This window comes from Stegodyphus dumicola, chromosome 8 (genome assembly GCF_044657685.1).
Source record: "Stegodyphus dumicola isolate Sdum_Otavi_A_Nest chromosome 8, ASM4465768v1".
In the NCBI taxonomy this organism is placed as follows: domain Eukaryota; kingdom Metazoa; phylum Arthropoda; class Arachnida; order Araneae; family Eresidae; genus Stegodyphus; species Stegodyphus dumicola.
In genome coordinates this window covers 98,512,167-98,656,345 of record NC_140775.1, presented here as the reverse complement: position 1 = coordinate 98,656,345, position 144,179 = coordinate 98,512,167, and the positions used below count along the sequence as shown (strand labels likewise).

Here is a 144,179-nt window from a genome sequence, read left to right as displayed (position 1 = left end):
GGATTGACCTTTTATGAGTCTCAAAAATTAGTTAGTTTTTGTCAAATTAATTGATGGTCTCATGACCTCCAACGGGAAAAAAAAAAAAAAAAAAAAAAAAAAAAACAGCCGCTGGCAGCGTTGAAATCATATTGACTGTCGCGACAACTATGAGGAGATGGTTTAATATGTCCTTTCTGTTCATGTAAATACTTTTTCTTCATAAATTTGTTGTGCAAATATAGATTAAATAGTGTATTTTTGCCTAAATTTCTGTCATATTTCATTATATTTCGTTTGCACATGAAGAATAATCCTGGTATCTCTAAGCTATTCTTTGATTTTGCCCACTGATATATTAATAGACTAGAATACTTTAATTTGTTGTACCCAATGCTTTCATGCCATATTTGTTCATTTTCACATTTACTAGCAAATGCTTTAAATTCACATCCTTGCAAAACATTTCTATTCCAGTTATACACAAGAAGACACGATAAGAATATGTCGGAGATAAAATGACCGAACTTAGTAGTAAATAGTCTCTGCTTAGCAGAGTCCGTCTGTTAATTCGATTGATGCACATATTTTATATCTTGATTTCAAAAGAAGTTTCATTTTTAAGTCTCTAAAAATAATTCATGGATTAAAATGATGCTCAGTAGTCTCGTTAGGAATACAGAATAAGAATCTTTCGAAGCGTGTAAGATATAGTTGAAAATTTTTCTGAGTCAGCTGCTTTAGCCGGTGACTGCAGCAAATACTACTTTAGATAAGCAAGCTAAGAATATTCCGAATACATTTCATAATCTACGAAGCAGAGTTTTTTGATCAGATAAAATGATTAAAATGACACAGAAGGCGAGTTTGCCTTCGAGAAGATCGTTACATATTAGCATACCGGATGCAAAAGCAATTTGAACAGGGGTTTTGACCGATGGGGATATCAGGTGAATATAATACGTACATATATGCAAAAGCGGAAGAGACTTTGTAAATAACTGCAATCTTAATTAAGAAAAAAATTAATATTACCATTAATTATCTTCAAATATATGTTTTTGCAGAAAATCAAACCCTCCCGAAAATTTCAGTTTTTTGGGAGGGGCGGGGGAAGGTGGAAATAAAATTTGTTTTAATCAAATATCTTCATAAAGGAAAGATGTGCCAAATTACAGGTGATTTAAATTGAAATTTTATTATGTACAAAAATTAATGTATAAAATGCAAAACCAATAAAATTTAAAAGCCTTCCTTAAATGTACTTCTGTAGCGCAAAGCTTAGCATATCGAGATGTTTATTAAAAACGATTCCCAAATTCCACTCCAGGTTAAGACATAAGCACGTTTTCAAAATTTTACGTTACATAACTTTCCATATCTGAACTCTACATAATTCAAATATTTCAATATTACCGAGTACAAGATGGTATTAGGGTGCCCGTGTAAAGCTACTGATAATACTTCTACTGCCAACTAAAATTGAATAAAGACTGTGCCGAGCCGTTGCTTAAATTGAAACTGAACAAATATTGTACAAAGCTGCTGCATCAACAGAAACTGATAAATTCTATATAAATCTGATTTTTAAACTGAAACTGAGTAAAAATTCTATAAAGCTGCTTCTTCAAGTGAAACTGAATAAATACTATATAAATTTGGTGCTTCAACTGAAACTGAATACTGTACAAAGCTGCTATTTCAAGTAAACTTCTAATTAACTGAAACGAATGCTTTACTAAATGCGCTACGGAAATGCTTCTTATTAATGTGATTTATTTTATTTCCAGGAAAATTACATAAAAACGCTCTCCAGTATACATAAAAATATTATCCAACACCCAAGGGAAATATGAAGCTGTTTATATTCAAAGGATGAGACCCTGAAACAATAGTGATCAAATTTCAGTGAATTGTTAGATACTTGAAAGAAGCTAAGATGATGTAAAGCTAGACAATAAGCAATAGCTTGAATCGCATATTTTAATAGACATTTATTACACTGACGAACCCTGGCTGACCAAACTCGGTAAAATCTTTATATCAAAATTACTTATTTTATGTGTTATAAAGTGATTTATATAAGTATGCTAAGAATTTCATATCACATAATATATATATATAATTTATTTCCTAAACAATATTATATATATATATATAATGTTGAATGATCTTAAATTCATTTAGTGCGAAAACAAGTTTCTACTACTTGCGCAATTGCTGCAAAGTAAGCTAATAATAATTTATTTACTAAATAATATTGATTAATTGATTATATTAAATAAATGTTATGTTTGGCATAGTTTCTATAGAATACAATGATTTATGGAATATGCATTACTTTTACAATGCTCATTTTTGACAAAATTGTAATGTTTTTGAAAGAATGTAAAAATGCACTGTTCGGAGGAGAGAAAACTCGAAACCTATTTTAGACTTATGGTTTTAGGTATGAGTCTTAAAGATGTTGTCCATGGACAGAGGGTCTTTATTCTAACTTGGTAAAAGATATAGAAGTGAACAAATGATCCTTATTTTACCCTGGGTGAAGATCCTGGAAGAGGATACAGGATCTTTATTCTAATTTGAGTGAGGATCTTAAAGGTGGACAGAAGAGACTCATATTCCATTTTGGTAAAGATCTTGAATATGGATAGAGAACTCTTCTTCTAGAACCGGTATATCTTTGAACTGGATCTCGAAGCTATATTCTAGCTTGGTTAAAGATCTTCGAAGTGGAAAAATGATCCTTATTCTACCCTAGGTAAAGATCTTGGAGAAGGGTAGAGGACCTCTATTCTAGCTTGATTAGAGATCTTGAAGATGGACAGAAGACTCATATTCCAGTTTTGTCAAAATCTTGAATAATAATAGAAGACCCTATTCTAGAATGTGTCGATCTTTGAAGTAGTCCTAAAACCTATATTCTAACTTTAGAGGTGGGTGAATACTCTTATTCTTTCATATAATCACGCAATTCTATTATGGTTACACAAATGTTCGAAAGATCTGAAAGACACGCATCCGTTCAGCATATTCTTTTTAAAGAAACTAAGTAACTAAAGCAGTGTAACTAAGTAATTAACTGTGAGGTTAGATCTTACTCGCTAAAAAAGGATAATTACACTGTAGAGTCATTAGGATTTTTTTATGCTAGAACCTGAAAAATGAACGATGCCCTCGCCGGGACACGAACCTGGGCCTCTCGAATACGCGCTGAGTGTGCTACCGTTACACCACGAAGGCATGCTGGAAGGAAAGAGAAAAAAAACCTTATATACTCCCTTTTAAAGGGCAACTAGGATAAGGAGACCCAATCGGCAAATCCTGGTGGTGAAGAATTATTGTCCACCATCTTTTAGTTCGGGCGCCACTCTAGAGTCATTTAGAATTTTTCGATGTCAGGAAACTGAAGAAATACGCATTGCCTTCACCGGGACTCAAATCTGGACCTCTCGAATACGCACCGGGTGTGCACACGCACCAGCGCACCACAAAGGCATGACGGAAGAAGGGAGGAAATACCGTATAACACTAATGCAGAAAATTTTTTTCTTATACTTATATCCATTCAGAATTCAATGAGTAAGCACACAGAGGTGTGTATAACTAAATAAATGCCTTTGAAAATTTTTTCCAAAATCATGATATCACTGCCTTGGCTTTAGAATTACTCCTTCGAAAATATTAGTTTGTCCCTGGTCATATGTTATTTCTTGTTCTTTAAAAATTATGATGACATTTGTGAGAGATGATAGTTGAATACAGAGCATAAGCAAATGAAAGCCCTTTTTTCTCATCTTGTCTTTGTTGAACAAACGGCAAAAATTAATCTGCAGAAAATGAGAATTTTAATATAGTAATACAGATTTAAAAGAATTGTGCATTTCGCGAGATGACAGCAGTTATGGCACAGGGCGGATTTGCGAATAGAAGATAATCTTAGGGCAGAAAATTTTTACTATTAAACTGCAGTTATTTCGTTAACTCAGAGCCTTCATAAATGATGACAAATGATACAATTCATCTCAACATTTTCAGTAAATGACAACGAAACACTGAAACGAAAGGGCATCATTGTTTTATTTACAGAAAAAGTAGAAAAATCATATTAAATAGCAAAGTAATTAATCTATTATCATTAAATGAGTTTAAATTTATTTAATCGTTCATAAATAGTAGCAACTGCAATTCTAACAATTACTCTGAAATATCGAAAAATACCCTCTGTCACCTACCTGTGGTACTGAGAATTAATATTTTACGAATGTCACATTTATCTCTTTTGTTCTAGAGCACGTGTTTTTCACCCTTCTCCCTCGCACAAGACAGAAAAAGTTACAAGTGCGAATCACGCAATGATCCCCCCCCCCTCGATCTCATTACGGAGAAGCAACCTTCATAAACTACCGCTTTGCCTGCGTAAAGAAAATTACAGACCAAACGTTTCTGCGACAGTTACTCAAATAAATTTTAGATCCAGCGCTATTATTTCGGATAACGCAATATCGTATTTTTAAAAGCATGAAAACCTCCACTACATGTTGCAGTTTTTACTTCGCTCAAATTGCACCTAAACTCAAAAATCAAGTGCAGCTATAAAGAAGCAAATGTTGATTTCTGTGGAATAAAATCTTGTGTGTACTTTCGATATCATAAAAGCACAACTTAAAACCAATGGTTTCAGAAAATTTTGCTTTCTTCTTGAAGTTTCCCTTTCTATAGAACAGAATTAACAGTTATGTTCAAAATTGTTAATTATGTTCTTACAATTACAGATATTCCCGCTTTACAAACTTTTGCTTTTACGAAAAACTAAAATTAATGTTTTCTTTCTCTCTCCCACCCCCGAAAACGAAAGAAATCTAAAAGGGATTTTCGCTTTTGTGAAGAAAGATAACAAACTAAAGCAAGGTAAACATTTGTTTTGTATAATGATTACAGAAATGGATGACTAATTATGATAAAGGTTACAAGTTTAAGACAATTTTCAAAATATTTAGCTGCCTGAAAAGAGCTGTAGAACAGCTAAAAAAAGCGTCAGTTTTAGTAATCAAGCTATTATCTTACGTTAAGCTTGCACTTCGATATGGAAGTGGAATTGTATTATTTAATGGATACAAAATCATAAGATATTAATAGACGATCTTTATTCTCTCATTTGTTTTTTTTCTCTGTCGTTTACGCGTTATATCTCCTACTATTAATTCTCTAACAACTTACGCACCGTCCTCACAGATACCACTATGAATTGAAAGTACTTGCTCTTTTTTTCAGTTTTGAAAGGTAAAGTTACATCATATATGGGACAAAATCCAATAACCACATTGATCTAATATCTGGACCTGAGTATCACCAACCCATTTCCCCCCATAAAAAAATCCCCTTTCTCATTACAAAATCTAGAAATGGTGTTTATATTACTCAACAAAAATAAGTATGTGTGTCATAAATGCGATTTTTCTCCCGACTAACTGAGATTCCTGTAAGTCACTTTGAAATACTTGCTAGTTATGGAATTACACCGTGGCCAATTACAGTACGTTGATTAATGTTGTATTGCTGTTGACCGCGATCACACTTTCACGTTTGTTTGCTTAATGGACTTTCGGTCCTTGAATGGTTGTGAGAGGTTAACATCTTTCTATCTGACCTAAATAGTATTGTGAAGCCCAATGTTGATATATGTATATCTTACTAGATTTAAACTGATGATATGAAATCCAGAAATTTCCGGAATAGCCAAAGTGTCGACAATTCTGGATCTCGGCCTTTATACTGTATATATTTTTCTATTTATAATAATTATGTATTTACCTCACAAATATTTCTTTTATTTGTTTTCCTTATTGGCTTATTTCGACTTACGAAAGGCTTTACGAGAACACCGTATTCTCATGAAGTGGAGGAAATAAGCATTGATTAATTCTGAAGATAGTGTAACATATAACTTCGCACCACGAGCATTATTTTAACATTTGGGAAATCAAAGTCTTTTAGATAATTTGGAGTGTTCTGGGCAAAACTAACGTGAAAACTGTTAAAAGATTAAAATAATTTTCTCATTACATAGTTTTCACATACGGTAAAAAAAAACAATTTAGGAAACACATATTGAATAACTCAGCAGTTACCAAACTTTTCTATAAACAAAGATACTAGTAACTTGTTCATATTTTTCATTACATGAGGGTTAAGGATGTATAAAGAGTAAATCTAAAGTAATCTCAGTAACACTGCTGCACGTAAATAATGCTACAGTTCTTTTTCCATAAAAAAAAAAAAAACTGTCGCATTTTTAAAGTAAATCTCTTAGCTATATTTTACTTCCAAAATCCTCTCTCATATGTACTGAAAAACTTAATGCATTCTGCGCGGAAACTTTTCATAAATGTCTTACAACTCATTTGGGTATGCTTTATAGACAAATGACACAGGTTTTTTTCTTAGATCCTTTACAATATACAATAATACGCGTAATATTAAATTTCGCGCATAAAGGCATGTACACTCGCACAAAAGTATTTCATAAATACATACCTCAAAACTCTATATTAAAAATCGTATCTTGAAATACACTAAAGAGTTTAACTTCTATTAAGCGTATGGTAGAATAACCATGTGTTGAATTTTGCATTGTATTTCTTAACTCCTGCGGCATAGATATTTTCAGTTGTTTGCTTTTTTTATGTAACCAGTCTTAAATTTTATTTTCAAATCTTAGACTCACCAGCGGCCGAATGGTAATAGTCACTGAACACTGGTAGTTCGTCCAAGGTTTGAATCCCGCGAACGGTCTGGTTGTATGAGCGATTTTGTGGATTTCCCCATGTGTAACGTGTAACGAGCCAGTTTCCCTTAAAATGTCCTCCACGAAGGTATCCCTCCCTTCAGTGTAGTGCTTAAGGGTGGAGCACGTAAACAAATAAATAAATAATAATCTCAACCTTCTGTTATAGCACAAGATTACACAGCTTCGTTGTTAGAGAGTGACAGTGTCGATACGGAGGGTGACCATTATGACCATTCCTGATCATTATGACTTCAATTGTCTTGAAATACTGCGATATCATCTGTGGAATGAATTTTCAGCTGGCATTTTTGAGCATTGGGAATAAGCACAGGTGGACCGAAAAAACGATGGTCTAAATAAAATGGTAGTTTAGGCAATTTTTATTTGGGATAAATCTCGGAATAAATCGCAATAAATTGAGATGACCAAGATTTTTCTCTTTTATTTGAGAAAACTGGGACTCGTATCAGACATGTAGAATACTTCACGACGGATACTTTTTAGCACTTACAACGTTTAATATTAAATCGAATTTCAACTGGGAAAATCTTTGCTTTTTTAATCTTTGAAAAGATTATGGGTAGAACAATATAACGCTGTACTTTAAAACTGAAAACATCCTTGATATTGAAGATTTCGATAAATATGAAACGGAGAATGGAATCTGTGGTTGTGAAGATAACTTTTTTCATTATCCGTTATAAATGCACGTTTCTCTAATTACACTCATATTCAAAAGGGGGGGGGGAAGACAACAGCAGCTGAAGGAAAACGTAGTCTTTCCTGTAATAATTAGCCAAAGAATGCCAAGAATACAAGAAACATGTCTCACATAACTATAATGTTTTAGCAAAATCATGCTTTTAAACAACCAGTTTTCATGATTCAGCGCAATGAAGCTCCCCAGAAGAATATCACTCTTTTTCCTTAATTGAAAAACCTTTACCTTTCTACTACTCGTAGCTGACATTTTGCAAATGGAAAGGTGAAGCTGTGCCTTGATGGTATATCATTACGCGTGTTTGAAATAACAGCTTGTAGAGGACGAAAGAAATATAAGCTATGCATATAATTAAAAATCACGAAGTGCAGACATTTACATACGGGAAAATCAATATTTATGTAGAACATGTTCGCAATTTTTTTCACCAATTTAATGCAGCATAATGATTAATTATAATGTAAATTTATAAGTGCTCAGAACTAATAGTTTTCTTTTAAACCATCAATTTGCTTTTGGCTTCTATGACAAAAGCGCATTTAATTTTATCATTAGAAAATTTTCCCATTCCTTTTATGCTGCTTCCTATATTGCTCCGTTTTTCTTTGGATGATGTGTAAGAAGTACCCTCTTTCAACACAGAAAGCACAAAAAAGTCACAGTAGGAGCCGTAAAAGAAGAGTTTGTTGGAATAAGTGGAAAAGGCTATAAATTTTATACTTATCGGCCTTCCTCATTTTATTTTTAGAAGTATATCTGTCCTTTTAAATAATCAATGTGGCAACAACCACATCTTAAACTTGACAACATCTGCATAAATTTGGCTTGCACTAATTTAAAAACCATTAAGAGAAAATATATATATTCGAAGGTTCTGTCACTTTGCTGCCGCTGTCTTGTTGCTCCTATTGCTTGAAAACTCTTAACAGTTGTTATGCCACGGTTTCTTGTCTTTGACAGTGGCAAATGATACTGAGATCGAATCGAGGTTGTGGAAACCAAGTATGACATTACCAAGACAAAGTAAATTTCGGTCTCTACTACTGATGATTGGATTTGTGTGCTGGAATAACTATTACTTGGTCACCAAGCTGGTCCTTTAAGGCGCAAGAGTTGTTGCCACTCGACTTTGTTTGCTTAATGGGGCTGTCTTTATTTGGTTGTTAGAACCAACTGCTGTTGGAGAACACTGTGTGAAGTTGATAATGCAGGCGGGAACATGGCGGCACGAATAACGCAGACGAAAACGCCGTGGAGAAAACAACGCAAGGCAAAAACATGGTGGTACAAAAGAAAGCAAAGAAACATCGCAGTTCTAAAACATCATGGTATAAAACTTCGTCGTAGAAAATAAAGCAATTAAAGAACTTCGCAATTTTAAAACATCGTCGTAAAAAATACCGTGATAAAATAATAGAATCTTCGAATCATCTGACAGACATGTGATTTCAGACTTTGAAAATTTTAAATGCATGCTGGCAAAATGATTTGGGAGCACAAAAATTTATAAAAAATACTTTTAGCTCTATATCTCATATTTTTGAATTAACTAATAAATCTGTGCTAATAAATTTTAACTAAAAAATTTAAAAGGACAGCGCAAGAAGGAAATTTATGTATTCAAAAACTGAGAATAAGTAGAAATTAATGTCACGTGTAACAGTTAATTTTAAACTTATGTAGTTATATATCCAATGTCATTGCTTAATTAACCTTGTAGAGCCATTAGGTAGTTTGGAAGCAGGAGATGTTAAAAATGAGCAACGCCCTTGACGGGAATCGAATCACGGACCTCTGGAATACGCGCCGAGCGTGCAGACTACTACACTACGAATGCATACTGAGAAGGCGGGAGAAATACCTTATATGCTCCCCCTTTTAAAGGGAGACTGGGTTTTTCGGGGACCCATTCGCCAAATCCTGGATGCGGAGAATCATCATCCACTACTTTTTTAGTTCGGGCGCCACTGTAGAGTCATTAGGTATTTTTGAAGCAGGAGATGTGAAAAATGAGCAACGCCCTCGCCGGGAATCGAATCACGGATCTTTGGAATACGCGCCCAGCGTGCAGACCACGAAGGCATACTAAGAAGGGAGGAGAAATACTTTATAACCTCTTTCATAAAGTTACATTAGTAATTTTTCAATATTTATATTTTTAGAGATATTTTATATAGAATATAACGTAAAAATGGTTAGAAAAAAAAGGAAGATGAGTAACTGCATGAGATTACCTATACGCATTGTTTAATTAATATCAAATGGTACAATTATTTACTTTCAACTTCGTTAATCTGATATTCTTTTAGTAAAAGTTTCTTCGATTTTGTTTCAGTTTATTCCTCTTCTTAATGTGTTACTAACATATTCATGTACAAAACGTTTAAAATTTGAAAACACATGTCTGCGATGATTTGTAGGTGCTGCATATTTTACCACGATATATTCTACGGCGATGTTTTAAAACTGCTTATTATAAATAACGATGTTTTATACCACTATGTTTAGAAATTCGATGTCTCCTTTCCTTTCCAGATTGCTTTGCAAAATATTTCCTCCTTGCCTTGTTTTCCACAGGTTAGTTTCCATAGGATATTTTCGAAGCGATGTTTTACGGACAATATCAATAGCATATATAAGGAATGCGATTAATTTCTTATAAACTTAGCATCTAACACTCTAAGACAGCGCATAGTCGTATTTTAGCTTCAGGAAACACATGTATAAGTTTCCTGATTATAAATCTCGAGGAAACTTAAAGATGCTGTTTGAATCAGAATTTAAAACTGAAGCTTTTAGGGTGATCAATAACTTTGTCAGACGGTGTTGTTTTCTTCATATTGAGCGGAATGCTAAAAGAAATTCGTCCAAGTGGTATTTGGCGTTCCATGATACATGATTTGTTTAGCTGTATTTCTTCATTAGTTAGTTTGTAATACATGATTTGCTTAGCCATGTTTCTTTATTAGTTAGTTTGTTATGTCAAATCTCAAAATTATATTTCAATGTTTTTCGAGCCGAATTTTTTTGAAATTTTTCGCACATCATATTGGCGATAAAATTACGATATTCTGCGATTACGATTACGATATAAGATATGTTTAAAAAATGCAATATGGATTTTTCAAAGTTTGATTCTTTTTAATTGTAACAATTAAACTAATTACTTCACAGTTTCAGTCTTTCCGCTACGGGATAGATAAAAAATCATTATCGAAAAGAAATTTGTTCTGAATTTCTAAGTAATTTACCAGATCTTGACATTTACCAAAACGTTTTCGATATTTTTTATCTATTGTGCTGATGATCATAGCGATCGATTTTTAAATGAAAAGATTTAATCCCTCATTTATAAGTAATATCATGAAATTAAGCGGTGATTTGATTTGATTTCTAATTTAAGTCCCCTCTGAAATTTAACTACGCTCTCTCTCTCTCTTTTGCCGTTTGCTCTATCTTGAATAAACCAAATCTCTTCGCTTATTCGCGTTCTTCAATTGTTCTAAAATGTAACTTTTGTTGTTTTAAAAGTACGAAATTGTTTGGGGGGCTATTAAACCCATAATCTTGTCTGAAGAGAGCTTTGTGTCTCCAGAATTGCTTTATCCAATAAAATATTATGTACTCGTAGAATTCGGCCACGTCTGTCTACAAGTCCATTAAGTCCGAAGTAAACATATCCATATAACATCTACGCTACCATTGTCAATCCATTTCAACTATCACCTACAAAGCTATCTCGGCTATGACAAAAAGTGAATGGATTTCATTCTTCCTCCAAAATACAACATCATATAGGTTTTCAGTATTCAGCTGTTTAAGGCTCAGATTAGATTTTATTATTTACAGAAATCTCCAAGAAAAGTTTTTCACTTTCTTGGTATTAAAAGTTTAGGCTAGCATAATCGGGCACCACCCAATTTTTTAGTGTTGTTTAAATGACAACTTGATTTAAAGTATACTTGATTTGCTCTTTATTTGTAATTGCTTTGGAATATCAGATTTACATCTATAATGCTATTAGACCAATTTGTTTTTTGAGTAGTCAATTTGACACAATGTAATGTTTTACTCTTTTTTCCAAGTGTTTCGAAAGGGTGTAGGGAAAATTCTGGATACATGTGAGATTAGATTTTTCAGCTTTATATGAATTTTAATGTCTTAAATGAAAATTTAATTGAATCTTTTTTCGGTTTTTGATCTCAAATGAACCAGGAGAACAAAACATGTTTACGAATTCATTTTCCCACGATGAGTTCTGAATTGGAGTTTCAGTAAAAGGAGATTAATTTTTATATTTTTATAATTTTGTATATTTTTCGTTTTCGTATTTTTATTTTTCTAGTTTTTTCTATTAATGAATTCTTATTTTAATTTTGATCTGTTTAGGTATTGTGTTAAACCTCTTATACACGGCTACAATTATTAATATTGTTACGAAATGTACAGCCGCGGTAACATAGCTTCTTCGCAAACAGGTTTAAGGTTGCCAGAAAATAGCAAGGGAAGGCTGGGTTGCCACATCTGGCAAGAAATTGCCCATTTGGCGACAAAATAAGCGATATGCCATAGACGGATGGAGAACCTTCTGAAACGAATTCTTACCGGTTTGGCCCAGAATGGCCCAGAACGCAAGCCAAAAGCTATATAAACCCTGCTGGTACGTGGATAGTTAGTTACGAGTTGAGTCAGTTATGAGTCAGTGAGCGAGTGTCTTGTAGTCTAGTGCAGAGTTGGCCGTCGAGTGCATCGCGAGTTGTAGCATGGAGAGTCTCGAGCGTATGTAGAATTCCGAGAGCGACCGAGAAGAGTCGGAAGCTGTACTATGGTGCTCTGCCGTAAAGCTGTGTCCACCGTTATAGCCTGGAGGCTGTGTCGCTGATTGTTCCAGGGTGTTTATAGTAGATCTTCGACCACTGTAAAAGTGTTTTTGGAGCTGTCTTGAATAATGCTGGTTAATAAACTGTAATAGTTAATAAACTGACGATAATTCATAAAGTGTCGTCGTTATTCTCTCCAAATCCACGAACCCTTAACATACGTGAAGAAAAACGCAACAATATTGTTGAGGAATTGTCTTGCTTTGATTCCAATTTAGTTTTAACTTCAGATGCTTTAAGTTTATTTTACTTAATCCTGCAGCTATAGCGCAGGACGGTTTAAAAATTTTGTTTTTAATTTTTAGCCTACTATTATGTTTCTTTATATATATATATATATAATTTAAGAAATATCTATATATATATATATATATATGCAAGATAAAACAATAGGAAACTCAAAATTGCTGATTTTATTAAAAATAATTGTAATTCCTCGCTTACATCATAATTTTATCAACGATGATCCGCAATACTGTACAGCTGTTGTCGAATCATAATTCAAAACTGAACCAAAGGAGCGAAATTGGTGTTGAAAGCGCGCTTACTTTTCTTCTCTGCTTTCATTTCGCAAGCATGTAATTAATCGCTTTGCTGCTTTATCTACTACTTAAAGATGTGATAGGAGTTTATAAAGTTGTGGTGCGCTTATAGCACCCATAGTGTTATATAAACCAAGAAGAGATGTCTTAAGAAAATAGAAAAAAGAATTTTTCCAAGAAATTATTTATCGAAAAAATAAAGTACGTTGTGACTATCAAGCTAGTTGTGCATTCCGAAGTTACAGTAATCTAATACGCAGTCTGTCCGCCATGTTTATCATTATTTCGGCCATGACTAAAATATTAATGGGGGGCCTTCTCTCATCTGGAACTAAACCATCACATATTGATGCACATTTATTCGCAGCATTTAACTAAATATTCAAAAGGTTTTTTATTTGCATATTTTATAATACTTTATAATTATGCTTGGTAAGCTTACGCCAGATTTGCAGACTAACCTAACACTGACAGAAACAATCATCGATCCGGAACCTGGTCAAGTTCACGGTATTTATTCATTGTTTCGGGAAAAAAAAAAAAAAAAAAAAAAAAAAAAGAACTAAAATTGAAGGAAATCAGATCACTTCTATCAAAGCTATATTATCTGAGATAATTGTTATAAAGATTCATTGTTCAGACTTTTCTCCGCATATTAAACATATAACTTTGAGTAAGCGTGCATCCGCCCAAGAATAATCTATAACAGTATATCTTTAGATCGCGATGCATTTAACGTATTTGTTTCGTTGTTTTTTTACATCCTTTCGCCAATCTTTGTCCTTTTTTTTTTTTTTTTTTTTTTTTTTTTTTTTTTTTTTTTAACTTTCCATTCAAACTCGCTGCGAGATACTTAATATTCAGAACGGTAGTCAGACCCAAAGAAGTTGCGGCATACAGTATTATGCTTTATCATTTCCAATCAGTATTTTTATGTTTCCGATAGACTCTGTCCCCATGTTTGCAAATACAGATTTCTTTTGCTTTCTCATTTGCAAGCGTCTTCTTTTCAAAACTGCCTGTCTGTTATTATATTTGGATCAAATATGATAGTAGGTATCTTTTAGTTTGCCAAATTTGATGATTAATTTGCATTCCAGGTTGGAGTATAATCTGAAATCCGTCAATCTTTTGTCTGGTAAAATACTAAAAGGAACATATGGTTATATTGCAATTTATTTCTCAACGATTCTATTCATCTTCCAATATGTCTATTTCATTATGTCTATTTATCTTTCATTCTGTTTATCTTTCATTGTGTCGGTAGCAACCATACTGATGCTCATGCAATAGAAATATTACAAGAGGTATCTACAATTTCATTATGGCAGAAAGTTCAATCACTTCCAAAGCAATATTATTTTTGCTTGATGAAATTTTAATGTATCCCTACACTGTTCATTAAAATTAAAAACTATTGACAGAAAATAAAACTTAACTATCCCTTTAAGGATTTAATGATTTAAAACGATTTATACAAAAGTTTTATTTAACGTAAATTACCATGTTTCCTTATTGACATCAAAATATTAAATTTGAAGTTAAAAATTATCGAAATTGCAGATATCCTCCCCTGTCTTACAAAAGATTCTTCTGCCTTTCTTTAAAACTGTGTATGATCACCTCTGACATGCAAGCCTCTCATATTCTGATTTCACAGAATTTACCAAACTGTCTTGTGTAATTGCATGCCACTTTTCTAAAAATTCCTTTTCCAGATCCTGTAGAGTTCGATGAAGCATTTGGTATACTGCAATTAGGTGGCCTATGGAATCCTACGCATTGTAAAATGTGATCAAATCTTGTAAAGCAGCTCCTCTGGTCAGTCCTCTCGAATGATAGCTTTTATTTTTCAAGTCTTCTGATACTAGAGATGCTCGATGCGGACGAGCATTAGTGGCCATTACCAAAACATCTGGGCTAACAGCACTCTTATATAACTTTACAAGGTTTTACAAGACCTCAACTTTACAAGACCTCATTGACATATCTGTGACCAGTTACGGAATTCCCATCAAAGATATGCGGCTCGGTGGGGCCGTTCTGGTTATTTCATCCATAACTATGAAACTGCTTCCCTGGGTTAGTGATCTTTTATGAATAAAGGAAAAAACGTTGCGTGTTCCTCAGATCAAAACATGCTTGGAATTGCAATTCAGATTTCAGCTTGGCTTATCAGTAAACAACACACTGCCTTTTTTTTTTTTTTTTTTTTTTTTTTTTTTTGCCGGCTCCATTGAACATGACGAGGACACCACCTTAAACGGGCCCCTTTGGAAGATAGAGAGAGTGTTACACAAATCACCGACTTTTTCACTTGTGTAAAGTTCAACCTTGTGTTCTTGTAAAGTCCAGCCTTGTGACTTTTGCACTTGTAAAGTTCAACCTTCGTACAGCAGCAGAACGGCATATTCGAGTTCCTCTGCAACTTGAAGATTTAAAAACAACTCGCATGTAGCCGCTTTACGGTTTCTTCAAGTAGACAACGACAAACACACACAAATGTAGTCTTCGAATTCAGTTGTTGCTCTTGACCAAGTTGTCTACATCTGAATCACTGCTTAAAATGCGTTATGACATTTTAAAGGATATTAAGAGCTTGGGCGATCTTCTTTCGTATTTACCTCTCTTGAATTACCAATTAATAGCTACTTTTCCTTTTCATTTGCATGATGTCTTTTTGTCGTAAATTATGAATTCTGGTCACTCTTAAAAATTATGTTAAATGTAACCATCACTAAATAATTCGAATTCCAAAATGCATCCTTTTGCGTGCACATAGTCAGTTACCCAACTTGCCTATTTCATGTGCGCATTAAGCGAAGTTGAATTTTTTTTATTCAGTCGCAGGTTATTAACATAAATAATTATAGCATGCAGCACTGACAACAACTTTCAAATCATAACCGTATTTCAAATTACAACAGTATTTTCTAGATTATGGCAATATATCAAAAACTAGATCCTGTTTATTCCCAGCTCGTAATGCATTTAGAAGGATTCGCCTTGAGAAAGCATATCCTCGGCCACTTAAAAATTGTATGCTCCTGGAAAAAATACCTCGTTTTGGAACAATTCAAAAAGCAATACACGGTAAGCCCAAATGGACCTATTTAATTGTTTTACAGAATCCAAAGGCCCTTTATCAATATTATTTTTAATTATTAAACTATGATTGCTAAGTACCAGATCTCTGATTTGATCAACGTATTACTCATCGGTCAAAGTTGTTATCTATCACCGCATAGCTCAGTTGTAACAAAATGCTGTCTTCGAAGACGTGGAAGACGTTTTGTAATATTTCAAATACTTATATAGAAATTCCATTGCGAAAATGAGATTTATGCATCTTCTTTGCTTAATTATATTCGCCATGATAACCTTTCATTGCTTAATATCATTGCTTGAAAATTTAAATATGGTAATATACGGCAAACAAGAAGCTTTCGTAATGCACGAAGTGCTCTACTCATGAAACCTTGAAAAATGAGCGACTTTATGTAAAACGTGTAAATTTAAAAAACATGCATTCCAATAAAACTAATATCTTTGAACAGTTTTGAATCTAGAAGATATGTTATTTTAAGAACAGCAACTTCTTATTTATAGCTTTAGTGTTTTACATACTGAGTTTTGATGAAAAAACACAAAATAGTATATTAGAGCGCACAGCCTTATTTTTGTGGCAGATATGTAAAAGAGAGCTGAGCTATCTTACAATAGCCTCATTCAGTTTTGAAATTGAGCGCAGGGAAGTAATACGCAATAAGCCTAGATTATGTTTCAAACTGTTTGACAGAATCCAAATGATACTGAGAACAAAAAACAAAGGAACAGAGGATTAGAGTTCGATCCCTTGACCAATTATATATTTCTTTGTTACAGAAAAACATGTGCCAAACTACTTGAGCCATGTGCCAAACTACCTGAGCCAAATGGATACTTCCAGCGAGAAAACATATTTTTGTCACAGTTAATTTCGAATGTGAATGGAGTTTGCCGCCCAGACGGGATAATGGTTAAAATCACTGACTGCTGAACAGAAAGGACCGAGTTTGAATCCCAGAGAAGGCATACATGTTTATAAGCGTATAGTATCTGTGACGCAAGGAAGCACCTAAATTACGCGGAGACCTGAACCAGTGGGTCAGAGATCGAATCTCGGAGAATTCATGGATATTTGTTAAAGTATATTGTCTGTGCGGTATGGGCGCATTTAAAATACTGGTGAATCGTAACTCCTGTCGAGTGGTTTAGTGATAGGTAAAGAGGGATGGTATTCGTCTTCCGGCATGTTCGTCGTAAAAAAAGCTGCGCAGTTAGTGCGGTGCCTTTACAACTAATGCTGAAATTCTGATGTCCCGCCACTGCTACCTCTATACCTTATACCTGTAGTACAAGTTTTTAAATATAAGAACCATATCTTTAGATTAATTGTTTCAATAAACAAGGCATGAAATAAAATTGCACACTTTAAAACTTTTCATTGGGAACACCTATTTTGAAAACAATAACACTCAGAATTAATAAGAGCAAATGGGCAGCGTTTCCCGAAGAGATCTTTTTATAGAGAATTGTTTGGCACTTTGCTCTCCTATGGCTGTTTAGATCAGGATAAAACACATGAGGGCTTTCTGCCTAAAGGCAGGGATATCATAGCGGAAACCATTTTTAAAGGAAGCTGCTCATATTCGTGTTACACATGGAAAATGTATGGAAACTCGCGTGCTACCACCCTGTTAGCAGAGAATTTGAACTCGAGAAAAACTCCAATGCTCACCGGTCTTATCGTTCTCTAATATTGTTCGGCTAAAGAACTGTTCTGTAATAAAAAAGGTCCCAAATAATTTTTCTCCCAGTTCGATAAATTGTATGCATTATTTTAGTCTGATTATTTCATTTTTCGATGCATAAAATCACTTTAGTGGTTAAAGATTAAAATCTGAATAAAATTACGGTTCTAATCGCTGCCCTTGCCTTACAACGTGCAGTCAGTTATAGCCAGAGAAAGTACACCATTGGTTTTGCAACCTTTGACCTCTTGAAGAGATTTTCTAATACATTTATCCATTTATTTACACTAGCTACCACCGGTGACCGACAGCCTGATAAAACCACTGAATACCGGTATTTCGATGCGGGTTCAAATCCAACTAACGCATCCACTGCATGGATGTTATTATGGCTCTTACCGCTTGTAAGTTTTTGTTATAAAATTCTCCGCAAAGGAATCCATTCCCTTGTGCAGATAACCCTGGTATACTTTCACCTAATCGATTTATCTAATCTAACACATATAGTATCTTGAAAAACTAGCAGTCACACATTACTAAATTAGCTACTAAACTAGCAGTTGCACATTACTAAATTAGAATTAATACGCAAAAACAAATCCAAATAACGCGTATATGAGAATTAGCTGCTTTATATTGCAGATGTGTGTACATAGGCTATGCCTTGAGTTTGATTAAATGCAAAGGAATGTGAAAACAAGTTTCGATATTTAATGCACAAATATGTGGCAACACCTTTATTTTTGCTTAGCAAATTGTATAAGAATCTGCTGAGAATCGTAATATTGGTTTAGTTTCTTTTAGTTGATTGCGGCAAAGTGCACTAGGGCTACCTGCCTAAGGGGCTATTACAGTCCTTATTGCCTGGAACAGTGATGAGATGCAGGTAAGACTTCTGAAACTATAATTTATTAAGATTCATAAAACTAGAAAATACTTTCCTTCCAAAAAATACATGAAATGAAGTTATGAATATGAAAAATAGTTATAAGAATTGGAGAGACTGAACATGATGGATGATAGAGTGGAGCCTCGAGATACTCGAGATTTCTCTATATACGAGAAATTCGATAAACGAGGAAAGTATGAGCGAAACATTTGTCCCTAAATACGAGCATTGACTCGAGTAACGAGCAATGAGCCAGGCTGTTGGTATGCGTGGCGCCATTTCCCGATCCGGCAGGAATCGGGGAATCCCCTCGTCAGATCACTCCATTTTCTTTGATCTACGTGTTTGTGCGCTTGTGAGTCAATTGTTTATTACATTTAACGTGAAAATGATTATTTCACGATCCCTCACAAGAAGATTGTTGCCTCAGATAGTGCTGCAAAGAAAAATAAGGAAGCCGCATGGCAGTGGAAATTACAAAAGAAATCATAGATAAACAAGCGTGGTGTAAGAGTGATGGAATTGGCGAAGACTTTCTTCGAATTGGCGAAATCTTTCGACATCGATGATTTGCACTATTCTGAAGAAACAGGAAGAAATTAAGAAACTTGATGTGGCCAAAGCAGTTACCGTTACTTCCAAGCACCGTCCAAAACTCCTAGAAGATATTGAGAAGCTGTTGTTGGTGTGGATTAACGAGAAATAGTTAAAAGGTCGGTATCGGAAGCTATCATAATGGTAAACTACGGTCATATTACACATATTTTGTCCAAGACGCGTGAAACAAATGGCCACTTCTGGTGGTTAGTGTCAGTGACCACCGCCCAAAGAACACATCCCTACAAATCAGTCTCTATGGTACTCATGGAAACAGTTTTTCTTTTTCAAGCAGAGTGCAACTTTGCATGTGCTGCATTTCCACACTGTTCTTACAGGTTTTTCTTGGTGGTGCAGAGTGTACATCGTCGTGATGTTGTCATCGATGGCTGATGCTTATTTTCTTGAAGACGAATTGCTACATCAGCTACTGGCTTATGTTTCTTGATTGCCATCTAGTGAGCTACAAGAGAACTTCAGAAACGGTCTTGAAAACCACTCACACGAGTGAGAAAGACGTTCAGTAGAAAAGGTGGTAGCTATGGGTAACGACAGCTCTTCAAAAAGTTAAGCAAATTTCCAAATTTATGTGTTTTGGTAGACTGGTATTTCTGCTTATTAACTACGGTGTTACTCGTATATAGTTCAGTAGTTTTTCATATGGCTTATCGTGTGGATTATCGTGTTACGAATTTGAAAGCGACAGTGGTTTATCTGTTATTATATTAAATTGGGATATTAAAGTTATTTGATTTTAAAACTTGTGTGTCAAAACCAGTAAAAGAGGCTAACAAATGTCAGATGCAATAATGTTTATATGACTAAATGAGGTATTCCCACCTACAGAACTTTGGAGCCAGTTTTTCATTGGCTAAGAATGGAATACTAGATAAAAGAACACACTCGATAAAATATATTTTATCCGGTAGCAGTCGAAGAAAGTAGTATGGTTAAAATTGCCGAAAGTATTTAATTGCTATTTTAATTAATTTTATCCTCTATTTCCATTTTTTATTCTTTCTGGACTACAGTTTATTTATTGTTTGTAAATTGATTATTTTAATTAAATTTCATTTTTATAGACACGTTTAGTGTAACATTTTACAATATATTTTTTCAATAAAAATCAAAACTAATGCTGATTTTAAATTAAAATAAACTAAGAATAATTATAACTAATTATCGAATTTTATCCGAATAACCCCTATCAAAATTTTTTAAGCTTTTCCATAATGTATATAGCCTTTTTTTTTTTATTAGGAGACACAAATCTAAGCTAAACGTATTTCTTGATTCGTCGTTAGAGTAAACCTGATAAGCCCAATATCGTATCAAAGAAAATGAATATTAATTACGACATGAAGTTTCTCAATCAAAAGAAATCTTAATAAATACAATTGAATTCGCTCAAAACGAGCGGAATTACTAAAGAGCAATCATAAGTATGACAGGCAAAAGACTACTTCAGCGTTTCCTTGTAGTTCATCAAATGCTCTTCTACAATTTAGTTCCTAATTATTGCCTCTTTCTCTAATGACAGGCAGTCCTGTTTTGTACCGGTAAAGAGCTTTCAATGATGTGTTTTTGAGCCACATTTTTCCTGTACAGAGCAAGCAAAGCAGGTTGCAAGACGACAGAATGAAAACAGTAGGCTAATCTCTACTTTTTCTCTTTTTATAATAAATTTCCTATGAGTCTTTTACAGCTTATTACTTTATTGCATGAAAAGAGTTTGACATTCAAATCTTTTATATTATTCCTAAACGGAGTCATTTTTTTCCAAACCGTTGTTCGAAGATTTCTGTATTCAAAGTCTCGTTTTGTTTGTTGACAAGTACATACCATAACCGGAGATGAGAAGAGGAAATAATTATCTCTATTTTCCTTTGTTAACTATCTTTTATAATTCTGTAACAATAGACGATGACGCGTTTAATGTTCTTTTGTCCGTTCTAATGTAATTATATACATTGTAGAAAAGTGCTTCATGGGAGGAAATAATAGCTGCCCTACATTAATTTTAATATACAAGTATAATCTATAAATCCTTGGTTGTGTGTCGCTGAATATGTGGTTCCTGTATATGTAAAATACCAAAATTCAATTTTCAGTTTCCAGTACTTTTAATACTTTTTCTTTCGTATTAGTTCTTTTGTACAGAATAAAAAAATTATGAAAATAAAAATGTCTAAAATATAAAACTACTTAGCGTATCACACTAAAGTGTTGTGTGTTGTGGGGGGGGATCTTCTGCATACCCTCCCTTTTATCTGCTCGAGAAAAACAGCAAAGTAATATATTAGATATTTTAATTATTTTATTTCTAAATTTATAATTTCCCTCGGTCATTTTAGAATTCATGCAAGTTTTGTAAAAATAAAGTATGAAAGATACTATGTCGATACTTTTTTCAGTTTCAATCAACTTTTGAATGAAAATAGCTACAGCAATGGAAGTAAAGTATAGATTTTCACTAACTTGCGACAAAATTCGCTTTAACAGTTTATGATTCTAGCTTCTGATAGAATTAGATGCCTTAAAATTTTCTGTCATTTAAATAAAATATCCATTTACCCTAGCGTAGGATATCAGAGCCCCTGTTTAATGGCAAGTACACATTAAACAGGGTAAAGTAAAAAACTGCGATATCTTCGCAAGGAAAACCTCTAAACAGCGACGAGCAATTTAGCCAGTAGTCAGATATCTTATTTGATTTAGCAGAAACTACAGTTAAGGAAACACAGTATTTAATCTTACTATGGAGTAACTGGGATTTGTATAAAGTTCTGGATTGGGCGAATTATTATGATGAAAGACGAGGAGATACTACAGCAAAACTTAAAAAATTAACTGATAAGAGGATAACATAATTTGTACATCATTTACTATTGCAAAATCATGAATGATATGAAAAAAATGCGCACATTAGAAATTTTATAGAGTATCATCGGATAATAGGGAACGACATTTTACAGGATTGGAGGAATGATTATAAATAGCAATTTTTGAAAACATCATGACTTTAAATTTAATGCTCAGCATGTGTAGAAAATCTCAAGGCGTAATTTCGAAATTTTTTCATTAGGTGCCCTCTAAGTTCACGGTAAATAGTAAACACCGCGTAATTACTGTCTAGGCCCAAAGGGTCAGGGGCCTAGGGCCTCGGCTTTAATGAGCCTTAAAAATCATCCTATAACTGTTCTTTATTTTTCTCTCATGAAAACAAGGAAAATGAACGTCGAGGGCTCCCGAGAGGACATTATATCTGAGGCTCAGGACTGCCTTAATCGGGGCCTGACAGTACCTTCAGGTAAAATTATTCAATCATACAGCTTGCCATTAAATACTGACGATACTTTATAGAGAGATGGATGAAGTTCGACAACATTGCCTCAATTTTATGGCGTCTCAGTTTCACAGATTAGTAACTAAGTCCCATCCTAATCATCATATTTGTGTACAGGCCTGACAAGTACTGGATTTTTAAAAATTATAATTTGATATCTTTAAAAATGATCTGCGCAGAAAATCAATTGTGTGAGGACGAGTTCATTTAATGTCCCGTGTCTATGGACAAAGGTTTCAAGTAGTTTAATTTATACTATTAGACACTAGACAGAATAGAGCTTGTATTAAAATTGAATTTTTGAAATAACATGTAAGACGCATTATTTTATTTAAAAACTATGTGCAAAGCGCCGCCGCAGAGTAAAATCAGTGCAAAGTTTGAACTAAAGTAGTAGCATTTTAATCCCATGTCTTCTGTCTTGAATTTTAACGTCCTCTGTGGATAATAGCTGCAGTAAATTCTGGTGTATTTTGATTAAAATTAAACGGCTGTCTCGCAACAGATGAGCTACAGGGCAGCATCTGTGTTAATAGGTGACCTAAGATGTATTTATTATTTGCCTTTAGTTATTGAATATAAATCACCCCATGCACCCACCTGACGGTAAATCATCAGACGAATTTTGTTGATCCGCTATAATAAAAAACTCAAACTGCGAGGCAATTTTATATAAATAATTGTACAGAAAATGAGAAGAGCAACTCTCGAGATGCTGGCCGATGCATTGTTGAATTGTGATGGCAATCTATGGACAATGCGAACAAATTTTAGCGATGCTGAAAGACATCGAAACAGTATTTGTGTGAATGAGAAGGATGGATGGCTATCAGTGTTGTTTTATACCTGATAATAGAAGCGATGACTCTTCACAAATGTGAAAAGGAATGCTTCAATTGACAGCTGCCAAATAAAAACGCTTGAATGTCCTTTTTAATGTGTTTAAAGTATAATGTCTACAAGGGCTGAATTAATCATTAAGCAAAATAAATATGTGCTTAGGGCATCAAGGACTAAAAGGTTGTTAGGGAATCGGGGAAGGGGCACCACTAAACATTTCCATTGCCAATTTTACCATGGAAATTCTTTCTGAATGGTTTTTGGAAAATGATTTAGCGTTGTGCAGCTAAATCAAGACAGAGAAAAGGAATGAAGAAAAAATTAGCGCAAACATATCGAGGAGAATTCTTTTAAATATTTAGCACCTCTAAAAGTTGTAATCTGGCTCTGATGACCACCATCGAGGAATATGATAGGTTCTTTTCGCAGCTATATCCGTGCACTCTTCTAGTAATGTATAATTTAATGTAATAAATCTTATGGTAATGTACTTATAACTTCTTTGTAAAAATTCATTTATATATTGCGGTTTTCGTATGTTTAGGACTGCCCAATAATATCGGTTTCTTTGTATGCAATGATATCGATTTGATCATGATACACGAACGGTAGATCACCATAACGGTAGTAGGTTATCTGTAGCGAGGATACCGAGCAAGCTTTATTTATTGAAGTTCGAACTGACTGAAATAAAAGCCAATGAAAATATTTTAGTAAATGAACATACTATTTATTTATTACATTTTGTAAATGGCACCAAGCTAAAAATTACTCCTATTCCTCATGCAGATCATTTCGCAGACTGAGTCTGTTTTCAAAAACTATAGGACTGTTGCTGTAAAACGTCTTCTGCAATAAGACCTGGGAAACAAAAGTAAAGGCGTCAGGGAACGACGAGTTTTTTTAATAAGGGAATTTGAAAGCTCTTATTTACACTCAAAATGTACTTGAAATTGAAAGTTTTAAAAATTTAATTCATAAGGAGATTTCTATGAGTGAAGCAAGTGTATTTGGAAGGTGGCAACCTTGTCTTAATTGTCATTAATCTTCAAGCAGATTATTTCATGATTCACGGTTCACCAGAAGATTGAAAGGTCAACTGCTGTGAAAATACCGAGCAAACAACATTCATCTGCAAAATTAAAGCAAATCCTACATTGCGTCGAATTTCTGAAAAACTAATACACAGACTTTAATGAAATTTGTCATGAGTATAACAGAGAAAGAGATGTACTATTCAAAAGTCAAATTTATATAAACATAATTATCAGTAAAGACATGATTATCAGTTCAGAGATGTCCAGAATCCACACTGTGACACCGAAATGAGAACGAGCCCAATATCGGATATGATCCATTCTCACAGACAGACTAGCCGCGCAACGTGACAACATACTCAACAGGAGGCAGTTAAGGAGACCGCATGCTATTCCTGGATGATTCTCGAAGGGGGAGGCGAGATGAAAGTGCCCTTCCAAGATCGTCTCAGATATGATCTATAGGGTTAAATAGAGAAGATCTGGCTGGCCAAACCATGCGGCAAATATCCTCACTTTCCAGGTAGCAGGAGCCCTGGACGAGTTGCGCCTCTGAAAAGTCGAACACAGGGCTCTAAAAACTCCTTTCTATACCTTATAGTAGTCTGAAGCCTTTGCCAAATAAGGGTGTATGGCAGTCCAATATAATGTCTGCGCAAACCGTTGCACCTCGACCACCATTATAATCCGTTTTCCTGATGACGGAGTGATGATATCGTGCTCCAGGCTTTCTCCAGACGCAGGTATGCCAAAACATAGTGTCCAGGCTGAAACTCGACTCATCTGTAAAAAGCATCTGCTCCACTAAAGTATGATCCAAGAAGCATATTGTTTGCAACATGCTAAACGCACTCTGTGTGCGCTGCCAGGAGCGGATGGCAAACAACGAGTCTTCTGACATATAGCCCTATTTCATGAAGCCTTTGTGTAACTGTAGGCTGTGAAACTCGAGTTCCAGTGGCAACATATAGCTGAGGTGAGAGCTGTGAAGCTGTAGCAGTCCTGCGTTGCTGCGCTGAAAGCACTAAATAACGATCTTCATTCGTCATTGTGGATCTTGATCGACCTTATCCAGGTCTTCTCGAAATGGATCCACTGTTCTGAAACTGTTTCCACAAACTGCAGATGAACAATGGACGTTATATTGAGCTCTGTAGCTACCTGCGCTCGTGATTGGCTTGCCTCCCTATCTAACAACATTTATTGAATTCTCCATCTCCTTCCTTCATCCATTCGTTCGCGGCAACTCATTTTACCTGATAATTTATAAAATTTACTAAACTGTTGTGAGAAACACAGCGAATGTCGTGAAGGAACACAAGTGTTCGAATCGTCGAAAACCCCTCATGCGGTTACATTTACTTCACTCTCACAACTCTACAAACACGGTCGTGTACGTTTACATGTATTCGACCCTCGATGTTTGCATAATTCTTAAGTGGTATCATTAGTAATCTCGATTCAATTCTTTTCTTAAAAATAGACATAATTTGCCAATTTTCTTAACTTAGTGTAAGAGTGTATATTGAAGTTAGAATTGATTGAATCTATGACAGCTATGGGTTCAGTTGCATTTATCGTAGTGTAGAATAATTATGTTGCATTGCAATGAAAATCAGTTATGTTAAATTCCGTAAGCTGTAAATAACTTGAAAGATTAACTCACGAAGATTTCTGGAACTTTCTCTAATTACCTTATTGTTTTCTTTTATATTTATAGAAAAACCATGGCAGGGTACAAAGACTGCGTGAAATTTTAATATTAGAGCAATTTATATTTCTTGTCAGTGATGTTTAACATATGCAAAAGTAAAAGAATTTAAAATTTTGACTTAAAAAACAAGAAGTGTCAGATCATCTACCTACTCTTTTAATTTTCTTCAAAAGTTATCAAAAAATTCTGTTATCGAATGAAGATTGTTATTTGCTATGTAATCGACGAAGGAAGATCGTTGTTTGTTACGTTCAGCACGGCAACGCAACACTGCTGCAGTTATAAAAAAAATCTTTTGAAGTTTTAAAATTATCATAACTGTTAAAAAGTCATCATCATTAAGTGAAATTATGAAAAAAATTCTTTCAACTGGCGTTTTAAAAATTTCTTCGATATTTTCATGTTCATGAACATCTGACAACGTTAGGAAATGATTTTATAACATTCTTTTATGTTTTATTTCTTTCTTAGCAGATGGCATTGAGTACTGCTGTATAATAACATGTCGTTACCGAAATACTGCAGTTGCGCGTTAGTTCTCTTTATAAACACTTTTAGTGATTTTTTATATTTAAATTAAATATAGTACAACGAAGGATATTTAACATGCATTTGAATTATGATAAGTTAGTTTCTTACTTTATTTATCAGAAATATTATAAACATTTTTAAGTAATGCAGGTACAGAAACATTTCAAGATTCTTCGTATGCGCGCACACACAAAAAAAAATATATTCAAAACGATAAAAAAAACATTTTATTTACCAGATCCTGCAGTTTTTAAAGATCGTAAGATCGTTAGTTTTAATGCAGATGAAGAAATGATATTACATGCAATGATTCAGCTCTTTGCTGTTATACTTTTTAGAACTTAAAGAAATCTGACATTTTTACTGTTTGGTTGCTAGTGTGCAAGGCCATGTACGTCATCCTGCAAACAATCAAAGTCATGTGCTAGTTGGCTTGTATAACAAGGTTGCACATATTAATGAGGGAAGAATTTACGAGTTATCTCGTGACAGCTACAAAAGGCTGTTCAGCGATTAATACGAAAATATATGTGATGCTAACTGACATAAAAGATGAAAGAACATCCCGACTCGTTTAAGAGCGATGTATAAGCAATACAAATTTGAATATAGAATTGAACTTTTAAATTAAACAGGTGATTCGTGGCTTTGCTTTGATATCTCACTTACCATAAATAAAATTTTAAAAAAATGGAGCTAGAAACATAGTTCGTTTCTCATTTGTTAGGACCCACTGGATGAAAATCTATTAAACATTCCAATGAATTCGGTGAAGGTCAACGGTGGTCAAAAACAGTCATCGAGAGCAATAAATTATAAGTTTCATTACGATTCGAAGGTCACACTTTAAAGTTTTAAGTAGCTCAAAGAAGTATTTGTAGTTTTCAGTAAGCGGATTTCGTGCGCAAAAGAAAGTGCTGCCACGTGGAAGAAATGCTGTTTACAAGCCTTAAGCCAAGAAATCCTATAAAATGTATGTGCAAACGAACCAAGTACTGAAAATGAAGTCTTCTCTTTTTAAAATATGCGCACAAGTTTCCAAGTGGCTATAATTTATAAAATGATTGTAATAATATTATTGCAAATATTTTTCTCAATTGTGTATTTAATTTTGTTATTTTGAACACCTTATTTTAAATATAAGATTTCAATTTTTAATTTTGGGGGAACTAATTCTTAAACTAACAGGACTATCGTAACTGCTAAGCTTAAAAATGTTTAAAATGTTAAACTGAAATTGACATATTAAGATCACACTGTATTTATTTTCAGTTTTACAGTCTTATTTTTAAATAAAAATTTTTTAATGTTTTTAAAACTTTTTAAAAGTTTAATGCTAAATGTTTCGAGGTACGAGACTGTAATTTAAAATTTTCAGATTTCAGAATTCACTGTTATATTAAAAGCACATATATTACCATCTTATTTCAATGAAAGCATCTTTATTATTATAATATAATCTATTTAAAAAACTTAATTGGTGTGACGTTTAATATGAACTAAAGATTTGTAAAAAAAATTCTTACAAGCGATTTGAAGTCATTTAACATATGTATGTCGTACATCTAAGAATCTTCCGACAATGACCCATCACTTAGTCTGTTTCTGGATTTCAATCTGTTAGTCTTTATTCCATGACATTCCTCCGGTGGAATGGTGCTAGACACCAATGTGCCTGCGTTCGAGACCTACCCCTAATCGAATAAATTTATATTTTCGAATGACTTACAAATTAACTTAAATAAATGATGTAATTATTATAGTTATCCTTATAATTTTTTAAATAATTATATTTTAGGTAATAAGAGAAGTGGCTAGTTATTTAAAGAAACAAGGGGTAATCTTTATTACAGGTAAGTACGCCTCACTTTACAACCTATCTATTTAAGCTTATTCGCACTTACGACTAATGAAGTTTCGAAATGCAATTCGAGGAAACCCCTTTCTCAACTTCTGTTTAAGTCAGATGAGAATGGTAACATGCGCGCAGGCATGCACGTGCTAAACCGGTGGTCGTCAAACTCATAAGTCAACAGAGCCAATTATCAACAGTTCAACGATTAAAATCGCTTTTGAGAGCCACATTTCTTAAATTATATACGTAGATAGTTATTTAATTAGGGTATACTTACGCTGGCTTTTACTACGAACGTCCTGAATCTGATCAACGTACGTTCTCTGAGGTCAGCCCTCTTCCAACTCTCCCATCCACACTTAGCTCGTATAGTCGTTTCGTGTATCTTCTTTCGTTCATCCTTTCTATATGTCCAAACTATTTTAACATACCTTTCTCAATTCTCAACACTACATCTTTTTTCACTTCCTAAAATTAACTTAATACTTCAGTTTTTAAGTTTAGGTACTTTATACGTACCTATATACTTTAGTTAAACTATATAGGTACGTCGAATAAAACTTGATATTACACACAATAACGATACTATTTATTGGCAAAATAAAGTTGCAAGGTATCCAAAATGACAACGAACCATGATAATGACGATCAAACATTAATATGAAGAACGGCCTTGCATCCCCTTGGAAAGTTTGTGTAACTCAGGTTTGTATGTTGTTGAGTTTGATTTTAAGCATAATTCCAAATTCTCATCAATAAGACGATTTCTCAGTTTACTCTTAATAAGATTCATTATTGAAAATGATTGTTCGCATGAATATGTAAAATCGAATAAAGAAAGAACAGCAAACGCTGTTATTTTCAGCTGATTATATGAGTGAGGAATACTATTCCATGCGTTAAAATTACCATACCTTCCTTCTCCACGTCTTTTAAAGCAGACCATTTGTGCTTTTAAACTAAGCTCACGTTTATTTTTTCCCATTGCTTTTATATCAGCGCTAAGACGTTCAAATTTTGAGCTCCATAATTCTTTGTTTTTTAAATACAACAATTGGATTGGATTGGAAGCAATATCAATATTAGGAGAGAAAAATTTAATTATGTGGTAAAATTTTATATGTTCCCAATTTGAAAATTAAGAGGTTTTTTTTAACAGAGGCTAACACCACTTTTTTTTTGTTTCTGAATTCCTGAAACCCGCTGATAAAAACTTCTCACATATTTAAAGCTGTTGTTTTGAAATAGCAAATGTCAATACTGGAATTATTTTCTTGACGATGTTTCAACAGGCTGTGAAAGTGAGTCAGAGTTTCTCTTTCAAAATCTTGAGCAAAAAGAGATAATTTGTTTTCAAATGAAATAAATTCTTTTGACACCGAAAAAATCATGTTTCTTATCCCTTGCAGTTTTTGATTAAGCTGATTTAGATAAGATGTAACGTCTACCATGAAATAAAATTTCTGGATTCACTGATCGTTCTTTAATTCTGGATAATAAACATCATTTCCAAGGAGAAATGCTTTAATTGCTGTTAATAAGGACGCCAAAAGTTCCAAAACGTTTCCCCTTGATAAGCAACATTGTTATGCATCAGAAGATTTGCGTACTCGCTGTCTATCTATTTCAACTAGTAATTCTTTAAACTGGCGATGATTAGGAGCTCTGGCTATAATGGAGTTAATGATTAATCACCAATTCCATAACTCTGCAAATTTCTTCTGGAAATATCTTCGCATAAAGCTTATTCCTGATGAATGATACAATGGTAAGTGAGTATCCCGTGACTGACAAATTGGCCATTATACTGAAATCAGTACAATGGCAATTTTAATTTCCTACATCAAACAATGTAAAAATGAAATTTCGTGTGAAAATGGCTGGGGTTTTTAGGTTTTAGACATTTCCAATTTGATTTTTTTTATACTATATGCTACCCAAACATCGTATATGTATTTTATATTGCCTAAATTCAATTGCTAGCAAAATTTTTGTTTCAGGCACTGGAAAGAAAACTTCAAATTTGAAAGGTCTAGAAACTAAAATTCCTGATATTTTGAAACTAAACTTCATTTTTACGTTATTTAATTTCTCATTCACATTAAAATTTCCGTTGAATGGTATATTAATTAAAAGCATTTCATTAGTTAAAATTTGGCATGTGACAACTATTACGACAGCACATCTGGTGTATAATCAGTACAATCAAAACGCCGATATCGGTACAAAAAACCATTTTCTAGGAACAGCATTGGCGGATATGGTTTCGGTTGTTTTTATGCTAGTGTAAAATTTGCCTTTGTGTTGTATTTTCAAGATTATCTTGCTTCTACATGCGCGCCTCCGCATGTGCTATTTAAGGAAAAAGGCCACACTCAAAGCACCAAACAGCCACATTTGGCTCGCGAACCACGGTTTACCGACTACTGTATTAGACATAGGCATGCAACCTTTCAATAAGTTTTATTCCGAAGCAATTTTTCAATCAGTTTCACCTGGACACAGTTTTTCAATGTATTTCATTAATAATAACGAGCAACCACTGTGCAACCTCGTTACCCTTGTATATTTTTCACCCCAAAATATTATAGCTGTTGATTAAGGGAAAAAGTATAGCATCATCTAGAAAAATTGTTAAGAACCGAAGAAAAGCTTACGCCCTTGCAATGAAAATAAATATCATACAAGGATACGAAGTTGTTAAACGGTTATAGAAGTTGGCTTGAAGTTGACACATTCGAGAATTTCAATGAATTTAAAAGATAGAGTGAAAGACGCAGTGAAATCATCGAGAGGATTTAAATCCAACATAACTAAAAAGCGAAAAGGTCTTATTAAGGGAATGGAGAAATTGTTGGCGATCTGGTTTGACAACCAGATGTAAAATAATACCCTGATAAGCCATAGTTCACACAAAAGCATGCAACATCTTTGAAACTTTGAAGGCACATGAATGCGTAAAAGACAGAATCATTTACAGCAAGCCATCAGTGGTTTCAGCGGTTTAGGTGGAGATTCAACCTGCATAAGAGAATAAGCGGTGAGGCGGTAAGTGCGGATGTAGGAAAATTTGTTGATGAATTGGACAGAATAATTAAAAAAGGAGAGATACTGAATGCTGTTGAAGCTAAGCTTTGGTGTCAAGGTATGCTTGAAAGGTCCTATATGTACAGAAAAGTTAAGGCAACAGCCGGCTTTAAGGCATTTAAAGACAGAATCACATAGTTGAAGGGAATGCCGCTGAGTACACATTAAAGCCTTTCCTGGTCCATCGCTCTCCAAAACCCCATGTGTATTAAAGAAAGTTAGTAAAAACAGTCCGCCCATTTACTATCGTGCAAATAAAAAGGCATGGATGACGCAAAATTTATTTGAAGATTGATTTTTGAAATGGTTTATGCTTTGAGTCCTGCATTACTGTTTGAAAAAGGGAGTTCCTTTTAAAATTATTCTCCTACTTGATAAATGCTTCAGACCAGGCCTAGCATCTTGATGATCTACTGCCAGATATAAAAGCAGTGTATCTTCCTAAAATCACAAGTGCTGTGCTACAGCAAATTGACCACTGCCCTGTAGCTACGTTCAAAGCGTTTTTATTTGCACACGACTTTTCCCAACCTGCAGTAGCAACAAAAAACGATATAGTATTACTTCATGATTTCTGGAAATCGTACAACGTTTTAGATTGCATTAAAATATTAAACTGGCTTGGGACGAAGTGACAGATGCACTAGTGCAAAAAATTAAGAGAATTTTCAAATTATTGCTATTTTTAGGAAAATTATTAAACCAACGAATTAATTACGCAGTCGAAGAATTATGAAAATGCTTAAGGTCAAATACATAAGTGTACACATTCGTGTTTGTGGAGTTGTGATTGTGGAGGTGATGTAAATGTACGATGCGTTTTTGGCGCTTCGTGTGCTCGTACTTCTTCACTACATTCGCCGTGCTTATAGCAGAAGTTAGGTATATTTTATAAGGCACCAAATAAAATGAGTAGACACGATGACGGAATGAGATGGAAAATAGTTTGTAGATCGGTCATAAACCAGTCACAAGCGCTGGCGGCTACAGAGCTCAATATAAAGCCTAGCGTAGTCTGCAATTCATAGAAACAGTTTCAGGACACTGGATCCACACTGAGAAGACCTGGACAAGTTCGCCCAAGATCCACAACGACGAATGAGGATCATTATTTGCCACTTTCAATGTGGCAACACATGACTGCTACAGTTTCGTATCTCTCACCTGAGTTATATGGCGCCGTTGGAACCCGAGTTTCACGGTCTGCAGTTTCCCGAAGGCTTCATGAGATATGGCTGTATGCTAGAAGACCCACTGTTTGCGTCTTTCACTGCAGTACACAGGAGAGCGCGTTTAGCATGGCGCAGGCAACATGCGCATTCGACCAGACTTCAGTGGAGAACCTTGCATTTTATCAGGTGAATTGAGATTTAGCGAGATTTATTTGGTGAGAGCCTAGAACAAAATACCATTCCTCCCTCGTCAGAATAAATGATTATTACGGTGGTGGAGGTGTAATGATTTGGGATGGCATTATGCTGGACTGCCGCACACCCCTGCATGTGTTCAGCAAACGCTCCCTGACTGTTATAGGGTATAGAAGAAAGATCTTAGAGCCCTAAGGGCGCGTTTAGTCCTGGGTTAACGTTAATGGACGACAACGATCGTCTACATAGGGCTCACCGGGCCGATGATTACATAGGAAGTAAGCATATTCACTGCATGGATTGGCCAGCCATATCTCCTGACATGCTCTTGGGAGGACACTTTTATCTCACCTTCCCCTTCGAGAACCATCTCGGAGTTGCAAACTTCCGTGCTGGAGGAGTGAGATCGATTGCCACAGGGACTCTTCAGCTGCCTCTTGTCCAGTATGCTGTCACACGACGCGACCTGCCTGGCTGCGAGAGCGAACCATAGTACATATTAGACTCATTTTCAGTTAGATATCACAAAATGGATTTTGGACATCCGGTACTAAGTGCATTACTGATAATCATGCACACACAAAATTACTTCTGATGGATACATCACTTTGTATATTCATACAAAATTTCCTTAAAATCTGTCTATTAAATTTTCAGAAATTTGACATAATGCGCAAATTCTCTTAATTTTGCACTCGGAGTATATATGCAATTGGATTGCGTCAATGGATAGATAGCAAATGGGGAGTTAACAGAGTTAAAAGCGATACAGCACTTGAAGAAGGAACAAAAAGAAATAACTGAAAATGTTTAGGGGTACATGGGATGGCTGGTATGTTCTCCAAAATTAATGCTGTTTGAGGCTGAACATGCAAATGCTGAAATAAAGTTGAACGCGGATTGAATGGAGTTTTAAAGTGCTATAGAGAAATTTATTAAGAAAAGAAGATTATAAATCATTGATAATTTCTTTTCGGCGGTTAGAGGTTCAGGACCTCCGCCCTTGAACCTACAATTTTTTTTCATGGTCATCATCTCCTTTACCCAGACCCTCTCCAGCTTCAAATAAACAAAATGATAATATGTCCATATGCATGTTTTGTATGAATAAATTTGAAGTTTGTTGCATAATTTTTATAATTTTATAAAACTCCATTTCTGGCGTAAGCTTTTAGCTTATCGACCAATTCGTTTAATAGAGTAGTTGAAGGAACAGAACTTGGTCATAAAATGAGCAGTACCCGTATATGAAACTCTAGCTTAAAAATATAAATAACGCCAATTTACTTTTCTTGATTGTGCTATAGTAGCTTAATCTACATAACATCAGCTTAATCTTCTTATAATCGCTGATGATATACTTACTCATTACATTGCATTTATATCACATAAATAAACAATAAATGTTCAAGTAGTTCATTACTGTAAGACAAAGTAATGAAGCATTTGCATATATTTTTTTGTTGCGTTCAAATATATTTATCAATTTTGATAAACAATTTTTATTTAAATATTACTTTTTTTTTAATTTTGGCTAGTTAAATTATTTAAAATAGAAACCAGAATTTATAATAACCCAGTACTAAATGTTATTTAATCTGAACAGATTTAAAAGATTACTTCGAAAGTCTTGAATTTTTGCTATGAGAGACTATGGGAACACAGGTACTCGAAGTAAAAAGATTGGGGAAAAAAAAAAAAAAAAAGGAGCGAGAGAAATAAAGAAAGAAGAGTTCTCCACGCTAGTTTTTGCAAACCGTGGAATTCTGGGGTCCGTAAAATCCGAAGCCAAGCAGACGAACCGTGAAGTTTACGTCACGGGTCACATGACTTGCTTCCTCCATTCGCCGGAGCGCGGTCTCGGTTTTCACAGATAGTCTCATCCTTCGGAGCGGTGGATGTTGTTTACATTCACAAAAAATTGAGGTATGTTCCATGTGCTGTGTAAGACTGCTGCTCGAACTGCCAGCTGACTTTAATTTAAAATCACAATTCAGACAAGCTCCAAAAGCTGAGGACAGTTTTGCTGTCAGAGGAATAACACTTTTCCCAAAGCAGGCATTTCTTGAATTACCTACTAATTTCTTTTTGTATTGTGCCCGTCGATACTCTTCTTAGATTGAATGAACTACATGTGATTGAGAGCGTTGCGAGGAGAGAGAACTGCAACTGCTTTTAGAGGTAACATCATAATTTTTACTTCTCTTCAAATATATAAAACAATTGTGAATACTTTTATGAGCAGTTATGTGAAAACTGTTTTTAAATAATTGATTAAAAGTAGGTGGTTGCGTAAAGAAAAAGCTTATAATCACAGAAGTCGGATTACATATACATATATAATATTGATGTTTTCTAGTAGATAGAAAAGAATGCTTCATCAGTAATTAATTAAATAAAATATACCAGAAACCAAATATCCGAATTAACTGAGACTACATTCCCTAACTAGGAAACTCTGGGTAATTGTTTTGCGTTTTTCCTTAGAGCAAATAATATTTACTGTAATGTATGTGGGAGAATTTGATTTTTTTTCGTTTACTGTATTTTATTTGAATAATAATGTTACAACCAAAATATTTAGATATTTTTATTTCTGTAAAAATAAGTACATAACAACGAAAAATTAAACAACGAAACTTTTTTTTTACCTAAACGCATAACCCATTTTATGGTTCAACAAAAATAACGAAAAAACTTCTACGAGTATTTATGTTAATTCTAAAAATAAACACATAATCTTGTTTCTCTTTTTGTTATATAAAGTAACTGAATGCAGTCATACTGTATATTTTAATATAAAAATTATAAAAGGCAAATAAAAGTTTATAATTAAGAAGCTAAATTTCATATGGCTACAACAGAACAATAAAACGATTATGATAAATAAAGTTCAGATCATCGAAGTTCAGATAACTGGAATTGAGTTATATTTTAATAAACTCGTATAATAATTCATCAGGTCTTAATTCAAGCGCGCTGTAATGATTGGTACCACAATTATTACTCTAAACGCGATGATGTTTTGAAAAATAGTTCTGGTTCTTAAATGAATACCGTTTACATTTGTTGCACAAGAGTAAAGAATTTAATAACAGTGTTCACTTTCTTGAACTTTTAATATCACTGAAAAGTATTCAGCGTTCTCAGAATCTTTTTGATAATTTATTATTTTAATAAATTTTAATGGCAATGCTTTATAGCGTATTAATCATTTTCATGCCAAATTCAGCTATAATTTTACTGATTACGCTTCTTACGAATTTCCAAGTAATTAGATAAAAAATATAGTTATTATTCGGGAAAGAATTTCATAAAACGTTTTCTATTTTTTGCATTCTGGTCTGATTCGTTACACTCACATATACTCCATTGATGTATGATTTTTGCTGATTTTCTGTAATTTTAGAGTATAGAGAATTGTTAAGTAATTATAAAATTATATTAAGTAATTATTTTGAAATTTGAAGTTAATTAATTTTAATTTCTGTTGTTTTTAAATCAAAAATTCAAGAGAAATCAAAAATACTCCGAATCATTTACTACAGTAAATAGCGAAGTACTATTTTTTTTCTTGAAACACATTATTTTAAAAACTAAATTTGGAACAATAATTGAAACGGAAATAAATTATTGTATAAAATGAGAAAAATAATTAATTACATTTTTAAAATAAAAGTTTCCGTTTGGCATGTAAGCAGTTAAAGGACAAATAACTGAACGCTGTATATTATAAAGCTGGAGTACTAAGAAAAGAGAGATAGAGGAGAGTGAGTCAGAGAAATATAATACATAATGATTCAAATATTATTAAATATTATTTCATTTTAATAACCTTTTAACAACAGAATTAATTTCATGACAAGCATACTAGTAATATTGAATTAACTACGATTCGTAATTTTAAATTCGTTAAAATATTTATTATAAGGTCAAATTATTAAACGTGTGTATTTATATGACGTGTTCTACTTATATGAAAAACTGAATGTAAAGTTATGTGGTTAAAATGTGAAAGAACATCTGTGAACCACACATTAAATATTTGTCGTGCATAAGCGTATTTTGTAATTCATTTGACAATGTAAGGAGAACGAGTTTCCTTGATCTATTACTTATTGTTTAAAATAAATGACTATATAAGAAGCACCTTTCTGAGTAGCTGTTTCAGATATCTTAATTTGTATTATTTAATATTTCTTAAGATAACGAGAATTATTACATATTTACGGTATACCATAACGAGAGCAGTGTATTAAATATTAAGTTTAACGTGCGATTAATTATGTTTTATGAAGTAAGTTCAATAAAACTTCGAATAGCTGTTATATTACTTAAAGCTGTAACTTCTGAAATGATATAGACATGAGCTTTATTTTTCTTAGTAAATGGTGCTGCATATTTTGAGTCTATTGGCTTTTATGTATCTTTTATTAACATGAGCATCCATAAACTTAATATGTTAACAGGAAACTCTGCATATTATAAAGGAAACGGTACTTAATGTGATAATATTTTCTAAAACGTAAACCATCTAACTGATATCTATATACATCTATAATATTTTATTTCCTAAAACCTTTTTGTTGGGAAAGATAAATAAGATAAGATTTGTATTTCAGTTTTTATATCAAACATATTACCTTTGAAGAGTAAAACCTCATTAGAAAAAGCTCTAATTATGAGGTTATAATTAATTTTTGAGCCTCCGTTATATAATCTTATAGTTTAGGTTGATCTAATATTTACGGTATACCATAACTCTGCAAACTGAATATAGATAAGAATTTATCAAATTCCCCTATTAAATTCATGATCTCTTTTCACAAATTATTTTATTTTGTAGTTAGTATAGGAAACAAAGATACATATTACGAATGATATCAATGGTTTAAATCTTTAATTATTTTCGTTTGTATTACTTTAAAATTTTAACCAATAACTGTAGTTATGTTAATATATAAAATGTTTACCGAATTCAAATTAAAATGTCGCATGTTTTTAAAGGAAAATGTAACTTGTTTTCATCATCAGGTGCTTCTTCCTTACTACTAGCGCAGACCCAAATGTTTGTGCGAATAATGGCACCGAACTCGTGAATAATAACCCTCAACTGCTGTTCTTAGCTCTTGAATTTCAACTTTACACATCAGTTACGGGGAAAAATCGTTTATTTGGACGGGTTTCGGAGCTAGCTTCAGTTTCTGTATAGAAACAAGCGGAACACCTTCATAACGGTAACCCGTTCATACAAAAAAAATACCGGCACCTTTATGCAAGTCGGCCGCTATTCGACAAACCAGAAACGTTCACGACGGTGTCCCTGCATTTAAGTGCTCGCACACTTTATGAAGATCACATCTAACTAGAAGTAAGCAATCTTCGTAAAGCTACAGACACCTTTAAGCCTATGTAGGTAGATTTCCTTTTGGATTTAATCGTACAGAGTAATACTTTTTATGAAAGTAACTTTCTTCGAGTTAAAATATGGTCTTCATAAAAATGCAGGAAAATTTACGCTGAGCACTCTTTTGAAAGTTTGTCTTGGTTAAAAGGTTCCAGACTTGCATAAAAGTTGTGGGACTTTATGATGGATCACTGTCACTCAGCAGTCCCAATCAAGCTAGTTTCTTTTTGAAGGGCAATGACTTTTGTCTAACTTAGCTTCTGCACTTTGCATAAGAACCTAACCCACTCCTTCCCCTTTAAAAAAAGTCTCAAAGGTTTTAGATTTTAACGGTCGCCCAAAAGGGTTTGTAAAATCTTTTTGCGCCTCGCTGAGCTCGCAATCTACCAATCTGGTCTTGCATTCACTCCTGCTAACTCTTTTTTTTTTGTCCTTATAGCTTTATTAGTAAGCATTCTTTTATTCTATAAAGATGAAGGGCTAATTATGCATCAGCTGTGGTATCAAAAGGATTCATAAAGAATAAAAGAATTTTTAATTGCTATGAATTGTCTCCAATCAGTGAGCAACTGTTTCAATTTTAGACTTGCAGTGAAGGTATTTAATATATACATTATCCAGTAGTCTTAATATTCAATGGTGATTATTAGATATTTTGGATAATTTATTATGAAAACGATCGATCGCTATTTACATAAAGAGGAATAGATTCGTGAGAGGAGAAACATGGCACTTATACATTTTATTAATATTACTAAAAAAATTTCCGAAATTTGTTATTTCTCTTCCGTTGAGGATGAGCCACTTAGAAACAGAAGCTCCACAATCGATGTCACGGAATTTACATGTACAACCACGGAAGTTTCATTTAGCTGCCAGGAACCAAACATTGAGCAAAGACTCTGTCTAACGATGCTGTCCAACGGTTGTTGTCTTATTTGTCATCTATATTTATCATTACTCTTTGCTTGCTATTTAAATGATGAGTACTGATACATTGGAAGAACTACTTGTTCTATGGCGCTGCTGAAGAAAAAATTATAATAAATACAAACAACGAGATTAAGAATTCCTTGAGCTATTTGGAAGGGCTTCAAGTTGTTGTCCCATATCACTCCAGTTATGCGAAATACGTAAACATTTTCTGTTCTATGACTGAAGCACTTGTTTGTATTCAGTTATAAACTTTGAGTGCCTCTATTTAAAATATTAGATTTGTGCCCTGCAATCAGTCATAACCTATGAAATTATATTTGACTAAAATCTTTGAACTCTTTAGTATTTGAAAACCAAGTTTTCTAATTTATTTTATTTTACTCAAGAATAATAGAAATCTTATCTCAAATGTAGAAGTTGAGGTTGGGATGTCTTTTATAAAGAAGTAGGTTAAGAAATGGAACAATTCGGAAATTTACGTTAAACGTGCTCACACATTAATTTTATTGAATATAATTAAAAATAAGATAGAGTGTGTGAGTAGTTACACGGGAGTAAATAGGCACCTGATGAGAAATCATGAAACCAGTGATCAGATAAATTCAAAAACAATCAGCTTGTCCTCGTTATTAGCTAAGTCGCAAGCTGGTTACTCAGATTCGAAAACTAAAGGATAAAAACATAACTATTGTAGTCTGTCACAACACAAAAAGATATAATGGATTATGGGAGAAGATAAATCTTGGCAACTGAATAATAAGTTATCATGAAAGCGAAAATATCTAAATATAATCAGAAACAATGAATACTACCTGCAGCGGTGAAAGAAATCCTAAACATAATTTTATTATATTTATAAATACATTTTAAATTAATATTTATTATATTATTTAGAAACATATTTCAATTTGTAACAGATATTTTAGGTTAAATGGAGATGCAACTGTAAGCATCTTGTGAGGAGCAAGTTTCATATTTACCCAAAAGGTTTCAAATGGTCAACGATTTTAATGATAAAAATCCTTATCTCTAGAACTATAATTGGTACTTTTCCGTTTTGCCGGCGCAAATCTCGCCAAGCAGACTTTGTTGGCGACAACATACAGTATACACATAAAAAATGTTAACGAATGTTAGTTCTAAGAATTTTTTATTTTGAAGATATTTTAATACGGTTTAAAATTTTGTAAAATGCCGATAAATAAAGACAATAAATTTGTAAAAAGACATTAAGAATTTCGAATGAATTTAAGACATGAAGCCTTATTCGCCGTTTCGTATCACGTGATCCCCAAGTGATATCATCTCACGTAAACTAAGCTACAAAAATCTAATTTTCTCAGTAATTATCTACATTAATTTCAAGTTAAATTTTAATTTGGAATACAAGTTTAAATGCAAGAATTGTTTCAATTCGTACGAATAGCTTACTCAGAAATTATGTAAAACAGTAGTGCTTTACATCGCTAGTGTATTTTCCTTAGAACTGATGAATTTAACCCTTGATTTTACCTTTTCTATATTTTTGCTTTCTGAGGAGCGGTGTGTTTACATTCTAATTAACTTAATTACCGCGAATCGTCTTAGGGCATAAAATTTAATAATCTTGTAAAAATTCTACGTACTTGTATGCCAGTATTGAAAGGCACAATCAATCTGATAAGAAATGGTTGCGACTTGTTTTGAAAATTAGGCGTAGAAGGTTACCAGCGAAAATATTCCGTTGGCATCAGTAGTACCATTATTGGCGACTTTATCGTTTGCGCCGGTAAAACGGAAAAGTACCCTATAATTTTTCGGCTATTTTCCTTATCTAACACAGAACGCGGTAATAATTAAATGCAATATTATTCCTTATCTACCAAAAATACGTATCTTAAAAACATATTAAACATCATTAGCAATCCTTAAGCAAATGGAAAGTTTAAATCATTTTCTCGTAAAGTAATAATTTTAATTCAAATTATTAAAAGGGATGGAGTTTAATTTAAAAGTAATACGCTTTTCATTAACCTGCGAATCTAGTTTGAAAACCATGAATAATTGTCTTATAACTCTATATACACTGCAGACGATTAAAATTGTTATATCTTGAAGGCGGCATGCAAGAAACATTAAAATTGCCTGAAAGGTAATAAATACATAGTAGGATATATAAATGATCACTATTTCAGTGCATTCTCACAAAGCAGGCACAAGTAATGCCGTCTATATTGCGTATAATTAGGAAGACTATATAACTGACTTCTCATTTGAAATCGTATTTGAATGCTCATTGTCGTTCCGTGACATTGCTGCTCGCGTTAATTGGGATCCAATGACTATCACCCGAATATGGAATCGATGGGTGGTACAACAGAATATAATTGCTGTAAAATACATGAGGGGATTATGCTAAAGTACATTAAACCATCTGCCTAAAGGAAAAGATGCTTTCGTGGAAGATTTTCGAAGGAAACTGGCTCGTATTCACCTTAAAATCAGCTAAACCATAAAAGTTCTCTTAAACTACGGCTGAAAAATGAAAATTCTATAGCTCTCTCCATGGGATTCAAATATGAAAGTATTTAAGCCTTTATACTAGGGGTTTTTGAAATCGGGTCGATTTATCAGTGTTCAGTGTCGTACCGTTCGGCCATTGGTGAGCAGCACTTGAGAGTTGTCAGACTAATGGCAGGAATACATTTGTGGAGAAACTTCTAAGGAAAACTGGCGTTTATTTATATTATGAGACGTACACCTGCTTACCTCTGGTAAGTCTCAGGTGCCCCTGTCATTAGTCACCTGTATTATGACAGAATAAAACCCATGGTGAAGGCCCATGCAACGAGCTCATTCAGTTGTGAAAATACATTAGGGCTGAAATGGCAGTATATTAGACGACTTAACGATCTGTTCGTATCAACGATTAAATATCAATTAAAAAATTCATTGTTAGAATTTTAGAAGCTATAAATATTTGCAAATTAAAATTTCTAATTCGGTTACTTTACTGATACGTAAATGTATAATAAACCTTTGAGGTATAGTTTCTGTATTATATAAATATTCGAATCTTATCTACCGTTAAATGAGCATCTTGTGCCAATATTTCCAATGCAAATTATTCACATTAAAATTCAGTTGAAATTAATTTACTAAGGCCTGCTCAATTAGTATAAAAAATCATACTTTTTTGCCTTGTGTTCATGCTGCTGCTCAAAATTTTGCTAAACTTTTCTCCCCAAATAAAATAAAATCAGAATTTCGTAAACATGTGGCATGTAATATCGTGTAGTGTTGTGTACTTAGTAAATGACTGCTAAAACAATCGATTCCTTCCATAACTTGCACACGCATGCTTTGTTATAACCTGTTTCGTAACTCGTGAAATTACAACTTGATTATTCACTGACCTCTAAATTTACCTTGCGCATGTCGTTCTCCCGTCGTAGATCTAAGAAATTGAGAGTGAAGCTTCGTGTCGTGTTTCTATCTTTGTTTATGGTTTTTGCTCGCGGTTGCTTTTGCCTTGGAGGCCATAAATAAATGGAAAAATGCCAACTATTCTTTTTATGGGCAGAGAGATTCTCCGAAAATGTACCTGTGAGATTGGAATAACATTTAAGCAGGATACTTTTTTATCGTACATTTTTTTTTATTGAAAAAGTTCTCGTTAATGATTTGCATAGATGTGTGCCCTTAAAAGATGGATCGTTCAAATTAGTTGTTAAGAAGGAGAGGAGGTTATTGATCCAATTTTACTTTTTGATGGTACTATGTGAAATTTTAGATATTATTACATGAAAATGGGTTCGGTATGAATTGAATGCACACAGAATCGATGATAATTGTTAAAATTTATTTTCCAAAAGAAACACTTTAAAGTTCTGGAACTTTTCCCAAAAGTACTCGTTCAACTCTTCTCAGTATGTTAGAGCACAATCAGTATGTTACCACTTACGTACTAAGAATGTTAAACACAAGACAATATAAAAAGCCTCAAATACGTTTATTCGCGTAGTGATCTCTCAGCACTCTGAATACTCTGAAGTAATTAAGACACAATAACACGTCGAACAAATACTAATTCAGAAGTCAAACAACAAAAATCAGCGTTATATTTTCAAATTTTCACAGGACTAGTTTCGATGGTTTTACCGAACCACCAGCTGCAAAAGCGCAAATGAACGAGATAGGATATAATGACCAGATAAGATAAGAAAGCCTGGACAGAAAATAAGCCAGTGTCCAGGCTTTCTTATCTTATCTGATCATTATATCCTATCTCGTTCATTTGAGCTTTTGCAGCTGACGATGGTGGTTCGGTAAAACCATCGAAACTAGTCCTGTGAAAATTTGAAAATATAACGCTGATTTTTGTTCTTTGACTTCTGAATTAGTACTCTGAAGTAAGCTCTGAACTAAAATTGAGAACTGACGCTCTCTCCGGTCTTATAATGTCGCCAAATGACCGCCATGTTTGTGGAATCTCGCCAAATTCGAGCCAAAAATTAGTCGCCTTGGCGTTTGGCGAGACTGCCATTACTCCTGCAACCTTAGATTCTTGAGGCCTTTCACATTACGACATACAAGATGTACTAAAATTTACACATAATTTCACGAAAATATTTACATATGTACAAATTTCATAACAATATGTACAATAAAAATTCCATAACCTGACGAGTTTTGAAATTCAGTAATGCTGAAAAACAAACAAAACAGATTACTAGGCTCTGATAATGCGACAAGAACAATTTTGTAAACTTAATTTTAACATATTGTAAAAATGTGAAACCTTACATGAAATCCTATGAAGAGTAACTCTACAAACACATTGAATGACTGAAAGCGTACTGAAAAATAAATTATAAAATATGCATATTTTACTATTTTCAGTCAATTTATGTTTTGGAATTTATTGTACTGTTGTAACATGAAGGCTTTTCAGAGTTCGAATGTTCACTTTCTTGTCAAAACATTATTTAGGAGAATATGAAGATTCATAACCTCTTTCTGTTTTGTGGTTATTATTTTCTATAAACTTTACACAGATGTATTATTTTTCCTTAAACCATTCAGTAAATACCGTTTTTAGAAAGTGTGACTAAAGATTGTTCGAAGGAATATTTTGGATTGAGTTCCGCTGCTTAGAATCATAAGTGATTAAGATGTTACCCATAATTTTGTTTTCTTACGCATAATTTTTATACGTAACATTCAGCCATAATAATGCTCTCTCCAAAGTACATGCCGAATGTTTCTGATTACTTCGAGCAATAGCTGGCCCATAGCATTATTAAATAGCACCCGTAACGGATCAATACTTGCTGAATTACAGAATGTGGCGAACTAATGGGTGACGGATTATCGGACTTTTACTATTCGTAAACTATTTTACATATCCTGATTTATTATTTGGTAACAAATTTAATTCGGAAATTTCTTATATAAGCAATTAATAAAGGAATAAGAAATTTTCGACAACAATATTTATTAGAGTGTAAAAAAAGTATATTGTCCCGCCCACATATTCGTCCAGATAACATTCTGTAGTTTACCACTGACCAAAATATTTTTTTTATTTAGGAAAGGGGAAATTAATAAGTTACAAAATGCGGGCGAAATGATAGCAGTGATGATACGTAGTAGACCGTATAAAGCAATACTGTCTTTCCATAGCATTTTGAAGTTAAGGTTTGGTTTTTTTTTTAGCTGATTATGGCGAAGCACACTGGGACTTTTGCCTAAGGAGGGGGATGCCTTCGTGGAAGATTTTCTAGGGGATACTGGCTTATATACACCTTACTCATGGCAAAAGCTACGAAAATGTCCATGTAGCCAGCCAGTTTGCCTGGAATCGAACCCAGGTTGAAACCACCAGTATTCAGGGATTTTACCGGTCGGTCGCTGATGAGCCTTTTTGAAATTATGAAATGCAGATTAATTCAGAACGAATCATCCATTTTAAATGTTTTTTAATAAAAATCAATGGCAAAGAATGACAATTAATACATAACTGTAAAGGAAAAATACCTATGTTTTATTCATAGATTCTGGATAAGATTTTCTTTAGTAACATATATAACGTTATGGTGATATGAAAATTCCTGCCTAACACGTCTCAGTGTGTCCATAGTACCTCTTTCTAAAGCTCCAAAAATATTTCATTCATTTAGGCCTTTGGGCTTAGGAGCACAAGCAGCTGATTTTCACGCACTTTTTCAAAAGAATAAGTCAAAGGGTATGAAATCTGGAGATCAGGGAGCCCCTGTTGAAAAGCAACTCTTCTAAAATTCTATTGATATCATGTAAGCGTCAACACGCAAGAAGCTTTCTGCTGTTTAGCCATGAACGTTTGCTTATCTCCTTCTCAATTCTGTGCTGATTCATTTCCATGCAAAATAGAAGCAGCTCATTTCTACTTGTACACAGCAATATTTGCAAAATGTGACTTTCCTGTGCATTTTGTGTAAGTGTCCAGAATAAAGTCCAGAATTTTCATTTTGAGTATTTTCACTTCAGCCACATGATGCAAATGATACGTATATCTGCTTTAAAATAAAACGAATACTTAAGCTATAATGTAAACTAATTATTAATTTGCCCTGATGGATGAAGCTGGAAAACCATATACTGAAAATTAACATTAGTTTATTTTAAAGAGAGGAGCATTACAATGAAATTTCATAATATTACATAAATAACTTCTAAGTTTCCACTTTTACAACGTGATTTTCTTCATGCGTTACGTGAATACGAGCCAGTGTCTTTCAGAAAATTCTCCATGAAGGTATACTTCCCTTGGAAAGCAGATCATCGGTGCCTTACGTTAATTAAAATTTTCTAACCAATGTAATTTCAGAACCAATCTTCTGAACTATTGTCAAAATCTAAAAATTTACCCAAGGAATGGCGAAAACACAATTTTATGATTACAGTAGAGTTTTCTTATATTTTCTATTTATCATTTATTTATTGGTACATTTTATTAGAATCTTTGCAGAATACTTTTCTGTTTTTGGTAACTTAGTTATTTTTAGGAAATTATTTTATCGTAACTGTAATCTATTGATATAATTGATCAATTATCATACATAAAAATCTACTAGGCACAATATGTTCTCGAAATAGATTTTTCTCATTATTTTAACTTAAACAGTATAAAACTGGGAATTTGAAAGTTTATTTTCTTGAAGTTTAGTGAATGTTTTATATATCCAATGAAAAATTTATTTTGAAAAATACAGATTCAGAACCTTTTTTTGCAAATTCATTTCATGATTTTATTACTTTTGAATTATTTCTTAATATACAATTCAGAATTTTCAAGACAAGTCTGTAGAGCTTTTATTTTAAACTGTATTGTTTTTTACGAATAACTCAGAAAGATAATTTTTTGAATTAAAACCATTGTAACGTATTCTCCATTTATAGAAAATACGAATTACCAAAAATAGTTATTTCTGCTTTCAAAACTCTCAGATATGCTAATTTTATGCAGAAATAGGAAAAAATAATAATATGTTTTGTGAATCATTAATTTATGAATATTATCAATATGAAATTATGAAAATTTGAAAGATAAACCTATTGTTGAAAATAACATTTATTTTTTTTAATTCACGGTACGATTAAAAAGCAACAAAGAATTATCAAGGCCCGACATCCGTTTTTCAAGACAGAATTTATCGTTTCGAAGCACCGAGTTTTAAGAAAATATTTTTACAAATTTTTAAATTTTTTGAATTGATCACAATAATTTCACAAAGAATTGTTGAAAAATATGTCAGTTTTCATGATTTCGATATTGAAGTGAGTTTTTATGGGTAGAAAAGTTACTGACGAAATTTTATTAGGTATGTAATGTCAAGAGTTCGTCACCCTCAACGGCATTAGAGTTAGCTGAGGCTGACTTGTACCTCGAACCGTAGGTTGAGTTTTTGACTCCGAGTAAGGCTTGATTCATTGTTTCTGTGTGTCTTTCCCATTTTCCAGCAGGCTCAATATAGGTCTAATCCCTGGGTAACGTTTTTGCGATGAGACAGGTAAAAGACCAACGGGTTCAGCCATTTCCGATGAATTAATTGTTCCCAGGCAAATGCCGTGCCATTAGAAAAAAAAAAAGGGACTCAGTGTGTTAAAAATATCTCGTTTTTCTATCTGGCATAATTCTTTTTCCCTCCCGGCCCACCAGTGGACGAGCGGTAAAATCGCTGAACACGGGTAGTTCAGTCCGTGGTTCGACTCCCATCGAACGGATTGGCTGCATGGGCGTTTTTGTGGTTTTACCTATGTGTGACGTGTATACGAGCCAGTTTTCCTTAAAAAATCCTCCAAAAGGCATCCCTTCTCTTAGATAGATTGACCCCGAAACTTTGCCGTAATCTCATAAATAAATACCAAACCAAATCATTTTTCTTTCCTTTCGAATTCTTGGCTAATATTTTGAAAAATGTTTTCTTTTATACAATGAAAAATCTCAATGCCATGATGTATGGCAATTTTTCTTGCAAAACGTATGTCGTATATCTTTGATTCTGAGATGCAATTTTCTACACAAATTATGTTTCTAAAGTCGTTACGCGTCGTCTTCCTTTCTTTTCGTATTTCTCAGATGTTCACATACGGCAGTTAGTGGTTTGGTTTTCCCCGAAACTTTTGGTACAATGTGTGTAGCGCGTATCTCAAACCAATTAACGATTTTCTGCTTTCATAATCTTCGAAACAATTCAGTTTATTTAAACATATACACGAAAAGTATTTTTAATACACGTCTAGCTTGTCTCTAATATTATATATAATAGTATCTTCAATGAATCTCGATCAGGTCTGTCGCTTTCATTTACTTGCAAAAATCATGTTATTTATACTGCAGTTGAATGCCAATTTATTCCTTTACATTTCCTTCTTCAGCTTCGTTGCCAAATTCTTGGCTACGATTATGTTGTTGCAGCACTCATCTAAAACATACTTAAGCAACAGAAAAGCGCACTGCAGTCACCTCCACTATTAATAAACGATTTCAACGATTATTCGATAAAGGAATACGAATCTTACCTCTTAAGCGGAAACTTTTTCCTGGCACATTCCGAAAAAATATCCCGGAAAATAAAAGGAAGCATCGTCGTCGTAATTGGCAGAATGGGTACCGACAGCTTGTAAGCTAATCTCGTAAAGAATAGTGCGTCACCGATCCTTTTGATGATTCAGAAGCTGACATATAATCGGATAATGAAGACAGAAGACTCAGAAGAATTAGATTCTGAGTTAGAGTAGATCTTGATATAGACTAAGATGCAGATGGATGGATGGCCCAGAATGACTAGATTTTGCTGTTGATTTCATAAGGAAATGATAAATAATTGACTTTCTGATAAACACATATATTTTTATTAGCAAATAAAATTCTATTATAATAAAATATATGTGTTAACACATATATTTTATTATAATAGAATTTTATTTGCTAATAAAAATATATGTGTTAAATAAATTTTAATGATTCATTTTATTTTCTTAGAACCAAATATTTTTCTGATATTGGTGCTGTAGTTAAGAGATGTATCTTAAATCCTATAATGTCTTGTAATCTAAAAAAATTATATACCGATTTCTGGAAAATGGAGCTATCAAGAAACGGTTGTTTTGAAACATGAAAGCAATTGCTGAAAAATCAAAAATTAGTTTATTAAAAGTAATTGAAATAAATAAAATATAGATAGCAGAGCTTTTTTAAACCTGATAAAGAAAACTAAGTATTCGTTTTTGATTACTAATATACTTTAATTTTATTATGAAGAATATATTTCCTTAAATTTTCATCCTTATTCGCCATTTAAAATTATACCATACTTCTATTAAAATTTATTAATCCAAAGGGGCAATTTTCTCAGAAGGATTATTAATTTCGTTTTGGCATTTTGCGTTAATTCACTATAAACGGCGAATCACTTTTCAAATTGTTGATACCAAATATTGGAGCCATGTATTATATTTGAGGAAATTAAATAATGAAGAATTTGCATAGATGTATGCATGTTTCTCGCATTGTGATAAAACAGAGGTACCTAGAGCGATCCAATTTTGAATAATGCACGTCTCCACACGAATATGGGCATCTGGAAGCCCTAATTTGGAATTTGTTTTATCATCGATTTTATATTTTGTAACACTTTAACGAATTTTTGATTAACAAACTGAATGATTTCAAAGCGAGGAATGGCAACACTGTACGGAAAAAAGAATTATCTCCAGCGCGCCAGGCTGTGTAGCGGAAATTCTAAAGATATGTTCATTTTAAAATTATTTTGCGATATTGCTGTTGAATTGAATTTTATGGTTTAAGTGCGAAGAGCATGATATTTAGTATATAAAGGTAACACATAAAACGTTAGAGGAAAAAGTCTGAAAGCTTTCAGATTTTTTTCTTTTTAATTTAAGGACTTTTCTTTTGGTTCTTTTCAACCCTACCATGAACTCATATAGATCTAGAAGCTTTCCAGCTGCATATTGATTGAAAATTATTGTCTTAAAGAACTCACTAAGTGCGAGAAAAATTTTGTTATATTTTATTTATTATCACGTTGTCATTAGTTTGCACAGTATATGGAAATTTTATTATGTTTGATCATAACTGTAAAAATCAGATGAATTGTTTTATTTCATTGGACTGTTATACTGATATTTAAGATAATAATAATACGAATGCCGAATGAAACATTACATGTTTATGGTTGCTGAAGATTACTGTTACAAATGTGCAGTCAGTCCTAGTTACCGGGTATATTTACACACTTGGTCAATACACACCAAAATGACGGATTTACATTTTTTTTTTTTTTTTTTTGCTCCTTTTCATTTTAAAGCCTTTCTGCATTTTTACTTCCTTGTAAGAAAGTAAGGAAGTTGTGCAATCACTAAAATTGTCGGGTATCATATTTTAAAGGAAATATCCAATTTTGGCCGTTCCCGAATCTATGTGGATAGTTTTTAGTCCAAAGGGATTTGAATCCCGAAGGACTATTAGTTTCGTTTTGGCATTTTGCGTCGGACTCATAAATGTCGCTTCACTTTTCAAACTGTTGCCACAAAATGTTAGAGTCCTGCATTATATTTGAAGAAATTAAATAATGAAAAATCTGCATAAATGTATGTATATTTCTCGTATTGTGATAAAACAACGGTACATAGAGTCATCGAATTTTGAATAACGTAATCCTCCAACGAATATGAGCATGTGGAAGACCAAATTTGAAATTTGAAATTTGTTTTATGATCGATTTCCTATTTTTTAAAACTTTGACGAATTTTTGATTAACAAACTCAAGGATTTCAAAGCGAGCAATGGCAACGTTGTGCAGAAAAAACATTTTTATCTCCAGCGCGTGAGTCTCTGTATCGGAAATTCTAAAGATATGCTCGTTTTAAAACTATTTTGCGATATTGCTGTTGCACTGGATCTTATGGTTTAAGTGCGACGAACATGATATTTAATAAAGAAAGGTAACACACAAAATGTTAAAAAACGCCCCTTTGGACGTAATTTAAAATCTGAAACATTTCAGTTTTTTTTTTTTTTTTTTTTTTGTGACGTCTGTGCCTAGGGACAGAATAAAAGACTTTTTTCCAAAACGGATTGTAAAATGGATTAAAGAACGATTTTTTTTCCATGACGTGCGAACGTGGGTACGTACGTATGTATGTACGAATGCATCTCGCATAACTCAAAAATGATCAGCCGTAGAACGTCGGAACTTGTATATGGTACTGCTAAACCATCTAGTTATGCATCTCCCCCTTTTTGTTTTTGCAATATGTAGTACCAAACCTGTATATACCCCTTACCTGGCTGAAAAGTCCTTACTTGACCTTTATTCTCGTAGTCGTTGGTCGCAGTCATATGCTTTCAGTTACAGAAGTGTTTTAAATCACGAAAATATATGTCTTTTGGTAATGCCAAATTTAAAAATAAATCAGTTTTTGACAAATGATGAAATCTAACTTTTAATGCGGTTCCTATAGTTATATTGGGGAAAATTTTATACTCGTTATGAAAAATAAAATTATAAGAAGGTTAACGCCCGCACGACAAAAACTGACCGCGGTATTTAATTTTAAAATCTGCTGTTTTTGATGTCACTTTCAATTTGCCTTGAGGGACCGGTTAATTAAGTTAGAATAATTCGAGGAAATAAGTTTCAATAAATTTAATTAAAAATTATGTATACTTTAATAGGCGTACAAGCGAGTTATGTGGTGTCCACAACAGAAGTTTTTTTTTCCTATAGGCCGAATGCTAATTCAGAGAGGAGGGAATTTATTTATTTTTAATTTAATGACACCATGTTTCAGGAAAGAATAAATATTTAGAAAAGAATAATTTTCCCCCAAACAAAATGAAAAATCACATTTTTCTTTCTATTTCTCCCCCTACCCCTTTTTTTCCTTTCTTTCTTTCTTTTTTTTAATGCTGGAATTAAACTGATTTACACAAGTCTTAAAACTAAGCAAAAAGTACTATTTTTATTTTCTCTAAGAAATTAAATGACGCATCATGATATTGACTAGATCTTGTTAAGTATCGGTCTCTTTTTATTAAATGTTTTTCTTTACTGAAGTTATCAGAACATTCATTGTAAATGTAGTTACTCCAAATTTAAATAAAAATATTCTTTTATCTTGTATCTTCACACTTGGCATTGAAAAGAAACCCTAAAACAAAGAAACATGTGTCATATACTCCATTTATTCAGCTGTTTAAGAATTGTATAATAACTTTCAGTGAGTACTGCGTAGAAAGCAAAGTTTATTTTACTACTTAACTGCCGTAAAAGATGATGATTTTAGCGGAAGCGCAACTGTACAGACTATTAAGTATATATACGGAAGGAAGGCAAGCTTTGATGTTGACATTCGCGTACTAATAAAAGATCAGACAGACAGCTGATACTATAAGAAATGTTGCAAAAGGAAAATTACAAGCACGTGGTTGTTTAAACACAGTATACCATTTCAGCCGTTTCTAAAGATTAATTTTCTTGACTGTAATAATGACTGCTTAATTTGATGTATTTTCCTTAAAAAGTATTTCTGACGACCTGAAATTTTCAGTTATTAGGCATGTAATTTCCACATCCACTCCGCGAATTTAAAAGTAGTTATGAATACAAAATTCAAGATATCTAAAGTTACGTTCAGACCTAGATTTTATTGATTCTTCGAGTAAAAGAATCTCTAAATGAATGAAATTGTAGAAATATGGTAAATAAGATATTTATGACTACATAGATAAATTAATAAATGTAATGATAGTTTCTTTTTGGTTTCAAATCACTGCGAATGAACTTTAATGGCGCTTTCACACAATTCGAAAATTACGGACACTTACGCACGAGGAACATTCATTTCTGGATGAGTATTAGTAGTATATATAATTTTGTGGCAGTTCGAACATAAAATCACATCTTCGTAATTTTCCTTCGACAACTTGGAATTGAAACTTGGATTATTAATTTGCTTTACAAAATTTTAAGCTACTGGACAGCACAAGTATAGATTTTTAACAAAATGTTTATTTTATATATGTTGTTAACGTGTAAAGAATGGTAAATTATTTAAAGAAGATAGGTACTTTTGTCAAAAAATCCCTCAAGTACAAGACATTTTAAAGTTCAGTATCTTTATAATCGCCTTATGAGGGTGACATTTTATATACTTATTTCGATATCCTTAATAATGTATTTGCTACTTTTATTTTATATTCCAAATATTAAAATATTTCAAATAAAATACCTTTCTTGTCAAGCATGTAATATTGCAATACGTACTGCGCACAGCGTCACATAAACAAATCAATATTTTAGGCAAACATTTCAAAATAGGAAAATAATATACAATTGAAATGACTTAATTATGTTATTAAAAATAACATAATTATATTTAATTAAGAAAATTAATTTTTAAATTTTTTTATTTTCATTAAATCCAGAATTGAATATTTTTAGCAGAATTAAATATAAACTTCTCTATTGTTAAATAATGAAGAATCTGTATGCATGCATGCATGATCTTTGCACCGTGGAAAAGTGAGCCACCCCATTTTGAACCCAGATAGTCCTCCACCAAACTTATATAGCTTGAAACCCGAATTTCGATTTTTTTTATTTATTTCATATTTTCTGCTAATTTTAGAAATTTTTGATTACAAATTCAGCGATATGAAAGCTCCACTCAGGGTAAGTTATTTATGTTTCAAATTTAATCAGAAATCTCAGTGTGTTGCCACTTGGAAAATTGTAAGATACTTGCCTTTCAAATTTAGTAAAAGAAGTCAGCGATTTAAAAGAAATATGTTGCCACTGTGTATGTTTTTATTTTCTACGCTGCAGTTTCTTACCATTTGGTGAAGGGTGATATGTTTTTCTTTAAAATTTAATCTGTTATAAATTAACAAATTAAGCGATTTCAAACGAATGAATACATATTCATTGCAGTCATTATTAATTACTTGCTGGGCTCATGAAATTGCATGAGCTAGATTCATTAAAGTCGCCTTTGCTACGACAACCCAAGAACATTTTTCGCCATGAGATTAGTACCGATTCTTTGCTTTAGGGACAGCGCTTAGCATATTAATCTGCAATCAACGTACTTTTCAGATTAAAGGATTGTAATCAGAGTTTAGGCCAAAATATACCAGCACCTCAGAAAGTACCGATTTCAATTTAGATGCTGCACGATGCATTTGTTTGAATTTTAAATTATTTGTAAATTAACAGTAAAACGAGAAACTAATGACGTATAATCATCTAAAATCTTCTCTCCTAATCCCCACGACACGCAGCCTGACGTTCCCAATTAATACTCTAAAGGCACTTTTAAAAATGCCTCATGTAGATATAGGTACGCTATATGTATATAATAAAACACTGAATTTGTAGTATTTCTTGAACTGTCGTTAGTAGTATTAATCAGTTCAGGCGTAGTTACACCACTGGCCGAGTGGATAAGACCATTTAGAATTGAAAGTTTATTTCGGTAAGCTGCTTGGCTTCTAAAGGGGCAGAGGGGCAAGCTGTATGGGATTTTTGTAGTTTTCTCTTTGTGGAACAGGAATACAATGCATTTTTTCCCGTATAACTTTAACAAAAGCACCATACTCAGTGGTTAGTCCTTAATAACTAAGTATCTAGAAAGTACATCCATACTTCTTTTTTTCACGAAAACTTTTAGGTAAAATGGTGGTTCAGTTATTCACTGTGCAGGTCAATAAACCTGCTCTGTTCAATGACTAAACCACAATTTCTTTTCAAAACAACGCATAGACCTTTCTCTTCAACACTACGCATAAAAAGAAGTCTGGGTTACTCTGCAGAGATCATGGTGGCCATTGCTCTTTGTAAGCAATGACTTCTTCAAAGTAGACGGTTACGATACCCATATGCATTTTGGCTGTTGCCAAAGACAGGCGTATTCTTGTGCTCCTTGCCACGAAGAATTTCGTGGGCTTGGGCTGACTATATATCAGACAAATGAGCATTAGTCAACAACAACAGCAATAGACATTATTTGGAATTGCGACAGCTCATCACATTGTTAGGTCTTTATCTTTTACAAATAAATGAGCTAAATAATATAATGTTTTTAAAATGAACATGGCAGTTCTATCCAGTTATCTGGAAGATCTCGATAACCCCAAAGGGAATAATTTGCAAGATCTTATTCATTTGAATGTGGACATCAACAAAATTGAGTTCTTGAAATTTTGGCAAACGTGATGTCCCACTTTGCTTGTGCTTGTGGAGAACAGATTTCTTCTACCATTCGTTGTAATGCAAAACTGGATGTTTCTTAACCTATGTGCTGTTACCAATTAAATTTGTCTGCCTAGTATATTATGTGCTTGGTAAAGGATTATCTAAAGCCTCAAGCGAAATTTTATTCGGCAAGTGATCTAAAATACCATTTTGTTGGGCATATGCATAAGCCTTTTTAAATGCATAACAGATATTTAATATGTGAAATTCCACTGTTTTGATCATTGTAGACTAAATGAGTTAACCTTAGGAAAATGAATGATCGGATAAAGCAGTGATCTCCTATCTTTTTTTCAGTTGATTGCATCCTTAAATGAATAAGTATTGTACTATATTAATACTCATTTATTAATTTATAATATAAATCTATAATTAAATCTGTGTTTTGTGTAATGAGCACACTTTGTCACTCTATACTGATAAAGCCAACAAGCAGATTTTATCTTTAGATGAAACATTCTGTTTATTTAGACTTCAATATTTTCAATACAGAAAACACCGTTTCGTAAACATTCAAAGCCGAAACCATACACAACATTTTTAATGTAAATTTCAATTCGGAAATTTGGCTTTGTGAACTATCTGCTGAGTGTGCACCAATATGTCTGATTCAATCGGCAAGCAGTGGAACAAATCAATCAAAGCTCTTCAGACATCATTTGTTAAAATGCCGAAACCAAATCAAACCAAAAAGAATTTCTGTCTTTTTTTAAAAAAAAAAAAAAAAAAAAAAAAAACCTGCTGTTAAAACAATTAAATTTATCCAAGGTGTAACAGTTATAACTCTTTTTTTTAGTCTGACTTACATTTTGAGTCATAGCTTTGAGGATATCTCTTTTACTTTTCTGTTCCTTCCTCTATGTATAGAAAAAGACAATAGTAATTTATCGAATACGGAAATCGATGATTAACTGCAACCATCTTTCATTCTTCATATGCACTGAACCGATTCCCCAAACTCAGACATGTCGGTAGATCGGAGTAACTTCATTTTACTTGTGTGCAGGCGATGCGACAGGAAGACGATATGAGGGATGCGCGCAGTTACGCTTGAGTATACCGTTTTTCGGAAACCGCCTAAAATGAAATTTCCGCCGAATAACAGGATTTTAAAGCATTAAAGTGCGTTATTAATGGACCTATGATTCGTAAATTGAGACAGGACAATTGCATCGAATCAGCTAAAAAATCGCAAGAAGACAGATAATTTTTGTGAGAACGTTTTTCTGCTTAAATATTCTATAATAAATGTCGAGTTTCGTAAGATGACGTCAATGAGACGGAAATGACGCTAAAAATTCAACGCCATTTTGATTTCTAAATCTGAAATAAATAGTTTTAATTATGAAAAGGAAGTTCGGATTTTGTGTTTGCCAACCAGCCATAATTTACGTACCAAACAAAAGAGAAGTACTTTTTTAATAATGCTTTCGTTGGGGATCATCAATCTGCGTATTAAGATTCCGCACTCTGCAGTCAACAGTGCCTTGACAACTCTAGTGCTCCCCAAAGTTCTTGAGTTGTTGTTGGTATAATACCATGTGGAATTAAAAAAACTAACAACAAGAAACAATTTTTACTAATAACTGCAACGAAATACATTTGTCATCCATAAAATGAAGGCCAAAGTATATTTATAACTTGATTAATTAAATGATGGTAAACTTGGAGTTTGCTAAGAGTGACCTTAACATGAGAAAACGCAGCAAGGCCAGATTTAAACCTCAGTTTTCTTAAGAAAAACTCAAGAATAATAAATCCGAAAGATTAAATGTATGGTTAAAGAACTTAAATTTTTACTAAATAAGAATATCTCAACAAGTTTTAAGTATAGAATAAACTAATTTTTCTCTAAAAAAGCAAATATTATTCAGATATTCTCAGTTCTGATTTATTACGAGCGATTTCAGATTTCAAGCATATATGAATTTTATTTGGGTAACAGCTAAAATTTTGATATAAAAGTTAATATTACAAAAGCATAGAATTAAAATTTATTTTGTATGCAGGCAACAGCTAGCTATACCTGAGATACTAACTCATACGCATACGTAATTACAGTTAGTCACAAAAGTCTGCGTACAGACTAAATTTTAAATTAAAAAAACACTTAAAGCATAGAAAAATGTATTTTAATCATTGCATTTTTTCTTCTATTAGCTAAAATTGTAAGCTTAAATAAAAAGTAAATAATATCAGTGTAATACATTTTACATTTTTTGAAAAATATATTTTATCAAAAAAACTCAGAAATTCCCTCCAATAAGTCTGCGTACACTTTCAAAAAAAAAAAAAAAAAAAAAAAAAAAAAAAAGCTAAATATAAGTTTTTTACATTACTTCAATACTTTGTATAGGATATCCTTTATTCTTCAAAACAGCTTGCAGACGTCTGGGCATTGACTGAACTAGTTTTTCAGTGTCATCCGACGTAAATTTCGCCCATTCTTCCTGCAATTTACTAATTAGCTTATTTCGCGACGTAATATTGTGTTTTCGAATTCGTTTCTCCAATTTTGCCCACAAATGTTCGATTGGTTTGAGGTCTGGTGACTGTGGAGGAGTACACAACTGTCTTGGAGTGTGATAGAGGAGATATTCCTTCACAATTTTAGCTTTATGTTTCGGGTCGTTGTCTTGTTGGAAAATAAAGGTATTAGAAAGGTTTAAATTTCGAGCACTGTCTCGTAGATTTTTCTTCAGAATATCTAGATAAACATACTTATCCATGACTTTATCAATAATGTGAAAATTTCCAACTCCTTTCGACGACATACACCCCCATACCATCACACCGCCAACTCCATGTTTGACAGTTGGATTTAAATTTCTCAGATTCAGTTCTGTTCCTGATTTTCTCCATACAATAGCGTGGTCATTAACTTTAAATATTGTAAATTCACTTTCATCTGACCAAATTACATTGTTCCAGAAGTCCTGCGAAGAGTTTAAATATGTTTTAGCAAAAGCAATTCTTTTCTTTCTATTTGTCTCGGAAATGTATGGCATAGACCTAGGTTTGCGTCCATAATAATCGGACTTTCGCAGCACTTTTCGTACAGTTTCAGGAGAAATTTCCTTGTTGCTAGTTAAAAAAATGTCTTTTGCAATGCTTGCAGCAGAAAGTTTAGGATTTTGTTTAATTCCTAAAAGAATTTTTCTTTCCTCTCTCTGCGTTAGCTTCTTCGGTCTCCCACATCTTGGTTTTACAGCAAGACTACCAGTGTCAAGATAGTTTTGAATAACTCTTTGCACACTAGAAAATGGTTTTCCAATGGTTTTACCAATATAACGAAGAGTTTTACCTTCATCTCTCAATTTGATAATTAGTTGTCTCGTAACTAAAGGAATTTCTTTATTGGTTGTCATTTTCGTCAAAGAAAAATAGAAATAGCAACTTCCAATCAACGTGAAATTTGCTTCGGAGGTCAATGACCTTGAAAGTGTAACCTTCTTTGCATTCTCAAATTTGAACTTTAAAAGTTAGATAAGAAACCCCCTGCCTCCTTCGCGTTGTACGCAAACTTTATTGGCTTTGATTTCTAGCCACTTATCTTTTACAAATTAGTGCGCATAAATTATTAAATATGAAAATATTACAGTTAAATAATTTCAAAGTCCCTTATTGAAACTAAATATTTAAAAAATAAAACTTTAAGAAACTACCCTTTTCGCACCTTAAAATTTGGATTTGATATTACTTTTCTTGATGTACGCAGACTTTATTGACTAACTGTACGTAGAAACATTCATTAGGTTACAAAACAGAAATGCAACACATTCTTTCGAGAAAGCGTTTTTGAAAAACATCTTTTCATAATTTTATTCTTCAGAAGCAAAGTGTAACAGTGTATTAAAAGCAAACATTTTGTATGAGCAGCTACTACACTCACTAATCGTCAAAATTAAAGGATATACAGATATAAAATTTAAATCTTGCGTATTGAAAAATAATTTAAAACATACCCCGTTTGCCGCTTTGATTAATCTCAAAACATTGAATGATAAATTTTCCTTTGGTATGATGTATGGCAACCTCTGACAGAAATGCAAACCTCACATCTTGATTTCATGGAATTTTTCAAACTGTTCATAAAGTCTTATGAAATTACATGCCATTCATTTTAATCATTTTTTTCATCCTTCTTTAGTCATCCCCTTTTAGATCCTGGAATGCCAGGAGAAGCATTAGGTACGCTGCATTTCGGTAGCCTAAAGCTTATCTCACCTGTTGAAATGTTTTCAAGTCTGGTGAATAAACTGGTTAAGCCATCTCCCAAATATTCTGATACCAGAGATCTCCATACAGATGAGGCTTGTCATCCGGTTACTAAATATCTGGACAAACAGCACGTCTAAATAGCAGCTACAAGATGTCGTTCACTTATTTGTGACCGTTTACAATATGATACACAGCTCATTGGGAACATTTTTGTTGATTCTATTTCCACCTCAAACTATGAAACCACTTTCGTGGAAACAGGATCTTTCATGAACAAAGGAAAGCAAGTTGTGTGTTCTTTTCTTCCCGTACACGAGAACGCGGTTAAAATTATAGTTCATGCTATATCTGGATTTGCAGGCAAACCGTATACAATTCCATTTCTCTTGCCTTTACTGAATTGGGCGACGGCAATAACTTAAACGGGTTCCTTTGGAGAATATAGTGAGTGGGATACAAAACACTGGTTTTTCACATAAAATTCAATCTTTCAAAACTTTCGTGCAGCAGTGGAATGGTCGATTCGAGTTTCTGTAGCAACCTGAAGATCAAAAACTAACTTTCTTGTGCTTTCACGGCTTTTTCGAGACGACAGTGATAGAAAATAGTTTTCGTATGCAATTTTTTCTCTTGGCCACCTTTGACCTGGATAACTAACTGATTACTACCAACTGATTCACGTCTTACAAAACGGTTTTAAGTTCTTAATATGAAACTTTGAGGGATATTCAGAATCTGGGCAACGTCCATTTATATCCGTCTATTCCTCGAGTCTGCCAATTAACCGCCACATTTCCCTTCACTTAAAATACTTCGAGTTATAACTGATGAATATTTTTCACTCTTAGAAAAAACATTATCTGTAACTGTACACACACAAATTCAAATATATAACTGTTGAGTAATACGTTGTCAGTTGCTTAATTTTCATTTTTCATGTCCTAATCTATGTACAGAAATACAGTTTTACTTTCAATTGCAACTCATTAACATAAATAATTGCGGCGCTGGACATTGGTTAATGAGCATATTTTTTTAGATCATCCCTTAACATTGCCGATCAGTACTATTCAGTTTCAGTGATTCGCAGTCTGACATGAGTGAAAGGTAAGATTTTGCTGTCGCTTGCCACATCGGCAGGCTGAGGAGGATATATGGATCGGATTGCACATAGCTCAGTCACAAAGGTGTCTTAATAAAAGGGACCAGAAAAGTGTATATGAGATGGCGCCTTCCACTTAATATACCGTCAATCTGCTACTACTCTCAGAGCTCGATTAAGTTAATCTAGAATCTTAGGCACACTCTTTTTGGGGGCATCGGTGCACACTTTCATCGCTTTCATAAAATAAAAAAAAAGAGGCTTATGCGAAAGTATAGAATAATTTGCCATCCCCTAAGACTTGATATGAGCGTTGTTCATGGTCTAGGCAATAATCAGGTCCTGTAAACGGAATACTTAATGTAGGCATTCATCCAATGGTTCATCTTGGTTTCGATTCCTAGAGAAACAATGGGCCTGTTGCATGGTTTTCCTTGTATGTAAAGGGATTATGAACACGTTTACTTCAGAAAGTTCTTCTTGAAAGTAACTTTCCTAGATTATTCCCGAAAGTTATAAGTAAATTAATTTTACAGTGCTTTCCCTTGGAAGAAAGAATTACACCTTTCCATATTCCTTGGGTGCTATAAATCTTTCGTTACTCGGCCAGTCATTTATCAGGATTTTGCCATTTGTGAACCCAGTAAAACTTTTGGAGCTACCAGGCTCTCTGCTTCTCTAAAACCGGTAATTCTGTTACATTGAGAAAAACTGATTGCCTATTTATACACCTAAAATGTGACTTACTTTTAAAAGTTACTTTTTTTTTTAAGAAATAATATTTTTTATACGTAAACTATTAGTTAAATAAACATTAATACTTCCTACAGTAAATTACGTGAAAAAAAGGAATTGGATTATATATAGTGTGGATTAAAAAAAAAAAAAAAAAAAAAAAAAAAACCAATTAAGCCGTAAAAGGGAGTTTTTTTAAGAGGAAATTTTAAGGTACTAAGATAAATTATTTTTGTTTAGTATGCGAATATATATATACATATAGGGCTTGAGCAGTAGTGGTTAATTTTGTCACATGTGTTGTCTTTGGCAACAAATTCCACTGACAGGTCGGAAATTAGTTATATGCACACACATTTGTTTAAACAACGCTACGTTTTTGCACATATTCTGCTTGACTGCGTCATTTCATTTGCTTTTCCTTCCAAAATAAAATTACTTTTGCAAATAGTTAGATCTATTTTTTTTTGACATTTTGCAAATAAAATTTAAATGAATTAATGTTAATATCATGAATATGAGATTAGATATGAATTGTTTAGATTATAGCAAAGCACCAGCGAGATTACCTAACTAAGGAGAAGGATGCCTGCGGGAAGGACTTTCTTAAATGTTTGAACTGGTTTATTTAATTATAGCAAAGTACGCGACGGCTATCTACCTAAGGGAAGGACAACCTTCGTAAAGTGCTTTTTAAGCGCATTCGCGTTACGCATGAAGAAAACTACGAAAACGCCCATGCAGCCAGCCTTTTCGCATGAAATGGAACCCAGTTTGAACTATTCACGTTAAGAGTGGGAAAATCCTCTAAGACTTCAAGCTGTTCACCAGGACCTGAACTCGGATCCCACTCTAAAATGTTCACGACTTTACTGCTTATCCATAGATACAAAAATACGGTTAAATATCCTAGATATTTCCAGAAATGAGCAGAAGAAGGTTATTTACGTATTATTCCGCCCACCAGCGGCCGAGCGGTAAAAGCCGCTGAACACTGGTAGAGCAGTCCACCGTTCAAGTTCTGGCGAACGGGCTGTCTGCGTGGGAGTTTTCGAGGTTTTCCCTATGTGTAACTTGGATACGAGGAAGTTTCCTTAAAAAAATCCTCCACTGGGCATCCCTCCCTTTCCGTGTAGTGCCAAATGGCGGAGATCTTAATAAATAAATAATATGCATTACCTCGTCGACCGTTGGCGGAACTCAATCGTTACTGCGGAATTCTAAAGGCCAGGGTCATTTATAATTGGCCCTAAATCGCGCTACTTGGCCGGTCGACGGGGTAATATGTAAGTACCGAAAACATTTCATAAAAAAACAAGAAATACCAAACACGTTACTTAGTCTTTAGAAATATTCTGGTTTCTCATGGGTCTAGTACAATATTTTCCATACTTTTTAGCTTCAGGATGCACGCATGTAGTGTCAGATTTGGGGGTAGGAACTGGGGAATTAAGACTTACGATAATGAATAAATATTTGTAACTTTTAAAACCTAATTAATTATAAATAAACTGGCAGTTGTAAGAAAATACGAAATTTTGTAATAAAATAAAAACATCTCAATACTTTTGGCGGCCCAATCAAAATCTTTTTCGCCACAATTTAGAGAAGCAATGATCTAGCTTGAAAATTCCGTAAGCAAAGAAGAAGAAAACAACTTAGAATTTCACCATTTTTTTTTTTCCTTATACTAGAAGTGTAGTTCGCCAAGTAGCAGGTACGCAGTTCAGAAATACGTGAAGCAGAACTAAATTCCACCTGTCTCTTGAAATCGCGTTTCTAATATGTACCAAGTACCGAGTTGTCACGTGTGGAAACGGTGTTAAGCCTACGCAGAAAACGGGAGAAAAAGTGAAAATAAATTTGTCTATAAAATTAAAATAAAGTCCGTTCCTGTTGGGTGTACTCGGTCATGGGCGCAGGAAAAAAAAAAAAAAAAAAAAAGTCTATTCAGCGATTCCGGAGCGACGTCTTTTGTTGAAGGACTCTTTTGTCACCGAGTTGAAAAGTTCTCCCTGAATCGCGGGGTGGGTGGGAAAAGAAGGGAAGCATTGTTGGACATGACCTGGATGTGTAGAAGATCGGCGACCTCTTTCGCATTTTCATATTAAATTTTTCGGGAAAATTTCGCTGTTTCTAAAAAAAAAAAAAAAAAAAAAAAAAAAAAAAATTGTTTTAGAGACGCGTTTAATGGATATAGTGATGCATTAACGGAATATCGTTATTGAAATTTTATGTTTTCTGCCTGAATAATGAAATCTAAAGAAAACTATTTCAGATCTCGAGAAAAGTTCGATTTACGGAATTTTCATTTTAATGGAATTAAACACAAATTCCGCTTATCGAAATTTTAGCATGGTTTTTTAACCTATTGCATTAAGGCTTGTATTTTGCTCGGTGAACCAGCAACTCTACCGCATACTTATTAAATTTCTTACAATTTTAAATGATTGCACACAGAATTTAATTAAATCTAATGGTTCGTTATAATCTAGCGTATGAAGATATTTGCGGTCCTGCAGCTATTTCGGATACAAACGATATTCTTTGCTGAATTTTTTTCGGATTGCAGTCTGAATTGTCTGTTTCTTCTGCGGAATCATTGTCGCTTTCACATTCAGTACCTACTACTCTGACTTTTCGCCTTCTTACACCTCTTACTTTTCCGCTATCTTCTTCACCGCTTGCCTTCTCTCAGTCGTCAAGTAGTCTACGCAAAGACTTAATTTCGTTCTTCATCAAAAGCAAAAACGAACTCATCTCCACTTGAATTGATTCCTTCATCACTTTACATGCTTATTGAGCTCCATAATCTTGAAAATAATATTTCCATTGCCATGACTGTCGAATTGGAACTATTGTCAAAAACGCATATATATAAAACAAAACAAAACAAAACAAAAATTAAAAAGCGTATTTAAGATTAAAGTTTGGCAGTTGTATACGCATGTACTGTTGAATATACCTCACGAAGCGATACTGTCCGAACCAAATCTAATTTAACATCTTTACCACTAGAATTATCGTGTCAAATCTAGTGGCGATTGAGAGCCACCCGAGTGCAAAAAATTAATATATTTTATAAATGGAAAATATTCATTTCGAGTCTTAAAAAATTTCGAAGCTTACATAATTGGAATTCTAATGTATTTTCAGCACTAAGAGATCAATAGCATCAGTTGCAGAATTTTTTACGTGACACAGTTTATCTTGCGCACGCTTGTGAAAGTACGGGGAACATGACAAGAACGTTTTTGGGTTATGAATAGCATGTAGTCTGAAAAACTTCCACTTTATTATCGAACTGATGAAAGTGAAGCTAACTATAAGGAAGAACTGTAGGTAAGTTTTATGAAAAAAGCTGAAAATTTGTTGCTGCAAAAGTTCTGAAAGATATACGTTGTATTGAGAAAGAAAAAAAAAATCCTATTTTAATATTTTAAAGTAATAAACGCTTTCTATATAACATTTCATCTTTAGGCAGTTGATAATCACGTGTTTAGCCCTCCTCCAGTTTTTCTCAAGCTTTTAACTCCGCAACTCCTATGCATATACTTGCTAAAAATTATCGCAACCCACTTGCGTATAGTTGCTGCGAGGGAAGGAAAGGGGAAAATCAGGCAAAAAGAGGAAATAAGTAAATAATAAAAATTTAAAAAGAAATATAAATAAAATCATAGGCCATCATGCTCTGGGTTCATACATTAATGATAGTGAAACATATATCGCGATCAGTATTAACGATCGATCGTTAATGTTCTAAATTAAATAAGTATTCTAATTACATAACAGAAGCAAGTTTTCACTACCCATATTTTTGGAACTACTGTCTTAAACAATGAAACAAACAACTAACACAGAGCCATCTTGTTGGCATGGTGTCATGGAAGTCGGCTGCCATAGCGCTGGACCGGATTTTAAATCCCTACCATGGCATTGACGTGCAAATGTTACAGTACCCTTGCAGCATGGGGATACTTAAAATAATGTCTAGCCAAAAGTTCTTTCGAAAGATTGTTGGTAGAAGAGGAGAAGCAGGAGACTCTTGGGTCTATTCCTTAGCGTATTCTCAGCTTTCCCCTTCTTGGGGGTGTAATCGATCTAATCCTCGTGGTACATCTTGGGCAATGCTTTCGATTACGAGAGGGCTAAATGATCCTTGGGTTGTGCCACTACAAATAATTGCTTAAAAAGCGAATTGCCATTCGCGGGGTAGGGAACTAAAATAATGAAAAAATGCATAAAAAATAATTGGCAGTCAGAAGTTTGGGAATATAAAAATATAACATGCTTTGTGTTTTATTTTTATATAGTGTCATATTTATTTGCATATAGTGGCATATTTATTTGCATATAGTGGCATATTTATTTGTAAATATTGTCTAGACAGTGTTCAAGTAAGCAGCAAATAATTTTCCAAATAGGTCGACTTTTTTTTCGCCTTTTTCGAAATGTCTTTAAGATTCTTTATTGGAATCCGTTATCATTACTGGTATATCCAGATTGCCGTAGAAGTTATTTAAGCTATTATTTTACGATTTGTTACTGATCTCCAAAGTTTCTGCTATGCTTGACTACCTTTCGTACCAGGCGTGAGTAAGTTAACTGGTGTTGGCCTCGAATTTTCACCAATTTCAGAATTGGTAAGTAACTCAACCGTAATGCTAATCATTGACAGAAGGTAATAAGTATGAAATGTATTTTGACGCCTTTTCCTCTACATATTTCAAGACTTTTTTTATCCATTTAGTAGAATTATTTTGATCAAAATAAGGCATATATGTGGAAAATATGATTTTTTTTTTTTCAAAATTTAGAACAAATGTTTATCACAATTTCTTTCTTACTTTTTTGACAAATTGGTGGCTGTCATTGTCACTTTGAAATAACTCTTGAAACGCACAAAAATGAACTTTGTGATCAATCACTTCGCGAAAGTGTTTCGAAATGAGTGCATATTCTTAAGCAGTATGAGAAAAAACTATAAAAACCGACTTGTTTGCGTTTATTATTATGTGCTTTCATTTCTGAGTGCTTAAAATGTTTTTCTAGATGCATTTTCAAAAGTTTATAGGTCGCATTCTTCTGAGTAATGAAGAATTTCGTATACATTCGAATGTTTCTCAACAAAAAATTGTTATAAATTTGTAACAAAAAAATAAGTAGTCACAAAATCATAAAATCCACTATAAAATTATACAAGTATTATATTAGAATTATGGCTATCATAAATTGTAAATATTATGATAAAATTTTCCTCATAGTGTTTCTTATATCCTGTTGTGCCCACTGCTTCTCTAGGACGACAACCTCTGAAAATGAACAATACTTCGGAGAGCATAAATTAACATCGGCATTGAAAATTATCTGTCTAAAACGACTACCTCCGCATAATACGAACATTCTGGAATTGTGCATGGCCGTCCTTGAGAGATTCACTGTACAATTTAGTCAACTTAACCAAAAAAAAAAAAAAAAAAACTTTCGCTCTCTAGAAAGTTTATGAAAATGAGTAAAAATTTCAAGTAAACCTTAATAAATGTAATGATTTCTTAATTGAATATGAGTGTAATACCTAACAATTTTTACTTCCTTGTACGAAGTAAAGAAAGTGAAAAATTTGCGGTATCCTGTTTCAAAGGATATGTCCATTTTGACCGTCCCCTAATCTATTTTGTATTGCATTTTTTGCGTGACATCTGTACGTATGCACAAAATAAATGACTCTTTTTCCAAAACGGGTTATAATTTGGACTACTTAAAATAGATTCAAAAGGGATTTTTTCGTGATGTCTGTACGCATAACCAAAAAACGACTATATCTATCTATCTATATATATATATATTAATTAAACTTAGGAGATAATATAATCAATTAATCAATACTGTTTAGGAAATAAATTATTATATATAGATATATATATATAACTACTCCCTAAGTCGGCTTAAAAGTACTTACCCGACCCTTATTTTCGCAATCGTTGGTTGTAGTCGTATGCTTCCAATTACAGAAGTGCTTTAAATGTCGAAAATATTCATTTTTTGGAAATATCACATTTAAAACAAATTTGACTTTTAATGCAGTCTCACAGTTCTTATACTTATATTTGGGAAAGTTTTATACTCGTTATGAAGAAATAAAATTATAAGAAGTTTGACTCCCGTACGACAAAAGGGACCGGGATATTTACTTCCAAATTGGTAGCTTTTGATGTCCTTTTCTACTTGTTTCGAGAGACTGGTACATCAAGTCAGAATAATTTGAAGATGATGATGATGTCATGTCTATGACAAAGTGCAATTATATAGCTCCGAAGCTGTCAAAGACAGCTTTTGCAACCTCGGCAGCTCTATCAGTATAAAGTAGGTCCACTGGATCTTCAATGCCGGTGTTAAACAGTCTGGCCTGGATTACTGGGCAGCTGAAGATGTGATGGCGAGACAGTGGGATGTCATCTGGGCAATGAGGACAAATGTTGGTGTAACTACGCTGTCCGTCTGCAGAAATCCTCATCCCTTTTAAGTGATTTGTCCTAAGTCTGGTTATGATGGTCGATATGGCTCTGTCACAGTTAAATTCCGGGATGGAGTTTCCTTTAACTTGACCGATTAGTCTTTGGCTGCCAACTGCATTGGCATCAACGAGGGTTAGGCAGTTGGATGGCTGAGGAGAATCACGGGATGCCTTTGCAAGCTCATCGGCCTTCTCATTACCAAAAATATTTACATGAGCCGGTATCCATTGTAAGATGCTGGATCTTTGTTCAGCAATGATTTTGTTTGTGAGCTCAATGATCCTGATGACTGAGTTGACATTTGCCCTTCTGGATCGCTTGCAATGCTGATCTGCAGTCATTCGAGAGACTGGTACATCAAGTCAGAATAATTTGAAGAAATAAGTTTAAATGAAGTGCAGCAAAGAAATGTGTACAATTCAATATGCCGCACACGGAAGTCACACATCAGATTTTTTTCAAGAAATTTTAGCACTGAAAATATAAAATGGCAATACTGAATTCTAAGAATTCCTTTCAGTGTATTGAATTTCATGGCATTTTATTCAATTTGATCTTAAATAAGTATTCCAAGCTTTGTCTCTCACTTCGCAATTAAAGTTCACTAAATTTTACAGGAAGCTAATTTAAAAATTTTCAGCATTTAATTTTTTAATTTTACAGTTCAAATATTTTTCGCCGCGTCTCGCCGCGATGTCAGATAATCCAACTTCAGAACTTCACAGCAGAGAATTTATTTATGTAAATCGAGCCAAGTTTTGGATTGTCCTATTCATGAAAAAAGTACAACAATCATAAAAAATTTACTAAAATTGTATAGATGCATTAAAGATTCTGATATTATTTGCTTGGAAACCATTTATTATTTACACTAAGTTTTTCACAATTGATATCAATCTCCTGTTTTTCATTTCCACTGTACTTTTTAGATTGTTTTGATGTCCCCCAGAAATTATTTTCTGCATAAAAACAATTTGTTTGCATATGGAAGAAAAACATGAACTTCCGCATATAATTTTAAATAAGAAAAGAGTTTTAAAAAAGTTTGAAAGCTTTCAGATTTTATATTACGCCCATATCATGTTCTTCACACTTAAACCACATAAAATTCAATTCAACAGCAATATTACAAAATATTTAAAAACAACATATCTTTAGCATTTCCGATAGACAGTCTCAAGCGCTGGAGATAAAAAGGTTTTTTTCCGGTACAGTGTTGCCATTGCTCACTTTGAAATCGTTGAATTTGTTAATCAAAAATTCGTTGAAGTTTTACAAAATGTGAAATAGCATAAAACAAATTTGAAATCCAAAATCTGGCTTCCAGGTGCCCTTGTTCGGATGGAGGATAGATAACGTTATTCAAAATTTAATGGCTGTAGGTACCGCCGTCTTTTCACAATGTGAGAAGCATAACTATATTCATGCATATTCTCTTTTATTTAATTTCTTTTAAAATAATACAGGGTGATAGATAGTATTTGGTGGCAGAAAAATGATTCAGCCTTTTACAGGGCTTCAACGTAGTATCCTGTTTCGAGATGAATAGCCCTTCTGAGCTAACGCTCGTTTGGGCTAATAAACAAATAAGAAACCTTAATAGCATAGTTTTTAATCGAAATTCTATTGGTTTCAAAACGGATCTGCATTAGTCTGTCGTCTTCAAGAGCCAAAAAATAAGTAAATAAATGAATAAAATTCGTAAACCGTAGTCAAGATGGCCTATTCATGAGACCTATGTTAGTTGTCGTTCAACTCGGTACAGTTTTTATTTAAAACCTGTGCCAATCTAAGATTATTTAATCGAATCCCTTATATCCGTCGTATAAAAAATCAATAAAAAGAAAAATATCTAATAATTAAACATTTTTTATTACTAAGCATTTTTTTCCTTTTATTAAATTAAAGCAAATTTGAACTCTTCATTTAATGAAAAACAAATTTGAATATACACTTTTTTAAAATAGGCCTATATTTATTAAAAAGGACAAATGAAATTTAGTAGTAATTAAAATTTCTGAATTCTGAATTTTATGTTTTATTCAATATAATTTTATGAAACAATATTTGAGTAAACTTCAGATGTTTCAGATATTCTCAGAATCTTTTTAAAATTAAATTAAGTATAGAAGAGAGAGGATTGTTACGAAAGCTACTACAGATAATTTCGATAAATTGGAATGTTCAGTTCTTTCCAGACGTTAGAAGGGAGGCATTCAGGGCGAGGGCGACCAAAATCCTATCCAAGTTCTCCGAACGTAACTGCAGCTTTTTCGTTTTATAAAACGCTTCTTCTAGACATCAATAATTTTTTTTCACTGTAGGACACTTTGCTAGTTAAGAATTCTTGGCACTGGTCGAGCTACTAAAAGTCTAGCCATCTCATCAGCGACAACGTGACCCAGGGTGCACCGCAGGCGGCAGCTGAACTACAAACATGAGAACGTAGAAGCTCCAAATAACTTTCGACGAAAAACTACTGTGGAAAACAGATACAAGAGTCTCTCACGCACCCCACTTCCCTTACCAACGATCTCTTGGTAGGTTTTTCAGCTAGACAGTATTTTAAGTGCTCTTATGTGGCAAAGATCTTATACTGTTACAGGTACTCATGTCTTTTCCAAGATCCGAACACTGGTTCAAGGTTACAGCAACTTATTCCCCTACCACTATACTAAAAGGGTGATGCGTCAACGAAAAAAAATTTACAAAGCTTTGAATTCACACGTGAACGGTTTTTAGGGTAGGATTCAAAAATTTCGAATGATGAAAGAAGCACAGAAATTCGAATTTTCGTATCTCGAATCTTTCTTAAGTTTCTTAAAATTCGAGGGTTCGGACGTCCCACCTTTAGTATTTGCCTATTTTTGCAAAATTTGTTACAATTTAGTATGATAAAAATAATTAAGTAGTTATTTTATAGGGTATTTCTCCCGCCTTCTTAGCATGCCATGGTGTAGTGGTCAGTACACTCGACGCGTATTCGAGAGGTCCGTGGTTCGAGTCCCGGCGAGGGCATGCACATTTTTCATGTTTCCTGATTCCAAATAACTAATGTCTCTACAGTTTTTACGGTTGTTCCTTAGGTAAAATTATGAATCTAAATTCTAGACTCATACTTTACTAGTAGCTAATAGAATATTACTTCAATATTTGCAACAAACCGAATACGCTGAAAACAAATGTACTACTTACTTGCACAAATCAGCATAACATGCATAAATTTGCAATTCAATAAAATTGGCATAACGGGCATAAAACTGCAGTTAAAATTTGATTAGCTGCTTTTCAAGTTACCAATTACCCTATAAATTCATTGTCAGTTAAGGCAAATTTATACATTCGTAACATTAATTTTTGTTGCTAATTATTATCTTTAACCTTTCTTCAACATGCTCAGATCTTGAGAGTACGACGAGTTAAAACTCTGTCTTAAACCCTAAATGAAAGCATGCGGTTATAATTTCAAAAACAGTATGATCTATTAAAATTCTACTACTATAAAAACAGCATTAAATAATAAAAACCAACGACAATGGCACGCAACAATCGAACATAGTCACATTTGTTTAAAGTAGTAGTAGGCAGTGACAAAAATTATTACTCGACGACAGAGGACTCGAAAATATCACGATAACACAAAATCCACTTAAATGAGACGTCTTCTTGAAGTCCCCTCAAACAAATTGCTGACAGAGAAGGCGGTAAAAGTTGCCAGGTCTAGTATTATATATGGTCGTTAGTTTATTTTTCTCCGGTTCGTAGTTTGAAACAAGAAAAACTCTTTCGTCTTAAGAATGAGAGATACGTGATATTCTGGTCTTTGGCAGGTTTTGTTTTCTTCCTCGTCATATAGCTAGATTTTGTCTTTGAAAGCTAAAAAGGACTGCTTTAATTTTCTCTTATTCGTTGTAGGAAAGGTTTTTGATTCTATCCGTACTCGTTTTTGAGCCTTTGTTGAATATTAAAGAAACAATACGTTCTTAGGTTTTTTTTAATTTTTTTAATTTAAGGCATGTAGGTTTTCGTTTGTTTAAAGAAATCAACGAAGTATTTTAGATTTGAGACTAGTTGGCACAAAATTCGTTTCAAACATTTTCTTATTAACCAATATAAATCGCATTACAGATTATTTATGTTATCACCTCATTCTACTCAAAACTGTTTTAATGTTTTAAATAAAATGTGAGGAACAAACATCTCTTTTAGCGGGTGATTAAAAAAATTTAACGACAAAAACTTGAATTGGAAAATCATATGACTGAAAAAAAATGTGCTTTGCTGTTGTCTTGAACCCAGAGCCTTACAGTTGCAAGCCGCTGAGGTCTCATATTATCATGGAGAAACAAGATAGTCTCTTTGTGATTATCCATAAAGAACTCCAAATATCACTCATAATTTACAATTTCTGTTGGCTTCAAAAACTCATTAAAACAACATTCTAGACATCAGTATAGTAAGAAAAGGATCTATATGACAGGCACACGAAGATACCGAGGCTAAGAACGAGCCCTACATGAGAAGAGTTCGACTGAAATGTAGAAAAATAGTTATTTTAGTCGTTCAAAATTTCAAATTAGCGAATTTGCAATATTTTTTTTTTTTGAAGATGAAACTTCGAATAGAACGAGAATTAACGTGAACATGGAAGTACAAGTAAAATCAATGACAGAGTATATAGCTTTAAGAAGTATTCAAATTACAGAACTCGATTTTGTTTTACTCCTTCAAATTATTCCCATGATCTCTTGTTTGTTTTTTAGAATTCTGAACTTTAAAATATCCCATATTGGTAAAAATTGGGACATTTATTATGCAGTTATTGCTTTTTTATGAAAAAATGCGGATAATTATTATTATTAAATTAAATTTCCACATAATAAGATGGCTTTGTAAATACACTCATGTCCATAAATTAAGGATAATGCAAAATCAGGCAAAGGAAGAGTTGGAAGCAAAACAAATTTGACTTATTTGTAAAGCTTATTTATTAAACAAAAGGTAAAGAGCAAAAATAGATGCTATATGTTTGATATTATTAAACAAATTAGCGATTTCTTCTCCCTGTCCCGGCAAGACGTTGGTAGAAAACAGAGTATCATTTAGTTTTTAAGTAGATTTAGTTTTTTAATTCGTATTTGTCATACCGTATGTATGACATATACAAATAATATATAATATACGATAACGCATCTGTTCTGTTTATATTAAGCGAATTTTTTTGTCGAATTCTTCGAAGGATACATGTTTTTCTCCAGTAATGTAGATTAAATTTATTATTATTATTATTATATATGTAATAAAAACAAAGTCAGAAGTAACTGAAGAGCAGGAGTAGGAACTTAGATGGCGTAGAAGTGTTGATCCATAATGACTAGGAAATCGAAGGCGAAGGCAGATTCAAATTCAATATTCAGTTTTTTTTTCAGCAATATGGTTGGACTACACAGAAGTCGGCACATAAATGTGACTGTTCCAAAAGGCTTACATTTGATAACTTTGTAGCAAGAAAGCAGCAGCAGACAGACTACAGTCCAGCTAAGTCAAAGCGTAGAAAGCAAGTGCGCTATGTTCAGGATGAAATCTCAAGTCAAACTGAGTTAGTTTTGTTTCTCAAAGCATTTTGATTGGAAAATTAATATTGCTGTAAAATTACTATTGGCTGGTTGAGTTTTAGTTCCATTTACATCATCGTAATTACGTAAGAATCATATAACATAGAATAGCCTCGAAATGACGCTGTGCAGAGAGGGGTTACTATTTTTAGAATAGAGAAGGGAAATTTACGTTGCTAATTTAATCTTTTATATATTTTTTGATTTTTCTTACATATATATGATATGTTGAAATTATTGCAGTTTCAAACCAACTTAGGAAATAAACTTTCTACCGGATTCCACAGTTTTTCGTTTCATAGCCTCCTTCCCCAATAAACACTGGATCAGATGAGGCAAAAAAAGTAAAACAGCTCATACCTAGGGGTAAGACTCTTTCGAATTTAAGATGACGGATTGAAGAGGAGGCTCTGTTAATGACATTTAAACTATTATTAGTCCCTTCTTCCCAACCCAACATCAGAGATGCAGAAAAGCTGAGGAAAGTTCCTAAAGAATTACGAAGGACAGCTGTACATGTCAACAGTCACCAAATTCACCCCAAATCCCTCCTCGGTGAGAGGGCGGAAGAACGGTGGAGATGGGGAAGGAATACATACGGCAGGTTCCCCGGTTCCGTAATTTGAGATCTTGGAAGGTGTTCAGGGTGACAAAAAAAAAGTGTTTCAGAATACGAAGAGACGTTTTGTGTTGAATGAACTTCCTGTGAAATGAAAGTGAAATGCAGAGTTTCCTAACCTCTGAAGCTTTGGAATACTCTTGAGAAAGTATGTTTAACTTCACTCACACATTTTTTTGCACCCTTAAGCTTCAAATGCACCTGCCACTAAAGTAAGGATAGGGAATGTGGAATAAATGGTACTATTTTTCTTATAAGAATAACTGAAAAGAATTACATTTTCACAAAAACCAAAAAAGTTATCTTTAACCTCTAAAAGGTCGAAAGTTTCCATTTTAGAGATAATGTACTTATATAATAAAAAGCCTAAAGATTTCAGAGAAAACGTTAAGACTTAAATTTACCTTACAATTTAATTGATAGCTGTAAGTAAAGAAAGTTTCAATAAAGTATGTAAAATTTGTAGCCTCTTTGTCTGTATCAAAAAATGTATAAGAACATTCTTGAAACGATCACTCGTGGTTTCAGATAACATTTTATAGTTGTCGGTAAAGAGCTTCAAATATCGATCATTATTTACAATTTCTGTTGGCTCCAAAAACTCATTATCGCTACTTTCTAGACATCAGTATAGTATAGTAAGGAAAACATCTAAATATACTGTACACGAAAATAAAGAGGCAAAGGACGAGCCCTATACGAAACGTATCCGACTGAAATCTAGAAAAAATATCAAGTTTAATTGTACTATTTTAGCTGTTAAAAATTAGAAATTAGCAAAGTTACAATAATTTTTTAAGAAGATGAATCTTTGAATCAAAACAAGAATTAATGTGAATGGAGAAGTACAAGTAAATTTAGTGACAGAGTATAGAACTTTAAGAAATATTCAAACAGAACAGAATTTTTTTTTGCTCCTTCTACTAATTATGTCAGTGGTCTCTTGTTTGCTTTTCAGAATTCCGAACTTTAAAAAACCTCGTATCGTAACACTTTGGGCATTTAAACATATCCAGTAATTACTACATTTATGAGAAAATTCGAACATCAAATTACACATAATAAGAGATCTTTGTAAGTACATTGGAGTATAGAGGGTTTTGTACTCATTTGACTTTTGAAACGTAACGTTGCGGATATTTACAAAAGCTATTACTGATTAAGATAAATTAGTGTATAACTTTTTATCATTAAAAAGAAGCATTTGGAGTGCTCTGATAAATTAGTATTCCTGGAGTCTCTGAAGATGCTTTGCCATTTAGATTAATACCATCGTAAGACTATACCTTGTGGTACCTGAACACTTCTGGTAAAATTCAAATGTACTCTGCTTAATTATGACCTGTGGATGCAGTCACCTTAGAAATGTCTTGCCGACGTCAGTGTTTATTTATGGCCTCAGAACTACTACAGTTTTCAGAGGGTTATCACGAGAGGCTTCCTTCTTTCTAACAGTTACAGTTAGGTCGATACAGTTAGGAAGTGCCAGACATGATTTACGGTACTAAGCGTTTTATAAAAGGAAAGCAGTCGCAAGCTATAAATTAGATAAAGACTATCACATTCTAAAAACCATAGTTTTAATAAATTTTAATATGTTTGTGCTTTGAGACGATAAGTATCCTGTAGTAATCTTACTTTCAAGTCATCTACAGGTATTTTTTAACTAAATATGTATTTATGTATGATAAGTACTTGCTTCTTGTGCATTACTATATTTTAGTCTATAAATTCAACGTAAAGTAGCATAATTTCCTTTTTGTTTCTGCAACATTTTCCAATATCGCATGTGTTATATATATTATAATATCGCATTTTAAAACATCGCATATGTTACATATATTATAATATCGCATTTTAAAACATCGCATATGAGTTTTTGAAGAAATGAAAGAAAAAGGTTATTTCCTTTCGCTGAGATATCGATAAGCGAATCTGATCATTTGATCAGAGTTATACTTTATCGTCTAATACATATTTAATTACTACAAACAAATTACTTTACTGAAGACCTTGCCTACTTTACTCAAGACTTCCCCTTCTCATTCATAATAGTTTACCCTGCATCAAAGTTTGATGCATTTCATTTATTACTTTGTAGCTACACAGATTCTTTATTTACATTTTGTAGCATCGATATTTTTAATTTCGTATATTTTAAAAAACTTTCTTCTCACTTATTCAACTTATATATATATCATTGTGAAGAACTGAAAAATGCTGATCTCTGAATTCGAAGCTCAGGAACTCTCTAACATTAGTGAGGTATTGCAAAGCAGAGCTAGTTTGCGCAATTAAAAATAGCGAAGCACATGAGGTCTCTTTGCCTAGGAAAAAGGGGCCTTTCTGAGTTAAACTGACTCGTATTTACGTTACAAAAAGGAAAAATCACGAAACCACCTTAACAGCCTAGTCGTTTATCGGGATTTGAACATAGGTCCGAATAACAAGAGTGTAGAGGATCGTTACCGAAATTTAAACTGAGATTCGAACAACAAGCGTGAAAAAGGTTTTGCCTACCTAAAAAGCAGTCTGCTCATTTAACGGTATTTGAACTTACATTCGAACTACAAATGCTTAGCTGTCTTATATATTCGGCAACTGGAGTTCTCTGAACAGCTCAGTGCGTTTTAAATGCGTTTGTTTTTTGCCTGTGTTACAAAGTAAAGATTGTTTGGGTTTGATTACGTATGCTGTTGTTTCTATTCAATCTGATTTAAAATTAAAATATTCTTTCCATGTTGCTTGCATCATTTACTATGCTAACGCATATCCAAACGATGACTAGCTTGTGGAATAATTTATATCCTTTTCTTCACGACGCTGAAGGCGTGCATTCGAGTCAACAATAGAGTGTGAAAATGCAGATTTGTGTTTGAAGATAGACGTTCTATAACCATATATAAGAAGATAGAACCATATATAAGCTGAGAGGTAAGATTTTGCTTCAAACATTTAACCAAAATTAATAATCCATGTACGAAAAGAATTTTAACTTGTACTATTTAAGATCGAGTGTGACAGCTGTATATGTATGTATCTCGAAAAATGGAAAAAGAATGCATTTGTTAGAACCAATACATCATATGGTACTTTGGCAATAGCGTGGCAAATCTCACTTTGGTTCTCAATTTCGATAACCACTAATTTTTTTCCTCCTCACTATAGCTCTTCCTCTAACAAATGAAATACAATTCTGTTATACTTGGTTTAAAAAAGAAATTGCTATTGCACTCACTCCTCTTAATCCATCTTTTTTAAAATCTTTTTAGCTTTATTATTAAGCTTCTTCGCACTTACGCCATTCAACAGTAAAATGACAAAAATTTTAAAGCACCATAGCAGGATACGTTTTGCAGTTCTCGATGCAGAATTAAATGTTGCCATACATTTTTGTATTTTTTTCCGTCTTTTCACAATTTATCATATCGATGTTGAGTTTTTTTTAGTAAATTGGCTTATAAAGTTTGTTGTCTTTTTATTATTAATATTTTATGTGTTAAATTTATTTTTTAAGCATCACGTTGTTCGCATTTACGGCACATAAAATTCAATTCAACAGCAAAATCACAAAATATTTGAAAACAGCATATCTTTACAATTTCCGATAGACAGTCTCGCGCCCTGGAGATAAAAATGTTATTTTTCGTACAGTGCTGCCATTGATAGCTTTGAAATACAATCATGTCCATAAATTAAGGATAATGCAAAATCACGCAAAGGAAGAGTTAGAAGCAAAACAACCCAATAATGCTTTATTTGTAAAGCTTATTTATTAAACAAAAGGTAAAGAAACAAAAAAGATGCTATATGTTTGATATTACTAAAAAAATTGGCGATTTTTTCTCCCTGGAGCAAATTAAAAAAAAAAAAAAATTACAAAAAACCAATATTACATGGTTGGTATGATTGTTAATACATTGTATGTCTCCCAGACGATGCAATACAGTCCATACAACGCCTAGGCATGCTGATTATCAAATTATCGATCTGATCTTGGGGAATATTACACCACTCAAAAAGCAATGCTCTCCGAAGTTCCGGTAGACATTAAGAGGAGGTTGACGGGCTGCAACTCGTCGGCCAAGCATGTCCCACACGTGCTCTACTGAACTCAAGTCCGGTGAGAATGCTGGCCAGTCCATACGGGTGATATCCTCCGAATGAAGGCATTCGCTTACGATGTTTGCACGGTGAGGACGGGCGTTGTCACCCATAAACACAAATTCTGCGCCCATGGCACCCCGAAACGAACGTACATGTTGTTCCAGAATGACGTCCCGATATATTTGGCTTGTCATGCTTCCAATTTGAACATGCAGGTCAGTTATGGAACCCAAAATAATTCCACCCCAAACGAGCAATCCTGCACCACCGTAACGGTGTCGTTCAATGATGTTTTCTTGGTGGTAACGGTTACCTGGAGCTCTCCATAGGAAAGTCCGGCGAGAATCAGACTGCAAGCTAAACCTGGACTCGTTGAAAAACATCACACAAGCCCACTGTTGCGGTGTCCACAATGCATGCTCTCTACTCCAGGCTAACCGCAGGCGACAGTAGGTTGCAGTAAGTGAAACGCATCTGAGAGGTGTACGAGCATATAGACAAATCTGCCCTAAGCGTCTGTACACGGTCTGCTTTCAAATTGTCGTACTAGTGGCTGAAGAGAGCTGACGATACAGGTCTGAGGCTGTACTCCGCCTGTTTCTTTTGGCAATAACTGCCAAATACCGGTCCTCATTCGGCGTTGTAACTCTGGGGCGACTTGTGCTGTAACGTCTAATCACATTACCATCATCTTGGAATCGTTGCCAAAGCCTGGAGATGACACTCTGGGCAATTCCAAGTTCGTCTAATACTTCCAGTTGGGTACGCCCACATTCCAAACCGCCGATAACTCTACCACGTAAAAAATCATCCAAATGCGTCCTTTATGTCATAACTATTCGGTTATTGCACTGAAATGCTTATAAAGCGCCTGCGAACAATTTTACTTCTTTGCCTGTATTCCTTATATATCACTCTCTTACACTCTCGTCATTGTGACGTACTATCGGTGTCATCTGATTACTTCCTGAAATTTGCGTATGATTGATGAAGATGTGTGTAGTGATTTTACAGGTGATATATTTATTTTAGAGTTCGATTTCCGCGTGACTCCGAATTGTCCTTAATTTATGGACATGAGTGTAGATCAGTTTGCTAATAGAAAAGTCGTTAAAGTTTTACAAAGTAACAAAGCAAATTTTAAAATTATTCCCTTTTAGAACTTCACATTTAGACCTTTTGAACAAAAAATCATCGCAACTCAATTCACAACAAACATCACTCAAGGTTATAATGCCTGCTTTCATTAAACATGATTCGTTATCGTTGAAGGATTAAGAACAAATCATGGCTATCCAGAACCGTGGGCGACTTCTTGCTTTGTATTCAGTTCATGTGAAAAAACTCACATAACGAGTTCAATCAACTGTCATTAAAGGCGTATTCCTCGAAAGCGATTTAAAGAATGAGATTAAAAGGATGACTTGATTCATAAAGATGAATTAGCTGTAAAAAAATATGCTCTTTAGCTATCGTGGGCTTTGATTTAAAATACCTAATATCAATTTCATATTAAATATTACTAAGCCAATGTTTGACACTTACTTCCTTGTTCTCATGGCCATATATCTGTTATCTCAAAATTGCCAGTTTTGGAAAGTAAGCTTCCTACACGAACTGAAAGATTTAATTATAATCGTGCTACTTCATAAACTGTTTCAAAAGCTATGACGGTAAAAATTAGCTGTGACTCAAATTAAATTAAAAATCTCAATAAAATTGAAATAACATTTAAAGATACGCTTCTATTATCGAGAATCTATAATTTTATTTACCTCCTCTGGGGACTAAGTCGTAAATAAAATTTCAATGCTTAAATGTAAATCTAATATTTATGGATATTTTTAACGAAATTTTACTTTAAACAGTCTTAAAAAGACAACTGTGCAATTTAAAAGCTCCTTTAGCTAAATTGAATAATTCAAGTATTCTTAATTTCTATCAGTTTCCGAAGAGTTTTTGTTATTCATTGTTAATCTCTACTGATATAGCCACACAATACCCCAAAACGTTAATATTAGCTATTGCTCTAATTCCCTGATGATAATTATTGAGAAGTATTGAAAATTGATAACCCTCGTGTGCTTTTAATGTATTTAACACTAGACTTACGAAACACGTCATTTTGACGAATTTCGGGTTTCATCATCAAAATTATAAAAACCATTATTTTTGGTTTTCTATTTTATACTGACAATTATCGATGTAATGAGATGAACACATGCCCAAATTTATCTTCCCTTTAGCCCTTTAATTTCTGAGTTTGGTGTGACGTATACCTATTTTTACGGATACCCGTCATAAGTTTCATTGTTAATCGTAATAAACCATTTTTTATCAAATTATTTTTCTGGTGATAAATGTAAAAGTAGTTAGAACTTAGCAACTAAATATAAATCTTAATTCAAAATAATCGAAAACAATATCAACGCACCGCATTCGCTAGAGTAAGGGATGCGCGGCGTGTGATTATCTGTCAATCGTATGTGCTAAGGAACAATCTGCAGTCGTTGAGCTCTATTCAATGTGTCAAGGCGTAAACTTAAAGCATTAGGCTGAAGACTAAGGAACAATCTGCAGTCTTAAGTTAAAGTCAATGTGTCAAGGCGTTTTAGAAAAGGTTTCAGTTAGTGCGAGTAGAGACAAGGGTGCGAATCCAGGTTTAAATACAAGCATTCAGAAGTCCTAACTACTCAGCCACTACTGGAGCTGGACTCAAACAAATACAAAATTTACTCACCAATTCACAAATCGGTAGATGGCGCCTCAGGGTAAATAACTGTACTGATTGCTTGCCGTAGTATCATCTACACATATGCTCGTTATATAAAACCAAATCAATTTGCATTCTGATGAAGTTTAAAGGAAGAAACAGGACAGATAAAAAATTAACATTAGTTTCGAAAGTAATTAACATAAAAATAGTTTATTAGCTAAAATAAACCTATAGACTAACTGAATGAACTTGCATTTTCCTTACACATTCAACTATTTGTGTTGAAACTAAAAAGGAAAGTTCAAGCTTATTGCATTTCTCAGATTAAAATTATTTAATAGCTGATATATTGCTTAATAAAAGAATGAATTTTAAATAAGAACTATATTAATCTCCATGTGCAAAACTGCTGACAGAAAACATTTAATGCCCACGGATGTTCGAGTTCTGAGCAACCATTTTACCCTTCGTGTACATTAACTTCTTGTTTATTAAAAAAAATCAATGAGTGTCCAGGTATCAGCATTTTGAGTAGTAATAATGAAGTTGTCTTATCTTAAGAGAACACCGTATAATGAAGACGGAGGTTTTGGAAAATAAAAGCAAATGTATGGAATAACTTTTCAATTTTTAGCGGTTTGCACGTCTAGTTAACAAGTAAGATCAGTGGTTTGGATATCTGTGAGGAAAAAGTTTATTTTTCACGCTTTCTGCTCTGGAAAAAAAAAAAAAAAAAAAAACTAAGAGTATGTACAATGGCGCACGAGACAAAAATATGGTAGATTGTAATTTGTCATCACTTGCATTTACTCGACTAGTTCTTGTGCTTTTCCCCAATCGCTCTGTATTATCTTTTAAATATGTTAATAACAATGTTTTGCTAGATATGATGTACTTTCTGCAAATCAATTATCGCAAAACATACGTAACAGCACATAATGAATCGTCAAAATTGAGTTTCTGAAGTATCAGCACAACTATACAACAATACTTAAATATAAGCTTTACAAACAATTTTATAATTCTAACTTAATACTGATAGTAAACACTGATGTAAACAGATCATGTTTGCAAAACTGATTAGTATCGTGGGAACATCACGCCTGTATCTACTGCAATATATAATGTCCTAAAACATGATGCCTGTACCCACTACAATAGTTAACATCTTGAAACATGCACCTGTGTACAACTATGTATATCTCAATGTATATTATGTAATGTAATGCTTTTTAGTTGAGCCAGTTTAACGCTGAAAGTTAGAAGTGCCTTTGATGCCGCTGGCGGTGGCAGAACTTGTAGTGTTGGCTGGAGTCACAATTTCATCACGACTCATGAAACATTGCAGGAATGTAGTTGGTTTTCTAGTTAGTGTGTGGAGCTAATACCTACTTACTTAGCGTAAACATTAGGTGGCCCCTTCACTTCTACCTAACATACATAGCTTTTAAATTAACTTTTAAATGTGGAGCAGAATGGCTAATTCTGCAATTAAAAAAGAATGTAAGAAATATCGCATTCCTCCTTAATGCTGTTGTGATTTAAATAATTAGCATGTCCATCTGACAGCTAATGGAATCCTGGTTGTGGCCCAAATAATTTTTCACTTTTCCTGAGTCGAAAAAATCGAATAGTTTCTGTACTGTTCCAAAGGATGGTAATGAAAGGAAATCAAATCCTCTTACACTCGTCAGTATTAAGCCTTTTAATAATTATTTTATTGTATGTCCTGAGATTTTATCCAAGCTTTGTAATTAACAGAGAAAGCAATATTACCAGTTATTCCGCTCTGATCCATGCTAGCTTCAGTATTTTTGGGCTCTGATTCTAACATCTAAGAAGACTTGGATGTTTGTGAATGTTTAGTGCGCAGCATGGTTGCACTTAAAGTAAGGCAAATCAAAATTTCTCTCAGGAGATTTGATACTTGGGGTAGAGGGCTGGGAGATCCTCAGATTCGTCCCTTGGGGCGTTTTCCGTGAAATTTGATACAGAGTATCTCCTTTATCACTTGTAATTTGATTGTCCTCTGTGGTGCACTCTGGGCAAAGCTCTAGGTGATGAGACAGCTAAATAGCCGATGAGTAGTGGTCATTCCTGACGGATGCATTAATATACAAGTGTCCAACCATTTGAAACAATAATAATACATTACTAGTTATGTATGGGTAATACAGTTCCAGGTAAAAGATACATGCCAACTGTATTAAATCGTACCGCAGTTAAGATTTGTTTTCTTACAAATCCTCGATCCTTTTATTCCAAGATTTTTCAAATTTTTGTTGTATTTTTCTTTTCCAGGAATATAGTGAATTTGGAGAACGATTCCCAGAAATATTCAAATTGCCTTGCATTTAACTTTCAATGTAGTTTCAAATGTTTTCAAAATTCAATAAATCCGTGCTAAATGAAGCCAAAAAATTAACTGTTTTGTGTTGTCATTAAAAAAATGGGGGAGGGACAGTTTATTTCTCCCTCCCGATAAATGTATTATTTTTAAATTACTATTTATTCATGTAAGAAAGCGCTTGGGATATTAGAAATTATGAACTCGGATTTTTTCGAAGAAGAAATCCATATTCCTAGGATTATAGTTGTTATTCCTTTGTTGCATTAGATTAGTTAATTTTTAGTCAATATCAATCTAGTGAACTTTTATTGCTATTTATGCTGCTTCTTTCACTTTAAACGTTTTATGTGGTACAGCTATGAATGGGGTACAAAAATGCATTAAGTATTAAATATTAATTTTATTACTTAATAATGGTCTTTTAATGCTTCCACGTAATCATTCTTGAGACACAGGATCCTCTAAAGCTTCTCCGAAAATTCACAGAAAATCAAAAAGGAAAAAAAGAAATGCAAAACAAAAAATTTTATTTCTGTGAATGCGTTTAAGTTAATTTTTATTTTAACGTATTATTTTATTAATATTTTTAAACGATTTCTCTGAGAGCTTTGTCATGAGAGGAATATTTATTATTAAAAAATAATCTTTAAAAAAGAAAAGCTTTTTTTTAATCTACTTCTATTTACCAGCTTTTGATTAAGCTTACTTTTCTCCTAAAACTGCGATTGCAAAAATGACATAATTTTAGGCATCTTCTTAAAAGAAGTTTTCAGCGAGAATATAACCTGATGTTTCTTTGGCAATTTTCTTTAAAGTTTTGAAATATCTCGCTTTTTATATTTTAAGGAATATCTCAAGAATATTTTATATTGCTAATAATGATTAAAACACATTTTCGAGTTTATAATTACTATTTTACTTTTTTTTAAGCATGTTACATATTATATGATATATAGACAAAAAAATTCAAATATGCATACATTATATAGGAACATGTATTTAGGCTTTTTCTGATAGTTATTTTAGAACGGATGTTTTAATCAAAATACAAAATTTTAATGCCATGAACCATCGAATTTTTAATGGACAAAGCGAATTTTAAAACTTATTTTAACTAGCTAGAAGAAAATATTTTTATAGTACAAAATAACTGAATTACTACAATAGAACAGGAATTTAAATCCACCAACTTCTAAAATTATTTACTATCTAGGTTCTTTATTGTGAACGAAACAGACGTAAATACACAAGCTGACCATGATACATGTGAAGTGTCAAGTAAACATTTTAAGATTCGCTCGCAATAATAGAATAAATAAATAAACTGTCAAATGAAATAAAATATACGTAATTCTATGATTTTGACATAAATTGTTCTGTGTTTCAGAAAATTGGCTGTTTTCTGAAATTCCCCTTATTACTTCACAGTTTGAATCACGATTTGCTTTGAAGAATTGGAGAGAAATTGCACGGAAAACAAAGATACTAGGAGTGAAGCAATAACTCCCATAAGTGCATTTAGTCAACTATTGTCCTTTATTCTTTATAACCTTAAGTTTTTCAGAATTTTTCAAGTTTGTTTCTCGTAACGCTGATGTAATACTATACAATGTATTAATGCTATAAAAATGTAAATATAGTATCATTTCGAATTTAAGCCGCACTTTTGACTCAAATTATTGAGAGGTAAAATAAGGGTGGCTTAAATTCAAAGAAATATTTTAATTACTTTTCTTCCGCTTCTTTTTCTGGTTGTGCCTTAAATAAATGAAGTTTAAAAGTTTAAAAGGATTTTATAATAGATATATTTCAAAATCTATGAAAAATCATTTTCATACTTAATTACTTTCTCACTTTTAAAATCATACAACTCTTAAATTCAAAGGCAGCTATTTTTTTATTTTCATTAATTTGATCATTTAAAACCCTATTTTGTCTTAAACTCAAGGGCGGCTTAAAACCGAAGTAATACGGTATTTGAAAATTTTTAGCCTTTAGCTGTTTGGCATTTCTTTAAAACCAGGTCTCATTATTGCTCTTTCAAGAATATAGTGTTTTGCATTTTAATGCAAAACAGAAATGGCAGTAAAACAAAAGTAGAGTCAAAACCATCACGTTGCGCTTTCTTAGCAATATCCAAAGAGATCTCCAGTTATGTTTATCCACAAAGTGGACGAGATTACCTATCTTTTGGAAATTTATATCAGAATCGATATTCCTGAAACGCAATCCTTACGATTTCCAGTTAATTGCGCTGTATTCATTAATATCATAATTTGCACGTTTGGTTGACTGGTTGATGTCTTATCTAGTGAAGAGTCAAGTTAGCGAATGAGAATACTGTTTTAACAGTTTGAAGAATATCTGCGAAGTATTAATTCTTGAGGATGTTCATCAACGTTCAGAGCAGGACTTGAGCACCTCCTGCTGTATGCCAGAATGTCCACAAAAGTATCAAAGTATCATCAATGCTTTGAAGCAACACCAATATTGAAAAGCACTTAGAATAAGTTCACTAGCAAAACAATGCCTAATGTATGTTCTTCCAAAATTTATGTTGCTTGTCATTCCGTTAAAATATTTAGTCGAAAGTTTTGTTTCTGAAATAATGTCTGAAATCTAGATTATCAAATGTATTTATAATACTGATATATTAGGCTGATGTATTTTATATTTGTTTTTGGATATTACATAAATTAAATTAATTTAAATAAACACAATGTTTACTTGATATTTGTTGACTACCTCCATTAATAGCCTACTGCCAAGTTTAGATCGCTAGCCAATGACACTGCTACTGCAGTAAAATACTTCAAGCTGTGATACAAAAAAAGGTAGCCGATCCTATTTCCCGTGGTCTCTCGGGTGTGGTGCATTTTGTAAAGAAATTCTAAAATGCCCGCATTAACTGATAGTCCGTTCTGAAGTATGTGCTGGACGCCATAGAAAGTTTCATCATGGCCAAGCAACTTTTAGAGAGTCTTCCTTGTTGCATGGGGTTTGTCATTGTCAAGAAGCAAGAAAAAAATTACCTTGTTGAATATGCTCGTGTTTTCAGCTGAAATGTTGAAGTTGCCCTCACCAGTAAGTGGCGATTATTGTGATATTTGATGAAAGTAATTCTATCATTATGATACTATGAACGCATATTTCGCAAAACATTCGGCATCACGTTTTTCTAGAGTAATCCGTTTTTACTTTTGGTTCTAAAATATCATTTTTTATACCCATTGGGGGGCTTGCGGTTGATATTGATATAGCACAAACACGTTCCTTATTCAAGGATTCTAGAAGTTAACCATGTAGCGGTGAGCTATTTAAGGAAACAAAATGTATCCATGTTTACATTCCAATGGCCAGAATGATAGGGAGATAATTTCTTGGAACCAAGAAGCAAATTGTGGCATCTTGCCCACATCATGACATGAAGAATTATAACTACTGAGTTAATTCTCAAACGTTTAAAAAATAAGCAAATGACAGCTTCATAAAATATACATTTTATATTTCATGAAGCTTTATCAATTTGTGGAAATTTTATCTCTTCTCTGTTATTAAATAATTAAGAATCGTGTATATGTATGTATGCATATGTCCGTATTCGCACTGTGGAAAACGGGGATACCTATCTTTTGGAAATTTAAATCATGATGAACCATAACAGAAATACCACTGTGGAATAAAGAGGCCTCCATATTTTGAATGTACATAGTCTTTTATCGAAACAAGTGCTGTTCGAAACCCGAATTTTGAATTTCAATTTTTTTAAATTTATTTCATATATTGTGAGATTAATCGATTTTTCATTAACAATCATATATTGTGGGATTAATCGATTTTTCATTAACAAACTCAACGATTTAAAAGCAATCTTTCACCACTGTTTAAAGCAAAACCTTTCTTTTATCTCCGCGTGCCAGAGTGTTGCCATTTGCCAAAGTGTATGATATTTTTCTTTCAAATTTAATTCACAGAATAACAGTTTTATCTTTCATACGTCATTCTTTTGCCATTTGGGAAAAATTAAGACAATTAATTTTCAAATTTAATCTACAAAATAAAATATTTATCTTTTAAATTTAACCTGCAAAAAAAGATATTTAATTTTTAAATATAATATGTAGAATAAGATATTTAACTTTCAAATTTAGTCTACAGAATAAAATTAAGGGAAAAATATCTGAAAGGTTTCAGATTTTAATGGTCGCCGAAAAGTGTTCGTTAAGGTTTCTTGCGCTCTCGCTGAGAATGCAGTCTACCAGTTTACTGTTGCATGCCCTCCTATTAAGTCATTTTTTTTCTCTTTTAGTTTTATTATTAAGTATCGCTTTCTTCGCACTTACGTCAAATGCATTTCAATAGCAAAACCACAAAAGTTTTAAAAACAGCATAGCAGCATATGTTTAGAATTCCCGATACACTGTCAAGTGTTGGCATCATTTTTTCTCTTTCTTTCAGTCTTTTCTCAGTTCATCGGATCGACGCTCAAATTTTTTAATAAGATGGCTTACATTTTTTTATCTTTTTATTATTAGCATTTAGTTTGTTAACTTTATTTATTAAATATAACGTTCTTCGCACTTGCATCATATAAAATTCAGTTCAATAGCAAAATCACAAAATATTTAGAAACAGCAAATTTAAAAATTCCGATAGACAGCTGAAGATGAAAGCGTTTTATTCCGTAAGGTATTGCCACTGCTCGCTTACAGATCTTTGAGTTTGTTAATCAAATATTCATTAAAGTTTTACAAACTATGAAATAAATAATAAAGATTCTGCGCATCAGTGGTTTGAAGATTCAGTGGTAATCCAAGTTTCGAATATATGGTGGTTCAGCAAAACATAATATCACATCTCATATCAATAAAATCGACAATCAATAAAATATAAATTGATTTAATTAAATAGAATAATATCACAATCTCAGAAAATCTCACATCATCACTGCGTCATCTTCCATCAAAACTGTCTGAACACACTCAATGGCGCTCTCAGCGCCCTCTAGCGTTACGCGTATCTTACCAGATTCTATGAAAATATTGAATATTTTTAATTAGATAGATCACGAATTGAATGCATTTTTATTCTTTAAATCAATCCGATTCAAAAGTAAGAAGGGAATTTTCTTAAGAATTGCATATATTGCTTTCAAATAGCTTAGTTTGCTAATCCGTATCAAACATATTCAGTCTGAACGATAAAATAGCTTACATTTTGCCGAATGGTCAGACTCGAATCAAAATAGGAATGACGCAATTTTAGTGATCCGACGCAAAAGCCTTTTCGAGACTAATAGCCGTTTAACTTTCAAATTTAATCTATACAATAAGATAAAATACTTCGACGTTATAAGAAGGCTAAAAAATAAATATTTGTGTATGAACTTTCACATTTTAAAAAATAACGGGGTAAATTTCCATACCAAAATGTTCATTGATTATGAATGAAATGCCTATTTTTTAGCAATCACAGGACATTATTATTGGCATAAAATATTATACATAATGTAAACAATTAGTTTTTTAATTAATGATAATGAGTTGTTTAATTAATGATAACAATGTGAACAAAAAATGATAAAAAATGTGAATAAAAGTATCAAACTGATATTCTGCTTCTGTTGATATAGTACGGTGCTATTTGGAATATCATATTCAGAATTAACAGAAACATTATATTCACAATTTACGGTATTCATCATACACGTTTTCTTTGTAACAAAAAAGTTCATAGTGCTGATTTTTATGGCGACTAATGTGGTAAATGCTAATTATATAAGTGGCTAATTGGTTTATTCTGCAAAGCAGAAACAGTTCGCTCTAGTATATACACGTGGCAGTTAAACGGATTGGTTGCATAAGATTTTCGTGGTTTTTGTCGTGTACAAGTAAATATGGAAGAATTTGCTTTAGAAAGGCTTCTACAGGCTTATAGTCTTACAATAAGGTAATTCATGTGAGCTTTGCCATAATTACGAACAATCTAATCCATGAATGTATTAACATAATCTACTTTTTTTTCTGTTTTCAGCTATCTGGACCGTAAATGCAACTTTATGCAATCTAGGTTTGTAAGATAATAGCGTCTCGAGCAACCGACAGGACGAAAGCGAACTTGACCTTCTTATTTCCATAAATTAATTAATAAAAGACATCATAAATTAATTTCTGCCTCCAGCTCGCGTCATCTAAAATCGAATAAGTGTGCATCGCACATACAAAACAGATAGAACACGAAGTTGGTCATAAATTATAAATCTTAACAAGCCATATACTTAGTTTTCAAGAACTGCTGTGTGGATTACTTCGTCCTCGCAACCCTGTTTTAATGACGGCCGGAAATTCGCGATGTCGTTTCACGGTCGGTTTACTCCCATGCGGTTAGCAATAAATAATGACCGATATAGTGACTAGTTAATGGCTAACGAAGGGAGAATGTGCTGAGTATGGGATGCACATGATTAAAAGTAGTCCAAAAATTTATGGCGTCATCTGAAAAGAATATGTCTTGCCGTAAGTCTAAGAACTGGACTAAGAGCATGAAAGTGATATATGAGATTTTAGGGCTTGATAGATATAAATCATTGTTAATGATTCGTTACTGTAATGTAATTTACCGTATAGAACATGTTTCACGTTTATTCTGTTGCGATAACTTTTTTCATGTATAACTGTTCATAAGTTACTTTTTATGACTATCTGAGTAATAGATTAATGGGTTTTGTGGCTCTCTAAAGACGTGAGTTCAAGAAATCCAGATTTACTTGAGAAAGTAATCGACTTTTAATACCTGATACAGTGAAGTTTTCATACATCTTGATTCTTTCAATTGTGTTCAGAAGCTTGGTAGCCTTTCAGAAATTCAGTTTCTTTCAAATTCTTCCCTGAATTTCATGTAACGGCAGGAAGAACTGAAAGAACAATTTAAAAATCCATGCAACTTGAAGGATTGTGTAACTGCATAAAACTTGCAACTTGCACAAGAACTAGATTTTGTCATATTTGACATGGCTTCTAAATGCAGAAATGCCCGTCTCTGCGAAAACAAACTTTACATAATAACATAGAAAATGTAAGGAAAACCTTGGCGTTACAACGTTTTAGAGATAACTTTCAAAATAATTAATAAGGTGCGAAACTCGTTGTAAAGTTTGCATTCAGTTATCCTTGACTCTAGCGAAAGCTATAAAGCGATTCTTCGTGCTGTGTATTAGATTATCCAGAACTTCTTTGCGGTAACAATGTATTTACAATGAATTAAACTTTGAAGCTCCTGGAAAGTGCTAGATGAAGGCTGGGTTACTGCGTCCCACATTCTGCTACCGGACTGAAATCCTGAAAATGCGGGCCAGTCTATCCACGGAATTCGTTCGCCTTCTATTTATTCACTCGCTAGTGCAGCACAACCATTGAAATGAGCATTACCGTCCGTTAGGAGGAAGTTATTACCAATTGCATCTCTAAACAACTTGATATAAGAATAAAAAAACCTTATCTCTGTATATTTAAGCATTCAACACGTGAAAATGTGTAGGTTGGTGTGGTCATTCAAAATGATGATCCCCCGTACTATGTTACTATCGTTTTTGTGCCGATGTTTTTTACGCATGTTTTTATGTTTCTCGCGTGTGTTTTACTCCTTTTAGATTGTAATACGTCTAGAATTCTCTCTAATGGAAAATGAGACTCATTGTTAAAAAGGACTCTGATCCAATATGTGGTACTTCAGACACGCTGATATCTACTACACTTCTGCAACTTGGACCATTTCGCCGTCAAAATTAATGAGACATAAATCATGGGCTTCTTTACGAACAGCCCTCTTTTATGCAGTCTACTACTCATGCTATATCTGGATAGTCGAGCATTGTTAATGCAGCGAAGTCCCTTGCAATCTAGGCTGGCATCTTTGTTGATTTCTTCTAGCAATCGTTGCCAAATAACGATCGTAAAAGCTTCTTTTGGAACACACTTTCGACCTTGACTTGTTGTTGTCTGCTTACATTACCAGTGTCTTTAAAGAGCATTTCCATATTTGTTACATGATTTTTTGGCTACTTTTAGGTCTTTACAAAGATGTGTCAGCCTCTGTCCTGCTTCCATTCTCCCAATCGGTCGCCACTTCTCAAATCTCATCAGATGTCACCTTGTTCCACTTTCCAGAACCGAGAATTTTATCCAGTTTTTAGAATTTGAAACATTCCTTTACACTTTTGTCTACGTGGGCCAAAAGAATGGGCGTAAAAATTTGCATATATTTCTGCGTAGCGAAGGTGAATACCGTTAGAATAGATGATAATGTTGACCTTGAGATATTTGCGAACTACCTTTCTTGAACTTCACTTAATAAAATTAACATAAAGCGCCTTTCTATAGTTGTTTCTTTAATTTTTTTCTTGCCAGTGTAATTTTTCCAAGCGTCAAATACAGAGTTTCATGCAGGTAACACAGCTTGCTATCTTTTTTTCTTCTTTCTTTGATTCTCTTGTGTGTTGACGTCAGAGGTGATAGCTGAGTGATTTCAATAATCATTTTTGATTAATAAGCCAAATTTCATAGTATATACAATAACTGAATGGAAAGCCCGCTGAAACTGAGAATGCACTTATGGTGCGGTTCCCGGTCAGTGACTGAGCTGTCCACATGAGATTTTTTCTTAGTGTAACCTGAACACAAGCTAAGCTCTTTAATAAAAGTATTCCACGAAGTCATTTCCTCCCAACGTTGCATAAATTTATAAATAATTACAGTGAATAAATAACGAACGATATAGTAAATAATAAAATAAGTGAATTACTAATTAAATTTCCTGATAGTCACTGACTATTATCATCATTAAATTTTAACCAAAATAGAGTTGGAATTTAATGGTTACAAGGTAAAGTGAGCCACAAAAGTCAGCATATGTCTAGGGAATTTGTTACAAAACTATTTCAGGGGGACCACCTTATCACCAGAGGAGAATAACCTCTTTTAAAATGACCAGTATAACATAGAGTGATTTATTCGGGCTTTTCTATATTGATAGCTTACTTTATTCCTGCAGAAATCTCTTGAATGGGAAAATCAGACATATTTGATTTTTAGATTTAGAAATTAACAAATTAACTGACAGATTAAACATCTAAGGAAAAATACCACATTTTGAACTTTAATCACCGAGAATATCTCAGTGGACGCAGGCTGCGTCTGTACATAGCTATATTGAAAAAAAAAAAGGAGGACGGATTGGTCTGTCGAAATCTGCCTCGCTTTGAAACCCCCTTTCCCGATCATTCGTTTCACTAATTGTGATGAGAGCCCTCGGGGCTTGGATGCAAGTGAAAGTTCTCTTTTCATTGAAATAAAAATCGTTACAGCTTGCTGCAATGAAGAAGTTCTTTAAAAGATGGTTTTTAAAATGCGTGTAAAAAATGACACCAGATATTAACAAAATAATCTTATTTTTGAAGTGCATTAAATGTATGGAATTCAATTTCAGTTGTTTTTTAACGGATGCTCATTTTTATTCTTCTTTCAGTAATTATTCAGAATTCAGCTCTTGTTTCAAAAAACACGGAAGTTAGAAATCCGTGCAGCAGTAATTCATTTTCAACTCATCTTTCTGAAATAAATATTCACCACGGCTGCCAGCAAGCATGTACTGATATAAAAAGCTCGCGCGGATTTTTATGATGGATAAACAGATTTTGAATGAAGCAAGAAACAATGTGCGACTCTTCTAGATACTTGATTATAATAAGTAATAAAAGGCATTTTTAAATCTAGAAATTGTAGTCAAACAAAAAATAATTATTACTTACAAAATACCTAGGTATAATTTATTTTGAAGAGTGGTGTGTGTATTTAATTATGGCAAAGCACACGAGGGCTATCTGCCTAAAGGGAGGGATGCCTTTCGTGGAGGACTTTCTAAGGGAAACTGGCTCGTATACACGTTACACATGGGGAAAACCACGAAAACGCCCATGCAGCCAGCCCGATTTATTTTGAAGAGAAGCATAATCGTGTTCGCGAAACACAGAGAGCACTTAATGCCTATGTCAATTAAACCAAAATAGCGTTTATAAACTTCAAATAAATTGCATTGGACAATCATTAAAACAACGCTGAACACACAAATGAACGTATTCGTTGAAAGTAAATAAGTATATGCTGAAATGCTATCATACATAAAATAAAGCCTGCAGTAGAATTCATAGCGTATTAATAACATAATATCATAAGCGAACAGATGTATTTTGTTTATTGTCTTCTGTGATAAACAATATATAAAAGTACACTATAAAGTAAAAATTACTTATATGATTAAAGATTTAATGTGTTTGGCAAACAGTATCTCTCGTGTAATATTTCCAAATATAATACAGCAAAAATAAATTAATAGATAAATGTTACCCATTCTCTTTTTATATCAGAAACATAATTTCCTCAACATATTATTTTTTATTTTAAACCATAGAACAAAAACAAAAAATGTCATATAATCACATTTTTTAAAATTTCTTTTCTTATCCTAAACAATTTTAAATCATATATTTTAAAACTAAAGATAACTCAGCCTTCTGACTGGTTTTAATTTTAGAGGAAAGCACTATGCTTTTTAAGAGAATCAAGCAAATCATCTTTTAAAACAACAAAATTATTCTGCGCTATTTTTCTACAACTTCATCGCTTAAGCAGACGTAATAAATATAAATAACGAAAAAGCAACACTTATAATGCTCCGTGTTAAGAAAAATAGGATATCAGTAAAAAATTTTCTATTCTTCCTCAAGCGTTTAAAAACTGTATCACACAAATATTTACTTTTTTATTGTTTTAATTATTTCATTTTTACTTACTTATGTTTCGTCTATTTGAAGGAAACAATTTTTTCAAAAATAGTAGAAAAAGAGACTGAAGTAAAATTTTGTGGAAAAGCGTACAGCTTTTATTTTAAATTAACATTAGTTTGAGAGTGAGTTTAGTGATTTTTGTTAGATTTGCTGTTGCTAAATGTAACATTTTCATCAGAATTTACTCCGCGGAAGATGTAATTGAAGGACACTGTTGCACTTTATCTAATAATTAGCAACATACATTAAAAGCTGGCCACCGATGGAAACATTAAAGAATTAAGTAGTTTCAGAGAAAATCCTCAGATTGCAGGAGACAGCAGAAAGCTCATTTAAGTAGTTTTGCCAAACAAGAATCATATTTCCTTACGCCATAAAACAATTAATCGCTAACCGCTGAAAGTGTTGCTGAATTTCTTCCATCGTTTCACCTCTTGCGCTTGTCCTTGTAGCCATTCCGAAAATCACTTCACTAAATCGTCCGTTGCAGGTGCGGATGTTCTGCATGCCTGATTTCAAGCAGGTGAGCTGACAAACTTCGCCATTTTGATAGGTTGCCCTTGTTATTAAGAATTTATAAACCAAGGATAGGGTTTCATTAATTTCAGATTCTTAAACTGTTTATTTTTCTCTTCCGCGCAGCTTTGTAATATATTTGCTCCGTAGGTTTATAATTTCATACGTATTAAGGTGTATTGGAAGGCCTTAAAATAAAATGGTTTTTAAATGGAAGTGAAAGATAGTTAAGTTTTTTTTAATATAGCTTTCTAAGGTATGAAGCAATATAACTTATTATTTTTATTTTAATTGCACTGTAGTTTCTTAGATATATGTATAACAAAAATTTTTAGATCTAAGTTTTCTTATTCTATTTTACAGTAATTTTACCAAATACTATATATGTCTTCAACAGCATGGCGTTTAAAGATCCATTACTGAATTAAATTAATCAAGTTTTGATTAATCTTAGGATTATGGTAACTTGGCGATTTTTTGGCGAAAATTTGGCTACCAACCCTGCTACAGCAACCTGCTAGTTTATGTTAAGACCCCATTTTGTTTTCACGAAGTTTTTTTTTACTCAACATTTTTTTCCAACAATCTGGTAGCCGAATTACGCTTATGCTAGAACTTTTATGGAACAAAAGTGCTTAATCATGACGAAGATTAGGTGTGAAATTGGGAGAAAGTGCAGAATTGCAAACTGCTTGCCGCGTTTTTAAGAATTGCACATACACGGTATCCATGTACACATCGACCTATTTTGACTTAAAAAAACATCCCAGAATTGCACAAAAATGGCATTGAGCACACTCTTGACTTTATCCATGTACACTGCTAAAGTCCTAGCTAGTAACCTTTATCGCCTTACCAAAATGTCACCAAACTACCTGTTACCATATTCCAAAGATTAGCCCAAGTTTTCAATAAATTATTTGCGGATTTATAAAATATTATATTAACAAAATTCAGCCTTAAACTGGGATTAATTGTAGAAAAATTCTCTGCATGTCGATTTTAGGGAAAAAACTTTAATTAAAAAAAATTTTCTGGGTAAAAATCTGACACAAAGAGTGTCTGATGTTTTCTTTAAAAACCAAAATTATTGCTTCACTTTGATGAAAATGTGACATACAAACTGAAAATCAACTGAAAGTTCTAAAAAAAGAACTGGGAAAATTGAACTGAAAGTTTAGACAAATATTGTACGGTATTAGTAATGCAATTGGCAGCAATAACTGTAGAACAAATATTACTACAAATCGCAAAGCATTTACTACAAACTTGGAACTTAAGTGCGTTCGTTCCAAGTAATGTTTTATATACCGTATTCTCTAGTGCGTAAACCACAACCTTGATTTTAATTTTTGGAAAACAAAATTTCGAAGATATGCCTCGGACACTCTACCATCTACAATATTTTTTTTCATTTGGAGCCTCTACGATAGTTTTTTTTTTCGTTTTTCGTGTAAAAGAAGCTAAAATGAAAACAATATTTACACTGAAAAAAACTGTTGTTGTTGTGACTTATTTCACATGTCTGACAGTAACATCAGAACAAGCCCACGAAATCCATAGTGGCAAAAAGTGCAAGATTGCACCTTTGTTGGCAAGAGTGTTGAGCACCATACAGGCGACATTATTACTTTGCTCAGTTTCGCCCCCCCCCCAATTTTCCAGAGCACCCGGGGAGACGAGTCCGATGGTCTCCCCCCTCTTCCCCTACCATCAACCTCTCGAGAGGACTTTCGGCTCGCAGCATATTTAGAGTGCCCCCCATGCCGCACAGACACTATACTTTTACGAAAATCCATGACTTCTCTGGGATTCGGACCCGGTCGCTTCGGTAAGGTAATCACCGTCGCTAACCACTAATGCGGTTGGGCGGCAGAAAAAAATGTGCTCTAAAGGAACATGTTCCTGCTTTTAGCATTTCTTCATGCTATTCTAGTCACTGTCGTCCATTAGAGTAGTTGCCTGCACTACTAATAACAATCACTGGCACTAGTATTCTGCATTATGTTACGAAGAACTGCAAACATTACATTTATACAGTCCTATGTAACGTTCACTCAACTATGGATTTTATACTCGATAATTAAATACGCGCTGTTATATCGCCCACCCACTGCGATGTTACTATATGTTTGTGTGTATCTATTTCTAATCATTCAAGTATGAAAGCCTCACTCCTGATTTTCATCGGCTTTTCTGTGAAAAACTGTGTTACAACTGTGAAACTGTGAAAAGCTGCTTATACATGAGAGACAGTACGGTATATGTATACATGATATATATAAATGATTAAATACAAAACAGTTTTAAAACCTATTGCAACTGCATGCTGAAAGCAGCAACAAGCGGTCGTAATAATGCAGTATAAATTTAAAAAAAACCGCCCAACCTGTATAGCGATTGGCGTCGCTGACTGCCGTGCCGAAGGCCCCGGGATTGATTCCTGGAGAAGACTTGGATGTTTGTAAATATATAGTGTCGATGCGGCATAACAGCACTCTATGCGGTGAGTGAAAAGTCTTCTCGTGTGGTTTGGTGGATGGGAGACCCTCGGACCTTTCTTTCTTTCTTCCCACCGATAGCGAGGCAGCCGATCCACTGGGGCAGTTAGCATATCGGCCAGATAGCCCCGCTGACGGAATTAACTTGGTCCACATAACACATTTGGTTCATATTTATTGTTTTCATTTATTTATTGTTTATTGCTCAAGACGAGTGCTGGGAGCAGTACAAACAAATGCTGGGCTAGACGGTAGTGCAGTGACGGAAGAAGGGTGCATTGCGGCTGAGGAGAACAATTTCAGTTACACATTTACATAGCTAAATGGTTACAATAGGCATCCACAACGTGAACAAGTTTCTTTGAAATGGGGGCGAGCCCTCACCAGGTGTAAAACCGGTATAGTGGTTAACGTCGCTGACTGCCGTGCCGAAGGGCCCGGATTCGAATCCAGGAGAAGGCATGGATGTTTGTAGATGTATATTGTCGGTGCAGCAGAGCAATACTCTAAATATGCGGCGAGTCGAAAGTTCTCCCGTGTGGTTTGGTGGAAGGGGAGAGGAGTGGGAGACCCATGGACGTTTTTCCCCGAGGTGCTCTTCATCAAAACTGGAGGCGGAACTAAGCTAAATCCCACTGTCACGCGAAGGGTGCTTAAGGATGTTGCCAATGGCAGGCGTAATCTAACGCTGCTTGCCACGGGTAATTTCGTGGGGTTGGGCTGACTATGTCAGACAAGTGAGCATAAGCAACAACAACAAATTAAAATAAAAATTAAAACAAAAACAAAGTTAATGGGGTAATTTATTTATAATAATTTACATTAGTTATTATTATTCATTTTGGCTATTACTACCCATCATTCGTCTTATTTATTATAAGTAGCCTTTGGAAATGAAAAATAGCACACTATTGCCTTTTTAAACGAATGTACTCATTTCTTAGTAATTCTTCTTCTCAAATCTCTCTCCTATTAGATATTTTTAATATTTATGATAGCTTTTGGTACTATTTTATTAACAAATCACTGATCGCCAAATATGCTCCAAAGCGCTAAATGAAATAGCATGATTATATAGTGTCATGAACAGCAGTCCAATGATAATACTGATAATGTTTAATATACATGGGGTTAGCCCCATGTACACAGAGACCTGTTTTCGCTTAAAAATTCATAGAATTGTCCAAGTCGGCATGGCGCAAAGCTTTGGCACTGCATGCATTAAATATATCATGAAAAACAGTCATGAACAGTTTATGAAGGTTCATGTATCGTTAGGATTGTATCGTTGTATCATCTTAGCTCGCGTCAATTTTTATGTTTAATGCTAGTGGTTTAGTTAACAAAAAAATATCTAGCTTTCCTTTTTGAAGTTATTTAGGTATTATATTTTTATATGTTTAAATTTATTTAGATTATAACGTTGCGCGCCTACAACTTGCACGCAACCAAGGGTGACTGTGAAAGCTTGTATAAATCACAGAGTCTTGTAAAGGGTGTAAGTCCCTTTTTATTCAACGTAATGAATTACAATTGCGTTCTCTTGACGCTTACAAACGGTGCCAACTCGGCAGTCAAAATAAAAATAAGAACCTGAAAAGAAAGTAAAGACAATATTCTAACTACGAGGCTCTCTCAAATAACTAACTCACCGCGTTTTACAATACGGCTGCTAATTCAGCAGACTTGAAGCTCACTGGAACAATTGCAACTACTTCCCGCCAAGCACATAGGCCGCAACGCGGGGTTCTTCAATTCTCGATTTCTACCTCCGCGCTCGCTAAGTAAGAATAACTCTCTCACCGAACTCGTTTCCTTCTATTTAAATCATACTACTTCCGCTGGTAATCTGAATCCTTGCGCGTTCTACTCAAATTTACATATTCTGGCATTGGCAGTTCCAGGGGAAAGTAAGGCTTGACAGGAAAGATAGTTTAAACTTAAAATAAATGTTAGTTAAAATAAATATAAACCCTACAAGATGTTAATATGATTTTTTATACTAAAATATAGCAATTTAAATTTAAGTGAAATGATTCTAAATGCGACCAAATAAATCAATGAAGTCAACATATGTGAACCACTGAGAGAAGAATAGTTACTTAGAATCGTTTTTATTGGCTTCTATTTATTTGAGTATAACAAAGTACAATCAACTCTTTGTCTTATTTGTCTAAAGAGATGGATGTCTTTGGGCAAGATTTTTATAGGAAACTGATTCCTATTTTGTGTGAGAAATACCCCGAAAATACCCAGCTAGCTTACCTTTTCTCCAAGGATACAAACTCTGATGAAACTACCAATGTTCAGCCGTTTTAATCACTAAACCGCTGATGGGGGCATTCGGCTTCGAGCTCGGATTCGCTGATTTGAGCTCGGTATTCGACTCACTTTCGAACTCCCTTAATTTCAAAACTAGAATATATTATTTAAATTATGGCAAAACAATTGAGGGTAATTTGGCTGGTAAGGAAGGGAAAATTTCTTGGTGTATTTAATTAATTATGGCAAAGCACACTAGGGCTATCTGCCTAAGGGGAAGGATGCCTTAGTGGAAGACTTTCTAAGGGAAAGAGGCTCGTATACACGTTACACATGGGGAAAACCACGAAAACACCCATGCAGCCAGCCCGTTTGCGGGATTTGAACCTCGGACCAAACTACCAGTGTTCAGCGACTTTACCGCTCGGCTGCTGGTGGGCCGGGAAATTTTCTTGAAGGACTCTCTAGGCGAACTGGTTCGTATGGTTCGCTAAGGGAACGGGTTCGTATCCACACGGGCAGAATCACAAAAACTCCCATGCAACCAGCCGTGTTTGAAATCGATTGGTTTGGTTTTGCTTTAGTTTAATATGGCAAAGCACTCTAGGGCTATCTTACCTAAGGAAAGGAATGCCTTCGTGGAGAACTTTCTGGAAACTGGCTAGCATACACATCGTTACACATGGGGGAAACCACGAAAATACCCATGCAGCCAGCCCGTTCGTGTGGTTTCGAAAACAAGTCGGAACTACCAGTTTTCAGCGATGTTTGTTTCAAATCGAAGTGAGCTATCAGTATTCAGCGATTTTACCGGTCGGCTGCTGATATGTCCTCAATATATTCTCCTAAAACCTGGCCATTGTGTGACTATCATAAAATCTAATGAAAAATTTGAGATATTACGGAATCTCCCAGAATGTGATACAAAGCAAGCCAATATAGCTGGCAAATTAGACGCAACATTATCTCCCCCCCCCCACCACAAATCACTTCTTAGATTTTTCGGTGAAAAAAGGAAATAGAAACAGAGCAAGACGAGTTGTACCAATAATAAAAACAAAATAAAAACAATTTACATGTAATATTTCATCTTCACTGAAATTACGCGAATTCATTCTATATAAAAATTACTCTTTAAAATTTCAAATATGCTTCTAGAGTACAAATCTCTTTTATGATCTTTTAAAGCATCATCTGCGTAAATATTTCTTTCTTATCTGTACATCTGGCATCGCTGCCATCTCCATTTAGAACTGAAGCAGGCTTTTCATTTTTATTTTTATATCCGTTACTCGTATAACTTGAATATTAGCATAAACAAATTTCAGTTTTATGTATGGATTGTAGAACATCTATTTTTACACTTAGCCTGTCTCTTGAGCTGGTGTTGGTATCTGAGTGCGAACAAACTTCCGCACTGCACAGGCAATAAACTGAGATCTACCGGAAATTCTTTTTCACTTCCGAACAAAGATGTTTTTGTGCATCTTTTAAAAAATGGCGTGACTAAGCTGCGTTTCAGGTCTTTTGTGGATCAAACATAACTTACGCCACTAAATAATTCAGATGCTTCAAATCTATATTCAGTACGTTAAAGGAACGCAAAAAATAAAATAATTTTCTTTTTGGTAGATGTTTTGCAAAGTGCAGGAAAACATCCTTTTATTTCTTATTTCCGCTTTATTTATGAATCGCTCATATATTCTTGTCAGGTCTAGCCCTGAACCCTATGACTTCTGCTTTACTGCGCTAGCCGTCTGTTGTGATATTTGAGTATTATTTCCTCGACCAACTTAAATAAATCAAAACAAAAGTCCAATTCACCAATTCCGAAAGTATAAATTACGATATAAGTCAGAAGGCAATATTTTGATTATCGCGAAAAGTTTTGAAATCTTTGTCTTAGTACAAGCTAATCCTCTCATGATTTGCCATAATCCATTAAACAATTGAACAATGTTTTGTTACTGAAAAACATTGAAATGTTGCAAATAAATGGATAGAAAAACTAGTTGCAAAAGCTTCAGTCAATCCATTGTCACTAATATATAATTATAGGCTCAATGATACCTTGTCCGCTTGGCCGCCTACAGCAACATCTCTTATAAACTTCAAAAGCTGTTGCAAATCTACAGATGGTACTGCCATGTGTGACCAGGGGTCAACCTTGAAGAAGGTGTCTATGGCTGTTTTGTTAGTTTATTGTGAGTTTGTCTAACTGAATATAGCAAATTATCCGAAGGTTATTGTCTAGACAAAAGAAATGCATTCATGTAGGACTTTCTAAATTACATACATATTAAAAACCACGAAACACCCAAGCGACCGGTCCGTTCACTAGGATCTGAACCCGACGGAAGTAATCAGTGTTCAGAAGTCGTATATTCTTGTTTTATCTTCCTCCGAAGTATGGTGTCGATCTTTTCCACTGTTTTTATGTAAAATATCTAAGTACATTACTTACACATCAGCTAGCACCCTGCAGTACACAGCCCCAACAATATTAATCACATCTCTACTTTCCTTAAAGTATTGCAGCAATCCTAAAAATTCATCCGAGCTTCTGGGCCTACCAGCGGCCGAACGGTAAAGTCATTCAACACTGGTACTTCAGTTTAGGGTTCGTATCCTGGCAAACGTACTGGCTGCATTCGCGTTTTCGTTGTTTTTTCCACGTGTAACGTGCATGCGATCCAATTTCTCTTAGAAAATCTTCCTCGAAAGCATAACATCCCTTAGAGTGCTTTTCCATAATTAAATAAACCAAAACAATTCAAGATCAAAACAGAAGAAAAACACATCAAAGTGAAACATAAAATTAGGAAACTAACAACCTTGTGTTTGCCTAGATTTTAGTCAAGACTAGCAATTTCGGGGGACAAAGAGGTACAAGTCCCTCTCTATCAGAAGCAAAGAAATCTGGAACGAAGGGAAAGCCACTATTTGATTTATATACAGTAGGAGTAAAGCGGACGGGAAGGTAGCGCCATCTGTCGGAAGAATATTGAAAAATTGAAAAATTAAGTTAATTAAATTTTAAAAGCGTTAGAAAGGACTGTATTGGAATTAAAGTCATTAACTAAACAAAATAAATCTTTGAGAATAAGAAAAGTTTGAAAAACATCCTATTCGCCAATGGAAGAAAATGATCCAAAAAGCTTCTTCCATTGGCTTGGGTGTAAATACATTCATAGCTTTCCCTTCGTTCCAGATTTATTTGCTGTTAGTAAAGAGGAACCTATATCTGCCCTATAAATCGATAGCCTTGACTGAAATCTACGCCAAACACAAGCTAGTTGCTTTGCTAATTTTATATTTGACTTTAACGTGTTTCTCTTCTGTCTTTAATTAATTAGATTATCATATCTTTCAAACACAACTTTGATCTTATAGGGCTTGCTGTTAATATAGGGTCGAAAAAATTTACAGCGGTTTTAGCCTACTCGTCCGTCAATCTGCTGACATTTCCGCTAATGACTGCCGCTATGAAACACCCTTTTTGATAGCCGATTTCAAACCATCCCAAATTTCCTGAATGAAGTTACGGTTAGGCTAATTAGTTGGCCAAGTGAGGTGTAGGACACTAACTTCATGCTCTTTGACTATGTCCTGTACATATTTGATACAATACACGGTTTAGTTGTCGTCTTGGTGTACAGGTTTGGTGACAAGCCTTTCTGCACGAAAAAAGTCCATATAAGGAAAGACGTGTTCTTTCAGAATAGGGAATATAGGCTGCAGCCTTAATCCGAGTGTAAACCAATGGCCCACTATCAGTCGCTGAAGTACACACACTTCCACCCCCAGACTACATCGATTTCAAGGGAAAACAGTCCTGGTTATATGCCTGTCTATGCCTCCTGGTGGCGCGCAACGTACATTATTGGAATACAAGCAGAAGCGGGATTCATCCTACAATACACCACGTCGCCAGTAGTTCTAAAGAAGAGTATAGTCCGGTGTTGCTATGCTTTAGCAAAGTGGGTTTTCTTCTGCTTTTTGGCTGCTGTGATCCAAAGATATGGCACGGGTACGCAGGGGAATAATCCAACGCAATGAAGAAGCGCACCAGCGGCCAAGGAGTAATGCCGAACACTGGTCGTTCGATTCCAGGTATGCCGCATGATTTATTTTTCCTATATAGCAAAAGCTGCGGGGGGGGGAATAGGAAAATTTAGTCCAGCTTTAACGTTTAACAACAATTTTTTGTGCAATATTATGTTTGAGAAATTAGCATTAAAAAATTTAAAATTTCGCATGTTTTAAATATTAAAGAAGTATTTAGAGGCCTCCTGAAAGTAAAGATCCAGAGCACATGCCCTTTTCCCCACGTTTAAATCAGTCTGTGATTAGTATTAAACAAACTCTAAACCTTCACAATGGTGGCCCTGTATTAATATGTTATCACCTTTAAAAACATCACTCAAAAAGTGTCTTCAGGGCACCATCTTTGTGACATGGCGACTCTGTTCAAGAAGGATTTAAGTTTGCTGCTTTAATTAACACAGCAGCAAACTTAAACTCTTCAAAATTTCAAAGCAGTCTTTTTTGCATAGCAGTGCTTCTCCATAAAAGTGCTGGCATCCTTGTAAGGGTTGCTTTTTTGAAGTTAAAACTGATCTTCATGTATGTGCTGTCACTTTCATGCAGGTACACCATTGTGAAGATTAGATTTCTGGTGTGAACATTGGTCAACCTGCCTAAAGATGCTAACACCTCTGGCGAGCTACCATTATGCAGCTATTACATTTCACTGTATTATCAGCGGGAAAGCGACATTTTTCCACCGTAAAGAACAAAACAAATATCCAAGTTTTATCCAGGAATCGAGCATGTAGCTATTCGTTATTGGTATGGCGTTTCAGCTTTACTAAGAGCATACCATCGAGATTAAATATAGTTATGAAATAAATGTAAGGATTTAAAACAGTAACTCGATATTTTTCTTCTTTTTTTATATATGTATTTTATTTATATACTACTGTAGGCAAGCAGTTTTTAATAATTACATATAAAATTATTTTAAAGGAAGAACAGTTTAAAAAATTATTTAGATTTCTCTAGCAGTTTTTAACAATTGCATATAAAATTATTTTAAAGGAAGAACAGTTTAAAAAAAATATTTAGATTTCTCTTACTGAAATGCAGTTCCAAACTCTAAACACAGATATAAATCACCCTTTGACCTTGCTTTTCCTAGAAATGCGAACAATCTTTTGTAGAAATCCACTTCTCGTTACAAAGGACCAATAAAATTTTCGCATGGTATTTTAATGACTCCGAAAGCCTTTGTATTTTTATTTCTAAGGAGACAATTACAATGACCGTTAAATCTGAATTGATGGCTTCCAGGATTTCGAGGATCTACAGGAACATTTAAAATGACTAAAATATTACACTTCTTTACTTTTAATATTTTGCCAATAATTTTATTGTTCTGGACTATTCTAGAATTACTTACACTAAATGTAATTAACGTCAGGGTAACTCCATTAATCCTTATATGGTCAATGATTTGCCAGGGTTGAATGTAATAGCAGCGCGATGCGTTGTATTAATGAGCAGTTCTTCTGGTAAGCTAATGTTTTCACTCGTCACCCACGTGATCAGTGCTTTGTTATTCACTTTTATTTATGAGTTGGGTCAGTTTAAAGATAATTTAGTTGATAGGTTGAAAGTTCTTTACTTCGAGGCATAAATAAAATGTGCAAGGGTAAGAAACATGTTCTTTTGTTGATTAAAATGTCTTTGACCGATGCTTTAATTAATATTCTGTTTGCTGAAAAGCACAGTGAATCCTCTGCAAGACGACCAGATACACAGTTCCAAATGATTTTGATTTTTTATGTTGGTAGTCGCTTTTTATGTAGATGGGACTTTTCAGTATTATATTCTTAGACATATTTTTTTACTTTCGGAGATGGTCATGTTAAGGACTTAGTTCCCAGAAGTGGATTCGCTGTAATATTTTTGGTTGTATGTCCGATTATTCGAGGATTACTTGGACCGATTCTACGTCAGTTCTCTTGAAACTCTAGAAAACAGAAGGCTTCCAACTATTTTCGCTTAAAAAATGCGATATAAAATTCATAATATTATATATATATATATATATTATAAATATATACAACATTATTCGAAGTCTCTTTTCATAATTTAGGGAATTAAAGTTGTGTGAAAACAGAAAAAAACAGAAAAACATACTTTGTACTTATACTATTTCTTCAATTGAGAAATGCCATTAAAAACCCACCCGTTTCATTCCCGTACCGCCAACCAAAGAAACAAATCCGATGTGGACACCACATGATTTCCTTGTATGGCCTATTAAATTATACGCATTTCTTACTGCACTTCATTTCAACTTATTTCTTCAAATTATTCTAATTTAATCAACCGATCCTGCAAGGCAAGTTGAAAATGACATCAAAAATTGTAAAATTTCGAAATTAAATACCCCGGTCAATTCTTTTCGTACGGGAGTCAAATTTCTTATATTTTTATTTTTTTCTTAATGAATATAAAACTTTCCCATGTATAAGTGTAGGAACCAGGTAACTATAAAACTTAGATTTTGTTATTTAGCCAAAATTAAATTTTTCCTAAATTTGGCACTGCCAAACATTTAAAATATTGACACATATAAAATATGAATATTTTTGTCATTTAAAACATTTTTATAGTTGGAAGTATTTTTGACTATGGTCAACGATTGTGAAAAAATAAGGACGGGTAAGGGAAGGGCGTTTGAATGATTTTACCCTTTTTTTGCTAAGGAACTAACTATAGAGTCAAATGAATTTTTTAGCATAAGCTTTTAAATGTTCCTCTTACTTCCTATATATACTTTTGGTATATATATCTTCTTACGAAATGTCCACCTGCTGTAAGATAGTTTCCCCCCAAAGCGGGTTTAGGGTTGCCAGAAAATGGCGACGGAAAACAGAGTTGCAATATCTGGGGAGAAATCGCCCATTTGGCGACAAAATTGGTCATATGCCATAGACAGAAGGAGAACCTTTTAAAACGAATTCTTACCGGTTTGGACCAGAATGTTCTAAAGCTATTTACTGCACGCGGTGTTGTAGCACTCACTTAATAGTCAATCAGTGCCTCGTCTAGCGAGTTAATCGTCGAGAGTATGGCGAGTCCAGCGAGCGCATCGTCGAGGCTATCGGGTGCATCGTCGAGTGCATCGCGAGTTGTAGCGTGGACAGCCTCGAGAGTACGTTGAGTGCCGAGAACGACCGAATCTGCCTTCACCGTTATAGTCTGATAGCTTGAAAGCTGGAGCTTCGAGAGTACGTAGAGTTCCGAGAACGACCGAACCGAGTCGGGAGCTGTACTCTAGTGCTTCGCCGTGAAGCTGTCTTCACCGTTAGCCTGAAGGTTGTGTTGCTGATTATTTCAGGGTGTTAGTCATAGTTTTTAGACGACTGTGAATGTGCTTTTGTACTTATACTGGGTAAATATTGGCTAATAAAGCATGTTTTGATACTTTATCAAGAGTTGTCGTCAGTCACTCCAAATCCACGAACCTGTACAAAAACGCAACAATATCTATACTTTTGGCACTACCGGTTTCAATGAAAAAGGGAGGTGCACAATTAGATGCCATAGCAGTGCCATATACAAAACTGCAACGTTCTACTGTTAATTGTTTTTGAGTTACTCGAGATACATATGTACGTACGAAGAGAAATCACGAAAAACTCCACTTTAAATGCACTGGTGTGCAAAACTTAAGCAACAGGTGTTCTTTTTGACATAAATCCACGAAATATCATCTGAGAGACATGAAATTCAGGAATAAGAGACAGCATTTTGTATTTAAACGATGACGAAAGCATAATTGCGCAAAAATGAATACAATGCATAAGTATGGAATTAAACAAAAACAGGCTTCATTGAACTCATAGTATCGTTACACATGATTGTCTGTATAAGAGGAAGAACAACAAGCAGATGTTCCTTAGTATGGGAATGTCCTCCCCTTACTGCAATGGTTGCTTCTCACCGTCTCCCCACACTCAGCACCAGATTGTCCAATAGATCTTGAGGTGAGAGTGCTCATTCCTCAATCAGCATCTGTTTCAGTTGTTGGGTGTTCGCCGGAGGATGTAATCGTGCCTCAAGGCGTCTCCCCAAAGCATCCCATACATGTTCTATGGGATTTAAATCAGGGGAGTACGCTGGCCAGTCCATTCGAGTGATATCTTCACTTTTCAGTAGCTTCTGAACAGTAGGAGCCCGGTGTGGCCGTGCATTGTCATCCATAAAAATGAAGTCTGGTCCAATTGCACCTCGGAACAGACGCACATAGGGAAGGATCACATCCTGACAATAGCGATCTCCGGTTACAGAACTTCTGTCGAAAACGTGGAGCTCTGTCCGCCCGTTCAGCATAATGCCTCCCCAGACGAGATCTCCAGGACACCGTAATGGTCTCTTTCCGTGATGTTACTGAGATTAAACCGTGTCCTTACCTCTCTCCAAATAAGTTGGCGTTGAGAATCGCTTTGGGCACTAAAACGACTCTCATCCGTAAGGAGGGCACGACTCCATTGATGAAATGCCTAGTTTTTGAGCTCCTTGCATCACTCTAAACGGTGACGCCGATGGCCAACTTTCAAAGGGATGCAGCGTTCAGGACGGCGGGAGAATAGGCCATCTTTGTGAAGGTGTCTGGACACAGTTTACTGTGTAACGCAACCGCGACAATTGTCGCAACAACTGTGTAACGCAAACGCGACAATTGTCGCCGGTTGCGTTACACAGTTGCTGAGCTGTGGAGCTTGCTGACTGGTTTTGGGCTCTTTTCGCCTGAAGGACGATATTTCGGTTATCTGCTGCAGTTGTTGTCTTGGAGTGGCCACCACCAACCTTTCTGGTTTGGAAGGTTTTCCAAGTCCGAGAAACCACACTTTTGTTGACTTCGAAATCTTCAGCCACACTGGTCACACTACGCCCCTCCTCCAGCTTTCCGATCATTCTTCCACTCGTGAAGTCATCCAGATGATTTCGTCTAGCCATATTTTACGAAAGATTTCACTTGTACTTGCAGCGAATGTCTTTAATTGTGTCTTCGTCCTTCATTTTATGGTAGTCTCGAGTGGAGCGCACGCGTTTTGCGTACGATCACGTAGCCTGTGATGTTTTTTTCCGGACACTTACATATGCATGACCTTTCTCCTGAATTGCGTGTTCATTGTACCAATAGCAAGAACCCCTTTTCTGCAATTGCATGGTTATCTGATTAAAATTTGCATTGTTGCTTAAGTTTTGCGCACCAATGTACATTACACAAACCATTTTGAGAAAAGAGTCCTTTATTCTGTTCGTACGTACAGATGCAAGTAAAAAAAATAGTTAAAATAGATTCATTTAGCGGTCAAAATGGCTATTTCCGATGAAATATGAGCTTCGAAATTTTTCGCGCTTACAATACTTCCTTTAACTTCCGGAAGTAAATAAGAAACTGCTTCTAAGCAAATAAAAATAAAATAAAAACTTCAAATACGCCTGACAAATATTTTTTAATAATCGACTTTGATTTATTAGTGACTGGAGTATAATTATTAATAATAAGAGGTATTTTGGAAAAATTAATTTTGTGGGAAGAATTAATAATTTGCAATTGTAAGATTTCCCTCTTTTTTAATAACGTTTATATGGAGATAATAGTGTGGCCTAAAATCAAAGAATCAGATTTTTTTTCCAGTTCATCTTTTATATTATAGCTGATGCAAGTAAACGTTTTAACATTTTTAAAGGTGTGTATATTTGTGACTACATGCAGCAACATTGTAGTCACAAATATACAGTGTTTCCCAGTTTATCTCCCGCCTAAATTAAAAATGTTGTTTTAGTCACTTCTTTGTGCTATGTTTCGTACTTTCAAAATCCTCTAAATATAAATATACCCAAACTTAACCGAAAAGCATATTAATTTGAAATGGGTTGATAGAGTTAGGGACACTCTTTTTTGTCTGTTTTCTTTTTTTGGTAATAGTGTTACGCGGGCTACAAGGCAGTATGTTACATACATATTAAAAATAAGTTGTATTGCACTGAAATTTGAGTCGGGGGTTATTATTATTTGGGACATCCTGTATTTTGCTATTACTTATTAAATGCCTGTGATGTTTTCTAAAAGTATTCAGATTGTGTCAACCTTCAGATGTTAAGGTACAATCCGAAAGACTAAATGTAGATATTTATTATTCATTGATTGACTGATTAAAAATGTACATGTTATGATAAATTTTAAACGTTTGTTATTTAAAATAAATTTATTCAAGTAAAAGTTTGGGGTTAAATAAGAAATTAATTGGAAAGTGGAACCTAGGCATTGTAATAATTTTTTCCCCAATGGCAGGCACCTACCTATGCCGGCATTGGCCACTCCTAAGGCCTGATTTTTTCAATAAAATTTATCTTATTCACCAAAAAAGACTATTCTGAAATGAAAATACCAAAATAACAAATGACCCGAAACGTCTTCTTAATACACAGATTTCGATTGATTTTGACTCGCAGCCGAAAAAGTTTCCCGACGACTGGGTTAAGTTATCTGAATACGAGAAAGCACACCAGGACTATCCCTCTAAGACGATGGATACTTTCATAGAGGACTTTCAAAGGGAAACTCGCTCGTATTCATATTAGACATTTGAAAAACCCTGAGAAACAGCCATGCGGTCAACCCGTTCGCCTGGGATCAAACTCTCTGCATTCAGCAGTCCTAACCTAGTGGTGCGAACTACCTTTTAGAAAAACGTACTATGAAATAATCACCTAGACGCTTTACAACCAAAAGTAAAAAAATTAAAAATGCTATTAACAAAAGAATATAAGCAAAAACCGCGTGTTAATAGAAAATCAGTAATACTGTTAGCAAAAGAATATAAGCAAAACCATTTGTTAACATCAAGAAAGTTGTTGACAAAAGAATATAAGAAAAACCTGCTTCTTGCTAATCTAAGCAACAGTAAGTTGATTAGTTTACTAAGAAAATACTTAGGTACGCGTCCCTAAGAAAAGAATTACGCTTCCCATGAAACGATTATTTGGATCTTTTCATTTATATGTCAGCATGGGTCAAGCATTTTTCTCTAGAAAGATATATGCATCTCCTGATACTTATAAGCAAGAGAGTATGTTCAGCTCATTCTAAGTACGGCAACATTTTTCCTGAACAGAAGAATAATCTCTCTTCGCTTAGCTGCTCCAATAAACGAAGAATTAAAACAGAACGGCACATTTTAAAAATTTTTTATTGACTATGCTTAATTTGGAAATAAAAATATTGTTGTAAGAAATAATATCAACTCATTAAATTTAATGTGGCCGATTGGCGCATATATCTTTCTACAGAAAATTATTTCATGCATGGTCTCACTAATGGAACTATATTTTCTTTATAGAAAGGAGAAGCAGAAGAGTCCGAGAGTCGTTATCGAAAAATAGAAGATTTAATAACTACTTTTCTATGTAAGGAAAAATTTTAAGCATGCATCTACTAAATTTAATCGCTTGTTTACATCGTTCGGCGGATATATAATTATTTTCTATTTGATATCATAGTGCGAAAAGCCAAAATATGAATATCATGTCATTATGCAAACGGAAACAGCTTGTAGATGACTTGAGGTAATGAGGAGAAAATGATTCCATGTCCGATTCATAAAATGTATAAATACAACTGCTTCTTATCATTGTTATTCAGCGTTTTTCACGTTCTTGCTAAAAAATAACCAACGAATTACTAAGCGAGTTTGACGAAAGCCAAATCATGGTGTCTAGACGAATGATTCGGAGTATGTTAAGATACTTCAAGGTCAGTACTATGTGAAGACAATAGCTTGATATTTTTTAGTTTTACTACTCCTTCAGATGTAATCAAACTGTAGAATATCAAACCACCGTTGGTCTGCATGCTCATCGGGCTAGATGTGAGCAGAAGCTATTCTGTGTTAGACGGAACAACATAAAGGATATTGTTGGGCAAATTAAATGTTGCTGGTATAAAGTAATTAAGGTTTTTGATTATTATTACTAACGTCATTTTCTCTTTTGATATTGATATTAGTAGATAAGAAGTAATAAAATCAGCTTTAAATGATTAGAAGTAGTAGCTTGTTCTGGGGATGAGTTACTTAATGTCCCTCCCTGTTTTTTGCTGCTGTTCCTTGCTGTTGTAGACCGCTCGTATATGCCTTTTTCATCCGATGGTGTCAATATCGGTATTTACAGTGGGACAAAACCAAGCTGAAAAATGTACAATGCTTTTTGCAACGATTTTCTTAAAATACCTGATCTAAGGCAATACCTGATCAAAGGCCTGATCTTTGATACCTGATCAAAGGCAAAAATCTTAGATTTTTGTCACGTGCTTAAACATCATCATGAAGGAGGTGCATTTTTGACAATAGTATGTGCTTCTTGAAGTGTTTTTTAACAAAATAAATCATCATGCCACAGGACTTTTAAGAACGGATTCATGGAATGTGAAGAAGTGTTCCGGGTATTTTTTTTTTTTTGATTTATTTAATTAATTATAGCGAAGCACTTGAGGATATTTTACTAAGAGGATATTTGCCTTCGTAGAGGGCTTTGTAAGAGAAATTGGCTTTTATTTTATATATGCTAAAACATGGGAAAAAACCACGAAAACACTCATGTGCCAGTCCGTTCGCCGGGATTCGAAACCCAGATCGAATTATCAGTGTTCAGCGATTTTTGCCGCTCTGCTGCCTCCCAGAAATAATCCGTAGCTTACAAGCGGATAACATCACTGAACCGTGGCAGTTCGACCTGGGTTAAAATCCTGGCAAACGGGCGCTGACTGCATGAGTTTTTCGCAATTTTCGCCTATGTGTAACATGAATACAAGATAATTACTTTCACAAATTTTTCCACGAATGTTTTTCGTTTCTTTGGCAGACAGCTGTGGTGTGTTTTGCTATAATGTAATAAATCTAGATCCTCACACATAATCCAGTTGATTAATCAGACGTAAATATGAAAGCATCCTTCCCGTCAAGCAGATAACCCTCTTATGCTTCGCCGTAATGTAGGTAATCTTCTAAACACAATCCGTTCGATTTCCTAGATATAATTCAGTTCAATACCTGTGTGTGTTGGAGAAAAGTTTGGAGCATCAAATCCAGTCTGAAAGTTTTGAAACTTTAGATACCTTTTCCACAGCTGTCTACCCAACATAAATAAATGGTCAGCCATGAAAATTTCAAAGGCCCAAGACACCTTTCCTTGTCGTTTCGGATAACAGCTGTTTTAGCATTCGGGAAATCAACAGTGTGTTTAAGGTTAGGCTAGGTTGTTTAATTACGGCAAAGCCTCGAGGGCTATCTGCCTAAAGGGAGGGATGCCTTCGTGGAGGACTTTCTAAGGGCACTGGCCCGTATACACGTTACACATTTGGAAAAAACACGAAAACACCCATGCAGGCAACCCGTTCGCGGGAAAGTGTGTTTAAGAAACAGTGTGTTTAGGTGGTTATTACATTTCGGCTATTCTACTTGTCTGTGAAAAAAAACTGAGTTTTCTGTATCGTTTCCTGAAGATACACATTACAAATGTTTACAAAATTCGTATTTAGCGAATGCAATAATCGTAGCGAATTTATAAGGTTGTGTTAGCATGAATTGAAGGTCACTAAATTGTCTTTCTTCTTGCATTTTGAGCTGTAATATCCGTGCACGAAATGAATAATAAAAAGCATGAAATCAAAGTCAATATACCGTGAACGAGATTTCAAAAGGCGAATTTTTCTGACGTGACTAGATTACGATTTTTGCCTAATCGTACAAAGACAAAAGTGACTCAAATCTGCTAGTATACCTGTCATGAACAACAAGACAATGCTGTGCGCCAAGGCAAAAATAACTAACCATGAAATTTGGTTGAGAAAAACAGTTTTTAAGTTTTGGAACGCCTTAAATTACTTGAATACGTATATATAATAGTAATTCTTTAAAACCAGGGATTTGTAAGTTTTATTTATACTCTGTATTATGAACTGATTCCTGATTTGAACTTCAGAAATCTTATTCTGTTTCAATAATCATAAACAGACTTAAGCTTAATTGTTTAAATTTCAGTTTCTTTTTCCTTCACGATGTCAAGATCTCTGATCGCTCGCTAAGCTGTTTTCATTCCCTAACGAGAGAACTACTGAAGGTTGAACAAGATTACTGAACACTAATTGTTCGACTTGGATTCGAAGGAAAATGAATAGAAGCTCTTTGAAAAAAATCGTTCATGAAGACTTGCCTCCGATAAAGCAAGCTCACCTGCGCCAAGGCAGTAAAGTCTCTGAACACTATTATTAGTATGATGCGGGTTCGGATCGCGGCGAAAGGCTTGGGCCGCATAGGAGTTTCCTTAATGTTCCTCATGTGTAACGCGGATATGAGCCAGTTCCTTTAAAAACTCCTCCACGAAGGCATACCTCCTCATAGGCAGACATCCTTCGGGGATATTTGCATTATTTAATTAACCAAACCGATCAAAAAATAGTCTTAGAATACTTTGCTTTAACTTAGCTCCAATAAAACAGGTGATATTTCATCAAATTTGTAATTTTTTGCAAAAGGTAAAATAATTTTCAACGGCATTAAAAAAAAAAAAAAAAAAAAAAAAACTTGCAGTCGTAAAACTTTAAATTACATTCTTTTATTTCTAATAAATTTTCCATTTAACGTTTTAAAAATTCGAACTATTAATAAGCTATATTCGTATTTATATGATTTAACATAGTTCTGTAAAAAGAATTATAAAGTTTTAGAATTGTTTAATCTTCAGTTTTATATTTTAGGTATTAGTCATGTAATTTTTGTTTCGAATTAAATTATGAATGCTATAGAACATAGTCTTCGTTTAGGTGCAAGATTTCGATGGCCTGAAGTTCAATGAGTAACACAACTGAGAAAATGCATCAGTACACCGTGGTAATGCCGGAAATCGTACAAGAACCATGCGACTATCCAAAAGGCATGCACAGTCTGTTAATGCTGTTACAGCTGGTAAGTTGAATACTTAAATAAAATGTTTTTAGTTAGTTTTGATAATATCATCAAAGTGTACGAAATTATTTTTCACCGAATATTGAAAATTTTATTGAATTTACATTGCTAGATTTTAAAATTGCATAATTTGGCTCGCCAATAAATTCCCTTTCGAGTATTTTTCTAGAACAAGATTAGCGTTATTTGATTACAACACACTGTAAATGAACGTGCACACTGAAAGTACACTGCAGGTGCCAGATCTGGTGAATAATGGTATGAGTGAGAACTTTGCCAGCTTCTGCCAGTTCCTTTCCTAACTGCTTCACGGCAGCGTGTTGCAATGCAGCAAAAATCAGTTATTCATTTGAGCTTTTTCAAGCCTTTAACGCATTGAATTATCTTCAGAAGACTATTCATTACGTTTTTATAAAATATTATACTAGTTAATCATTTCTGCCCCTCTCAAAGAAGACTCTTTATAATTATCTCTTTCCAATAAAAGAAGTTCATTAATTTTTCCTCTACTGGAGATTTATGAAACGGAAACTTGTGTGACCGTGGTGCAACTTTTCCAGTCGAAGCAGATGTTTGCCATTTTGTTGCTGGATCATAAGGTTCATCTAAGTTTCATTCCCCTTCACAATTTGTTTAAAAAAAAAAAAGAGCCTACCAGCGGCCGAGAGGTAGAGTCGCTGAACACAAGTAGTTCCGATTCCAGGCCAAGGGCTGACTGCATGGGTGTTTTCGTGGTTTTCCCCATATGTAACGTGTATACGAGCCAGTTTCTCTTAGAAAGCCTTCCAGGAAGGCATTCCTTAGGTAGATAGCCCTAGTGTGCTTTGCCATAATCTACTAAACCGAAACAGTTTGAAAAAGCCAGGATTAATTAAATCTTTACTGCATGCTTTCGTCAGTTTCGAATCTATGAGAGGAAATGACAACGTATACGTTGAGACCACTCACTGTCTTCTGTTAAAAACTAAATAGGTAAAATAAGTTAAATTACGGCAGTACATTCGAGGCATCTACTTTAATAGGGATGCTTTTGTAAAGGTTTGCTGATATTTACTTGCCGCCCGAGGAAAAAAAAAGAAACTCCGGATCTTTTCAATTATAAAACAATCAGCGCCAATATTCCATAGAAAGATAAATGCCACGCTTCTTTGTTTATTGACTGAGTATTAAATAACACTTCTTGTCATCTTCTATATAAAAGAGCTGTTGTTTTCAAAATAATTGCCAATAAAAATTTTCTAAAATTGCCATTCTATTTTTTCTTTGTTTAATAAGTTAATTAAATTAATTATGCTACATTTTGAAAACTTTTACCACAACTTAGATGAGCAAATGCCAAAACTAGGTTTTGCTTTCTTTGAAAGTACCAAGTTGGAGCATATATCTTCTTACAGAAACTTGTATGATGTATTCTGAAAAAAACATCCAAAAACTCCTGTAACTAACTTGTAATTCACCGAATAGAAAATTGGGACGAAATACCAGTATTAAATCGTTTATCCACTCGGCCTCTTAACATTCCCGCTGATAATAAAATAATATTAAAGGTCTGTTAAACATCGATCAGTATATCTATTTAATGTCACATAAATCTGTAATTCAATCTGTAATTCGAATGAAAAGTGGTACACTAATCTACTTATTTTCGTAGAAGAAATTATTACACAAATTCCTAATTTATTTAATCGCCATTATACTGTCATTTTAGAGGATTATTCTCTTGTTGTGATCACAATACCTTTCTGTACATTGCTTTAGACTTTTACATTTTGAATATGCGTAACATCCCAGGAATTTTTAGAATGTTTTTTAATAATCAGAAATAACTGAAAAGAAACAAATGTGTGCTGTTCGAAAAACAATCCTGGATAGTTTGAATTTTCTAATAGTCTGTTCAGACCTATAGTTCGATGGACACAAGCATAAATTTTCTGACATGTGTACATGAGATAATTCGTGCTTCGTGAATAGCTTTCCAATTATAATTTCGTAGAAATATCCGTTGGTTCAAGCTTATTCAATGCAGTATGATTCACGCGAGCATTTAATATCGTAATCATTTTATTGTTCACTTTTTTATTTCAACTGCAACACAGGGTAAAAAATATGTCCTGACTTATTACTACTATAAAACAAACAAGATGACACGTTTCTCTGAAAAGGTTTCGTAATTCAAAGTAGTTGATCTCAAACTCTCGCAGGTAGAGTTTACTCGTAAAATTTGACCTTAAATTGAGCTGTGAATAGTCACGCAATTTTCCATGTTTGGAAATGCACAAAATCATAGCTTCAAAATATGCTTTCGCACAAATTTCAATAATGTTAAATGGTTTTATGTGTATTGTTAGCTTGAAGAAAATAAAATTTATTGTTGTTAATGCACCAGACTCTTCCGACTGATTCAATCATATTTTAAATCGTAGAAAACAGTGAATTTACATGAGAAGGCAATGTTCTTTTGAACACTATTTGAATTTGTTCAATTAAAGCACAGAAAGCTATCCGCCTAAAGAGAAGGATGACTTAGCGAAGAATTTTTAGAGACAAGTCTCTATCATTAAACTCGAGAAAAAAATACGGAAGCACCTATGTAGCAGTCTTTCGCCAGGATCGGAATCTCGATTGAACTGCTAGTACTTAGCGATCTTATACAGATGGGCTCTGAAAGGGCAATGAATTGTATATAATTTCTGATACAGCGGTAAGGTCTTTGTTCATCGTCTGTATCAAATTACATAGCAAATTGAATCAGAAATTGTGATTTATAAATCTGAAATAATTGCAGATAAAAAAAAGACCAAGATAACAATAATGTACGCACGGAGAGAAAATTTATGAAACTTTAGTTTTCTTTTCTAGAACAGCATAAAAAGGACTTGTTGGGTAGTATTGGGCTTTAGAAGAATTTGTATATATATATGCACACACTCATATATATATATATTAGCTTTCATTGCAAAAACTACTTCAGAGTAAAGTGGTCGTCAGCATCTGAGTAAATGAAAATGCTGGTAATTTTATTGTTTAAGAAAAGGTTTGATGTGCATTTTTATTTATTTATTTATTTTGGGGGGAGGGGGTTGTTATTGTTTTCGTCTTGTTTGTGAATGATATATAGTTTTTATATTATAGGAAGTTTTATGTGATAAACATCCAATCTGAGGTAAATACAGTAGATCACAGAAGTATTCGACCAATTTACGAGACTCTCAGCTTTAAACGATTTAAAATCTTAAAGGCAGTAGAAATAAGCATATTATATGAAATTCTGAAGTTGTGCTGTAATCTTTTATACAAATCTAAAAATCAGTTAAATCCAAGGGTAAAATATGGCTAAACAATAAAAAGAACTAAACTAGCCATTCAAAAGTACCTGGCCACCGTATAAAACACAAATTTCTGGATTTAATGCTATATTTCCATTAATGATTTAATGCTGCATGCTATCTTCAGTACGCAAACTCCAAATTTCATAATGCCCTGCCAGCAACCGAGGAATAAAACTGTTAAACGCTGAAATTTCGACCCGAGTTCTCCAAGTTCCAGTGAACTATCTGGATACGCAGGAATTTCTATAACTTTCCTCGTGTATTTATAGTGTCAATGGAAATCAGCGATTCTCTTAAAAGGACCTCCAAGAAATAATCCCTTCCCTTAAGCAGATAGCCCTCGCATGATTTGCCATAGTCTAGATAATCTAATTCAATGCAAGCATCGGAATTCTCTAATTAAATTATTTTTAAGGTAAATTCAAGTTTAAATTTGACAGAGTTTCAAAATGCAGAAAGTGCAGAAGCTTAGTTTAGGTGAAGATGAAATCATTATCCATATGAAAAACAATTTCAAAGAGAAATTTCCAAATTGATTGTAATTCTGCATTCAACGGTATAAAGTATGTTAAAAATATCTGAATTAAAATTTCAAAGAATAAACCAAGCATTAGGAGAACAAAAATTCTGAATCATCGCGAAGAGAACCATGTTGTTAGACACGTCTGCTGAATAATCAAAGAAAATAATTTCTAAAGTTGCTGCACTTTTTTTTTGGTAAGAAATTCAAGTCTTGAAACAATGTATCGAACACAATGAAATAGTGGATACAGAGGGCGGCTGCTAGAAGGATTAGTGAGAACAATAGAAAAAAATTCAATTTTGCAAAACCATTTGTTAATATAAATCAGAACTTCTGGAACATTGTTATTTTCAGTGATAAATCATGGAATTATATAATGTAAGAGAAAGTCGAAATTGGAGTTTGATTTACACAAACGTTATGATACTGTCAAGCAGGGAGGATTTCAATAAATATTTGGATATGTATGTCAGGGGTTTGAGTGGATACATGGAAATTTATTGATGGCATTAAAGATCAGTATTTATACAGAGATATTTAAAAACAATTAAGAAAAATACTTTTAAAAATTAAGGTTACCGGAGATTTTGTTTTCCAACAGAGCAATGATGCAAAGCATAGGGCTGTGTGAAGATGAGTTTATGGCTCTTACACATTCAGGTGCCCCTAAAATAGTTATACAAATATCGTGACGTTGCGTTCTCACATTTGCGCATGCAAGAACGATGCTTCAGGATATGCAGAGTCGGAATTATAGCTTTCTCTAAGCAGTTATTAAGTTACATGGTGAGTAAAACGCGAATGCAAACCAACAATAGGTGTTCAACGCATGAGTCATTCAGTTTCAGAAACAGTTCGAAAATTGAGGATTTCTCATTCCACAGCATCAACAGAATAACGACAGCACACGGATAGACGAAAAAGGAAGAATAATCCTGCAAATTGCACGACACATGCGGTCTTGAATGATCGTGATCTTCCAAGGATAGTACATAGCCAGCGACGTGAAACTTAGCTGAATGGAGGACCAGTCGAGACAGTCAAGGGACGGGTTATGTGCAATTCGAGTCACCGTATGAGCTTCAGAAGCCGAAGACCCACAAAAGTACCACGTCTCATTGCAGTTCTAACTGCATTACGCTTGAAACTTCATGATGCTATGGATCCAGCATGCCAGGTTGGAAATGTAGATCACGGCGATTTAAACTCTTCGCTGCCAGCGTATCATACATGATAGGGTTCCGTTTCTCTCCGTGGGCCCACCGTATCAAATGTGATATGGCAACGAAGTGTCACTGATGGGCCACCGTATCATATTTGATACTGATTTGTGTTAGTATGTGATGAATGAATTGTTGTGATAAATGCCATTTATTATTTTATTCTATGAAAGTAAAATACGAGACGCTAGTAACGCGCGTTCATATTTTAGAAGCGTTTCGTGCAAACGGCTTAAAATGTTTATAGGTAAATTTGACAATAAGATATAATGCTCACATATTTAAATTTATAAGATTTTTATTTCATTATTTCATAGAAATAACTTAAACATGGGAATATAATCATTATTAATAATATTGTCTTTTAGATTATCCTGAAAGTTTTATTTTAAGTACTGGTATTTTCTGTTTATGCTGTAAGAAATAAAATTTAAATACTAGATGAAAGAATCCAAATATTTAAATAAAAAAAGGTTTTATAGGAATTAGTTCAGCATGTTAGGCTTAACTGCAAAATACGCTCGGGCATATGGTGACGTTCTGGCCTTCAAGGTCGAGGGCACAAGAAGAAACTTTCGATGCTTGATGTCGCAAATGAAGAGGGTAATGATGATCGTGGTATTTTCTCTTTCACAATTAAGGACGTTTGATACTCGTGTCAAGCACCGTCACTGCAACGATATACGAACAAGGTGATCACTCATCTCTCCAAGCTTTTCTTTAGTTTCTATGAAAGCAGAGTATACCACCAAGAAGACTGCTCCATAGGTCCGCATAGTTACCACTTGGTTCAAGAAGCATTCTCCCTGCTGAAATGGCCACCGCAAAAACCTGAATTAATTCCGGGCATGTTGATGGCAAACATGTTTGTTATAACCTGAGCAAAGATATACAAATATGTCCTCCATCACCAGCATGCTAATTTATAAGAAACTGCAGAAAACGTTTGGCAGGATTAGTTTTGGAACACGTCTATAGACATGTTGAATACATACCTCGTCGTATGGCACCTGTTATAAAGATCAAAGGAATAGTAACTTGTTACTAATATAGTAATCCCTAATTCAGTGGCATTTCAATTTATAACATTTCTGAATGCTTTAAACTTTATCCCTCACCAGATTTGGACCCCATTGAACATTTATGGAGAGAACTAAACAAATCCTTAAATAGATTTCTATAAAATATTAGAAACTGAATCGGCACCTTCAAAGAGAATGAAATAAAATTGGCTGCAATTTGATCCAAAAGCTGAATAAAACACGTTTTAGACTTAAAGCAGTTATACTTGCAAGAGACAATGCAGTGAAAATATTAAAGGTAAAATTTTTCTTTTCATTTTTTATGGTAGGTTTGCGAATATACTTGGATGGTTACTTCAACCTTATTTTTTGTTTAATTTTCTTATAATTTGAAAATTTTATTTTATTTTCTGTATCTAATACAAGAATACATATACAAAATTTCAGACCGTATATTTTTTTTCCATTTCTGCTGCATTTAGCATTTGAAATCATTTAAAGATTGCGATACATAAGACGACCGAATACTTTTGAGACCCAACATATTACAGGTATGTTTTGAAAGCCAGCAGCGGTCGAAAGCGTAAAACTATTGAGATTACAATTGCTCCAAAAAGTATTCTACCTTCGTTCGATTATCTGAACAATACGTCATTAAAAAATATTTAAACAATGAACAAGAAATTGTATTTGAACAACATGAAAATTGCAAGATGAAGATATGCCTCAGGCATATTTCCAAAGAGATTAAATAAATTTATACTACCATAAAAAAGCAAAAACATTTTAGATTCCATAGCATGGATCAAAAAAAGTATTCGACATTTTTCTAGAATAGGTGCAAAACATGATTTATAGTATAAATTTATATATTTAAAGTGATAGATTTAAAGTTATAGATTTATAGTGTCCCTTAGAAGTTAATAAAGGCTTTCAGTCTGGATGGCATGCTTACAACTAATGGTTTAGTGTAATCACTTTATATTTTATACCAGCCTTCCTCTGAATGTTTTTTTTAGTTTCTCTTTTGTTTCTAGTATCTTTATTTTTGATTCTTCGACCTAATTCTTCCCATAAATGTTCAATTGGATTTATGTCTTGTAATGTTGGAGGTGTTTGAGATGCTTTTGGTATTTTGTACAGCAGCCAATGTGTGAGATATAGCGCTTTATGCTTCGGCTCATTACCCTACATGAACACAAAATCTGCCAATAATCCCATAAATTGAGCCTGGCATGTAAATTTGTTTTCAAAATGTTATTCCCTAGTTTCCCAACATCTGCATAATACATTGCACCTCTAAACCATTATCGAACGTCCACCATGCTTTACAGAGAGATTAGAGATAATTTACAGAGAGATGCTTTAATCAGAGATTTCTCAATTCGAATTCTTTACTTGGTTGTCTCTATACCTCACAATTACCATCTACAAATAAGTTATACATACTATCATCATTATATATAACTTTTTTCCAGAAGTCTAGGGGTCATTTACATATTTTTTTTCCAAATAAAATTTTCTTTCGATCGACTTCAGACGCGTAATATTTTTTTTTATTTAAAACCAAACTTTTTAAAGCAATTCCTACAGTTTGGACCTAGTCAACGTTTTTGCTCACCTGCCTTTTTGTCATGTTTGCAAAAAATATTGATTCCAGATGCTTTTTTACTATGTTTTTTACAGCTGAAAATGGTCCTTTAACAGTCTGAGCAATTTCCTCATATGTTTCTCCAGATTTCCGGATATTAATTACAGTTTTTCTTTCATGTTACAGTTACCCCTCTTTTTAAGACATTTTTAAATTTCCCGTATAAAGTTGTAGAAATGAGTATGATTCAAGCACAGAAGTTTCAAATAACATTAAGGCAATATTCTTATAACATTTAAGGTGTCTTCTAGTGTTAATTTAAGCTTTGTAACCTTTCAAATGACCGATGAATGGCGTACTTTTTGGGCGATAAAGGCAAGTCTCTTTTATCCCAATTAAACTTATTTTTTCAAATATGATTTTACATTTAATGACTAGTATCGATCTTAATAAAGACTACAATAAAGAAGGTTAACAACAAATAACCAGAACTATGCTTTTATGTCATTTTAAGGAAGCTGACAAGTAAAGTCGAATGCTTTTTTCACAAACTGTAGGTAACACGTTACTGGTTTTCCACGCGTCTAATGCAAATATCAGCCAGTTTGCATTACAATATGGGCGTTCACACTTTTGCAGTTTTGGGTCCTCGTGACCCAACAAGGATATGCTAACGACCCACCTATTCACAGGGCCGTACGTAATACTATATGTATACGATTCTTCTTTACTGCCTTTTTTATGTAAGTTTATTTCCTGTTTTGTTCTGACAAGCTTTGAAATAAATACTTCTTCCATGGAATAATTAGAAGAGACTTTTTATGTTATTTGTAACAGTTTAAACACTATTTTATTAAACCGCTGGAAATTAGACAAATCAAAATTAGGCTTAGTTCATACCTTAAATATAAATAGTATAGCGAATTATTAAAAAATATGGTAACACTTAACACCTTTTAAACGTAACCTTTGATCAGTTGAGTGCGGTCACGCTCCACATATTTCTTCTTTTATAAGATTAAGATTTTATAAGATAAAAGATTTTTAAATTAAATAAAGCTAATATTTTTAGAAATCTTACTAACAGATAGGCCAACCTATCTGAAACTGCATGGGCTCTCACGTGGTTTTTCTCATATGTAGCCAGTTTCCCTTAAAAATTCCTCCAAGAGGCATCCCCCTCTTGCCTTATAGTAGCCTAACGACGCAGCACGTAATAAATAAATAAAGCGACAAAAATTCTGCAAAACTGGTGCATCCCACTGCACCTCCTACAAGAAGATTTTGTGTTTTATGTCTCTGTCGTTATATGCATTGACAAATTTTCTTTATTTCCACGTATACGACGTAGGGCTGTTACAGATTAGTAAAATCCCTCTTATCTGGTCTTGCTTTTAAGAGCTGTATTCGTCAATACTTTTGTAACTAAATAAACGTTAATATATATGTGTGTGTATGTGTTGCGTGTACAATATTGCAGTATGAGTATTTATAATGTCATTTACAATTAATTTTTAAAAAGCTATTTTGCGTAATTTTTATTAATCGTTCATTTGCTTACTAGTTTAGGTCTCATCGAGGCTGATTAATCAGGAGACTTACATATTTGATATTTTTCCCAGTCACCAGAACTAGTATGCATCAGCTTTATATCTTTTCAGTGACTCATGGCTTGTGTGTACTTGGAAGCTATTATTATGTTAAGTTTCTAGTTCCTTAAGATTACAAATTTACCTATATTGCCTTATTTATTTGGAGTATTGCTGCTCTTATTTTTAGTAAGTTTAACTCTTGAAAATCAAAAAGGAAAAATTTTGTAATTAGTTCGCTAATCTCTTGAATGAATCTGCAAAATGCCTTCTGCATTTTTGTAGAGCTTCACATGCTCCAGAGTTTCCACTGCAAGAAAATTCTCAACTAATCGAAATTGAGACTTTCGAGACAATTAAAATTTGCTTATATAGAAAACTACGAATACGATGTTTTTTACAATTGCGAGTATGTGCAAGTATGTATTTCTTGCAATCATTTTGTGATCAACAAGTGGATATAGCTGCATTTTCCTGAATTGTTATCAAAGGTAATAAGCCCTCTCTAAGATGATCACACACTGTTCCAGACGATATGGTCTTCAGCGCAGGTGGTCGTTTTAGGAAGATGATGCTCAATAGTAATTTTTATTTACTACTGAGCATTCATAAATATTGATAATTTTTAGGGATGGTCTTTTTAAGGAGGCGGTTGCCATAAGGTTTGTTACATTTTCAGGCTTAAAACTTCAAAAACTAAAGGGTACTTCCTATCAGAGGCATAAAATTTTGGTAAACTTCACTGCTTGCTTTAAAAGACCACCATGTTACACCATTAAGAAATATACTGTATTATTACGAATTATAAAAATATAAGTATCAAATTATAACAATAATTCTCCGAGTAAGGTTGTAAACAACTTAAAAGGCATTTTAATGTCTTAATTCTAAAAAATAACTACAAAAAAGAATTACAGCTTTGATTCTGTAATGGTAAACTTTATGATATTTCGGCTATTGGCCAATTATTCTGTATATAATTTATTATTATTATATATTTCCATTATTATAATTATAATATTTAAAGTATTATCATTTTAATATATATTTATATTTTCATAATCACATTATATAATTTATTAATAAATAAAATTTAATATGCATAATTTCTAATTATGTGGATCTTCAGTGACATACTAGACCACATCCCTTAACGAATAAGTACTGTCACTTGCAATAATCGAGTATAAAAATATTAATATTTAAATGGTATCAACTGGTGGCATATTTTTGAATATTAACACTTCACCTTTTGAGCTTATGATTATTGTTGCTTTCATTTTTTTCAGATTTTAGGAGCAGTCACTATTGGCTTAGTAGCTGACATGGGGAGTTACCAAGCTCAAGCAGTTCTGGCAGAAAATGAGTTTACGGTGGCGGCATTCATCTCTTTCGGCGAGTCGACAGCTCTTATGATGATTGCATATGGATGCCTCATGACTACCTTCCTATTACTCGTATCCTCTATCTTGTCCTCGAGAAGTTTTTATCACGTGCCGAAATCGTTGTTCGTGAGTATCCTCTTTCTGTTTTCTAAATTCCTTATAACTTCCTTTATGACTGTTTACAACTTTTGCATAGGAAGAATATATCAAGCCTAGAATAAAATAAATATGGATGGTATTCTCGATTTAAAAGAGAGGATATCGTGAAAGCTTCAGTAATTTTCATTTGTAGTTGCACATATCCTGCTTGAAGACTGTATGACAAGTCATGATTTCGATAAAAGCTGTTATTGCTCAAGCTGTTATATTTTAGTTTCTGTTTTTTTTTAATAAATGAAAAAATAAAAATGATAAATGTGTAATGAATTGAAAACATTCTTTCTATGCACTCTTGTGATTTATTTATTAGTCAGCATATCTGAAGATCTAAACTTGATTTTCAATAAGTAATGTTTTTCAGTAATGCAGTAAATGTTTTTCAGTATACGCATTCAAAAATACTGATATCTCTATATCAGCTTTCAGTCTTAGAAAATAACAAACGATAAATTTGTCGCCATCTTAGATTTGCGAATGAACGTCATTTCTCTCCTACTCTATTGTATTGGAGATGGAAATGTAAGGATTTAAACATTCTTCCCATGTAATAAACTGTAGTGCATTGGTCTGCATATTAATTCTAGAATTTGAGGACTTAAGTTCAATTCCACGAAGAGGAACCCTGATTTGTTCTAACTCCTTGTTGTTTTTTCCTCAAAAAATTTTAAGTGTTTCTATTATTGCATCCATATAATTTTCTTAAAATTTTATCATGAGATTTTTACTTCTTAAATAAAAATGAAAGACAAATTTTATTATCTGCCTTTTAAATCTTCACAGCAGACAAACAAATATAATTTTTCTTTAATTTCGATATAATTCTTGAACTTTCTTAAAACTTTGCACACTAAATTCAGTATTTAGTACGGAGGATCAACTCCATACGGCTTAAATATTTTGGATTCTTAATGTATAGAAATTTATCTCTTCAACTAATTAAATTCAAATCAAATGCTGCTTTGTACATATATTAAATACATATAAATTTCGTATATATCTTACGCTGATCAGTGATTAGAAATTTCAGCAAGACTTTAGTTTGACTGCTCATGACATTAAACTATGATGATTGTAGGGATGTTTACATAAGGAATGTAGGTTTTCTTCAGAAAATTCTTCAGAAAGACATTCAAAACTTAAAAATTACCGAATACTATGTAATACTGTAATTGACCTGGTTCACATATTTCACCATTTTATTATTGCTGTACCTGTAGATGAATCAATGACCAGATCAGTCTCAGGACTAAACAGAAAGCTCAGTCTTTGAATAACTTTTATTAAATATCTCTCATGTGTTGTCGAAAGAAATGAAAAAAAGAGATAAACACTAAATTTTCCCTTCCAAATCTTCACAGAAAAAACCAAATATAATTTTTATTTGACTTCGATCGAACTCTTAAGTTACATTAAAACTCTACAATCCAAATTCAGTATTTAGTACGGAGGATTATCTCCATATAGCTTTAATATTTTGGATTCTTAATTTAAAGAAACGAATCCGCTCAACTAGTTAAATCTAAATTAAATGCCTATTTGGACATACGTTAAACAATAACAATTAATCGTTTTTAAAAGTTATATATAACACATCTAGCTAAATTATATATGCTACAGATTTTTAAAATTTAAGTTAGTATGAAACATTATTTGATTTGAAACTGTAGATTTCATTGTCAATAAAACATGAATTCAGTTGATATATACTAGAAGATTCATTTTGAAATTAAAAGCAGAATCTCTCATTGACTACACAAGATTAGATTTTGTTTTACACAGAGTTTCAATCAATTTATGTATATCACGTTATATATTTTAGAAACACAGGAATTTCACAAAGGGTATCCTTTCAGCTAGCTTGGGATGAAATTTTATGCAATAATAAATTTATCTACAAACACTTTATGATTTGCTGTAAGAATTATTACATGCATATATATTATTAAAATAAAAGGTTTAATAAATTATTAAAAAAATTTTAATCATAAATTTTATTACCCTTCGAAGACAACTTATAGCCGTAAAATCTTAGGGGGGAATATTGTGAATTTTAGTGTTAGGAACGACCTTAGGAATTTAAAAAATTTTAAGACAGCATCTGCGCCGAATCGTATAGTGCGTAACGAAGTTCGCTTGCTACACCGCTGAATTTGATTACTGATTCTGATATGCATAGACGTTTTCTAACCAGAAAATGTCTTGGATTTCGTCTACTTCAGTTTTGTTGATCTAAAAGTTCTTCAAGAAACTGCGTGTGAGGAAAGAAAGCTGCTTTCTTGGATTCCAGCCTCCAAAGTGTTTTCCATAAAAATTTGAGAGGTAAAGCAATATCGTGGTCAAGCTTTTGTTAACAACTTGCATACTCCTTGATTGTTCATGAGGCCGTTTCCCGATAGTTTTATGCGGGGCATGGATATGAGAATAACAATATCATCATTAATAATAGCTTCTAAAATCTAAATATGTTCTTACTTTCAATGCTCTGTCTTACCTATTTATTGTCAAACGTGCTTGTGAAATGTAACGAAGAGCACGCTTGCAGTCACAGCGTGGGCAGTTTAAATCACGTTTTAAAACCTTCATTATTATTGTTTCCTCTTACGTCATTTGTTGCTTTGTCACATAAATAATAGCTTTCACAACGCCAAAAGTGCAACAGCCCTTTTTACGTGTCTTGCAAAGAAAAGGCATACGTACCAATCAATATAGTATATATAATTTGTTTATATTTTGTGGTGGAATTTTAAATTCGATTATTATATGTAGGGAACATTACAGTGGTTTAGGTAATCTGCTTTCCTGATTTTCGTTAGCCGCGAAGAAAGTTTTAGTAAAGAAAGAATTTTTAGTTAATAGTATTAAAGGGGTGAAGTAATGTAATGAGGAAACAACATGTATATAGCAACAACTCCATTCCAATTTTTTAATTTTGATTAAAATATTAGTATATGAAATTATTAATATATTGAATTCTGATTCTAGTAACATGGTTAAAATGTTTGAGATATTGAAAACATGAAAAACGTCAGTTACGATAAATGTAACAGAATGGCTAGCTGACATTTTTATTAGCTGTCCAATCTTTACAGATAATGCAATGATTTGGAGACTCGCTTAATACATTTTGGTGTCCTAGATTTAGCATTTCGTCGAGGACCTACAGTGCTCAATTTATTTACTTTTTGTTACGGAAAACAAATTACCAACTGCAAGGTGATGTAATGTCTTCTCAAAATCTAGAGTTCTAAATTTGGGTCTTTTAAGTTTAGATAGTAATCAAGCTATACAAATTATTACTTAAAGGCAAATCTTTAAGTAAACATACATATTTAAAGTTAAGCAAACCAAAATTAGTTGCAACCGCATTTGGGCGTCACAGTTTAAAATAATTTAAGGTCAATAATTATTACATGTATATTAACAACATCAGAATTTAACTTGACTCACTATGTAGACTAAAACACAAAAGTTAATGAAATCTAAAAGCAAGGTCTACCTGCTTCTCACTTCTAAAATAAGTTATATTTCACAGATAATTTCTATGAGTGAAACCTTAATTTGTAAAATTAAAGGTGCCTGAACCCTACGGAAATCATAAAGAGATGTGAATAAAAATAGATAAATAAAATAACAATAAATAATAAATATTAATTAAAATTAAACGAAATGCGATTGGAAAGGTAAAAAATATCAGTCAGTTAATTTAAATTAATGGCATAAAGTAAGTAAGTAATTTACTTAAATAAGTAAATAATAAATTAATATAGCATGAAAATTAAATGAAATAATTAAACAAATTAAACGTGAGTAAATTAGTACTAATAAATTCAAATAAATTAAAAGTTAAATTAGCCACTAAACTAAAAAATAACAAGTAATTAGATTAGTAATAGCAAGATTTAGTCTCATGGACAAAAGAAGAGCAGATATAGACAACAGACAGTTAACCAGATGAAATTGCATTTTGACTCAACTCCGTTTAACGTGTTTTTGATCAGACGAATACACCCTACGAAAATTTCTTTTTCTTAATGGATCGCGTTTCGACATGTGAATTTTCTTCCTCATTTGCTTGATGTATTTTGCTCTTTCGAAGGAGATTGATGCTTATAAATAAAATGTATTAATAATAGAATTTCATATTTGTATTCACTTAAACGAAAAATTACCAAATTACCTTGTTTTATTTAGCAATCTATTGAATTCTGACTAAATTACGATTTCATGTAAAAATTATAAACTTGGGAGATAGGCGATTGAGTTTTGGTTGAATTTAGGTTCTATCTCAGAGGTTTTAAACTTTTTTGGGGGGAACTAATAGCGACTACACTATGCAGATAAAACAATTGGAGGCAATATCACAATGCTGTCATGGATATTAATATTTATATTACTTTTATTCTTGTCATAGTCCAGTTTACTCCTATTCTTCATATAATTTCTTGAAGGTATAACTTTTTCTTGAACAAATAACTAAGAATCTTGTATTTAAATTCAAATAAATACTATAAAATCTGACTAAGTAGAAAAATGCGCAGGGATTTTTTTCTGTAGGCATTGGTATACACTTTTAGTGAAATTACTTATTATAATTGTGGAACATTCTGTCTATATATAATTTAACTATTAGCTACCAACAATATTTTTGTTGGTATTTGTCATAAATGATCTTCAAATTCCATACAATCCTTCTTTATTAACAAAGTAAAATTAATATCGAAGACCAAAATCATTAAATATTCTCTAAAGATATTCTGAAATAAAAGCCTAGACTTAAGAACTATACACATAATAACATGAATTACTGTTACTGACTATGTTGATATCTAAAAAAATAGTAAATTTTCTTCATCCAAACTAGACACTACAACACATTTAAGCAGAAATGAACAAATACCGGATGCACGAGCTTCGACACGGTCTGCAATACTATAAAATCTGACTAAGTAGAAAAATGCGCAGGGATTTTTTTCTGTAGGCATTGGTATACACTTTTAGTGAAATTACTTATTATAATTGTGGAACATTCTGTCTATATATAATTTAACTATTAGCTACCAACAATATTTTTGTTGGTATTTGTCATAAATGATCTTCAAATTCCATACAATCTTTCTTTATTAACAAAGTAAAATTAATATCGAAGGCCAAAATCATTAAATATTCTCTAAAGATATTCTGAAATAAAAGCCTAGACTTAAGAACTATACACATAATAACATGAATTACTGTTACTGACTATGTTGATATCTAAAAAAATAATAAATTTTCTTCATCCAAACTAGACACTACAACACATTTAAGCAGAAATGAACAAATACCGGATGCACGAGCTTCGACACGGTCTGCACAACAGTGTCAAAGAGCAATCATCATTGCGTACGTAAAGATAATATCAAACTCTCCACCTTACCAAAGGAAAAAATACTCCCTAAATATAGGTCATGATAGTAAATGACGTAATAAAATTCAATTCAGTTAATATCCCTAACATACTGAAGTTTTTCTGGCTATCTTTCGAAATCTGATGCCTAAATCTGATGAAATACGCATTCTCTCTACAGTACTATTATAGTCTACCAATTATGAGAGATTTTATCTATATTCTAATATATCATTTTATAAATGAAAATCATCTCTTATTAGATACATAAATTAAATAACATACATTACTCATAATTGCGTGAAAAATATACATCAAAAGTATTTCTTCTCTTCTACTTTCATTGAAAGTAGCAAATATTTGGAATTTATAAATCTCAGTATGAAATAGATTTTCAATAAACATTTTATTGTACTAAAATTGATTTTTTTTTCAGTTTGTTTTGTATCACTTGATCTCAGCATCCCTTTATCTGTCATCTGGTCTTTCAGTTGTTATTCTTGGTTATCAAAGAAGATACGAAAAATACTACATAACTGCCGGAGTAAGTGTTTAAAAATATTGTTAAAATTTGTATCTGAATTATTTAACGAATTTAATAGCGTTAAAAACTTAAAATATTAATAAACTTAAAGAGCTCTAATTATGCACTTTTATATTATACTTGGACACATAAGAGGAGAGAATGAAGGAAAATTTACTATTTTTCCATAGGAGTTTGCAAAACGTTTTACAAGCACCTATAGAACACTGATAGAGACTGAATAATCTTTCGGATGATATGGCTCTCCAAGAAACTTTTTGGGTGAACCTCCATACGAAAAGATTGCCATATATGTCAAATGGAAGAATGATTAGAAAAACTAGTCTATTTGTCCTCTCCCTTTCCTCTATTCTGACTGGTGGAGCTGCTATGCTCAAATAGCAGCTAGCAACAACTTTTAAGATCCAAAACGAAAACGTTGCTTCCAAAAACAGGTGTTGATAGAAAGGTTACCCAATCAGATTTGGCCTATTATCCCGCAAGGAAATATTTGTTTCATGACAAAAGATATCCTTTGTCAGAATGAAGCAACTACCTTTTTTTAATATGTATAACTCCATACGCTACTAGCACCTTTTCTGCTCACTTATAATTATATTTTTCTGCTGCTTTCTTCTCATTTTCTGATCATCTTAATAAACTTATTACAGCATTCGTTATAAAATTGTAAGAGAATTTTTTATGTCAATAATGTTTAAAATCATATGCATGAGATCAGCAAGTGTTGGCTGAGATTTCAAGTCCTTCCGACTTGTTAGGTTTTAAAAGATCAGCGCAGAGGTGATCTTAATCTATAGAATTTTGCGGTGTGTTGAATGTGATTCCGTTATTTAAATGAAATCTAATTTTCTGAAAAATTATATGAAAATTATTAGTGAAGATATTTGTGATATTATATTGGTCAGGTATGCTCCCTTTGAAATTCTAAAGCTGATGTTGTTATTTAAACTGTTATTAAGTTTCTCAGCTATAGTACTACTCTGCAACCATTTATAGTCTCACTCCTCTGGGAAGCATGCACTAAGTCGAGACTCTGAAAGGAACTAAGCGCCTTATCGCTATGTCCAGTAAGAAGCAGGAAATTTAAGAAGGATATAGAAGACTCTTTTATTAAGAACTCGGATAATTGAACAGAAGGAAGTTCTTGTGCTTACAAACCAGCCAGCATTTATAGCGTCTCTGAAAAAGTTAAAATTTCAAAAGTCTTAGTTTAGACTGGCAAGAGTAAAGCAACGCCTAAGACAGACTGCTATCGTAGAATTTCAACTAGCAACGTGGCGGAAGACCCTCTGCCTAAGCAATCTGAAAACCTCCCTTTAAGTACTATCTTTTTTTCTACCTTATTTGAATACTCGCGAACTAAAATTAGTATTCTGGCAGGAAAATGGAAAGGAAGAATTGACAATATAGATTCTCTCAACATAAAATAGTTGATTAAATACAATAAATAAATACTTTACAAATTTAAAAAAGGAATCTCCGATCTGCACGAATTTCATAATGAAATGGTCTACTTAACGGTAAATTAAAATTAGTAAATGGGAAGATTTTTTAATTTTTAACCAGAAGTTTCCATTCTTTCTTATTCTGGTGTTTTTAATACAAAGTTTGATGAATAGATACTGGTAAACTTTCATTTTTCTTTTTTATCTAATCGATTATCTCATAGTCATGTCATTTTCAGAGTTGTTCGAAAATAGTTATCTTGTTATGATATCACCTTATCCAATTTTATTCATATGTATGACATTTTTTTGTGGTTTTTTTACAGGCTGTGGGTATTGTGAACGCTATCCTGTACGTCTTCAGCACGTGCCTTGGTCTTCGTGCTTTACAATCCCTTAAGTAAATCTCAGTCCGAGAAACACTTCTTGTCCAGAAACTGCATATACTTATAGTATTGAGTCTTCAAAGAGTCACAGAGAGCTGCCAAACCAAAAATGTGTATCCGAGAGGCGCAACAATTATATCTACTTCAATATTATGGGAGGTAGAAGAGATGCTGTAGTCACGTGTATGCTTCTAAACAATTATGTCACTCCAACTTAACGAAGTTATGTAACTTGTTAGAGAGAATTGTGTCTGTGTTATATGTGTTAAGTTTAGAGTTTCCTCGCTTCTGTTTATGAGAATATGTTGTCATTTTAAAATATTTATGTGTTACGACAGTGAATCTCAACCTTTCATTTCGTACTGAATCGTTGATGCAATTTTTATTTGTGAATGATATTATATATTAGGTAACACTGTTTTCATACGTTTTAGAGTTTTTAAGTTAGATTTTTACCTTTCGATTTCTAATTCGTATTAATAACTTAAAATGAATCTTTTGTAACTTTTAACCATTTATTTATTATTGGAAAAAAACACTTATTTTATAGTATTTTTCCACGATGATCACTATTTCATAATGATTAAATTAAAAATTATTATTTTATAGTGATTTTTAATTTAATTGCCGTAATTAATTTAATTTAATCACTATAATAAATTAAAAATCACTGTTGTAATCATTTTTGTCTCCATTAGGATAAAAAGTGCATGGACCAAAAATTTAATAAATTCCTAAGCACTGAAATTTGTGTTAGGCAATCATAATTTTTGCATTATCCGAGTGATTTGTGCTACAATTTTGCAGTCAAGTTGAGAATCATTTTTGTATCATAATTTTCTTATAGTTATATTTTGTTTCTAATTGCTATATATATATATTATAAATGTATGTATTTGTATGTTCTATCTTTCATTCAATTTTTGAAATTTTTTTACATTGTATATTGATTTATTCGTTGTATTTGATTTTTTTGTACCCAGAAAGAATGCATGACACCGTCTAGTGCTGTAACTAAAACATGCAATTGTTTGAAGTGTATGATTACTGATAGCTTCAACAACAGATTAGCGATAAGGAAACATTTGGTGATGAGGAAACACGGAAAGCGTTTTCAATGTAAAATCACTTTAATGTTCTCATCAAAGACGTCTGTTATTAAAAACTGTTTTTCTTTTGTGTAACAGCTGTCGAATTATATTAGAAATAAAGTATGTTCTAGTTTTAAATTTTTCGGGGTTTAACTTGATTGATATTTATGCTTTGTTGATATTCATTAAGAAATCAAAGGGTCATTAGCTTTGTTAACAATTTTATTGCAATATAATCTCGTTCATTCATTTATATGACATGAATTCACATGTTTGAAAACCTGTTAACATTAAAATAAAATAGCTATAGTCTTTCATTTCAACATAACCTCAACCGTATGCAACCTCTTAAACAATTCTCTCGTCTTGAATTTCGTGATAAGTTTAATTTTTTGTAATAGTTATTCTAGTGCACCTGAATTTAAATTGAAAACGTGATAATAACTAATAAAGCTTAAAAACCTATCTAGGATAGCACCTAATAGAAAAGTGTGTATTTATAACTTACAAAATTTAGTAATGTAGTAGGTGTGCAGTGAAGAAACTTGCAGTCATGGCTGATTTAAATAATTATTTTTATTTCTCGTTAGCCAAAAAATTTAATAAGTGAAGTGACATTTTTAATAACGTTTCAGGACGTCTAACTAGCAAGAAAAGCAAATGGGAAGTATGTAAAAAATTATCTTAGTTCAGAATGATATAGTTATAATTTGTAGTTTTCTTATTGGCTAATAACATCCATTTTCAAAACCATCTTCATTAACAGCGTTATGTAAAAGTAATATGATGGCTATTAATTTAAAAATGACATAGTTTAGAGTGATTTATTGTAAGCCTTTACTATTTTCAGAACAGAATGGGGAAATACCCAAATTGAAATGGAGAGTTAAGGAACAGTTGCAAATTAAAGTTAGAAGTTTCCTTTACATATTTTGTGTCTTACATATATAATGCTTTTGAGTCCAGCTAGTGTAATTTTCCGGGTCAAGGTAATAATTAATAATAATGGAAATGAAAAACTGTGTTTATTGCTTTTAAATCGTTAACTTTGTTAATAATTAACAGATGGATTAAAATTGAAATAATAATTAAATATTAATATATTACTCTTTATAGAAAATTTTACGTAAAACGAACATTAGACTGTTGCTTTATTTCGTCGCATAAATCCCATGGATTTTAAGCATTAAAACTTTGCCTGTTTTTGGATTTGCATCTACAGCCCCCTGGAAACCTTATCATTAATGTGCATATAAATGCTTTACTAAGTGATAACATGCCCACTATATTTGGAGGAGACATTCATGCAAAGCCGAGTGTAACATAAAGACCTTTTATTTTACGCTGGGTCAACATATTTCTTTTCAATTGCCAAGTCTGTGAATTAAATTTGAAAGATTAATAAATATTTTATGCTTTGCCTAGTGGCAACAGATTGCTTTTAAATTGGTGCATTTGGAACTCAGAACTGTTTGAATCAAATTCAAAATTCGAGCTTTGAGTTGCGCATGTTCTTGTAAAAGACCGTGTGTATTCGGTTTTTGACGGCTCTAGGTGCCGCCGTTTTTTTTTCCCAATGCGATTTTCCACAATCTGTTTTTCTACAATTTACTGTTTTGCTCAATACGTACGTGCATGCAATGGGAATGATTTTGGAATAGCTGCAATGGCTTGGCGATATTTTCTTGCGTTGTAATAACTTAGAGAAGCTTTACTGCTTAGTTAGAAGGATGGCACTTGAAGAGAGACGTTGCCGTCATTCCCACAAATAATTTTACCTCTTAATAGCTAATTCTTGGACAGATATTCTTTTAAATTACACAACATCATTATAGGTGCGATATGCACCCCGCCACTTAATAAAGTTTACATTTCTTTAAATAGTAGATAGCAAAGGCAAATGACACTTCTAAGCAGCAGCTAGCGGAATAGTAAAAAGGTCTTCGAAATTAGTAACACTGGTATTTACAGACTTGGGGGTGGGGCTTCGTTTAAGTTTTGAATTGTAACTGGGTAAAAAATATCTGAAATACTACTGTTATGTAATGGCATAATACGAACTAATTTTCAGAAGAAGCAACGTGCTGGAACGAACGTGTATCGTTCTAACACCATTTATGGTTTTCCAATGCTTTCATCAATTTGCGTAGAAACAAAGTGGCTGATGCCATTCTAAAATTACGATTTTTTTTTCTATGAGACCGTAACAGTGATTTTTTATGACCGCTCTGTATATAGGTGAGGCGCATTTACCTTTTTGCCTTCCCAAATTGCTTAACGTTCGAAACTTGAAAGATTACAAGGCTGAGATAAAAACGGATAATGATTCCATATCAAAATTTTAGCCAGTGCTGAAAGATGCAGTGCAAATATTCCTTATCTCTCAAAATGCTGGAAATACAGCAAGAAACGAAACCGTTAATGATGGATAATCACACTCAAAATACGTGCTCACCTCTGAAAATTATTCTGTGGAAAATAAGCAATATCATCATGAAAATCCATAAGTTTCGTCGATTCATCTCGCAACATGATATCTGTATGATCACTGAAACTCAAGCTACACCTTCTTATAGTTTAAGCTAGCGAATCTTTCATCTTACGGATGTGATAGACTTCATCCCCGTGGCGGCGGTGCTCTGATGTACGTAAATTGAATATTAAACTGTTGTTTCCTTTCGTCGGATAACTCCCATGGATTTAAAGCATTAAAAATTTTCCTATTTCCTATGTAATCTACAGCCCCCGGAAACCTCATCACTAATGTGCATATGAATGCTTTACTAAGTGGCGAGATATTAATGCAAAACACTCAGACTGGTTCTGCTGTAATACAAATAGAAATGGTCATGTGATGCATGGCTACATTACGAATAATCCAGTATTCCTACACCTGCCAGACGAGCCACTTACCGGAGAAATGTCATTAACAAACGACATTTTTGATATCTTGAACTTTTTATTTCAACAGTGAATATTCTTATGCAACTAGCGGTGCCCAATGAACTGTCTTCTGACCACGTCCTCGTGCTTGCATATCTGGAATTCATAGAAATTTCCCTCCGTCGAGGTGACGGACTGACATTTGTTCCATAATATCACAGTCACCTCAAATGTAAAAAATATTGGCTCAATGAAAGCTGAAGTTGACATCGATAAAGCTATCGATGCGCTCAAAATTTCGCCAAAAAGCACGTGAAAATGCAACATAAACGATTGTCGAGAATCTAGACAAGCACAAACTACCAGTGCATATCATAGATGCATTTAAAGCAAAAAATAGACTATGAAAAGATTTCAACTATAGCTATAAGACCCAAATATAAATAAATAAATAGGTAAAATCTTACAGTTAAGGAACTAATTGAAGAACATAGGACTGCCACTTGGAACGGTAAAATCTCAATCTAAATCTAGAATATACTCAATTTGTTAAACACCTCAAACAGTCGAAAAATCAGAGCAGAACCCTCAGAAACTCATAGAAGCCATTCTACATTAATGAGCAGAAAGTTGAACTCTTTGCAAACCACCTGTCCAACGAACTGCCGGTTGACGAAAAAACAGAGGTGGTGTGGCTACAGCGGACGTGGTCAGAGCGGACACTTCGAAAGTCAACGTGGTTAGAGCGGATACATCTTTTCAACATCTTTGTGATATCATCCCTTCTTCATCCACCGCCTCATAGAGAAATAAAAATAACTCCACCTTCTTGTATTTTTAAACATTTATTTTACAAACACAAACTAATACTAAACTACACTACTAATAACTGAAATATATAAAGTAATAAAAAGGAATTTCGGTTTCATTAATGGCTCCCATGAGCCTTCCGTATGACCTCTTTGTCGGTCTTCCTCTTGGAAACTAAACTTCTGGCGCCTCTCCAGACTGAGAGTTAGCGCCCTCTATACATCTTGTTGGTTGGCGTCACCCATACATCACACCCCCCATCCAAGATTGAAATAGGGTGCAAGCCTATTGAAATATGACAAATTATGGTGACGTCAAACGAAAGAGTTACTTACCTACTAAAGTCTACAAATCAATCGATACTGAAGTTGAAAGATATATAACACAATACTTATACAGGTTAGTTCTACACCTACTACAAGACTTCTTCTAAAACTGTAATATATAAATGATTAAAAATTAGTATTCAAACAATTCTAATGCAATAGAAAACTTAAAGCGTCTATGATATACTTAAAAGTCTCTAGGAGAGTAGCTGAAAAAGAAACACACACATAAAAAAATAATAATATTAAGAGTTCATAAATGTATATGAAAAGTTCTTTCTTTCACACAAGTCACTCAATAGTCTCTAGTCTGTACAACGCATCAGCATTGCTTAACTTAGCACCTGGGCAATGTGAAATTGTAGTATCATACTTTTGTAATGCTAAAGCCCATCTCTGTAACTTAGAAGATTGTGGTGCGTTCTTTGTGATGAATGTTAACGGATTGTGATCAGTTATCAGTTCCACAGGTGATCCAAAAATCCAAGTTTTAAAACTTTTTCAAGCTCCAAATAACAGCATAAGCTTCCTTCTCGATAGTTGGCCATGCTTGTTGTGTTTTGGTAAGTTTCTGGCTGGCGTAACTAATCGGGTACAACTTTCCGTTTTTCCTTTGAGATAAGCAGGCTCCAACACCTGTTGAAGATGCATCACATTGAATTAGAAAAGGTAACCCTGGAACAGGGGTATAAAGACTAGGTGCTTCCATTAGGCATTTCTTTAATTTAATGAATGCTTCGTCGTGTTTTTCTGTCCAGCACAGCTCTTCAGGACTTCTTCTTTTGGTGAGCTCGGTTAATGGATAAGCTGTTTCGGCATAATGTGGAATGTAGTCTCTTTAATAATTACATAGGCCTAGAATGCTTTTAAATTGTTTTTTTGTTTGAGGTCTAGCTAATTTCTGGATAGCCTCCACTTTCTCTGGATCTGTACGATGACTGCCGGAACCGATGATATGTCCTAGATACTTAATATGAGTTTTAGCGAAGGAACATTTCTTGAGATTTACGGAAAACTGTAGTTCTAACAGTTTTGAAAAAATGGTGTCAAGATGTACTAAATGTTCATTCCAATTATTTGAATAAACAGCTATGTCATCGACGTAGGATCGAGCAAAATCTTTGTATTTAGCAAGAGCCTGGTTCATGACTCTCTGAAGTGTTGCAGCGGCGTTGCGTAGCCCGAAAGGCATGACTTTAAATTGATACTGAGCTCGATGTGTCTTGAAACATGCTAATTCTTGACTCTCTCTTTCTAATGGTATGGCCCAATAGCCTTTGAGTAAAATCAATGCTGGATATCACTTTGGCTTTTCCAATGTAGAATAAGAGCTCTTTAGGATTTTCCATAGGGAAATCATCTGGTTTCGTTACTGCATTAAGGGATCTAAAGTCAAAGCAAAGGCGAATATTACCGTCTTTCTTCATAACGCATACAATAGGATACGAAATTTCAGCGTTGGTTTCTTCAATCAATCCCATTGACAACATTTCTTCGATTTGTTTATCTACTTGAGGCTTCAATGCTTCTGGAATTCGATAGACATATGGCTTCTTCCTTTCATTGTCACTTAATCTTATTTTACGTTCTCCTACTTTGGCAATTTGTACCTTATTTATAAATAAGTTTTCATATTTTCTTAACAAGTTCATCATTTCATTCCTTTTATCATCATCTAAATGGCTTAAATCTACTTCGCTAAAATGAAAATGATCGGACTTGTCACTCACACTGGGTGTGGGATGGACTTCTCCTAGTTCTTCTTCGTTCTCAAATATTACACCTACTGCCTGTACTTTTGGATTAAATTTTCGAATCTTATTTACATGTACTCTTCTTATTGTACCATCTGTCAGTCTGACTCTGTAAGAATCTGGATTACAACGAGATACTATTTCTGCAGGTCCTATCCATCTGGCATATAATTTATTACTGGAATCTGGAATCAGCAGGTACACTTGATCTCCAGGGTTGAATTCTTTGTATATAGCCCTTCGATTAGCATATCTTGCATATGCACCTTGTTTCAATTCTGCAGTTATAGATGCTTGCTCTGCTGCTATTTCTAAATTCATCTTTAGCTCCTGTAGATAATCAACAGCACTTTTACCCAATTTTATTAGTAATGGAATTTCTCCTGACCATGACGATTTTAATACTGACAACGGACCTCTGGCCTCTCTTCCATACATTAATTTAAATGGGGATACTCCCGTAGTACAATTTGGAATTTCGCGGTAAGCGAATAACAGGTATGGTATATGTTTGTCCCAATTTTTAGAGTCGTTTCTAATGATATGATGAAGCATACGTTTTAGAACTTGGTTATACCGTTCAACTAATCCCGAACTTTGTGGATGTCCTGGTGTTGCAAATCTAGGACTTGCTCCTAATCTGGCATGGAATTCTTGTGTTAATTCTGCAACAAAATTGGTACCTTGATCGCTAGCTATTACCCGAGGTATGCCCGTTCTCATAAAGATTTCTAATAATGCGTCGCATGTTGATTTTGCTGTAATAGTTCTCAAAGGGACAGCTTCTGGCCACCTAGAATGTTGGTCGACTAAACATAGTACATATTTGTGTTTACGTGCTGATGGAGGTTCAATTGGACAGATTATATCTACATTCACTGTGTCAAATGGAAATACAGGCCTCTGAACTGGAACTATGGGTATACGATCGTTAGTTCTTTCTCTACTTTGTAATTGACATTCCTTACAAGTTTTAGAATATTCTTCAATATCTCGTGACATGTTTGGCCAATAAAATGAATAACGAATCCTTTCTTTTGTTTTTCTCATCCCTAAATGATTTGCAAAAATAGATTCGTGAGCCAATTTTAAAATTTGTTCCCTTCTTTACGTAATACCAATTGACCAACTTGTTCTCCGGAAATTCTTTCAGTATGATAAATCAAGTCATCCATTAAAAAATATTTATTTTTATTTCTTTGCGCGTTTTTATAGATACTGCGTAATGTCTCACATTCCCTTTGCTGTTGTTTAAAAATACTGGCATCTGAATGTTGACCCACCCCACTTTCGTTTTCGCCCTGAATGCAACTTATGACTAAATCTTGCTCTCCTCCTGTCATAAATAAATCAGCGCGGCTTTCGCCTTCGAATTGTTTTGACTCATGACTCCTCGTTTCCGGTATCTGCGATGGAGACACTGTGTCGCAATCACGATTCGCGCTAAGCAGATGAGATTCAGAGGTCAATAAATCATAAACATTTGGAGTAATTACGTAGGGAATATGAAGTTTTTCTGTTAAAGCTACTAATACTTCGACAGGTTTCAATAAATTAGGATTATCAGTATTTTTGATGGATAGAGGAATTCTAGCCACTTTAGTTAATATGGTTTCTCCGAATGCAGAAATTAGGTCAATATTACAGTTGTTCTCAATAGAGAAATTTCATATGTGTTTCGGATTTATAACAGAAATTCCAGCACCTGAATCAATTATGGCTTGGATTTCGTTATCTGCAACGCAAATATTTACTTTTTGCAATGGTTGCGTAAAACTTTCATTTGACGCATGAAGATCCGATTTTTGCTATTACTTTATCACTAGTATTTTTCTCTGGTGTTTCGTTTTTTAGAGGAGGGTTTTGTGTTACCGATTTGTTTCTTTGTGGACAAGATTTAGCGAGATGCGTTAATTTTCCACATATGTAACAGTCTTTGGATGGATATTTATTTTTATTTATGTTGCTTCTCATATGAGGCGGAATATATTTCGATTCTCTTGAAGAGTGGGACGATTTAGCTATGTTTTCATTAGTGTTAAAAGTGGTTTCGTTTAACGATTTGCCTTTGTTTACAAAATACAAGTCAACTTCTTTAGCTAAATCCTTAGGTTTTAACCAATTTTCTCCGGTTTTAATATTAATGTAAGTTGCCGTTTCTTTGTCTAACGTTTGGAAAAGTTTCTCGGAAATCATTAGTTGACAAAGTGCATCAAAGTTATTAACTTCACGTAACTGACAGTAATACTGAACATGTGACTCTTTAGGATCGCGTCGTGCTCTTCGGAAATTCATTAAACATTCATAAGCAGTTGGCTAATATTCTTTTAATACTAGTTTTTTAATGGTTTCATAACATTTTAGTTCTTCATCATTAGTGTAAAATAATATATTAGTTGCCTTATCCCCTAAAATGTTAATCAAAATTTCGGATTTGAGCTCCTGTGGTACATTTTTAGTTATGAATGCTCTCTCTAATGTTTGAAAAAACAAATTGAAATTTTCCGATCTTCCCGGAACAGGAATAGTTAACGTTTTAACACTCTTTATCAAATTTTCTAAATAATTTCCCGAACCTGTAATCATGTCTTAATCTGCGCGAGATCCATCTTTAACTGTATTCTGACTTCTAACTTTTTCTAATTCTAATTCTTTCTCTAGCTGTGCTAATTTTAATTTTTCAAGTTCAACCTTTTGAGCTTCTAAGCCTAACTATGTATCCCTAGCTTTTATTTCATTTTCTTCTCTAATTTTTCTTTCCTCAACTATTTTTCTTTCCTCAACTATTGAGTTTAATAATCCAATTACAAATTCTGGATCATCTTTAAATATTTTACTGTCCTCAATTTTACCTTTTAGTTGAACCACTGTTAAACCAACAGTTTGTGTATCTTCAATTTCACCAAGAAGGTTTACTAAGTCTTTCTTAGTATTCTTATACATTTTAATTTATATATATCTTACACATGTATATATATATATATATATCTTCAATACATCTATACTTTGAGTAAATAAAATCAAAAGCTTCCTACCTGCTTCTCTTGAAGTTTCTCTACCGTCATCTAAAGCTCTGGTTCTCGTAAGAGAGCGTGTGATATCATCCCTTCTTCATCCACCGCCTCATAGAGAAATAACTCCACCTTCTTGTATTTTTAAACATTTATTTTACAAACACAAACTAATACTAAACTACACTACTAATAACTGAAATATATAAAGTAATAAAAAGGAATTTCGGTTTCATTAATGGCTCCCACGAGCCTTCTGTATGACTTCTTTGTCGGTCTCCCTCTTGGAAACTAAACTTTTGGCGCCTCTCCAGACTGAGAGTTAGCGCCCTCTATACATCTTGTTGGTTGGCGTCACCCATACATCACAATCTTAGAACAGATAAATGGTCTAGATAAATAAGTAAATAAATACTTTTAAAAATCACAAATATAATTTAAAACAGTGGTTTAAGTTGGAAATCTCTTTCAAGTGGGACAACTTGTTTTTTTACCTGTTTTTGCACTCGATTATCGAATTACAAGGATAAATACATTTTTGCCAATCAAATTTAATTATTTATATTTAAATTTTTATGATATTATAGTGCGAATGCTTTTTAAACATAGCGAAATGTAATAAAAATAAAAACTTTTAGAGAAATATTTAAAAATTAATAGTAAGTAATAGTATAATGAAGGATATGAACAAATTTCAGGGATTTTGTGGAAAACTATTTTGGAGTCAAATAAATATTAGAACAGGTGCAGGATGTTTTCAATTCTTTCATCCAATTTTACATATACTTTTTTCCTTTTCATTCCAGGGTCGTCTAATTCTCTGGCTTTCAAATTAAAAAACATTTTTTGTGTTTCTTCTTTTAGTATTTTAACTAATAAGTGAACATTAGGCTGGTTTCTGCCAGTGATTGCATTTAATTTGGAATTCCACCCTTCAACAAAATTATTTGTTCTATGACGCTGTCCATATACATTCCATACCTTAATGGGCATATTTGGATTGTCCATCCACTGCTTGACAAAATAATCAATGAATGTGGTAAGTTTGTGAATGCTAAAAGCATTTTCCCATACATTGCTCCAAGCATCATCTATGTGTTCTATTGGCAAATAAGCTAAGGCAGAAATCATTCTACAGGCATTTCTTATATCTTCGTCCTCTTTATATTCCTTTACTAGACACATTTCTCGTATCTTACGCCACAAACATAGATTAAAATGCCATAAACGTAGATTAAAATAGTTACAACCGGAAATAGTCGAACCGGGAAATTCTAACTTATAGCTATTGATGGCTGCGGCTTCAAAATCCAATTTTATAATGTCCAGCTTCTCCTTAGGGCACTAATGTTTCACTGCATAAAACACTGCAATGTGCGTTGCTTGTTTCTTATCAGGCAGAAATGCAAAAAGCGCTGAATTAAACGTTGGTCTCAATTGCTGTACTTCTTAAGTCGACGTGTATTGT

General features: G+C 33.5%; 1 protein-coding gene across 1 annotated transcript; it reads left to right on the top strand.

Annotated features, from left to right (window-relative positions):
- Positions 1–34,838: 34,838 nt before the first annotated feature.
- Positions 34,839–134,065, top strand: LOC118180935 (uncharacterized). The gene is made up of 5 exons (XM_035350016.2): positions 34,839–35,152; positions 114,119–114,260; positions 124,824–125,045; positions 130,898–131,005; positions 132,777–134,065. The coding sequence occupies exons 2-5, from the start codon at positions 114,147–114,149 to the stop codon at positions 132,852–132,854; spliced, it is 522 nt and encodes a 173-aa protein (XP_035205907.1). The 5' UTR covers positions 34,839–35,152; positions 114,119–114,146; the 3' UTR covers positions 132,855–134,065.
- Positions 134,066–144,179: the final 10,114 nt, after the last annotated feature.

What these genes read in the sequence shown, in the direction of transcription:
- LOC118180935 (XM_035350016.2), top strand. Translation starts at nt 114,147, where the DNA reads ATGAGTAACACAACTGAGAAAATGCATCAGTACACCGTGGTAATGCCG. An exon ending in TGTTAATGCTGTTACAGCTG is followed by an intron (nt 114,261 to 124,823) that starts GTAAGTTGAATA and finishes CATTTTTTTCAG; the next exon opens with ATTTTAGGAGCAGTCACTAT. An exon ending in ACGTGCCGAAATCGTTGTTC is followed by an intron (nt 125,046 to 130,897) that starts GTGAGTATCCTC and finishes TTTTTTTTTCAG; the next exon opens with TTTGTTTTGTATCACTTGAT.